The sequence below is a fragment of the Coregonus lavaretus genome (assembly GCF_964263955.1).
Source record: "Coregonus lavaretus genome assembly, chromosome: 37".
NCBI classification, from domain to species: Eukaryota; Metazoa; Chordata; class Actinopteri; order Salmoniformes; family Salmonidae; genus Coregonus; species Coregonus lavaretus.
In genome coordinates this window covers 21,113,021-21,257,199 of record NC_140024.1, presented here as the reverse complement: position 1 = coordinate 21,257,199, position 144,179 = coordinate 21,113,021, and the positions used below count along the sequence as shown (strand labels likewise).

Genomic DNA, 144,179 nt, shown 5'->3' with positions numbered 1-144,179 from the left:
CGATTTTAGCATGTAAATCTTGGTGGGGCAAACAAACAAAACAAATGTGGGATGCATGCCAGCAAAGCCACTACACAACACAACACTAAACAATAAATAATTGCACAATAACGGTGACAAACGGGCCTACATAAAGCTGTTCCAACAGCAGAGTCACAACAGCAGTCCCAACACCTTACCACTGCTACACCTGGGTATCAGCGGAGCCTTGTTTGGCAGCGAAACAGTTAATTCAGCCTCATTTACTGCCTTTTAAAAAAACATAGCTGAGATGGCTGACTTGCTTAAACAAATGTAGTTTCCACTGACAATTGAGATGTACAAACTATGGCATAAGGGGACGACAAGCGGATAAGAGGCTATCCGTAATTTCGATTAAGACATTAATGAGCGAGCTAGGACGGACGTGGTCAATATAACTATTTGTTCAGCACTTTTGAAATGTACAGCGACAGAATTCAGAACATGGGCCGTTCTTACAGTGTTCTCCCTGTACACCAAGTCAGAACCGTAGGATAAATAAAGGGGGCATATAAGCAGACAATGAAAGCTCTTACAATATTCTATGATTACATTTCTCTAAAACAGGTTATAGGCTACATGAGCACCACCAAGTCAGAACAGTAGGCGAAATTAACGGGAAAATAGACCAAGTTATTAGGGTGAGGCACATGGACTACTAACAGCTTACTACACAGCATACACTTAGTATTACTTTCTTAGCTACAGTAACATATCTCCCTGGCATATTACATCATTTATGCAGCAGCATACAATACATTTTTGGACTCACCTTGTTGTGCTCACTTGAACAGGAAGGTGGCGTGGCGGTGCTTCGTGGGCAAATTTTGTCATCAAACTTTGTCATTAAAGTCTGGCATTCTCTGGATTTATGGTGCTTTCAAGACAACTGGGAACTCTGAAAAAAAACAAGGTTGAATCATGATGACATCAGTGATTTTCAGGTTGTAGCTCTAGAAAGAGGCCCGAGTTCCGGATTTACAATTCCGAGTTGGATGACCGTTCAAAACATATTTTTCCAGTCGGAGCTCCCAGTTTTCTTGAACTCACTGAACTCACTGAAGTCAGAATTCGCAGTTCCGAGTTAACAGTTGTTTTGAGCGCGGCACAAATCATGCTTCATTGACAGCATGGCCAATGTTGAATGTTTATCATTTTAAGCTTGGAAAAGAGACCCTTAATCCCAGACTTGGGACCACACAGCCACTCCACTGAATAGCAGGCTAGTGATTGCTTTGTAATGCTTGCAGTTAGCCACTGATTCCTTCCAAACCACTCATTGTTGAATTTGCAATTTCCAACTTGTTGTGTAATGTTTATGTCCAATGGCCGATGAGCACCGATACGTTTTATCTATAATTGAGCTTCATTATTTATCTTCATATGACAAGGATTAAAAAGGATTTGCCAGTAGATTGTTGACTTGATTCATGATGATGACTGCCAGCTAAGATTTTGAAAGGATGATGTTGACATGATCAGTCCAATCAAAGTTACTGTAGATATAACGTATTTGATGTCATTTTATCTCTGGCCAATGACCTTGAGCCTTCTTGGATGGGCACTTCTAATGTAACTCTATGGCAGCACCAAAGGGGCTTGAATTTTCGAGCTCTATCCTTAGACTTGGCGGTGACGTAGTGTCCCGATGAGTGACAGAACACTGAGCCAATCACGGCGCAACTAGAGAACATTACCAACCCCTACGCTCCGTATTTTCCGCTGGCTGCCCCACCACCACAGAAAGCACTGAGCTAGGCTGAAACACCTGCATTTTGGAGCTGGCGCAAAAAAACGGCTTTATTAACTAACTTTCTTTTCTTTTTTTAAATATTGTTTGCGATCTGATATGTGACACGTATTAATGCCAAAATAACATGCAAAACAGGCAAGCCCCCAAACATTTCTTGTGGGGCTCAAAACAGGTGGGGCACCATCATTTGCAGTTCAGCCCTCTACAATACAGATTTTTAAACGTGGCACCGTAAATGCTAGATTTCAATATACGCCACAACCAAAGTAGGGAAGTAGAGTAGAGCTTGGATACAGAATAACAGAATTGTGAATGTACTTGAAAGGAGCATCTCATTTGGCGTAAATAGTGTCACCTATTGAATAAAACACACCCTTCCAGCATACTGTGATGATGTACTGTGTGTGTGTATGTGTACGTGTATGTGTATGTGTGTGTGTGTGTGTGTGTGTGTGTTATGACTGTGATATGTGGTTGTCTCAGCCAGCTATCTTAAGATGAATGCACTAATTGTAAGTCGCTCTGGATAAGAGCATCTGCTAAATTACTAAAATGTCAAATGTAAATGACTAGGTACTTTTTTGTTTGTATCTAAATGAGACACATACTATGAATCAATGCCAGTGGTTGGTCGCCTATGGTGCAGCAATGTCCCACTGTCTGGCTGGTCTCCATGACACATAACCGGAGGGTAGATGTCCTTACTGACCTGGCCACATTATAACTAACCCTGGCCATATCACTGGAAAAACACACCACACTAACATAGCAGACCTATGCTTTTTAAAATGGGTCTGGCTGAAGGCCTACTGCAGAAATATTTTATGCAGCAGAGCAGTTTGACATTGTTCTATTTTATTTGTTTACTTAAACAGTTCTTTAAAAACGTATAGTTTTGCCAGACAAAAGCTGCTCACGCAGTACTGTCAGCAGAAATAGGCATGCCCCGAGCAGCATTGTAAAACAAGTACTTAAAATAATTTTTCCACAACAATAAAACATTTCTGAGTTGGCTCATAGCCATCCCACCAGAATTCTGCCTGTGGTTACTAAGCTAGAGAAGCAGCAAGAAGGACATTGTAGAAGAAAAACAATAAAATACATCTTTATAGGCTGATTTCTACCCCCATAAAATGTTTAAATGACAGCATGTTACAATGAACAAATATTAAAACAGATTTAATTCATTTTATAGCACTATTTCTGTCTCAAAGTGTACAGTATATGAGACAGCTGAAATGCTTGAATGCCTCTCTACAGTAATGAAGACAAAGGCAGATGACTGTGGTCAAGATTCAAGCCATCCATTATAAATCTTAGACTCCAAGCAATCTCCTTTCACTACACAATGTAACCTACAAACTGCGTGTACAGTATGTTCAATAATATGAATGGAACATAAATTGCCTGAATTGATGCCTATCCTCTGAAGGGAAAAAGTCAATGGAGCATCTATTTCTTTAATGGCATTTATGCCAATTTAACACATGAGACACAAACAGAACTTTACCCATGAGACGAGCCTACAAGCCTCAGATGCCCTTGATGAGGAGAACTTTAACTGACACAAGGTTTGATAATGCACACCTAAAATGTGTCAATCTTTCATTTTCCCCCATTTGAACATTTGGATCACTGGGGTAGCCTAACTTTATCTGTCTTGCCTTGGACCCTGCATTTGTTATTGTTATATGTGTGAGCACTGAGCAGGGGCAGGTGTAAGGGTCTATGCTGCATGTAGAACAGGGCAAGACTGGGACTTTGTCCTGTGCAGCCAGGAGGAAATCTCTGCTTCCTCCAGGAGCCGATCAAACACTATCCCCCAGTTCCTCCCTGTCCATTTCCCTCTCAGTTCCCCTCTCCCTCTGTTCCTCTCCCTCCCGGCCCTGTGGCCCTGCACTCCTGAAACGTTCCACAGATGTCTGCCACTCCACCTCCCTGAGTTAGCGTGCCCACTGCCTACTTTTCTTTCCACAATGCAGCAGTGCTGAGTTTACAACTACATACAATGACATGATGCTGCCTGGACCTGAACAATGAGCAGAAATCCTGTAACACACATGCACACACACAATGGCATGCGCGCGCACACACACACACACACACACACACACACACACACACACCAGCAGCATCTGTTTGACTCTCTCTTTCACTGCAGGCACCAGCCTGAAAAAAGCACACACACACACAAGCACACACACACACACACACACACACACAAGCACACACACACACACACAATGGCACACAAGGTCAGCTAGCCTCTGGATCCCAAAAATACCCTCGCTACCCATCATCAAAGACCTTAAGGCCTCCCCTGTCAGCCATACCCCTTAGGAGACAGTCAGAACTTTATCTCCTGCAGGATATTGTGCACAAAGACAAAGTTAAACTCTCCGACAGAAAGCAAACCGTTCAGAGGACACTGCCGCTGCATAAGGAAGGAAAAACACAGATCTAAGTCATTAAACAAGCATACAGGCTATTTATGACTTTCACTCTTCATCTTTGTCCTTGTTCATATTGTTTAGTGTGTCCTCCAGGGAATCCAAATACCACCAGCTTAGCACTTCAGGCCCTCAACTGTTCCTGGCTCTGAAGTCAAGCATCGAAGCTAGCAGTGTAGTTGTGAGCAGGGCTGGCTACAACACTTGAGGGTTAAAATGTTAACCTATTCCCTACCTCCATCCCAGTTGATTAGATGGTAAAATGGCGCCACTCACTCTGAATTGTTAACACGGTTACTTTTGCTAACCAACTTCCACATTTTATTAGTCGTATGTACAGGATACGCATGGTATACATCATCCAACGAAATATTTACTTACAGGTTCCTTCTCGACAATGCAACAACAATAAGAAATAATAAAATATACAATTACGAACATAAAATAAATGGCTCAGTAGAATAGAGTCAACATTTTAGCATAAGTATAATACAGGAAGGCACAATTTATAGTCCAATACATGTGTATTGGGGAAGGGGGGGTGGGGGTGGTCAGTCCAGTTCAAGTGTTCAGCAGTCTGTTGGTGTTAGACCTCATTGTCAAGGCGTGCTGAAGGTGGGTGTGGTGTAGGAATCATGCGCAGGACACAGAGGCTCAGTCCAAAGGCTTTAGTGCAATAAATATATATCCAACCGAAGCAAAATAAGCCCGAAGGCAAAATGCACGACGCACACAGGCGACAAAACGAATGACGCACAAACATGTGCAAACAACCCTCTCAAACACTGGAGGGAAAATGTAGCTCCAAAACACGAAACAGTAGTACAATCACACACAACGACAAGCACACACAACGAGAACTAAATAGGGCACTAACGAGGACTAACAAGACACAGGTGTACAACATCCAGACAAAACCAATCGAACATGAAACATAGATCGGTGGCAGCTAGTACTCCGGGGACGACGACCGCCGAAGCCTGCCCGAACCAGGAGGAGGAGCAGCCTCGGCCGAAACCGTGACAGTACCCCCCCCTTGACGCGCGGCTCCAGCCGTGCGCCGACCCCGGCCTCGGGGACGACCAGGAGGACGCGGAGCAGGGCACGCGGGATGGTCCCGGTGGAACTCCGACAGGAGAGATGGGTCTAGGATGTCCCTCCGCGGCACCCAGCACCGCTCCTCCGGGCCGTACCCCTCCCACTCCACGAGATACTGAAGACCCCCCATCCGGTGTCTAGAGTCCAAGATGGACCGAACGGTGTACGCCGGAGACCCCTCGATGTCCAGTGGGGGCGGAGGAGTCTCCCCTATCTCATTGTCCTGGAGTGGACCAGCTACCACCGGCCTGAGAAGAGACACATGGAACGAGGGGTTAATATTCCTATACTCAACAGGTAGATGTAATCTATAACATACCTCGTTCAATCTTCTCAGGACTTTAAAGGGCCCCACAAACCGCCGACCCAGCTTCCGGCAGGGCAGGCGGAGGGGTAGGTTTCTGGTAGAGAGCCAGACTCGATCTCCGGGTGCGTACACCGGCCCCTCACTGCGGTGGAGATCGGCGCTCGCCTTGTGACGAAGGACGGCCCGCTGCAGGTGGACGTGGGCAGCGTTCCACGTCTCTTCCGAGCGCCTCATCCAATCATCCACCGCAGGGGCCTCGATCTGGCTCTGCTGCCAAGGTGCCAGAACCGGCTGGTACCCTAACACACATTGGAAGGGGGTTAGGTTAGTAGAGGAGTGGCGGAGAGAGTTCTGGGCCATCTCGGCCCAGGGAATGTACCGTGCCCACTCCTCCGGCCGGTCCTGGCAATACGACCTCAGAAACCTACCCACATCCTGGTTGACACGTTCTACCTGCCCGTTACTCTCCGGGTGGTACCCTGAGGTAAGGCTAACCGAGACCCCCAAACGCTCCATGAACGCTCTCCAAACACGAGAGGTAAACTGGGGACCTCGATCAGACACTGTATCCTCGGGTACCCCGTAATGCCGGAAGACATGGGTAAATAGGGCCTCAGCGGTCTGTAGGGCAGTAGGAAGACCCGCCATAGGGAGAAGACGACAGGCCTTAGAGAACCGGTCCACAACGACCAGGATGGTGGTATTCCCCTGAGAGAGGGGAAGGTCTGTCACAAAATCCACCGAGAGGTGGGACCATGGTCGTTGTGGAACGGGCAGGGGTTGTAACTTACCCCTGGGCAGATGTCGGGGCGCCTTACACTGGGCACACACCGAGCAGGAGGAGACATAAACCCTCACATCCCTAGCCAAAGTGGGCCACCAGTATTTAGTGCTGAGGCAATGCACCGTCCGGCCGATACCCGGATGTCCAGAGGAGGGTGACGTGTGAGCCCAGTAAATGAGTCGATCCCGAATCTCGCGCGGAACGTACTTCCGACCCTCAGGACACTGTGGAGGGCTGGGGTCGGTACGCAACGCTCGCTCGATTTCGGCATCGACCTCCCACACCACCGGTGCCACTAGGCAAGACTCCGGTAGTATGGGAGTGGGCTCAACGGACCTCTCCTCCGTGTCATACCGCCGGGACAGCGCATCTGCCTTACCATTCTGGGACCCAGGGATGTACGTGATTTTAAATACGAACCTGGTGAGAAACATACTCCATCGAGCCTGGCGAGGGTTCAGTCTCCTCGCTGCCCGGATGTACTCCAGGTTCCGATGGTCAGTCAAAATGAGGAAAGGGTGTTGAGCCCCCTCAAGCCAATGCCTCCACACCTTAAGGGCTTGAACTACAGCTAACAGCTCCCTGTCCCCAACGTCATAGTTACGCTCCGCCGGGCTGAGCTTCTTACTGTAAAAGGCACAGGGGCGGAGTTTAGGTGGCGTGCCGGACCGTTGAGAGAGAACGGCCCCTATACCAGCCTCAGACGCGTCTACCTCGACCTGAAAGGGTAATGCGGGATCCGGATGCGCTAGCACCGGAGCCGACGTAAACAGGTCCTTCAGTCTCCTAAAGGCCCTGTCCGCATCGGCTGACCACTGCAGGCGCACCGGACCCCCCTTCAGAAGGGACGTGATGGGAGCTGCCACCTGTCCAAAACCCCGGATAAACCTCCGGTAGTAATTCGCAAAGCCCAAAAACTGCTGCACCTCTTTTACAGTAGTTGGGGTTTGCCAATTACGCACAGCGGACACACGATCCACCTCCATTCTCACCCCTGACGCGGACAACCGATAACCCAAAAAGGAGACCGACTCCTGGAAAAACAGACATTTCTCTGCCTTGACATATAGGTCGTGCTCCAACAGCCTCCTCAATACACGCCGCACCAGGGTTATATGCTCGGCTCGGGTAGACGAGTACACCAGAATGTCATCAATGTATACGACCACCCCTTGTCCCTGCATATCCCGGAAAATGTTATCTACGAAGGATTGGAAGACTGATGGAGCATTCATCAACCCATATGGCATGACGAGATATTCGAAATGACCAGACGTGGTACTAAACGCTGTCTTCCATTCGTCACCCTCCCTAATGCGCACCAAGTTATACGCGCTCCTGAGATCCAGTTTTGTGAAAAACCGCGCTCCATGCAATGACTCCGTCATGGTCGCAATCAGAGGGAGTGGATAACTGTATTTCACAGTAATCTGATTGAGACCACGGTAATCAATGCACGGGCGCAACCCTCCATCTCTCTTTTTCACAAAAAAGAAGCTCGAGGAGGCGGGAGAAGTGGAGGGCCGAATGTATCCCTGTCTCAAAGATTCGGCTATATAAGTCTCCATAGCTTTCCTCTCCTCTTGAGACAAAGGATACACATGGCTCCGTGGGAGCGCTGCTCCTGCCTGGAGATCAATCGCACAATCCCCCTGTCTATGAGGAGGCAACTGCGTCGCCCTAGTTTTACTAAACACGAGTGCTAAATCCCCATATTCAGGCGGAATGTGCAGTGCGGGCACTTGGTTTGGACTTTCCACCGAAGTCGCCCCCACGGAAACACCCAGACATCGCCCCTCGCACTGAGCAGACCACCCATCGAGAGCCCTCTGTTGCCACGAAATAGCAGGGTTATGGGTGCTTAACCAGGGAATCCCCAGCACCACTGGGTACGCAGGAGAGTCGATCAGATACAACTGTATAGTCTCCTCATGACCCCCCTGCGCACACATCCAAAGTGGCGCTGTGATCTCCCTGATCAACCCCGACCCCAACGGACGGCTGTCTAAGGCATGAACGGGAAAAGGTTGGTCAACAGGTAGGAGAGGGATCCCTAACTCAAAACAAAACTTACGATCAACAAAATTCCCAGCTGCGCCTGAATCTACTAGCGCCTTATGCTGGGAATGAGGTGCAACCTGTGGAAAACAAACAGGTATACAAAAGTGTGCAACAGAAAGCTCTGGGTAAGTGGGACGTCTACTCACCTGGGAGGCCCCCCCAGTGCGTGACCTGTTGTCGTTACTCCCGGAGAACCCTCCCCAGCACCTGGCCGTAGTGTGCCCTCCACGACCGCACTTGGTGCAGGAGACAGGCCCCCTCGGGCTCTTCCTACTCCGTTCTCTATCGCCGGCACCCCCGAGCTCCATAGGGCTCGGCTCGGAGGTGCCGGAGGGCGGAATGGACGGACTCCCCTCGGGACGTCCACGGGTGGCCAGCAGGGTGTCCAGACGGATGGACATATCGACCAACTGGTCGAAGGTAAGATGGGTATCCCTGCAGGCCAACTCACGTTGAACGTCCTCTCGTAGGCTACATCGAAAATGGTCGATGAGAGCCCGTTCATTCCACCCTGCATCCGCCGCTAGAGTCCGGTACTCTAGAGCGAACACCTGAGCGCTCCTCCTCCCCTGTCTCAAATGGACCAGACGCTCCCCCGCCGCTTTGCCCTCAGGTGGATGGTCGAACACGGCCTTGAAGCGGCGGGAGAACTCGGCGTAGGTAATGGTGTTGGCGTCCATCTTCCTCCACTCGGCGTTAGCCCACTCCAACGCCTTGCCCGTGAGACAGGAGATGAGGGCGGAAACGCTCTCGTATCCCGAGGGCACCGGGTGTACAGTGGCCAGGTAGAGCTCTACCTGCAGGAGGAACCCCTGACACCCGGCAGCTGTTCCGTCATACGCCCTCGGGAGCGAGAGCCGAATCCCCCTGGGTTCCGAACCTGGGACTGGTGGACCGACTGATGGGATGGACAGGGTAGGTGGAGGTGTGGGTACACTGCTGGCCTCCCATCGGTGCATGATGTTGATTACCTCCTGTAGAGCGGTCTCCAGGTGTCGGATCTGGTCCTCTTGCCCACGGAGATGCTCCTTGAGCGACACAGGCGTCACTGCCGATCCTGCTGATTCCATTATAGTGGTGTGTGATTCTGTCAAGGCGTGCTGAAGGTGGGTGTGGTGTAGGAATCATGCGCAGGACACAGAGGCTCAGTCCAAAGGCTTTAGTGCAATAAATATATATCCAACCGAAGCAAAATAAGCCCGAAGGCAAAATGCACGACGCACACAGGCGACAAAACGAATGACGCACAAACATCCCTCTCAAACACTGGAGGGAAAATGTAGCTCCAAAACACGAAACAGTAGTACAATCACACACAACGACAAGCACACACAACGAGAACTAAATAGGGCACTAACGAGGACTAACAAGACACAGGTGTACAACATCCAGACAAAACCAATCGAACATGAAACATAGATCGGTGGCAGCTAGTACTCCGGGGACGACGACCGCCGAAGCCTGCCCGAACCAGGAGGAGGAGCAGCCTCGGCCGAAACCGTGACACTCATGCTCCGATACTGTCTCCCCGATGGTAAGAAAGAGAACAGCTCGTGGCTGGGGTGTGTGGGGTCCTTTATGATACTGCGTGCCTTCCTCAAGCACCGTTTCAAGTAGATGTCCTGGACGGGTGGGAGCACGGTCCCAGTGATGTACTGGACTGTCTTCACCAGCCACTGGAGGGCCTTGCGGTCGTGGATGGAGCAATTCCCGCACCAAGACAAGTTTCACTGCACTTTCCATAATTTGGACGTGAATGTGATTTGACAATTACCATTATTGTAAGAAACTACTATTTAGCTAGACCTACCAAATAGCAACCATTATGAAGGGACTCAGGCTCCTCAGGATATTGTAGAGAGAGGGTCCCTCTGAGTCCTAATGGAAGAAGCGGGTGATCCAGTGATCCGTTACATGAGATGTTTTTGAAACACTGTGTGAACTGACCCCTGAAGCAGGGTCACTGCATGATGCCCTGATGTCCAGCGAGCATGGCTCCACACTGCTCCACCCTCTCTTCTCCTGTGAGCCGGGCAGTTGGATCCACACAATAAGACAATTCATCTCCCTAATGAAGTTGTGGGTAAAGCTTTAGAGAGGGGGGGGGGGGGGGCTGGCATGCAGCCCTGGCCCCTGTCTCAGCTGTGCTGGGTCCCCTTTGTCCAGGCCTTAAATCAAGGTGGGGGTGAGGTTGGGGGTTGGGGTACGGAGGGTGAATGGGGGATGGGGGTCTGTTCTGTGAGGACAATGATGTCATCTTACTTAACGCCAGCTAGGCTTTTTGTTGTGCCCTGGGAAAGTGTTGCACACTGCAGAGAGCAGAGCACACTGGTGGATATCAGTTGATTGGAATGAAACAATCCCACATGAAATGCTGCTGCCGAAGGGGAGGTGGCTTCTGTCTCTCTCCAAGACAGTGAAGGGAGAGAGATGGGAAGTGAGACTCGATGTGGAGGAAAGAGAGAGAGAGAGAGAGAGGGCGGGAGATTAGGGGTTAGGGGAGAGGTGGGAGGAGACTAAGAGGGAAGAGAAGGGGGCCAAGACAGGGAAAGGATAAGGGGTGGGAAAATAAGAAATGCCTGATGAAAGTGGCAGATATTGTTCTCTCTGGACTGCACAATCCTGTTTGCTTTTACCTGACATGGTAATATGACATTGATGGATTCACAATGTCAAGGACATTTCTAAAACCTCATGCTTATTGGACTCATTCCAGACATGGAGATTGCCCATCTCAAAAGACTGGAAATCTACAAGGATATTCTAAAGGAGATCTTAATGGGGTCCGCCTGGTTCTCTCTGAAGCGGTGATGCTGTCCAGCTCCTCCCAGCTGAGGAGAGGCGGGTCGGGTCAGGGCTGCACCAGGGGCCTCTAACCCTGCCTGTCTCCCCTGCATGTTGGGAGACATCTGGACAGCGTATGGGTCTCAACACCACCCTCCATGCTTTAACTCAAGCCTTTACAATCACCTGTGAAAACACAGTGTGTGCCAGCTACTTACTTCACACTACAGTTACTTCACTCACTTAGTCTTATCAGAGTGGAGGCATCGCCATGCCTGTGTACCAGGATGATACAGGCAAGCTGTTGGATGGTTTCAATTAACCTCTTTACTAAATCCCTGTTTCTAGGTAACTTGCTGTTACATTGACGTATTGACGTGCTGCATACTGTTGTGGAAAACTCGATCCAAAGATTAGGCATAGACTAATTTATAATTATAATAGTGAATCTTTAATACATACAAGCAGCTGCAAGGTAGATCGCTCTCTGATCGCAGTCAGGGAAGGAGCTCGAAGAATAAACGGTTACATGTCCCTTATATAGTGGGAGGTAATAATACTATCATATTGTTACACAACAGTTATTTATACAAGCCACAGTTCCAGAACACAATGGCCTTATGTTAGGGTGCAGGCATAACAGGAGTCTATGACATGCATAACATCACAGTTCAACACAGAACAGAGCATACACATGAGCAGTTACAACAGCTCACCCCAATTCTGCCACAACAATACTAAAGAACTGTAGCTTTACACCACCTGCAGTGATTTATGGGAAGCTCTGTTCTAAATAGATTCAGCAATGGTTTTCAATCTCAACTCCGGTATTCTTTTCTCTTTGTACTGTAAATCAATTTGCTCTGCCTGTGCAAGAAGTGTTTATCTTAATGACAATGTCAAAATGTGTTTAAATCCATCGTATCATCTACTAGCTGGTTTGGTATCTGATATTCTTGACAGCCAGGTATTTACAGGGTGTTTCATTTTATCTGTAGCATTTTGAATCTACCATATCTGCATTTATGCTTGATGTCCTGTATAAACTGAAAGAACCATGACCTCCCAATGTTAGTGGAGCTTAATCCATGATTAAGAATGTTCTCTGCCCTCGGTACAAATGTCTCCCTATCTGTAATCTGAGGAATGCTTTTTAAAACATTGCAGAGCTCCAAAAAGAAAATGAGACGAAAGAATTCAGCCGAGACGAAGAATGTAATGTATACAGTATAACGGAGTCAAGAATCAACAAGAAAAACAAAATGGTAGGAGACAAAAATGCAAGAATGCCAGTGTCCTTTTTAATGGTTTTGTTTTTACCTTCTTTGGATTTTTATGGCTTCTGAGGGTGTATATCATTGCACAGGACAACCAGAACTGCCCAGGGTTCAATTACAGAACAAACAGACAGACAGGCCTGCCCTATGATTCTCACGCAACATAACCAGGAACACAGTGTGTGTCCCAAATGGCATCCTATTCCCTATATAGTGCACTACTTTTGATCCGAGCCCTATGGGCCCTGGTTAAAAGTCGTGCATCACATATGGAATAGTGTGCCATTTGGGACACATGCACAGAGACTGAGAGCAGCGATAACACATGTGAAGGGCATTAATCCCTCACGTTCTTACTGTACTGCTACTCAATCCATCCTGACCTGTCCTATTTCAGCTCATCCTACTTTCCCCATATCTAATCATAACTCCCTAATACCACTGCACGCTATAGACAATATTCTGTAATGCCTGGCCCGGTATATTGTAGATGTCCTATATTTGAGTGTTGTTAGAGGACCACATGAATTCCTCTCAGCCTGCCTGTCTGCCTGCCTGTCGGACTCAGACCTGAACCTGCTGGTGGGGCTCGTCGGTGGTTTGTTTTCTCTTGGTCTCAGGTTTTTCCTCCTGGTTTCATAACAGTTTGTGAAGTCTTTCCCGTCAAGGAGTCGAGGAGTTAGTACTAGTGCTGGGTCGTAATTGGAAGCAGAACCAAAGGGCCCCAGCCCCAGCCAATGTGCCTCCCCGGTGATGTCAGTGTTGGCTCTGGTGGGATGAAGGGGAGGACAGAGGGGCGTGGCCGGGGAAAGAGGATGGAGGGATGAAGGGGTGGACAGAGGGGCGTGGCCGGGGAAAGAGAATGGAAGGGATGAAGGGGAGGACAGAGGGGCGTGGCCGGGGAAAGAGGATGGAGAGATGAAGGGGAGGACAGAGGGGCGTGGCCAGGGAAAGAGGATGGAGAGATGAAGGGGAGGACAGAGGGGCGTGGCCGGGGAAAGAGGATGGAGGGATGAAGGGGAGGACAGAGGGACGTGGCCGGGAAAAGAGGATGGAGGGATGAAGGGGAGGACAGAGGGGCGCGGCCGGGGAAAGAAGATGGTGGGATGAAGGGGAGGACAGAGGGGCGTGGCTGGGGAAAGAGGATGGAGGGATGAAGGGGAGGTCAGAGGGGCGTGGCTGGGGAAAGAGTGTGGTGGGATGAAGGGGAGGACAGAGGGGCGTGGCTGGGGAAAGAGGATGGAGGGATGAAGGGAGGGACAGAGGGGCGTGGCTGGGGAAAGAGGATGGAGGGATGAAGGGGAGGACAGAGGGGCGTGGCCGGGGAAACGTGCGGTGAGACGGAATGTCGGAAAGGCGGCTGAGGCTCAAATACATGCAGCAGGTCTCTAGTAGGCCACAGTCACAGCAGATGTAGCAGCACAACCTCCCCTCAGAGAGCTGTGGAAACGAGAGCAAAAGGTGGAAACACACACACACACTTACACACACTGACACACACTACCACGTCAGATACCTACAGCGAGAAAAGAAAACTCATGAAGAGGAACTGCAGATGTGTATCAAAGGTAATTAAAGTGCAAGTCAATATTATGATTATACTGCTGCTCACAAGGTCATTGGGTCAGGCATGCCTCATTCTCATTATGAAATATCCTCTCTGCCTGCTTCTTCAGTTAAAGAGAGGATGATTATAAAAGGCCCTCTATTAATTTATGTTATATGTCAATGTGACAGCTAATTATCCATCATTCTATTTATCTCATCAAAGCCAAGTCAGTTGTGTTTAGCCTTTGTGGAAGCCCTTTGAGCACTAAGTAATAACAAGGCTGCCTTTTGTGTTGTGTTTTGTTTTTGAGGTCTCTGCGATTTAAAATGTAAATGCTCCTCATTAAGCGCTTTGCTCCATCCTGGTAACACACAAACTGCTCTGTACCACCCAGCGCTGCCCTGACCCATTTCACTGCATGCAGGACATTTGCATGAAAGGACTGTGGAACTCGATGCCAAAATAAACATCAATTATAGCTGTCATCCACCACCAAAACAGCTGCAGCTTTGAACACCCCAGAGCAGCGGGCTTCAAACGCAGGCCGTCTTTAAAGGACTGCTTCACATATACCAAAGGCCTGGCTGAAATTAGACCAGCATAGGTTAGAGCGAAAATCACCCCTGCAAATGAACTCAGACACCATGGAAAATTCAACAAACTCCAACTGCAAATCCTTCCTTATAGCGACAGATCACCTTGTTTGTGATACGACAACTTGTACATTTCTTAAGAAACATAATTAACGAAGAAGGACATATGGCTAGCTAATGGTGTTTTAGTGTAAACAACTGATGTGATAAGTGGTGTAAATGTCACACCCCTAGGCAACTAGGAGCAGAAACGTCCCTCAGATGAAATTAAAGGAAATATGTATTTTCACTCTCAAATAGTTTTTTCCCCCTAGAGTACAGAGTCTGAAGTTGAACCACTGGTCAATTGTGTTTTTGGGGTCTGATAGTAATCCATTATGGCTTCTTTCCTCCTGTTCACTTGCTCACGCAGTGCTCAAACAGTGCTCCCATCTGCCATGTCTCATTACTGCTGCAGCCAGTTCAGATTTAGGCTAATACACTGTTCATATTTCACATTATGCATTATGCATAAAGAAGGGAATGGAATAAGTACTGGAGAGCTGTGTTTTTACATGGAAGTCATGTGAGAGAGGCAGACAGAAAGAGGGAGGGAAAGAGAAAGTGTCAATAAATTAGAGTGTTGGTCACTGTACATAATTAGCAGGACCTAGTCAGATTTCATTTGACAACGTTACCCGGTATCTGATATGTCAACAATTTCAGCCTATTGTTCAGTCCAATCAATTCCAAAGGATCAATTATGAACATGAGCTGTAAATATGTTCGCACAAAATAACACTGTCACTGGCCTATTGCATATGTCAACTGAGCTCAAAGTATCCTCTGTTCCAGGGTGCTCAGGATGTGATGCATCAACAGAACAATAAAACATCAGGACCTGACCACCATATCAGCTCTCTGAGAGCAGGCAGCATACCTCTCTCAGTCTGGTCCTTCCTTTTACACATTCACACACACACCAGGAGTGGTGTTGAGTACATTCATATCCAAAAGACCAAAATAAACATTGGTTTTGTTGCTGTATTTCACTTGGAAAAGTAAAGCAGACTGGGCCCTGGAGTCTTTCTCAAAACACTGGACGGTAAACACATTTCTTGCCTCGCTAGACACAAGGGAGAGCGTCAACTAAATTACCAAATGAACACTGTCAATAGAAGAAGGAGGGAAAATACTTCAGACTTTCTGCTTTGAAGCTGGCGTTCTTTGGGAGGGATCTGCTTCGCAAAATGTTAATCTACCCTCCATATTGCAGATTAGCTTCCCCTCTCTTCAAAATGTGACTGTTCTCAGATGGTCAAGGTAATTCTGTCCCACTTAGGCTGCTTTGATCCAAAACCCCTTTTCACAGATCCTCCACGCAAGAGTTCAAACTGATTTTGTCATTGCCGACCGGAGCCCTCCCTCTCACTAAGATTCAGACTAGAAGCTAAGCTCTTCCAAGCTGCCAAAGCTGCTGACAGCCAGCAGAGTTAAAAGCACTTTCTAATGCTGACGATCACTGTGGATGACTAGCCGCTAATGGGTTGCACTCACACTGTTTTCTCCCCCACCCCCCTCTCTCTCTCTCTCTCTCTCTCTGTCTTTTACTTCAGGACAGGAAGAGTACTTTATTTCCTTTCAAGAAATTATGAAGTTTGCAAATTATCTTGTTTGTTCTTGTATTCCTTTGGCTTTCTCACAGACAGGATGACAGCCCACTTGTATGCGTTTTACCTTTTAAAGTCTCTCTTCCCTGTGATTCTCACTGCTCTGCTCTGAGCTGCAGGAGGATCGGGCTGAGACTCACAACAACAGTGCTTTACAGTAGCTCTGTAGCCAATGACTAACACAGCTATGGGACAGCAACAAAGCAACGCATGGTAGTCACACTAGTGGAGCGATGGCATAGGGAGGGATGGTGATTAAAGAACTGGATAACAAGACTAAACCACAATAGAGAGAGTAAAGGCTGTCTATGCATCTCAAAAATAATCTCAACCCCACCACTTCTCTTTTCAGAAACCTGCTCCCTGTCATCGCGCTTCACTTAAAAATGTGTTTCCACCGCTGTCGACTTAATTTAGGAAATTGTTCCCACCCTACCTCAGTTAACTTAAAGCCTGCTCAACTGATTGAAAACCTAACTGGAGAAACCTGTTCTGTTCTCACTCAGTCAATTTCCCCTTGGTACCTGTGACAACTTAGTCTGGTAAGGTTGTCCAGTTTATTTTCTCTATGTTCAACTCCTGACTAAATAAACAATAGCAAAGTAATTTATCCAAAAGGGATCTATCCTACTGGGAAAGGGTTGCTTTAATGAAGCCATTAGTCATCATCTAAATAACCCACACACCATAGCCTAAGTGCTGTTAGTTCATTGATTCATTCAACAGCTGTTGCACGGACAATTCTGTAGACTTCAAATTCTTTGGGCCCCCAGTTTGGCAGCTTCTTTGACAAGAAAGAGCACAGTAAGGCAGCAGGGTCAGTTCCCACAGTGTTGCCTTGCCTCTACTCTGGACCACGTCTGTCTCTCTCTGAGAGAGGAATGTTCCCAGCTCCTCTGTGAAGGAAGCGCCATGCTTTCAACTGCTTTCAACTTCCAAACAAATATGCAAGAAATCTGCAAAGAATTTATGTCTGTCCTCTGGGTCACATTTGCACATTTATGGCTAATGAAACCATTTTCAGCCGTGTGTTTGGCTTGCTCTTTGGAGTGAAGCCCTAATGGTAATTAATTGATTCCTAACACAACTGTATGGCAATTACAACATTTCTGGGGAGAATTGAATGAACGAGGCTGCCAACATGTTCTGCATGTATAGCATAACCTTCATTTGAACAGAAAGCTGAATTTGTGATGTCTCACCACAGAGACTGCTCATTAGCAGAAAGTGTGTTGAGTTGTTATTAATTACGGGAATTCGCCTGAATAACAACAATGAAGACAAAACACGGGCTGCTTTATTTCACTTAAGTTGTTAATGGTAAAAATCCTTAGACATTTGTTTGGAGTGTAAGTGTCCATTCAACATCGTTCTCTTTCTTTAGTTTCGGAAAAAGGTTTTCTTTTTTTTTTACGTTGAAAGCTGTTTTTATGCTAATGACTAGCTTAATTGGCATTAGAAAAATTGCTCTGGCATGCTGAGGGGCTCTAAGATTAGCCAGAAGTGAAAGAACAAGATAAAGCCTTCAAAAGGCCCATTTCAGAGGAATTATGGTTTCCTTTGAACATCTTCCAAGTTTTAAATACATTAAAAGCCTGTTGGCATACATGTAAATTAAGCAGTACCAAAGAATTCATGGTGAATCAGGACCAAGGGTGCCGAGGACAAATGCAGGAGGAGAGCAGGCAGGAATCCTGCCATCTCCCAGAAGCCTCTCTTTCTGTCCCTTTCTCCCCCCCTGTCCGCTCTATCCCTCTCTCTACCTCTCTCTCCCTCTCCCACTCCATCCCTTCATCCATGGGCCAAGTGGCTTAGCAGATGAAGAGAAGAACGGTTTGGTCTGGAGCTCCCTGAGCAGCAGAGAGAGCCGGCCCATCGCCCTGCTCGGCCTGTCCAAGCCCAGTGATAGAGCGTAGCACCACACAAAGCCCAGTTTAGCACCACTGAGGGACCTGGGAGGGATGCCCCTGATTGCTGAGGTCAGTGGTCCAAGCACGGAGGGACATACCTGGTTATGCCAGTGGCATGTAGTAGTCGATGTAGTAGTAGCCTATGTAGTAGTCGACATGTTACGTTTATTCCCACCACAGTTACTTTTATATGACAACTGTTTCTTCAATTATGAATATCTTGGCATTCCGCGATGGGAAGATAGGGTACATCTACTAAATTCAACACATTTACAGTAGGCCTATCATGAAAACTGCACATAATAGAGAGGGATGCGTGAATACCCCTGAATTCTATCACCTGCATGGCTTTGGTCCAGTTGAGTGTGATCAATGGAGATGCATACTGTAGCAGCTCTCGTGCCTGGAGGAGCACAGTACATACACAGCTGTTGGGTCTAATCCACTGAGCCCCATATCTCCACATTCACACACCAGGCAATTCAAAACCTTTTCTGAGGCTTTGTGGTGCTCCTGGTCCTGGATCCTGGTGTGAACATGTAGAGGAAAGACATCCATCAGTGTCGAACAGACCTGGGTTCAAATACTATTCAAAATCATTTCAAATATGTTATCTGGGCTTCATTGAGCTTCCCTGGAATCATCGCAAGAAGGAAAACCCTGAACATCTTTCACTTCAGGCAGAATAGATCAAACCCTAGACGTTTTTGAAAGATTCCAATTAGTATTTGAACCCAGGTCTGGTGTCCTAGCATGCATTCCAATGAGCTTCAGATTCTTCAGATTGAACTGTGAGTGGTGATGTCATGGGGCGTGATATTGTGTGACCCTATCAAGGTGTGTACTCAAGAGCCATAAGTCCCTGTGGTATTCAGTGTACTCAGAACCTTGGTGGCTTTAACACTTAGGCCACCACAATACCACCTCCATGTTAATTTCGGCATGATAATAGCAAAAAGGCAAGTACATGAGAGGAGAGAAAGAAAACATTCCCTAAGTGATTGGGTTGTTAGCTAAATTGTGTTGACTAATGTTTTCCTCAGTAGGTGATTGGTTAACATAATAGTCCATTAGTTACACAAGTGTTGTGTATAATTAAGTAGAGTGAATTAGTCAAACATTATCTTCCCCTATCACTTCCTAATGTCAAAGTTGTTACAGGGAGATAAACTTCTAAGTGACTTCTTCCTTCATTTAAAAAGACGAGGTCATGTCTGATAGTTGAATATGCTGATGACAGAGAGATTGAACGTCCACATTTATGTTCTCAACTGTGCTTGATCAAATGATCTATTTTCCGTCCGTCTCGGGACGAATAGTGACTTGAAAGCTCCAGAATCTTCAAGAGGCTGAAGCACTTCATTTAAAGTTAAGAAGATTTAGATCAAAAGGTTGGAGAAAAAACATTGAAACCCTCTAAAAAAACGTGGCCCTCACCAGTTTTAAGCTGTGCAAGTTCACGGCCATAGCAGGACACAGTCCATTCCTTCACAGCTTCAGGGAGATGAAAGGGGAGATTGTCCACTGCCTGAGGATGCCAGGGCTCCTTTTGATTCGAGGCTAAGGCGCAGCGACGTCTAAAGAATGCCTGGCAAAGTTTGTTTTCTGAAAAACCTCAAAGATGCTTTTTGAAGTCCCCCCACATTGGAAGCGGAGAGAGCCGAGAGAATTTGTACAATGTTAATTACTTTGGCTTGCTGTGATTCAGTGCTCTGAGCTGGGACTGCCATTGTGTTAGCTGAGCTGTTTGAGACCAGGCGAAAGGGGGATGATGACAGAGAAGCCTCACTTTGTTGGAACACTTGATCAACAAGCGCACTGAAAACTGTAAACACAACTCTTTTGGACCACGATCCTCTCCTCCATGTGCATCCAAATGCGATAATTTCTTTTTAGAGGGAGAATAGAAGAGCCCACACTAAACAATTGTTATGTTGTGTATCCCACTCTACCACCTGGTGAGAGACAATAGAGGCCCGACTGAGCCTCTCCTGGCATCCCTTGTGCGTCCCTCACCAAATTCTAATTTTGGTTATCGTCATAGCAACTCAGGAGCCGCATAGAAGAGAAAGTGTTCCTCTATTCTTGTGGGAAAGTGAGGTCACCTGTAAAGTAGCCTACAGACAGTATTATAGAATATGTAGCAGTTGGATTATAGAACTCAGTCTGCAGATGATGGACATTGCGAAAGGTTACCCAGAGACCTTTAATGATTAAGTTAGCCAGCTGTACAAACTGATGGTATGTGAAATGTGAGAGCCATATTAAAGATCTCCAAGAAAAGGTGGTGCATGTGTAAAGAGGGACATTTTATAAAGAGGGACTGTAGCCTGTGTTTGAGAGAACATTTAGCAAAGTCTGAGTTAAATCACTTTTGATGCTGCCTGGCTCTGGGAGAAATATCACATTTCTAAAATTCCGAAGCTTTAGATCAGTCTGACAGAGTATCTGTTTGAAATTAATCTGTCAAATAACTTTTCAGTGAAAAAACTGAAACAATGAGCAGCTTCCATTGTACAGTTGTCTTTCTGATGTAGATCTCAAAGTGTTTCCATGGTGATGAGAGGGGCTCTTTTATACTTGTGTGAAATAACTTCTTAGATATTTCCAAATAAACAATGATAGGAAACGATATTTAATCACATGCGCGTGCTTGTATTCATGTCTACACATCAGAAAAGCCTTTCCCTCTGTAATTGTGATTGTTGCGGTATATTTCAGCCGTACTTCAACAGCAGATCACTTTAATTGACACAGCGTTTCATCTTCAAACTAGCCTTGACAATCAGCCGATTCAAAATTAGAATAATGAGATAAACGACACATCTGAAAGGCCTGTGCTGTGAGTCTGTAGAACGTCTCAAACTACATTATCAGAGAGTACACAGCTTCCCTGTGATCAGAGCACCCCCAGACTCAGGCCGTCTGCTGGGAAGGCAGGGGGCATGATTACAGCAACGTGGCCTTTGAGCTTCCGGGCCAGCGCTCTCCAACACAACATGAATATATTTCACAGAGCTAATTAACCAGGCAATCACTTAGAGACGTCTTTCGCCAGGTTGGCTTTGTAGTCGTGTGGAATTACAAACTCCCGTCCCTAGGGAGACCGAGACCGCTTCCACAATAGATCAGTTCGGAGTTCAGAGTCCCGGTCCCCAGATGCCTTCTGTTCAGGAAAACAAAACAGGCACCAAATCTGAGAGGAAGCAGGGATTATAGGAGACAGTGTCAGTGTTGAAGTAATGGGGAAGTTAGGCTGCTGAGTGTTGTTCTGTAAACTGGTGTGCTGCCTAGTCATCTGTCACCCCTTTTCCTCCCCAGAAACGTTGTGTTGAAACATTGGCGTGACTCCTGAAATTCACGGAAGGGGTTGGGAGTGTCCTGTGGTGTTTTAACATGAGGAAGTTACTCCTCGACAGCGCTCAACTGCTGTCCATCCTTACTCAGGATCAAACACTGCATGAGAACAGCAGTTAATAGCAGTTGGGAACTGCCTCCTCTCCTGGAATCACTCTCTGCACTGGGTGTCACCTAATCCATGGACATACAGTACCTCTTCAAGCAGACACTAGGCCATAATTGTTTTTAAACAAATATAAAATTATGCTGCAGATTGCCGCATCTGACATCTCTCTCCCCTCTTTAATCTGTGAAATAGATTGGCTCTATCACTGTGCGAGCTTGAAGTTCCTTCCTGGAACGTGTTGACAGAAGAGGTACAGTGTTGATGGCCTTTCTACCCTCCACCACCTCTGGGCTCAGCTCAGTCAGTAGAGAGTGCAGCGTTTAATGTTCTATTACAGCACACCCAGCACCCGGCACCCGGCACCCGGCACCCGGCACCCCGCACCCCGCACCCCGCACCCGGCAGCATCCGGCAGCACCCGGCAGCATCCGGCAGCACGCTAGTGCTAAGAGAGCTGAAACAGAGCTGGGACTTAATCAAGGTGATGGCTGAGAAAAGGGACATCTGGAAGCATTCTGACAGACAGGCTACTAATGGGAGAATATGCATGGGGGAGCTGGTTACTGAAGAACTTTACTCAGGAACAGTGGCTGAACTCTATGGGGAGGAAGTTTTCCTGCATGCACCACATGGTTCTGTTTTCTATGGCAGAGAGAAGGATGGGCCAAGGTTATGAAGTTAGGAAGAATTGATTTACTGTATGATGGTGGTGGTAGTGTGTTAAGATCTACAGTATTTGTGTTTTTATCTTCCAATGTGCAAAACAAAATCCAAAATGTTCAATGGCCATCTAAGTCTCCAGACTTTAACCCCATTGAAAATCTGTTGTTTGAATTGAAGAGGGCAGTCCATAAGTGCAGACAAGGGATATCAAGGATGTGGAAAGATTCTGTATGGAGGATTGGTCTAAGATGCTCCAGAGCGCTCAGGACAGTGCATTCGGAAAGTAACCAGACCCCTAGACTTTTTCCACTTTTTGTTACATTACAGCCTTATTCTAAAATGTATTAAATATTTTTTTCTCTCTCATCAATCTACACGCAATACCCTATAACGACAAAGCAAAAAAAGTTTTTGGGGAAAGTTTTGCACATTTATTAAAAATAAAAACCGGAAATATTACATTTACATAAGTATTCAGACCCTTTACTCAGTGCTTTGTTGAAGCACCTTTGGCAGCAAATACAGCCTTGAGTCTTATTGGGTATGACGCTACAAGCTTGGCACACATGTATTTGGGGAGTTTCAACCCATTTTCTCTGCAGATCCTCTCAAGCTCTGTCAGGTTGGATGGGGAGCGTCGCTGCACAACTATTTTCAGGTCTCTCCAGAGATGTTCGATCGGGTTCAACTCCGGGCTCTGGCTGGGCCACTCAAGGACATTCAGAGACTTGTCCCGAAGCCATTCCTGCATTGTATTGGATGTGTGTTTAGGGTTGTTGTCCTGTTGGAAGGTGAACCTTCGCCCCAGTCTGAGGTCCTGAGCGCTCTGGAGCAGGTTTTCATTAAGGATCTCTCTGTACTTTGCTCCATTCATCTTTGTCTCAATCCTGACTAGTCTCCCAGTCCCTGCCACTAAATAATATCCCCACAGCATGATGCTACCACCACCATGCATCACCATAGTGATGGTGCCAGGTTTCCTCCAGACATTCAGGACAAAGAATTCAATCTTGGTTTCATCAGCAGATAATCTTGTTTCTCATGGTCTGAGAGTCTTTAGGTGCCTTTTGGCAAACTCCAAGCGGGCTGTCATGTGCCTTTTACTGAGGAGTGGCTTCCGTCTGGCCAAGCTACCATAAAGGCCTGATTGGTGGAGTGCTGCAGAGATGGTTGTCATTCTGGAAGGTTCTCCCATCTCCACAGAGGAACTCTAGAGCTCTGTCAGAGTGACCATCAGGTTCTTGGTCACCTCCCTGACCAAGGCCCTTCTCCCCCGATTGCTCAGTTTGGCTGGGCGGCCAGCTCTAGGAAGAGTCTTGGTGGTTCCAAACTTCTTCTATTTAAGAATGATAGCGGCCACTGTGTTCTTGGGGACCTTCAATGCTGCAGACATTTTTTGGTATCCTTCCCCAGAACTGTGCGTCGACATAATCCTGTCTCGGAGCTCTACGGACAATTCCTTTGACCTCATGGCTTGGTTTTTGCTCTGACATGCACTGTCAACTGTGGGACCTTATATAGACAGGTGTGTGCCTTTCCAAAATTTTTTTTTTTTTTTTTTTTTTTTTTTTACCTTTATTTAACCAGGTAAACCAGTTGAGAACAAGTTCTCATTTACAACTGCGACCTGGCCAAGATAAAGCAAAGCAGTGCGATAAAAACAACAACACAGAGTTACATATGGGGTAAAATAAAACAAAGTCAAAAATACAACAGAAATACATATAATATACAGTGTGCAAATTTAGCAAGTTATGGAGGTAAGGCAATAAAATAGGCTATAGTGCAAAATAATTACAATTAGTATTAACACTGGAATGATAGATGTGCAAGAGATGATGTGCAAATAGAGATACTGGGGTACAAATGAGCAAAATAAATAACAATATAGGGATGAGGTAGTTGGGCGGGCTAATTTCAGATGGGCTGTGTACAGGTGCAGTGATCGGTAAGGTGCTCTGACAACTGATGCTTAAAGTTAGTGAGGGAGATAAGTGTCTCCAGCTTCAGAGATTTTTGCAATTTGTTCCAGTCATTGGCAGCAGAGAACTGGAAGGAATTGCGGCCAAAGGAGGTGTTGGCTTTGGGGATGACCAGTGAGATATACCCGCTGGAGCGCAGACTACGGGTGGGTGTTGCTATGGTGACCAATGAGCTAAGATAAGGCAGGGATTTGCCTAGCAGTGATTTATAGATGGCCTGGAGCCAGTGGGTTTGGCGACGAATATGTAGTGAGGACCAGCCAACAAGAGCGTACAGGTCACAGTGGTGGGTATTATATGGGGCTTTGGAGACAAAACGGATGGCACTGTGATAGACTACATCCAATTTGCTGAGTAGAGTGTTGGAGGCTATTTTGTAAATGACATCGCCGAAGTCAAGGATCGGTAGGATAGTCAGTTTTACGAGGGCATGTTTGGCAGCATGAGTGAAGGAGGCTTTGTTGCGAAATAGGAAACCGATTCTAGATTTAACTTTGGATTGGAGATTCTTAATGTGAGTCTGGAAGGAGAGTTTACAGTCTAACCAGACACCTAGATATTTGTAGTTGTCCACATACTCTAGGTCAGACCCGTCGAGAGTAGTGATTCTAGTCGGGTGGGCGGGTGCAAGCAGCGTTCGGTTGAAGAGCATGCATTTAGTTTTACTAGTGTTTAAGAGCAGTTGGAGGCTACTGAAGGAGTGTTGTATGGAATTGAAGCTCGTTTGGAGGTTTGTTAACACAGTGTCCAATGAAGGGCCAGATGTATACAAAATGGTGTCGTCTGCGTAGAGGTGGATCTGAGAGTCACCAGCAGCAAGAGCGACGTCATTGATATACACAGAGAAAAGAGTCGGCCCAAGAATTGAACCCTGTGGCACCCCCATAGAGACTGCCATAGGTCCAGACAACAGGCCCTCCGATTTGACACATTGAACTCTATCTGAGAAGTAGTTGGTGAACCAGGCGAGGCAGTCATTTGAGAAACCAAGGCTATTTAGTCTGCCAATAAGAATGCGGTGGTTGACAGAGTCGAAAGCCTTGGCCAGGTCAATGAAAACGGCTGCACAGTACTGTCTATTATCGATCGCGGTTATAATATCGTTTAGGACCTTGAGCGTGGCTGAAGTGCACCCATGACCAGCTCGGAAACCGGATTGCATAGCGGAGAAGGTACGGTGGGATTCGAAATGGTCGGTGATCTGTTTGTTGACTTGGCTTTCAAAAACTTTTGAAAGGCAGGGCAGGATGGATATGGGTCTGTAACAGTTTGGATCTAGAGTGTCACCCCCTTTGAAGAGGGGGATGACCGCGGCAGCTTTCCAATCTCTGGGGATCTCAGACGTTACGAAAGAGAGGTTGAACAGGCTAGTAATAGGGGTTGAGACAATTTCGGCGGCTAGTTTTAGAAAGAAAGGGTCCAGATTGTCTAGCCCAGATGATTTGTAGGGGTCCAGATTTTGCAGCTCTTTTAGAACATCAGCTGTCTGGATTTGTGTGAAGGAGAAGCGGGGGGGGCATGGGCAAGTTGCAGCGGAGGGTGCAGAGCTGGTGGCCGGGGTAGTGGTAGCCAGGTGGAAAGCATGGCCAGCCGTAGCAAAATGCTTGTTGAAATTCTCGATTATTGTAGATTTATCGGTGGTGATAGTGTTTCCTAGCCTCAGTGCAGTGGGCAGCTGGGAGGAAGTGCTCTTATTTTCCATGGACTTTACAGTGTCCCAAAACTTTTTGGAGTTAGTGCTACAGGATGCAAATTTCTGTTTGAAAAAGTTAGCCTTTGCTTTCCTAACTGCTTGTGTATATTGGTTCCTAACTTCCCTGAAAAGTTGCATATCGCGGGGGCTATTTGATGCTAATGCAGTACGCCACAGGATGTTTTTGTGCTGGTCAAGGGCAGTCAAGTCTGAGGAGAACCAGGGGCTATATCTGTTCTTAGTTCTGTATTTTTTGAAAGGGGCATGCTTATTTAAGATTGAGAGGAAATTACTTTTAAAGAACAACCAGGCATCCTCTACTGACGGAATGAGATCTATATCCATCCAGGATACCTGGGCCAGGTCAAATAGGAAGGCCTGCTCGCTGAAGTGTTTTTGGGAGCGTTTGACAGTGATGAGGGGTGGTCGTTTGACCGCGGACCCGTTACGGACGCAGGCAATAAGGCAGTGATCGCTGAGATCCTGGTTGAAGACAGCGGAGGTGTATTTAGAGGGTAAGTTAGTCAGGATGATATCTATGAGGGTACCCATGTTTACGGATTTAGGGTTGTACCTGGTAGGTTCGTTGATAATTTGTGTGAGATTGAGGGCATCTAGTTTAGATTGTAGGATGGCCGGGGTGTTAAGCATATCCCAATTAATTGAATTTACCACAGGTGGACAAGTATTCCCACAGGTGGACAATCAAGTTGTAGAGACATCTCAAGGATGATCAATGGAAACTGGATGCACCTGAGCTCAATTTCGAGTCTCATAGCAAAGGGTCTGAATACTTATGTAAATAAGGTATTTCTGTTTTAAGTTTTTTAGAAATGTGCAAACATTTGTCATTATGGGGTATTTTGTGTAGATTGATGAGGAAAAAAACTAATTTAATCCATGTTAGAATAAGTCTGTAACGTAACAACATGTGGAAAAAGTTAAGGGGTCTGAATACCTTCTGAAGGCACTATATGCACATGCAGTGGGGAAAAAAGTATTTAGTCAGCCACCAATTGTGCAAGTTTTCCCACTTAAAAAGATGAGAGAGGCCTGTAATTTTCATCATAGGTACACATCAACTATGACAGACAAATTGAGAGAAAAAAATCCAGAAAATCACATTGTAGGATTTTTAATGAATTTATTTGCAAATTATGGTGGAAAATAAGTATTTGGTCACCTACAAACAAGCAAGATTTCTGGCTCTCACAGACCTGTAACTTCTTCTTTAAGAGGCTCCTCTGTCCTCCACTCGTTACCTGTATTAATGGCACCTGTTTGAACTTGTTATCAGTATAAAAGACACCTGTCCACAACCTCAAACAGTCACACTCCAAACTCCACTATGGCCAAGACCAAAGAGCTGTCAAAGGACACCAGAAACAAAATTGTAGACCTGCACCAGGCTGGGAAGACTGAATCTGCAATAGGTAAGCAGCTTGGTTTGAAGAAATCAACTGTGGGAGCAATTATTAGGAAATGAAAGACATACAAGACCACTGATAATCTCCCTCGATCTGGGGCTCCACGCAAGATCTCACCCCGTGGGGTCAAAATGATCACAAGAACGGTGAGCAAAAATCCCAGAACCACACAGGGGGACCTAGTGAATGACCTGCAGAGAGCTGGGACCAAAGTAACAAAGCCTACCATCAGTAACACACTACGCCGCCAGGGACTCAAATCCTGCAGTGCCAGACGTGTCCCCCTGCTTAAGCCAGTACATGCGCAAGCCCGTCTGAAGTTTGCTAGAGTGCATTTGGATGATCCAGAAGAGGATTGGGAGAATGTCATATGGTCAGATGAAACCAAAATATAACTTTTTGGTAAAAACTCAACTTGTCATGTTTGGAGGACAAAAAATGCTGAGTTGCATCCAAAGAACACCATACCTACTGTGAAGCATGGGGGTGGAAACATCATGCTTTGGGGCTGTTTTTCTGCAAAGGGACCAGGACGACTGATCCGTGTAAAGGAAAGAATGAATGGGGCCATGTATCGTGAGATTTTGAGTGAAAACCTCCTTCCATCAGCAAGGGCATTGAAGATGAAATGTGGCTGGGTCTTTCAGCATGACAATGATCCCAAGCACACCGCCCGGGCAACGAAGGAGTGGCTTCGTAAGAAGCATTTCAAGGTCCTGGAGTGGCCTAGCCAGTCTCCAGATCTCAACCCCATAGAAAATCTTTGGAGGGAGTTGAAAGTCCGTGTTGCCCAGCGACAGCCCCAAAACATCACTGCTCTAGAGGAGATCTGCATGGAGGAATGGGCCAAAATACCAACAACAGTGTGTGAAAACCTTGTGAAGACTTACAGAAAACATTTGACCTGTGTCATTGCCAACAAAGGGTATATAACAAAGTATTGAGAAACTTTTGTTATTGACCAAATACTTATTTTCCACCATAATTTGCAAATAAATTCATTTAAAATCCTACAATGTGATTTTCTGGATTTTCTTTCCTCATTTTGTCTGTCATATTTGACCTGTACCTATGATGAAAATTACAGGCCTCTCTCATCTTTTTAAGTGGGAGAACTTGCACAATTGGTGGCTGACTAAATACTTTTTTCCCCCACTGTATGTACCTCAATTACCTCGTAACCCTGCACATCGACTCGGTACTGGAACCCCGTGTATATAGCCAAGTTATTGTTGCTCATTGTGTATTTATTCCTTGTGTTATTATTTTTCTATTATTTCAATTTTTTTCTCTCTACATTGTTGGGAAGGGACCGTAAGCATTTCACTGTTAGTCTACACCTTTTGTTTACGAAGCATGTGTGAAATACAATTTTATTTTATTTGTTCTCCAATCTCATAAAACATTTTAGAAAAAGGTTCAGTATTATCCTGGCAAAGGGAGGGTGCTGGAGTATTGAAAACAGGTGATCCAATACTGTAATTTTGACCACTATCTTTTTTCAGATTCATTTTATTACTAGTTCAACAAAATATATTTCTCTGAGCAATTGTATTAGTATAAAATAATATAATAATACTTTTTTTTAAATCCATATAATATAGCTCAGTATGTTTATTATTTATTTTATACAATCTTTTTTGCTAATCTTTATCAAGGGATCTAATAATTCCGGACCCCACTGTATATTTGATCCCAGAGGATAGATGTGGTCTTTTGTCTGGAACTCTGGGTGCAGTATGTATCAGAGCTGGGACTTAATCAAGGTGATCGCTGAGAAAAGGGACATCTGGAAGCATTCTGACAGGCAGGCTACCAGTGGGACAGAATGCATGTGGGAGCTGATTACTGAATCACTTCACTCAGGAACTGCATGGGGAGGAAGTTTTCCCAATCCTTTATGCAAGCACCACATGGTTCTGTTCTACACTCTTGTAAAAAAGGGTTCCAAAAGGGTTCTTCAGCTGTCCCCATAGGATAACCATTTTTGGTTCAAGGTAGAACCCTTTTTGGTTCCAGGTAGAACCCTCTGTGGAAAGGTTTTTACATTGAACCCAAAAGGGTTCTCCACCTGGAACCAAAAAGGGTTCTTCAAAGGGTTATCCTATGGGGACAGCTGAAGAACACTTTTGGAACCCTTTTTTATAGGAGTGTAGAACAGAACCATGGTTCTAGATAGCAACTTATTTGCTAAGAGTTTATGGCAGAGAGAAGGATGGGCCAAGGTTATGATATTAGAAATAATGTATTTATTGTATCTAATGACAGTGGTGGTAGTGTGTTAAGATCTACAGTATTTGTGAGAACTTGTGTTTTTATCTTCCTATGTGCACAGGACATTGGCCAGCTCCATCACATGGTGCATACATGGAGTGTTAAGGCACACTGCCACAACATGACAAGGTACAGTAGAAAGAGCAGAAATATATTCAGCAGACGATTTAACCATTTGTTTGTTCCATGTCCCCCCCACCCCCTCCCAAATAAAGTCAATCAAATCAATCAAACCAGAGACCTCCATGGACCATCCTACAGGGAGTTGACTGAGGGCAGATGAGATGAGCTCTCCTCAACCTACCCACCCACCCAGCCAGACACGCTCCAGCAGCCCTGCTCTTGTCTATTGTTTTGACAGGAGAGACAGGGCTGCTATGACTCATTGTTGTCTGTTCAGGGTGACTACCCTGCAGTTTTAAAGTGCTCGCTTGGCTGGTTGATGGGTGGTTCAGCCCCTCTCTCTCCCTCTGTGCTTGGCCTAGCTGTTGTTCTGCCCACTACGTGCTTTTAGGAGATGTAAAATGGGTTACAAGCATTACTCACCCCCTCCATGGCCTCCTGCTGCCTGTCCTGCTCCACCCCATGTCAGAGCTGGACCTGTGTAACAACATCAAACCATTACACCTTTCAAACCAATATGTTTTTCCGCCAATTTTAGCATCCCACCAACCTTTTGCTGACTTTTCTTTATATATGAAAGGTATTGCCGGCGACAAAGCCTCTACTTTTATTTCCACCAAACGACCTAGTCATGATTGCGCTAAAGTTCTGCCTACGGCTTAGTATGAAATGTAGCCGTAATGCTGATGTGGCATTGGCACACACTACACTCTTACACTGTTGATGGTTGCTAGGCAGCGTCCGTTACTATTATCCACCTGGCAGTTGTACATTTCTAAAGTCTATATGTGATTATAAAGCAGTAAATGACTGTTAATGCAAAGCTTTTAGGGTAATTACAATGCAATTATACAGGTATAACAGCATTTCTTTCAAAGAGTTAAGTACACTCATGTGCTTTATATTGACATATTTACACAAGGAGGTTAGACTTCCCTTTTCAAGGAGTTATATAACAAAGTCCATTCTAGGTATTGTAACTTTGTATAATGAATCAAACGTCTACAAGCACTCATTCCCAATGGGAACTGCTAATGACACAGGGCCCCTCATTCCTCGTATGCACATTGCTGCTCTCTCTGGCTTCTCACATATTCAACACATCTGGAGAGCAGAGCGTTGCCAAGGCCAAACGGAATGAACAACAATTAGTCTGCTACGCATTGATGTCATTGTTTGAAGCCAGAGACAAAAAACAAAAACCCCCTCAACCAAAAAAGTTAACAAAGGACAAAAAGAGAAAATAAAGCAGATTTAGGTCCATTTGCTATATTGATACAATAATTTATCACGTAGATAGGTGCTCAGGAATGTTTCCTTTTTTCAAGCAATTGTGTCGTGTCCAATGTTCTTACCCTCATTCTCTCGATAGCAAAGGGTTGACATTAATGATTGTGCAAATGTGCACTGTAGCCTCGTCCACAGACTGACAGGTCTGCACGGCAAAACATTCCCCCTTTGTACTGCCGCCCGCATGCAAGTATTCCCAGAGTGTCCCAAGGACTAAACCTGTGGCTATAAATTATATTCCCAACAAATGCTTTACGATGTGTGATGCTTAGCGTTGGAGGACACTATTAATGGTCTAGCCCTCTTTTGCATCAGTAAACTGATTTAAGCCATAGCAGGTGCCCCAGAGCACAGAGAGCACAGCAGAGTCACTGCACAAAGAGCGCTGCTGTCTCTGTCTGGGCTTTGTAGACAGGATATCCACAGATGTGGAGCCAGACCAGATGGCATGTACATCTGAGACAGAGCAGGCCGCGGAGACACTGGAGACAGAGGGATAAAGAGACACAGAGATGGACGAGGGGACAAGGATACAGAGAGAGTAGTGGGGGAAAGAGAGGGCCAGACACAGGCCCACATTAAAATATGTGAGCGGAGTCCGCCGAGTCGGCGGCCATGTGAGGGTGACATTTAACCAGCCCCCGACTCTCTCCCTCCCCATTGACTCACTCTGCATAGCCTACAACATGCCTGCAGGCTATTGGGGACAATGGCTTCCTTCTCCTTTAGCCGGCATCAAAAGAACAGATGAAAACAGCCACACGATCGAGGGGCCCTCAGAAGTATAAAACAAAAATGTAATATCTGAATGATGTCCCTGTGGTGTGCTCCAGTCCTGGACCCTATTCTCTAGTCTATACAGTACAAGCTGGCCTTGTCTTACCCTGCCAAACAGGCCCCTAATCATTTCAGTGGCATAATTTGTCTACAGAGAAGGCAAGATATGAGAAAAATAACAAATGAATCAAATCAAAAATGCTTTTTTTCTTTGTACTGCGAGTGATGTCTTTTAGATCTGAACCAAGAACCCCTTGCAGTTGCACAACAATAGCACAAAGGGAATATCAGATGAAAGCATTAGCGATGTAAATAACTATTCTGCTGGTGAGAGAGAGAGAGAGAGAGAGAGAGAGAGAGAGAGAGAGAGAGAGAGAGAGAGAGAAGAGTGTCGCCCAATTAAAGGTTGTCACGCCCTGACTCAGGGGACTCTTATATGTTGAGTCAGGGTGTGTATATTCTTTGTTGTGTATGTTCTATGTTGTACAATCTAGTATGTATGGTTCTATGTTGGCCGGTGTGGTTCCCAATCAGAGGCAGCTGTCGTTCGTTGTCTCTGATTGGGGACCATACTTAGGCAGCCTATTGCACTAGTGGGTTGTGGGATCTTGTTCCGTGTAAGGTATGTTGTTTGTGTCTACCTTGGACTTCACGTTTCGTTTAGGTTGTTGTGTTGTTGTTGTGTTTATTCGTTATAATAAACATGTATGCATATCACGCTGCGCCTTGGTCCGTCCCGTCCTTCAACGAACGTAACAAAGGTCCAACGCAGCCTGTGAGAGACAGCCAGACAGAGCCCATTGCCAAAATATAATCATCAGGTGAGGGACAGACAGACATCTCTAATTTGTCTGTAAGTAAATGGATATACTTGGCAGAACGGGATGGCAGGACAGGCACACACACGCACACAGACGTACAGACAGGCAGGCCAGGCCAGGCCAGGCAGGCAGACGGGCAGTACATCCCAAATAAAGCTGTATGACTCAGAGGGGAGAGGTGTACACAGCTGGCATTGGCAGATCTGAAGATGGTGATGACAAGGCCGACAAACACAGAGACAGAGAGCCCTGGGCTGGTCCGTGACTCTATGTGATGGGTAGGACGACTTGTGTCCCCTCTTATACTGTATTTACCTAAGCTCTGCAAGTCATTCTGGGTGACAGTGTAGGGCTAAATAAAGATATAATATAAAGATGATACCATGAAGACATGAGACAGAGGGGCAGACAGCCAGGATGAGATAAAGATCTGGAGCTGAGAGGAAAGACGCCAGTGCTCTACATTCTGTTTGGGGTTTGGGGCACTCTTAATGTGACTTCCTATCTCGGTCTCCGCTTTAAACAGAGTTCTGTTGAACGGAAGATCCATTAAACATGGACTTTCAGTCCAATTTGTCTTCAAACGGGGGTAAAGGAGCTCATTATGTGGGCTCTGCTCTTCCTTGACTATTAGATTTGCTAAGAAAGAGAAGTTAGTAATGCCTGCTTATCTCACAACCTTATGAGCACAGGATTAAAAGATCAAAGGCCGGACTTGGTTGAATTTTATAGAAAATGTAAGCCCTTTATAGACGCTCTTTAGACCAATGCCTTTTATCTACTTTCAATACTTGGATCAAAATAACATTTTAATTTCAATCGAATGTCCAATGTGAAATTTACGTCCACACCTCTCTCATATATCCAGAGCGAGGAGCGAGGCAAGGTAGCAAGTGGCTACTGATGTATTTCAAAGAAGGAACCTTAAAGACCTTCAAGTCAGTTCACTGTTGATTTCACACACTTCAAGACAATTTTGAGTAAACATAGAACATAGAAACATGAGTTTAAAAGGAAACTGGGTTGAAAGTGAAACCGAACCATGCTATGCCATGGTTGGACTAGTCACTTGCAGTAGGCTACCCAAATTGTGAGTTAATGAAAAGATCCAGTAAGCACTCAATTACACACTTGAAGGGGGATTGATACAAACACAATGACTTTCAAAGTGCTGGGAGATGGGAACTTTTTGTTCTGAGGGGCTGCGGGCCACTCTAACGAGGATGGATGTGTGTTTCTGGCACTCACTTCACAGAGCAAATCCATCTTTGCAGTCTGTCTGACGGCCTCATGCTCATTATTCCACCAGGGGAATATGCTCCAGCTCCACAACAAAAAGGGGACACTGACTTCTGTGGCAGACAGTGTGTCTCTGTCTCTCGCTGAGGCCAACTAGGGTTGACTACAGAGAGTTTTCAAACTGACTGCACTACAGTGTAGTCTGCCCCTCAGCCTCAAACTTAATTTACAGGAAGAAGACTGAGCTGGAACCGACGGCAAACAGCATTGCCATCTAAACAATGTGCTGCTTCATCTTTGATGTGCTCATCTTTTAATCTGTTCCATCGGCCGCTTGCCAAGGCTTGAACATGCTCTGAAAATGGCCTGTTTGATTACTTCTGTAGAGCCTCGCTGGTGACATCAACAACCCCTCGTCCTTCAAAAGCCAGCAGCACATACACTGTGAGACACAGGGCCCAGTGAAATAAATAAGGCAACCCTGGGAGGTTGTTGGATCCTGGTCAATCCTAGGTTTATGTAACTAACTTTGAAAGTTAAAAGGATATCCTGCTTGTTAACACAACAGGCACTTCCTGCCATACTCGTAATAGCAGGCTTGAAAAGCTTCCTGAAGATGGCCAGTATTCGAGTAGGCAGGCTATTGAAATCAATGCCCAGAGGAGCTGTTCAGTTTGAACAACCAAGACAACTACTATAACGGGCTACGTCTATAATGAAACCTACTTCAGAGATAATACTTGAGTAGCCTATGTCTCCAGAGCAACGATGTCCATTCTGGTGTTCTTATTCTTTTTCTATGAAACCTAGTGTTAGTCTGAGTCTCTTGAATTGAGGTAAACTGTTCCTAGACTAGCATCAGCACCATCAGCTACTAGCATCAGCAGAAGCCCTGTTGTCAGCTGTAGGGGGTGCTGGTGCCACTCACTAGTATGTGACCCTCAGAATCGTTTAGTGCTGATGTGATAGCTGTGCTGTTCTTAAAGTGAGTCATGCTGAGGCATGCAGGGCTGAATGTCACTCTGATTCCATCTGCCATTTCCCCACAGAATGGCACCGTTGAGCTGTAGGCCACAGTATGTGCAATACTATAAGCAACTGATTGGAAGGGCCTGAGAAAGGCTGTGTCTACAGATGTAGGATCTTAATTTGATCACTCTTTTGTTGCTGAGAATTTCCTGCAAGCAGGAAATGCAAACTTGTAGTGTATTTGAGTTTTAAAAAGGCTTGTCATTTCCACTTTGACATTTCAGACTTAATGTGCCCTAATTAAAAATGTATCAACCACTACAAAAATGTCCATGAATTATAATCCACATAATAATTCATATTTCCTATTGCTGCAGGATTATTTTCCTGCTGTAGCAAACTGGCTCAAATTAAGATCCTACATCTTTATGTTGAAGACGGGGCTTGAATGAAAAGCTCTCAGGGGCGTCCTCAGCCATGACGTTGTCAAAGGCAACAGCACACAGTGCAATACCCTGAAGAATGGATGACCTGACTGGATATGCAGGATTTTCCTTTTGACGGGTTTGACGCTGGGCCACTGCACATCATTAAAAAGGCTAGTGATTTGCACTTCACAGAGAGAGGGGGCTATGTGCAGACAGTACAGTCTCAGGCTCTTCACACAGTCAGACAGTCAAGACCTCCAGGTCCTTGTGGCGTGCTGTGGTGTGTAGGGGTCAGGGTCATCTCTCTTTTTCCTTTGGACTTAGGTAACGTCAACTCTGGCCCATCGAGATAAGAGGCACATGCTCTTAATTACCCAGGATTTCAATCTCTCTCTCCAGCCTCCCTCCCTCTCAGATCTGGCTTCAGCTCTCTGAGGATGGACAGGCCAATAAAAGCATGGAGTCCAGAGAGAAGTAGAGGAAGGGAGGGGGGGGGGGGGGGGAGAAAGAACAGGGGGCAGGAGAAGGCGATAAAACACAAAATAATGGGATAGGGGGTGAGGGCAGAGAGAGAGAGGGGGAGAGAAGCACAGCAGCAGTACACCTTGATCATATCAAAGCAGACATTATCCAATGTTATTCCAGATGCAGTATAAAAATATAAATCAATGCATTCTTTCCATCTTCCTCAATACCCAATTTACAGTAGCTCCTTTTCCATTAATCCTTTTCTCCTTCATGTGTGAGATAAGACTCATGTTTAGATCTGGCAGTGATCCTTAGACCAAAAAACCTTGTGAGATCGACAGACCTACTGATACAAGCTATGAATTCTGTGGGCTCCCTGTGTTGAGGCCTGCTCTGTTTGTCTTGGTGTAAGTACTGCGTAGGTCTTGGTGTAAGTGAGTATTGGTGTGAGTGAGTTGGAGGAGCACAGAACAGAAGATAGTTGGGGCTGTGGATCATTACAGCTCGTTAGTGTCCCTGCTGCCTGACCAGAGGCCTGGCGTGGGGCCTCTGTTCTGCTCAGAGAACCTCTGCTGAGATGGAGGGAGTGCGGAGAGGAAGGATGAGGGGAGGGATGGGAGGATGATGGGGGAAGGGAAGGGTTCCACGCCACTTACAGCAGCAGCCTCAGAGACATATCCAACAGATCTGCAGCTCAGCTCTCATTTCATCTGTGTCATCCCCACAGCCACTAGGCAGTTTAGCAGGGAAATGGCTGATCAAATATACATCTGTCTTCATGTCAGCACATACCAAGCTCTCCTCAAATCCAATGTGTGCATACGCCCGGAGGTTTTGAATGATCAATTCAATATTTAAAACGTCAGTTGGTGGTGATGGGCCGTTTGATGTGAGCTCTATAACGAGCTCTGTAGTTCACGCTGCCTGGTGGAGAGGTGGATGGACAGAGGGATTGTTTACTCTCAGAGAATGAAAACAGATTAAACTTGTCTGATGAGACGATTATGTTTGAAAAACTACCACAAAAGGACTTCAACTAAATGTGCCGTTCAGCAACTTCAGCACACTACTTCAGCATTCCTACAGTACTTTTTTCCTCATACTATAAAGAATTTCCACTGGAATCAGAGAAAAAATATAACATGTCACATGCATGCACAGTTCATGCATATCTACTGTTTGCATGGTCGCGTTCAAGAGATATGTTTGCCATCAGTTCAGAACCTTGCATGAGTTAACAACTTGCAAAAACTCCACAGGTAACTGCAGGTATTGTTAAACCAAGCAGATTATCTATAAATGCACATAGTTTATATCCTTTTGAACCATGTTCTTTCCTTCAATCTTAAACAATGTGCACTCTTCTGCCTCATGTTTTGGAGTCCTAAACCCTCATTGTTTAGGAGGGGGCTACATGGGGCAGAGTGACTCTAGCTAGCAGTGTCGTTTGCATGGTAGCGTGTGCACAGTGGGGCCAACTGATGGGATTAGCATGTGAGAGCCCCGTTCCCCCAAATGCACACATTCAACATGCAGCCCCCTGCCGCTATGCTGTCTTACACAGCACGACCCCTGACCTCTGGCAATTCAGCCCCTAAAACTGCCATTTTACACAGAGAGACGGTCGGTAGGGTGCACATCTATACCCCCCGTGCACCAGTGGAGGACCATCCTCCTCAGTGAATTTCATAAAAATGTAAATAGTGAAACAGTAAAAAAGTTATCCTTTTTAGATAAAACTATACTAAATATATTCACGTCACCAAATAATTGATTAAAACACACTGTTTTGCAATGAAGGTCTACAGTAGCCTCAGCAGCACTCTGTAGGTTAGCACCATGGTGTAGCCGGAGGACAGCTAGCATCTGTCCTCCTCTGTGTACATTGACTTCAATACAAAACCTAGGAGGCTCTTGGTTCTCACCCCCTTCCAGAGACACACAGTAATTATGACAACTTCCGGAGGACGTCCTCCAACCTATCAGAGCTCTTGCAGCATGAACTGGTCCACCCAATCAAAGGATCAGATAATTAATCTAGTACTGAAAGCATAAGCTACAGCTAGCTAGCACTGCAGTGCATAAAATGTGGTGAGTAGTTGACTCAAAGAGAAAGACAATAGTTGAAAATTTTTGAACAAATTCATTTCTTCCAAAATTAAGGAGAAGCGAGAGAGAGAGAGAGAGAGAGAGAGAGAGAGAGAGAGAGAGAGAGAGAGAGAGAGAGACAGAGAGAGAGAGAGAGAGAGAGAGAGAGAGAGAGAGAGAGAGAGAGAGAAAGAGAAAGAGAGACAGAGAGAGCACTTTCAAAGCGTGGTGAAACTATTCAAAGCTAGCCAACCGCACCAGCATATGGTCTCACAAGGGGTCTGAGGATCTCATCTCGGTACCTAATGGCAGTCAGGCTACCTCTGGCGAGCACATGGAGGGCTGTGCGGCCCCCCAAAGAAATGCCACCCCACACCAGGACTGACCCACCGCCAAACCGGTCATGCTGGAGGATGTTGCAGGCAGCAGAACGTTCTCCACGGCGTCTCCAGACTCTGTCACGTCTGTCACGTGCTCAGTGTGAACCTGCTTTCATCTGTGAAGAGCACAGGGCGCCAGTGGCGAATTTGCCAATCTTGGTGTTCTCTGGCAAATGCCAAACGTCCTGCACGATGTTGGGCTGTAAGCACAACCCCCACCTGTGGACGTCGGGCCCTCATACCACCCTCATGGAGTCTGTTTCTGACCGTTTGAGCAGACACATGCACATTTGTGGCCTGCTGGAGGTCATTTTGCAGGGCTCTGGCAGTGCTCCTCCTGCTCCTCCTTGCACAAAGGCGGAGGTAGCAGTCCTGCTGCTGGGTTGTTGCCCTCCTACGGCCTCCTCCACGTCTCCTGATGTACTGGCCTGTCTCCTGGTAGCACCTCCATGCTCTGGACACTACGCTGACAGACACAGCAAACCTTCTTGCCACAGCTCGCATTGATGTGCCATCCTGGATGAGCTGCACTACCTGAGCCACTTGTGTGGGTTGTAGACTCCGTCTCATGCTACCACTAGAGTGAAAGCACCGCCAGCATTCAAAAGTGACCAAAACATCAGCCAGGAAGTATAGGAACTGAGAAGTGGTCTGTGGTCACCACCTGCAAAACCAGTCCTTTATTGGGGGTGTCTTGCTAATTGCCTATAATTTCCACCTGTTGTCTATACCATTTGCACAACAGCATGTGACATTTATTGTCAATTAGTGTTGAATCCTAAGTGGACAGTTTGATTTCACAGAAGTGTGATTGACTTGGAGTTACATTGTGTTGTTTAAGTGTTCCCTTTATTTTTTTGAGCAGTGTATAACCTGAAAGGCTGCTCAGCAAGGAAGAAGCCACTGCTCCAAAACCGCCATAGAAAAGCCAGACTACGGTTTGCAACTGCACATGGGGACAAAGATTGTACTTTTTGGAGAAATGTCCTCTGAAACAAAAATAGAACTGTTTGGCCATAATGACAATCGTTATGTTTGGAGGAAAAAGGGGGTTGCTTGCAAGCTGAAGAACACCAACCCAACCGTGAAGCACGGGGTGGCAGCATCATGCTGTGGGGGTGCTTTGCTGCAGGAGGGACTGGTGCACTTCACAAAATAGATGGCATCATGAGGAAGGAAAATTATGTGCATATATTGAAGCAACATCTCAAGACATCAGTCAGGAAGTTAAAGCTTGGTCGCAAATGGGTCTTCCAAATGGACAATGACCCCAAGCATACTTCCAAAGTTGTGGCAAAATGGCTTAAGGGCAACAAAGTCAAGGTATTGGAGTGGCCATCACAAAGCCCTGACCTCAATCCCATAGAAAAAAGTGTATGCGAGCAAGGAGGCCTACAAACCTGACTCAGTTACACAAGCTCTGTCAGGAGGAATGTGCCAAAATTCACACAACTTATTGTGGGAAGCTTGTGGAAGGCTACCCGAAACGTTTGACCCAAGTTAAACAATTTAAAGGCAATGCTACCAAATACTAATTAAGTGTATGTAAACTTCTGACCCACTGGGAATGTGATGAAATAAATAAAAGCTGAAATAAATCATTCTCTCTACTATTATTCTGATATTTCACATTCTTAAAATCAAGTGGTGATCCTAACTGACCTAAGACAGGGAATTTTTACTAGGATTAAATGTCAGGAATTGAGTTTAAATGTATTTGGCTAAGGTGTATGTCAACTTCCGACTTCAACTGTAGCTATCCCCAGTTAGATAATGTGTTTTCACTTATTGCATCTGCATGCTTGTTGCGTTCTCCCTGGTGCACTAATTCCTTCATGACCTGTTCTGCTCGTTCTAAATAGTATAATCTAATCTGTTCAAAATAGTGGCAGCATGTGCAGCAGTGGTCATTAGGTTTTTTACATGCAAAAGTGAAATAGGTGTATTTATGCTTTTGTTCAAATGCAGAGATCGCATATATATATTCTCAAAGAAACTTCCGGTAGTTCGAAAACTTAGGCCATTTTTAAAGAGGAATGTACCATGCTGTGCATATAGAATTGGGGAAACAAAGACATAGCGTACAAACATGATAGACCAGAGGCCTGGAGAACATCAGTCAATAGACAACCAGACAGATGTTTGTGCAACATTATAGACCCACCATCTGACAATCAAGCAATTAAATTACAGTTGAAAACAAGCTCATAAGCTTTCACTGTTGAAATCTCTCTCTAACCCCCCCCCCCCCCCCCCCCATTGTGAACCCCCTACTCCCTGTCATCCACCAACCCCCTTTTCCCTCTTTACACTGTGATGCAGCACACGTTGCCTAGCTCTCTCCCTCTTCCAGGAGGCTGGTGGAGAGGGCGTGGACCTCCGGAGCCCAGCATAGCGCTGCGTCTCCCCCCGGCAGGCTCTCTGCCTCTCGGTGGGCCTCCCTGGGGCAGAGGGAAGATTAAAACAAACAGGAGTTTAATCAGTAGGGCCCCCGCTCTCTCCTCCACTCAGCCGCCAACAGAAGGAACCCCACTCCAGGAAGGCTGCCTCAAATCAAAGCTTCCTGCTCGCCACTCGCTGCTTCGCCCGATCCATATCACAACAACAAAACCAGCAGAAACAATTATTTATTCCTTTTGATGTGGGTTACCCCACCTCCCCGCTTCCCTACCCAGCCTGCTCCCCTCCTCCCTCTCTTTCCCCTCCTCCTCTCTGCTCTCTCTCTCCCATTTTTTAACTCCAAGGAAACAAGGTCACACAGAAAGCTTCTCAAGAGAAAGGAGGAGGCTTCTGCTTCTTTTTAAAGAGGTAGAAACTCAGGAATTATCATCCCCCTCACATCTCTTCGTGGAAAGAGCAGCTTTCTTGTTCGCTCCAGTTCAATTAGAGGAAACATCTTTCCGTGCAATGCTCTTCCTTGTAATGGGGTATGAAGCAGGCTGATGGACTGCTTTATTCAGGCTGTCGTCTACACACATCCTGCAGAGAAAGAATAGAGACAGTCAGACAGATGCTGCTGGCGTGTGTGTGTTTTTGGGGAGAGGCTATGGGGGGGTTGATATGCTTCAATGGGGGTGTAATTGTGTAAAAGTGTGCAGGAAAAGAGGGACCCAATTATGGCTCAAAGCTTCAACCAAACCAAAAGTAGTGCCACCTGATAGTGATGACATTAATAAACAAATGAAAAGGAATTGCAAACAATTGACATAGTTGTTACATAGTATGACAAATAGTGATGGGGGGAAATGTTTATACAGTTACATATCGCAATATTATTTTTGGACGATATTATATCGATATATGATTCCAAGTAGATATACACTGAGTGTACAAAACATTAAGAACACCTTCCTAATATTGAGTTGCACCCACATGGACTCCACAAGGTGTCGAAAGCGTTCCACAGGGATCCTCACCCATGTTGACTCCAGTTGTGTCAAGTTGGCTGGATGTCCTTTGGGTGGTGGACCATTCTTGATACACACGTGAAACTGTTGAGTGTGAAAAACCCAGCAGTGTTGCCGTTCTTGACACACCAGTGTGCCTGGCCTGGCACCTACTACCATACTCTGTTCAAAGGCACTTAAATATTTTGTCTTGCCCATTCACCCTCTGAATGGCACACATACACAATCCATGTCTCAATTATCTCAAGGCTTAAAAATTATTTTTTTACCTGTCTCCTCCCTTCATCTACTCTGAATGAAGTGGATTTAACAAGTGACATCAATAAGGGATCATAGCTTTCAACTGGATTCACCTGGTGAGTCTATGTCATAATGTTTTGTACAATCAGTGTATATATTGTATGTATATATATACAGTGAGGGAAAAAAGTATTTGATGCCCTGCTGATTTTGTACGTTTGCCCACTGACAAAGAAATTATCAGTCTATAATTTTAATGGTAGGTTTATTTGAACAGTGAGAGACAGAATAACAACAAAAAAATCCAGAAAAACGCATGTCAAAAATGTTATAAATTGATTTGCATTTTAATGAGGGAAATAAGTATTTGACCCCCTCTCAATCAGAAAGATTGAACTGGGTGAAAGTGTTGTGGTCAGATGAGACCAAAATCGAGCTCTTTGGCATCAACTCAACTCGTTGTGTTTGGAGGAGGAGGAATGCTGCCTATGACCCCAAGAACACCATCCCCACCGTCAAACATGGAGGTGGAAACATTATGCTTTGGGGATGTTTTTCTGCTAAGGGGACAGGACAACTTCACCGCATCAAAGGGACGATGGATGGGGCCATGTACCGTCAAATCTTGGGTGAGAACCTCCTTCCCTCAGCAAGGGCATTGAAAATGGGTCGTGGATGGGTATTCCAGCATGACAATGACCCAAAACACACGGCCAAGGCAACAAAGGAGTGGCTCAAGAAGAAGCACATTAAGGTCATGGAGTGGCCTAGCCAGTCTCCAGACCTTAATCCCATAGAAAATCTGTGGAGGGAGCTGAAGGTTCGAGTTGCCAAATGTCAGCCTCGAAACCTTAATGACTTGGAGAAGATCTGCAAAGAGGAGTGGGACAAAATCCCTCCTGAGATGTGTGCAAACCTGGTGGCCAACTACAAGAAACGTCTGACCTCTGTGATTGCCAACAAGGGTTTTTCCACCAAGTACTAAGTCATGTTTTGCAGAGGGGTCAAATACTTATTTCCCTAATTAAAATGCAAATCAATTTATAACATTTTTGACATGCGTTTTTCTGGATTTTTTTGTTGTTATTCTGTCTCTCACTGTTCAAATAAACCTACCATTAAAATTATAGACTGATCATGTCTTTGTCAGTGGGCAAACGTACAAAATCAGCAGGGGATCAAATACTTTTTTCCCTCACTGTATATACAGTACTAGTCAAAAGTTTGTACACACCTACTCATTCAAGGGTTTTTCTTTATTTTTACTATTTTCTACATTGTAGAATAATAGTGAAGACATCAAAACTATGAAATAACACATATGGAATCATGTAGTAACCAAAAAAATGTTTTAAAAGATTTTAGATTCTTCAAAGTAGCCACCCTTTGCCTTGATGACAGCTTTGCACACTCTTGGAATTCTCTTAACCAGCTTCACCTGGAATGCAGTCTTGAAGGAGTTTTCCAACAGTCTTGAAGGAGTTCCCACATATGCTGAGCACTTGTTGGCTCCTTTTCCTTCACTCTGCCGTCTGACTCATCCCAAACCATCTCAGTTGGGTTGAGGTCGGGTCATCTGATGCAGCACTCTATCACTCTCCTTCTTGGTCAAATAGCCCTTACACAGCCTGGAGGTGTGTTGGGTCATTGTCCTGTTGAAAAACAAATGATAGTCCCACTAAGCGCAAACCAGATGGGATGGCATATCGCTGCAGAATGCTGTGGTAGCCATGCTGGTTAAGTGTGCCTTGAATTCTAAATAAATCACAGACAGTGTCACCAGCAAAGCACTCCCACACCATCACACCTCCTCCTCCATGCTTCACGGTGGGAACCACACAGCGGTTGGAACCAAAAACCTCAAATTTAGACTCATCAGACCAAAGGACAGATTTCCACCAGTCTAATGTCCATTGCTCGTGTTTCTTGGCCCAATCAAGTCTTTTCTTCTTATTGGTGTCCTTTAGTAGTGGTTTCTTTGTAGCAATTTGACCATGAAGGCCTGATTCACGCAGTCACTTCTGAACAGTTAATGTTGAGATGTGTCTGTTACTTGAACTCTGTGAAGCATTTATTTGGGCTGCAATTTCTGAGGCTGGTAACTCTAATGAACTTATCCTCTGCAGCAGAGGTAACTCTAGGTCTTCCATTCCTGTGGCGGTCCTCATGAGAGCCAGTTTCATCATAGCGCTTGATGGTTTTTGCGACTGCACTTGAAGAAACTTTCAAAGTTCTTGAAATTTTCCGAATTGACTGACCTTCATGTCTTAAAGTAATGATGGACTGTCATTTCTCTTTGCTTATTTGAGCTGTTCTTGCCATAATATGGACTTGGTCTTTTACCAAATTGGGCTATCTTCTGTATACCATCCCTACCTTGTCACAACACAACTGATTGGCTCAAATTTTCTTTAAGATGGAAAGAAAATCCACAAATGAACTCATGAAGCTGGTTGAGAGAATGCCAAGAGTGTGCAAAACCGTCATCAAGGCAAAGGGTGACTACTTTGAATAATCTCAAATATAAAATATATTTGTATTTGTTTAACACTTTTTTGGTTACTACATGATTCCATGTGTTATTTCATAGTTTTGATGTCTTCACTATTATTCTACGATGTAGAAAATAGTACAAATAAAGAAAAACCCTTGAATGAGTAGGTGTGTCCAAACTTTTGACTAGTACTGTATATACACTATGTATACAAAAGTATGTGGACACCCCTTCAAATTAGTGGATTCAGCTATTTCAGCCACACCCGTTGCTGACAGGTGTATAAAATCGAACACACAGCCATGCAATCTCCATAGACAAACATTGGAAGTAAAAAGGCCTTACTGAAGAGCTCAGTACTTTCAACGTGGCAGCATCGTATGATGCCACCTTTCCAACAAGTCAGTTTGTCAAATTTCTGCCCTGCTAAAGCTGCCCCGGTCAACTGTAAGTGATGTTATTGTGAAGTGCAAACGTCTAGGAGCAACAACACCTCAGCTTAAAGTGGTAGGCCACACAAGCTCACAGAACGGGACCGCCGAGTACTGAAGTGCGTAATCTGTAAAAGTTGTCTGTCCTCAGTTGCAACACTCACTACCGAGTTCCAATCTGCCTCTGGAAGCAACGTCAGAAAAATAACTATTAGTCGGGAGCTTCATGAAATGGGTTTCCATGGCTGAGCAGCTGCACACAAGCCTAAGATCACCATGCGCAATGCCAAGCGTCGGCTGGAGTGGTGTAAAGCTTGCCGCCATTGGACTCTGGAGCAGTGGAAACGCATTCTCTGAGTGATGAATCACGCTTCACCATCTGGCAGTCCAACAGACAAATCTGGTTTTGGCGGATGCCAGGAGATTGCTACCTGCCCCAATGCATAGTGCCAACTGTAAAGTTTGGTGGAGGAGGAATAATGGTCTGGGGCTGTTTTTCATGGTTCAGGCTCCTTAGTTCCAGTGAAGGGAAATCTTAACGCTACAGCATACAATGACATTCTGTGATGATGATTCGGTGATTCCAACTTTATGGCAACAGTTTGGGGAAGGTCCTTTCCTGTTTCAGCATGACAATGCCCCCGTGCACAAAGTGAGGTCCATACAGAAATGGTTTGTTGAGATCGGTGTGGAAGAATTGACTGGCCTGCACAGAGCCCTGACCTCAACCCCATCGAACACCTTTGGGATGAATTGGAACTCCGACTGCAAGCCAGGCCTAATCGCCCAACATCAGTGCCCGACCTCACTAATGCTCTTGTAGCTGAATGGAAGCAAGCCCCCGCAGCAATGTTCCAACATCTAGTGGAAAGCCTTCCCAGAAGAGTGGAGGCTGTTATAGCAGCAAAGGGGGGAACAACTCCATATTAATGCCCATGATTTTGGAATGAGCAGGTGTCCACATACTTTTGGTCATGTAATGTATATATGCTACTGTAGGTGACGTTATCTAACGCTAGCCGGCTGTACCTCCGCCAAAACTCCGGTATCTGTCATCCTATAGCTTGTTCTCCATCTTCTTTGTAAATAGTGAGCCAACATGTTTTCAGCCCTTTTATTTCCCTGACTGATCAAAACTCGATTTCTCATGCGCTCTCTTGTCTCTCTGAATCGCAGTATCAAATCGCAATACATATAGAATCATGAGAATCGCAATACATAGCGTATTGGCACCTACGTATCGTGATAATATCGTGAGGTCTCTGGCAATTCCCAGCCCTAATGACAAATGTGCACAGAGAGAGTTTGTATAGGTATTGGCTTCAACAATGGATCTGTCACCCAGGTGTAAAAGAAAACTGTTTTTCCAAGAGGATAAAAAGTTATTGGAATTGCCTTTGCCAAAGTCTTCCCAGTTGAGTATACCACAACATCTGCTAGAGGTATTAAACGGATCTGCTGCCTCATCAAAAGATTTAGCAGTGACCTCTTCAAAAAACAGATGGTAATCATGTTTTTATCATTTGCTGTAAGTTGTGATACACTAAATATAATTCTGATTTAGTTAGGCGCTACACAATTCAAACCTTAACAACTGTTTGCCAAACTTATTTTTTCAGGTCAGATATTATTATGCCAGGAAGAAACATCATTCAATATTCTTACGTTTAGACTGATGTCCATATGGCACATATTTTCATGGTTGGGTGGATCTGTTTCACATTTACACCACTTTTAATGATTGGATTCAAATAAATTCTGGCCTAAAACTGAGGGGAAACTGCCATGATCTGCACATTGACTGGCTCCGTGTTGCAGAACTGTACATCTCTATATTGAAGGGGCAGCCATTCCTCAGAATGAATTCATAATTTTAGGTCCAATATGTAGTTTTTTGTCAAATTATTATTTTCAAGAGATTTGGGCAAAGACTTGCCCTATCTCAGGACACCAAAAACCAATCACTACATGTCTCTGAACGCATGCTCCCCAGTGGCGCCCAGTTCAGAGACTGCCCAGTACATGGAGTGATGACAGGCCCACTCTATCTTTGACAGGAACCGAGCCGGCTGTGGTCTGCTGGCCTCTCTCAAGTGAGTTCCCGGAGCATGTTCATGCGATACTACTGTCTGTCCAGTGCGCACTGAGTGCTAGTGCGCAGGCGTAGTAATTCCAGTAAGAAAGATTGTAGGAACCTCGAAACGCGTACGCGAACGTGAGTAGATTACATTGAAAACAACGATCGGCTATCTTGGACGCAGTCTCTACTTCTTTTATACCCAGGGTGAAAGTAAGGCGGTACGGTTGGGTACGGTTTTCCTGCAAAATAAATGGTGGGGGTACGCCGTACTGGTAAAACATGAGCCTATCACAATAATTAAAACAAAATGTAAAGAAAACTGTAGGCAATTAGACCACTTTTCATCATTATTGCATGAATAAATGTGCAAATGGACTTGGAAAACTAGTGGTATAGACTACGCTCCAAAATGCGATGTGGTTCTACGAAAACACTGAAATGTTGCCAAGGCAGAGATGAGTGGCCAAAGCGCTGACAGCAGTGGATGCATAAATTCTGGCCTAATGACTATCGCCAAATGTCATTACACTTTTTGGTGTTTTGTGTAACAGATGTCTCTTTCCACTGTTTGGAGGCTGGAAATATGTTGCGAGTGGATGAACGTGCCTGGGTAGCCTAGTAAAGGAGCCCTTAGAAGTGATTGTTTGACAATCAGATGAAAACATAATGACTGGTTGTGTTAATGCCACAATAAAATGTGATACATTTTAAAATTGAAATGACAAATTACGTCTAGGCCCACAGAGATCATATTGAATTAATAGGGATTCTATACTGTATGTAATTCTATGATTAGGCCCATACAAAAATTGGTGCATGCGTTTTTTTATTTATTTTTTATTTCACCTTTATTTAACTAGGTAAGCCAGTTGAGAACAGGTTCTCATTTACAAATGCGTGCACATATAGGAGCTCCCGTACTGCAAATAAATAAATAATACTTTCACCCCTGTTTACAGTTGAAGTCGGAAGTTTACATACACCTTAGCCAAATACATTTAAACTCAGTTTTTTCACAATTCCTGACATTTAATCCTAGTAAGAATTCCCTGTCTTAGGTCAGTTAGGATCACCACTTGATTTTAAGAGTGTGAAATGTCAGAATAATAGTAGAGAGAATGATTTATTTCAGCTTTTATATCTTTCATCACATTCCCTGTGGGTCAGAAGTTTACATACACTCAATTAGTATTTGGTAGCATTGCCTTTAAATTGTTTAACTTGGGTCAAACATTTCGGTTAGCCTTCCACAAGCTTCCCACAATAAGTTGGGTGAACTTTGGCCCATTCCTCATGACAGAGCTGGTGTAACTGAGTCAGGTTTGGAGGCCTCCTTGCTCGCACATGCTTTTTCAGTTCTGCCCAGGATTGATGTCAGGGCTTTGTGATGGCCACTCCAATACCTTGACTTTGTTGTCCTTAAGCCATTTTGCCACAACTTTGGAAGTATGCTTGGGGTCATTGTCCATTTGGAAGACCCATTTTCGACCAAGCTTTAACTTCCTGACTGATGTATTGAGATATTGATTCAATATATCCACATAATTTTCCTTCCTCATGATGCCATCTATTTTGTGAAGTGTACCAGTCCCTCCTGCAGCAAAGCACCCCCACAGCATAATGCTGCCACACCCCGTGCTCTTCGGCTTGCAAGCAACCCCTTTTTTCCTCTAAACATTATGGTCATTATGGCCAAACAGTTCTATATTTGTTTCATCAGACCAGAGGACATTTCTCTAAAAAGTACGGTCTTCGTTTTACTGTGGATATAGATACTTTTGTACCCGTTTCCTCCAGCATCTTCACAAGGTCGTTGTTCTGGGATTTATTTGCACTTTTCGCACCAAAGTACGTTCATCTCTAGGAGACAGAACGCGTCTCCTTCCTGAGCGGTATGATGGCTGCATGGTCCCATGGTGTTTATACTTGTGTACTATTGTTTGTACAGATGAACGTGGTACCTTCAGGCGTTGCTCCCAAGGATGAACCAGACTTGTGGAGGTCTACAATTTTTTTTCTGAGGTCTTGGCTGATTTATTTTGATTTTCCCATGATGTCAAGCAAAGAGGCACTGAGTTTGAAGGTAGGCCTTGAAATACATCCACAGGTACACCTCCAATTGACTCAAATGATGTCAATTAGCCTATCAGAAGCTTCTAAAGCCATGACATCATTTTCTGGAATTTTCCAAGCTGTTTAAAGGCACAGTCAACTTAGTGTATGTAAACTTCTGACCCACTGGAATTGTGATACAGTGAATTATAAGTGAAATAATCTGTCTGTAAACAATTGTTGGAAAAATTACTTGTGTCATTCACAAAGTAGATGTCATAACCGACTTGCCAAAACTATATATTGTTAACAAGAAATGTTTGGAGTGGTTGAAAAACGAGTTTTAATGACTCCAACCTAAGTGTATGTAAACTTCAGACTTCAACTGTATATACCTCAATGCTGTTAATACCCAACCGCCATAGTGAGGATAGAGACTCCTTGGGCACATTTACTGTGTTTGATTTAAACTAGTGGCTCTTTCTACATGCCTGCTCCAGCATTCCAAAGTGGATGTGAATCTGCGCCCATGTGACCTTTTTTTTCTTTTTACTGAATGGATGCTTGCTGGAGGGTAGGAAATTCATGAGTTAATATAAGGATACAGTGACTCGTAAAAACGAATTGCATTGCCTAAGTACATTTCAATCTAATTTTTTACATTTGCAGCGATTCAATTTGCTGTAGTATTTGACTTGTCAGAATTATTCTCACAGTAGGAGAAAGAACTTTTGACATGTTATAAAATATATTTTAAATATAGCATCAGTTTTATCACAACAGTGTAGTAACATGGAACCCACAAAACTGTAAACATGCTAACTGTAAAAACTCTTTAAATCATGTTGTTGAAGAGTGATATTGAGCTTGTTAAGCATTTCATTTCTGTTTTATAAGCCTTTTTAATTTGCCTTTCAGTCTGCCCATTTCAAATTGGTCTTTAATTAAACTCTAGCTAATTACATACCTCTTGAATGGCTCTTGAATCTTTAAAAGGAAAGTATGTAGGGAGGGCCTGGGCCTGGATGTGTTGTTGCTAAAAGTGAAACACCAGCTGACACCCAGACATTTTATTCTTTCTGCTTTCTTTACTCAGAGCCAGCTACTCCAAGTGTGCCTCCCAAATGGCACCATATTCCGGATACACAGTGTACAAAACATTAAGAACACCTTCCTAAAATTGAGTTGAAGTGGATTTAACAAGTGACATCAATATGGGATCATAGCTTTCACCTGGATTCACCTGGTCAGTCTGTCATAGAAATAGCAGGTGTTCTTAATGTCTAATTGCATACAGTGCCTTCGGAAATAATTCAGACATTTTGTTACGTTACAGCCTTATTCTAAAATGGATTAAATATTTTTTAGAAATGTTTGCAAATGTATTATAAATAAAAAACAGAAGTACCTAATTTACATAAGTATTCAGACCCTTTGCTATGAAACTCGAAATTGAGCTCAGGTGCATCCTGTTTGCATTGATCATCCTTGAGATGTTTCTACAACTTGATTGGAGTCCACCTGTGGTAAATTCAATTGATTGGACATGATTTGGAAAGGCACACACCTGTCTATATAAGGTCCCACAGTTGACAGTGCATGTCAGAGCAAAAACCCAGCCATGAGGTCGAAGGAATTGTCCGTAGAGCTCCGAGACAGGATTGTGTCGAGGCACAGATCTGGGGAAGGGTACCAAAACATGTCTGCAGCATTGAAGGTCCCCAAGAACACAGTGGCCTCCATCATTCTTAAATAGAAGAAGTTTGGAACCACCAAGACACTTCCTAGAGCTGACCGCCTGGCCAAACTGAGAAATCAGGGGGAGAAGGGCCTTGGTCAGGGAGGTGACCAAGAACCCGATGGTCACTCTGACAGAGCTCTAGAGTTCTTCTGTGGAGATGGGAGAAACTTCCAGAAGGACAATCATCTCTGCAGCACTTCACCAATCAGGCCTTTATGGTAGAGTGGCCAGACGGAAGCCACTCCTCAGTAAAAGGCACATGACAGCCCGCTTGGAGTTTGCCAAAAGGCACCTAAAGACTCTCAGACCATGAGAAACAAGAGTCTCTGGTCTGATGAAACCATGATTGAACTCTTTGGCCTGAATGCCAAGCGTCACATCTGGAGGAAACCTGGCACCATCCCTATGGTGAAGCATGGTGGTGGCAGCATCATGCTGTGGGGATGTTTTTCAGCGGCAGGGACTGGGAGACTAGTCAGGATCGAGGCAAAGATGAACAGAACAAAGTACAGAGAGATCCTTGATGAAAACCTGCTCCAGAGCGCTCAGGACCTCAGACTGGGGCAAAGGTTCAACTACCAACAGGACAACACCCTAAGCACACAGCCAAGACAACGCAGGAGTGGCTTCGGGAAAAGTCTCTGAATGTCCTTGAGAGGCCCAGCCAGAGCCCGGACTTGAACCCGATCTAACATCTCTGGAGAGACCTGAAAATTAATTACTTTAAGACATGAAGGTCAGTCAATCCGGAAAATGTCAAGAACTTTGAAGGTTTCTTCAAGTGCAGTCGTAAAAACCATCAAGCGCTATGATGAAACTGGCTCTCATGAGGACCGCCACAGGAAAGGAAGACCCAGGGTTACCTCTGCTGCAGAGGATAAGTTCATTAGAGTTACCAGCCTCAGAAATTGCAGCCCAAATAAATGCTTCACAGAGTTCAAGTAACAGACACATCTCAACATCAGGCCTTCATGGTCGAATTGCTGCAAATAAACCACTACTAAAGGACACCAATAAGAAGAAGAGACTTGCTTGGTCCAAGAAACACGAGCAATGGACATTAGACCGGTGGAAATCTGTCCTTTGGTCTGATGAGTCCCAATGTGAGATTTTTGGTTCCAACCGCCGTGTCTTTGTGAGACGCAGAGTAGGTGAACGGATGATATCTGCATGTGTGGTGCTCAACGTGAAGCATGGAGGAGGAGGTGTGATGGTGTGGGGGTGCTTTGCTGGTGACACTGTCGTTGAATTATTTAGAATTCAAGGCACACTTAACCAGCATGGCTACCTCAGCATTCTGCATAGATACGCCATCCCATCTGGTTTGCGCTTAATGGGACTATCATTAGTTTTTCAACAGCACAATGACCCAACACACCTACAGGCTGTGTAAGGGCTATTTGACCAAGAAGGAGAGTGATGGAGTGCATCAGATGACCTGGCCTCCACAATCACCCGACCTCAACCCAATTGAGATGGGTTGGGATGAGTTGGACCGCAGAGGGAAGGAAAAGCAGCCAACAAGTGCTGAGCATATGTGGGAACTCCTTAAAGACTGTTGGAAAGGCATTCCAGGTGAAGCTGGTTTAGAGAATGCCAGGAGTGTGTGAAGCTGTCATCAAGGCAAAGCTTGGCTACTTTGAAGAATCTCAAACATAAAATATATTTTGATTTGTTTAACACTATTTTGGTTACTACATGATTCCATATGTGTTATTTCATAGTTTTGAAAAACCATTGAATGAGTAGGTGTGTCCAAACTTTTGACTGGTACTGTATGTCATCATCTCACATCCAGCGTGAACTACATAAGAGGAATCGTCTCATCATAAGCACTTTGAAGAGATGTCCGTGAGCAAAATGGAATCAGGTAAACACCTGGCTTTAAAGCAACCTTGCAGAACACATGAATATTCAAAAGAGGAAGTTCAAGAGGAAAATGCAAGAATGATGTACTGTATGTGACTGATGTTAAACTGAGAATGTGAGAGGATGGATCCAGTGCTGCCAAGAGTAGTAATACGCATCATGCAGGAAGCTGTACAGTATGAAGTACTGCTTAACTTTTGACACTCACTAGGTCAAATAGCCCCCAAAATCCTTTAAATAAATTGGGCTGCAAGGGTTTATGGTTTGGAACCAGTTCCATCTTCCATTATTCATCTTCAGCTGTTAAGATGCATTATACTGTAGGCCTATCTGCACTACCGCTCTAAATAAGTGTGGTTCTTAACCCCTGGAAGGATGGGGAATGAACGGAGAACCTAAGAAAGCTGGAACCATTAAGAGTCTTGACAGGCTTGCACAGTCCAGTTGCTTGTCAAGGACAGTAGGGAAATCTGCACTGTAGGCCTCCCATAGGAGTGGAGAATAGCTGCCCAGACAAACGGTAGCTAAGCTAACAAGTCCCCAGGCTCTGGAGCAGAGTGGGGAGGGCTGCAGACTATGACGGATCCATCCATGCGAATCTAGCCCCACTGAGCAGCTCCAGCTTCATACGATAGCTGCTACCCCCAGTCAGGAGCTGGTCTCCTGGGACAGAGCTGTCTACTACATCCCCCATCACACCACGTCAAGCATGTGGAACATTAGGGATCAAAAAGAGTTTCAGAGAGAAGTGGAGAGGATCCTTGTTCCTGTATAAATCAATGGGATATACAGTGTAGCTAGTCTCACACAAAGACTATTAGCCCCTATGAGTATCTATAGCAATGCCTATATGAATGCACCATCCATACAATTGTTATAATCATTCAATATTCTCCAAGGATTCCGTCCCCTTCCAAATTAGGAGGAAGGTAGTCTTGCTTGTCAGACTCACGGCGCTCCACAGCAGCTGTGGGGAGAGACTAGGGGAAGATAAAGTAGGTCTACATTTGACATTGTTCCCTTATCAATCATAAAACCATCGTACAACTGGGGAGAAGGAAACCAAATTATACTATGCTACATTTGATATTGCTGGTATCATCAGGCATCAATGTGTCCCTGGAATAAGACATAAACCTGCAGTGAACTGGGAAGTCACTTTTAAAGTCAGATGTAATTAGTTCAAATGAAGTGAGGGATCCACACAGCAGTCAGCAGGTGGCATATGAATACAGCATGGAGGTGACAAAGACCTGAGTTCCTCTCTGATTAGTACTGTGGTTGACAGCAGGCATCAGGCCTGACTGGCACATCAAAAGAAACTGCAACACTTGTAAGTAACTTGTGGTATTCATCATGCTTCCTTCCACCACTGTGTTTACCCCATACCCTTACCTTACCTTTCACAGTGTGTCCATTTTTTCGACTGAATCGAGTCACCCTTAACAGGGATGAAAGCTTTGGAGATAATTATTTGTAGGTCGGTGCATTCATGTTTTTTTGGGGCGTATCACAAAAGAACTGACTTGACCAATTATCTGCAGATTCTTAAAAGAAAAGCGTAAAAGAAGAAGAAAGACTATCTTACCTCTCTACCTGATGTTCTTTTTGTGTGTGAGGCTTAGTTGGCGCTGGCTGCCTGCGCCTAGCGATCCCACCGATCCCTTTATCTGCCTTTCATTAGGGTCTCACTCTCCCTCTTAGCAGGGCGGGTGTCTGGGAGAGACAGTCACTTTCTCCCAGCCTGTGATGTTCCTGCAGATTACAGAGGCGCTTTGAAGCCGCTGCACTCCTCGATGCCGGGGCCTCAGACAGACCCATGCCATCTGCCAGATTGATGCTGAAGCAGCAGAATGGGCAGAGACGCCCTCTGTTGATCTAGGCCTCTTTTGTCTTTCATGTGTCACATTCGGATGTCGCACCAAAGTCACACCTATGCAATCTGAATCTGCAGCGGGGCCCGCCTGGCCGAGACACCAGCACACAAACACATATAGACCAGATGTACAGACGGGATGGGGAGTAATGGGCCTCTGTAATTACTCTTACCTGTGGGCATCTGTCTAGAAATGAGACAATTACTGCAGTCGTCCCCACATGGTATTCTCCCTCTCTGCCAAGGCCTTGGAAATCACATTCATGTGGGCTATTTATTCCTTACCGGCAGACTGAATTTTACACCGTAAGACCATTAGAGGACAGCATGCAGGCTCATTTTCTACCAGTCCCGGTCAGTGCTGCAGAAAGATATAGATGTAAGTATAGCAGATGGAAAGTTGCTGCCCTGGGGCAGTTCATGGTTCACTCTGATAGAATAGGCCTTACAGATTTTTGCCATCTTTGACAATGAGGGATGAGTCATTACCTCCTCTCATTATTGGGTGTCAAATTGGGAGTCTCAACCTTTGGTTGGAATGTCAGGTTAACTCCCAAAGTTGGAAGTTCCTTCCCCATAAAATGTGGAATGTCAATGAGTGCACAGACAGTGTTACCCCCTCATACAGTACCAATCAGTGTGTCTGGATTGTAAACTCTTATTGTGTTTGCAGACTCAGAGACCATTTCCTAATGGCTGCCTCGCAGTTTATATGAACTTTTCAAGCAGCTTAGGATCTGAAAGAGGACAGTCACCAGGCTTTGAACACTGGTCCCCTGTGTATTCTCCCCACCCCAGGACCACTGTCTTCAGAGGCTTATAGAGAAAAAAGGCCTAGAGCGACAGAAATCACTGGTTGCCCCCCTTTTTGCACGCATACACACACACCCTCCTTCTCTTTGTCATATACACACACACACACACACACACACACAGATACACACGCAGTCACTGTCAACCCCCAACAAGACTCCCCCGCAGTCACACATCAGAGTACTCTCCACTCACACAAAAAAATTACTTCCACATCCATTGAAATGGAGCTTTCAAAAACAGAATAATACATTATAGCACCTTAAAGCACAAGACGTTAAACTACAAAAACATTACGTAATGCCCAATAAAATATACATTCGATTAATTGGATCAGAGAAGACTGGGTCTGACGATGGGAAGCGGCAGATGCTAATGACAGCACATCAAATGACTTCATGCAGCACTTCTCTGCATTGATTCTCCTCTATCTGTAGCAGCACATGGTACCCTGGCTGTTGAAACTAGTTTTACATTAGGTAGCTTAGTGGGTAAGAGCGTTGTGCCAGTAACCGAAAGGTCGCTGGTTCTAATCCCCGAGCCGACTAGGTGAAAAATCTGTCGATGTGCCCTTAATCAAGGCACTTAACCCTAATTGCTCTTGTAAGTCGCTCTGGATAAGAGCGTCTGCTAAATGACTAAAATGTAAATGTAAAATGTACAGACTACAGTAGATTATGATTTCATCACCATAGTGATGTACAGTGCTCTGTTCCAAATTGGAACTTCCAACACAGAGCCAGGTCATCCAGCGACTCAAGACTGTATTAGAGATATTGGGACATCTGCCATGGTGAACATTAGGAGTAATACAGTCTTATAACAGTATAACAGAAAACCAAAGCTACACACAGGAACCGTGATGGGCCATAGATAGGAGGAGAGTTAAACGTCAATCTGTGAGTGAGAGAGTGAGTGAGTGAGTGAGTGAGTGAGTGAGTGAGTGAGTGAGTGAGTGAGTGAGTGAGTGAGTGAGTGAGTGAGTGATGGAGTCTCAAAGGAGCCATCACAGTGACAGATTGGCAGCAGTCAGGAGAGACAGGCAGGAGAGACAGAATGATTGGCTTCGACTCTTTGATGTTTCTATCTCTTTTATCTGATGGCTGGTTATACATCTTCAAACCCTGTTCGTTGTTGACAAGCATGGTGACCCTAAACCATCATCTTTGTCACATCTGAATAGGATTCAGCTTGCTTTCCTTTGAGTTTAAAGAAGAAAACGTTAATCTGCTTAGCAGTGTTTACCTCTGTCAGGGAACAACTGATGGGCCATTAATTCTGTGTACACGACCAATAACATTTTCTTTGATTTGATTACATGCTTTCAGGTCATTTAGAAACAATTATTATGTGCTGGAGATCCTGGATGATAGTGCATTGCAAAAGCTTATAGAGAATAGCATAGAGGCAGTATGACAATTTTCTATGGACAATAGCATAAAACTGGGTTGTCCAAGGTCATAAAAAAAGCACTACTCTGTACAAAAATGTTACGACACGGTTCTGTGGTATTCTAAAACTGTAGAAACTGGATTGTTCCACTGGCTTAAATTTCAAATGATGATAGTATTTTGGCCCTACAGTGGCATATAAACACTGTGCATATCTCAAGTGCTGATGGGTTGGTCAAACCCAAACCATGTGCAAGACAGATAAACCGTTTCAAACCCTCCTTTGTGTGTCCCTGTTTGTGTTTTTGTTGTGAATGTATGGAGCAAAAATTCAAATTCCATACAGGCCACAGAGTGGGAAGCGGTTTCCCATGGTTCTGTTAGGATGCTGCATGCTTTCATGTGGAAAATAATCTCTGGGTCCCCTCAGCCCCTCTGTTGTGACAGGGGATAATGAATTTCACAACATCTGCCATTTGTTAGCCCTGTTCGGTGTAACCGATCTCCTTTTAATCCCGAGACGTCCATGGACTTCCAAAGCGTGTGCAGCTACAGATGAAATGAAACAGATGGATCCCATGGCCTCTCTGGGGCTGGGAGTAGGGGTACAGAGTACAGAGTACAGACAGGCAAGCAGGCAGCTGATGGGGCTGGGAATAAGGGCTGGGGCTGGGGAGTAGGGGCACAGGCTGGGACACACGCTATCCAGCTTTCTATTAAGTTACAGTACCTCCCTTCAAATGCCCTGAAAGTACAGGACCTCGGTCATATGTTTATAGGTATTCAGTGTAGCGGTAGTGATTTTCAGCCATAATGTTAGCTTATTCAAGCTCTTGCCTCAAGAAAAGTGAAGATTTGACATGTCAGTTTTGAATGGTTTTGAGCCTTATCTCAGTTTCAAGGGACACAGAGTACTGGACAGTGATTCTCTCTCCCCAAGGCTTGTGAGGGATAGAGAGTGACAACACAGGCAGATAATAGTCGAGACTATTGATAAAGAAGCTGCGACACTGGATCCGATGCTCCTCATTTAGGCTTCTGTATCAGAACTCACCAGACAGTAACAGTATTAAGCCTGAGCTGAACCTGAGCTCTGAATGTGATGGGTTTTAAATCAACTGACATGATTTACCTCACTGCTTAAAACTGTTATCCTTAAGGGCAAAAGAAAAATGGTATTTGCTTGCGTGGGCCAGACAGTGATAACACTAAGCTGTTTTGCTGTACAGATAGAATACAACAAGAATCCTCAATGATCAACTTTGAAATGTAAAAATGTGATCATGTCACATAAATGTAGTGGAGTTGATATCCAGATAAATTATAATTCGTTGAGGATTGTTTTGCCTAGCCATAGATTAAAAATTATACATTCATCAGAGCCTCAGAATCACCTTTCCATCTGAAAGGAAGGTATGGCCGGAAAGGCCGATTCTGTCTCTTTTCGTTCCCAACGATTCTGATTATGAGCAACTGGATTCTCGGCCGCCATCCTCTGCCTCTTCATAAAACCTGGAATGTGGTTCAAAGAATGCACACTTTCTTCCCTCCATGAATAAAACATCTGTCATTCATAGGCCTGCAAAATATGTGCCGATTTAACAGAGCATAACAGCTCGGAAGGGGATAGAGGCAGAGCAGAAGCCTGTGCAGTGTCCTAATAATAAGCCATGTACAAGTGTTAGCTTGGGCTATCTCTCCCTTTGGACAGTTCACAGTTTGCTGGTCTTGGGCCCAGGCCAGGGCAATTAAAACGCCTATTTGTGATCCATAATGACAATAGGAGTTATTATATGATAGAGAAAAAATGCAATGTTTCAAAACAAGCTCACGTTAGAGTATTATTATCTATCTGTTGTAGAGTGTGGGCATCCACACAAAGACAGTCCGACAGAGGACTAAAGGCAGACTGGACTGGTGGAAATGTAAAGTAAACAATGTAGTGAATGGCCTGGGGGGGGGGGGGGGGGGGGCTGCCTCAGGGAAAGCTAAACATACAGTACAAATGTGTCCTGGATCAGTTGGCCTTTCATGCTGGTCAAAGTGAAAAGTCACAGAGGAGGGAAATGGAAAGTGGGACAGGCAACCGCCATGTGGAAGTTAGTGGGTCAAAGTTACTGTCTCTGGACCTAATTTATTTCTATACATTTACTCAGAGTAAATTGACTTATTCACTCCCTATCGTGTCTCCGAAGTGAGGGGGTGGAGGCCCCAAAAACAAAGAGGTGAGAAACAGTGGTCTAGCTGTCTATCCTAGTTGGCTCCAGAGAGGGCACGGAGGGGAAGCCTGTTACTCACACATCAGAGGCTACATTGACCCTCCGTTCCTCTATGTTTGGGATCCCTCTCACACACAATGGCTCAGTTGTTTCGGCTCCGTCTGTTTTAACCAGTCTGCCTGACTGTTCGGGCCAGGGGCATCTGATAACCTTAGAGTGCTTCACCTTTCTAAAGCAAGTGTCCATTTATTATTATACAAAATGACTCAGTAGGAGGCTGAGATGACGTCATAGGACAATCACCTCATTATGGACTATAGGCCTACATTGCTTCTGAATCTGCTGTTCAGTTTAGAAGTTGAGGAAAACCTTGAGACCAATCCTGTGGTAATCACGCCCCCTACAGGTGACTAAAGTTGATACATTCTTATATCCTTTTGAAGGGACCATTTCTGACACAATAAAAAAGATATATAACTACAGTAAAAACATACAACATGGACACTGGACATGTTAGGTAGGTTTGGCTTGTTTACAAATAAACATTGAACATGGTTATAAAATAATGTGATTTTACCTCCAGCCGACATGCGGCGCTGCAGAAAACCAGCACTCCGCAATCGATTGCTATCCCTTCCAGGATAGAAAACAAAGAACAACCTGCCTGTTAGCTAGCGTAAAGATTCAAAGCATATAAATAATGGGCAAGAAGCATAAAAAGCACAAGTCTGAAAAATATGAAGGTAAGACACATTTAAATAGACAATGCGCTGGTATTGGTTGAATTTCTTGGACCATTAAAATGCTCGCGCTTCATAGCGGTCTACGCGCGAGCTTTGGTTAGCCAGGCTAGCTAACGTTAGTTAGCGCATAATCACCCATTTGAATTCACTGCAAGTTAGTTTAGCCATATGCTATGTACCGAGCTCATTAACGTTAGCTAATTGACAGATGTTAAAATATAGCTATCTAATTAGATTGCTGTCCGCTTTATCTTTTATCCTATATGCATTGAACCAAATATTGAACTTTGAAATGGCTAGCTATCTACTCATTTACATATTTTAGCGAGGTAACGTTAGCTAACTCGCCATGTTGGTGGTCTGTTGTTATTTGCAACATAACTAGCTATTAAGTTAGCTAGCTAGTTGGCTACCTTACAGTTGAGCTAGCCGGCCAGCGAACTGTCAGCAGCAACTTGAGTTGGTTACATTCAAATATTTGGGAATATACAGTCGTGGTCAAAAGTTTTGAGAATGACAAGTATTGGTCGTCACAAAGTTAGCTCCTTCAGTGTTTTTAGATATGTCAGGTGTTACTATGGTATACTGAAGTATAATTACAAGCATTCCATAAGTGTCAAAGGCTTTTATTGACAATTACATTAAGTTTATGCAAAGAGTCAATATTTGCAGTGTTGACCCTTCTTTTTCAAGACCTCTGCAATCCGCCCTGGCTTGCTGTCAATTAACTTCTGGGCCACATCCTGACTGGTGACCGCTCATTCTTGCATAATCAATGCGTATAGTTTGTCAGAATTTGTGGGGTTTTGTTTGTCCACCTGCCTCTTGAGGATTGACCACATGTTCTCAATTGGATTAAGGTCTGGGGAGTGTCCTGGCCATGGACCCAAAATGTCGATGTTTTGTTCCCCGAACCACTTAGTTATCACTTTTGCCTTATGGCAAGGTGCTCCATCATGCTGGAAAAGGCATTGTTCGTCACCAAACTGTTCTTGGATGGTTGGGAGAAGTTACTCTCGGTGGATGTGTTGGTACCATTCTTTATTCATGGCTGTGTTCTTAGGCAAAATTGTGAGTGAGCCCACTCCCTTGGCTGAGAAGCAACCCCACACATGAATGGTCTCAGGATGCTTTACTGTTGGCATGACACAGGATTGATGGTAGCGCTCACCTTGTCTTCTCCGGACAAGCTTTTTTCCGGATGCCCCAAACAATCGGAAAGGGGATTCATCAGAGAAAATGACTTTACCCCAGTCCTCAGCAGTCCAATCCCTGTACCTTTTGCAGAATATCAGTCTGTCCCTGATGTTTTTCCTGGAGAGAAGTGGCTTCCTTGCTGCCCTTCTTGACACCAGGCCATCCTCCAAAAGTCTTCGCCTCCCTGTGCGTGCAGATGCACTCACACCTGCCTGCTGCCATTCCTGAGCAAGCTCTGCACTGGTGGTGCCCCGATCACGCAGCTGAATCGACTTTAGGAGACGGTCCTGGCACCTGGCTGGACTTTCTTGGGCGCCCTGACACCTTCTTCACAACAATCTAACCTCTCGCCTTGAAGTTCTTGATGATCCGATAAATGGTTGATTTAGGTGCAATCTTAATAGCAGCAATATCCTTGCCTGTGAAGCCCTTTTTGTGCAAAGCAATGATGACGGCACGTGTTTCCTTGCAGGTAACCATGGTTAACAGAGGAAGAAAAATTATTTCAAGCACAACCCTCCTTTTAAAGCTTCCAGTCTCGTTATTCTAACTCAATCAGCATGACAGAGTGATCTCCAGCCTTGTCCTCGTCAACACTCTCACCTGTGTTAACGAGAGAATCACTGGCATGATGCTTGCAACGCCAGGGTTGTGGGTTCGTTTCCCACGGGGGGCCAGTATGAAAATGTATGCACTCACTAACAGTAAGTCGCTCTGGATAACAGCGTCTGCTGTTAATCTTCCTCTGTCCAGTGTCTGTGTTCTTTTGGCCAGTCTGAGATATGGCTTTTTCTTTGCAACTCTGCCTAGAAGGTCAGCATCCCATTTGCGGGTACTATTTGAAGCTGCCAGTTGAGGACCTGTGAGGCGTCTGTTTCTCAAACTAGACACTCTAATGTATTTGTCCTCTTGCTCAGTTGTGTACCGGGGCCTCCCACTCCTCTTTCTATTCTGGTTAGAGCCAGTTTGTGCTGTTCTGTGAAGGGAGTAGTACACAGCGTTGTACGAGATCTTCAGTTTCTTGGCAATTTCTCGCATGGAATAGCATTCATTTCTCAGAACAAGAATAGACTGACGAGTTTCAGAAGAAAGTTATTTGTTTCTGGCCATTTTGATCCTGTAATCGAACCCACAATTGCTGATTCTCAACTAGTCTCAAGAAGGCCAGTTGTATTGCTTCTTTAATCAGCACAACAGTTTTCAGCTGTGCTAACATAATTGCAAAAGGGTTTTCTAATTATCAATTAGCCTTTTAAAATTATAAACTTGGATTAGCAAACACAACGTGCCATTGGAACACAGGACTGATGGTTGCTGATAATGGGCCTCTGTACGCCTATGTAGATATTCCATTACAAATAAGCCGTTTCCAGCTAAAATAGCCATTTACAACATTAACAATGTCTACACTGTATTTCTGATCAATTTGATGTGATTTTAATGGACAAAAAATTTGATTTTCTTTCGAAAACAAGGACATTTTCTAAATGACCCCAAACTTTTGAACGGTAGTGTACGTACAGCTAACCCAATGTGTCCCATCTACAGAGTACGGGGAGAGACCACTGAAATTGGTTCTGAAGGTTGCTGGAAATGAGGTGACGACTGGGAGCTCGAGCTTTGAAAACACTTATGACGAACATCCAGATGTAGAGAAACACAAGAAAAAGAAGAAGAAAAAGGATAAGGAAAGGAATGATACCATGTCACCAGTTGACAAGAAAAAGAAAAAGGTGAGTTTGGGAATCCATATTTTGATTACAGCCCCTGTTTACCTTTGTACTGTTTTTGAGGGAAATCTCTAGGGGAGAGTAGCTACCATTTCATTCCATGGCATGGGTGGTGCTAGCTGACTAAACTCCACTCACGTGTAAGTGTCTGATGAACTCCACCAACTGAGTGGAGCAGATACCAGCCTTTGGGGAATTCAGCTCTGACTACATTGAATCGCCCAAGAGCAATACTTCAAAAACTTTGAGGTGTCTTTTGATTTTCGGAATTCAAAAAGGGGTTTATTTGGCCCATAGACTGTGATGGGTAGGTGATCTACTATCACAAATGAAAATTAAGTGTCAACGAACATGTTTATATGGTGCATTTAGATGACAAAGAAGAAGAAGGGACAGGACGCTGATACAGACTGGGATGATAGGGAGGCGAGCAGGACCCCTGTCCGTTCAGATCTGGCATCCTCCTTGAATAAAGTGGAAGGTAAGTTACTTCCTCAGTTTCTACAATGGCTGCCACTTTTCCGTAATCCTTTCTTGGCCTTTAATTTCTATTAATATATGGAAACATTTTAACCATTATTTATCTGTTTTTCTTACTCTCGTCTTCTCTTTACCCACCTCTCTCTCGCGTGCTTTCTCACTCTCATTCTCAGAGAAAGAACTGACCCCACTGCAGGAAGCCTTGAGTCAGCTCATCAGACAGCTCCAAAGGTGAAGCTTGTTACTAAGAAATTGACATTTAATTGATTATCAGTCTGTTTCCTCTGGTCTAAAAAAAATATCCCAATGAAATATCCCAATGCCCCAGGGTAGTGGTTGGGGACATTGCCCTGTGTAGGGTGCCGTCTTTCGGATTGGACGTTAAACGGGTGTCTTGACTCTCTGTGGTCACTAAAGATCCCACGACACGTATCGTAAGAATAGGGGTGTTAACCCCGGTGTCCTGGCTAAATTCCCAATCTGGCCCTCATACCATCATGGCCATCTAATCATCCCTAGCTTCCAATTGGCTCATTCATCCCCCTCCTCTCCCCTGTAACTATTCCCCAGGTCATTGCTGTAAATGAGAATGTGTTCAGTCAACTTACCTGGTAAAATAAAATTGCATTGAGGCCGAACAAAGCAACAACTGACTTTCTCTTGTAGGAAAGATCCAAGTGCGTTTTTCTCGTTCCCTGTGACTGACCTCATCGCTCCTGGCTACTCCACGATCATCAAGCGGCCCATGGACTTCGGCGCGATGAAGGAGAAAGTCAAGAATGAGTATTACCAGTCATTGGAGGAGCTCAAGGTACACCTGTCAACTGCACTACCTTCTTGCCGAAAAACTCTTTCAGAATAGCTTTCTTTAGTCATCTGTCATTCTAAAGCAGTGGATTGATTGACAATCAAGCTTGAAGTGTTGATTTTAAATAGAAAACCAATGTTAAACATATGCAGAGTCCAGTGACTGACTGCCATGTGTCTCCATTGATACAGGTGGACTTCAGGATCATGTGTGAGAATGCCATGATCTACAACAAGCCAGAGACCATTTACCACAAAGCTGCCAGGAAGCTGCTCCATTCTGGCATGAAGATCCTCCGCCCGGTAAGGAGAGTGCATCTACAGAAGGAAATTTAACACATACATCTCACACATACATATGGGATCTTCCCTTGAATGCGTTTTAGTCCTCTAAGGGTTCATCTGTGTCTAGGAAACCGGCACTAAACTTGTGCCTGGATGAAAGAATCGCTTGTGGCCACATGAACAGCAGAGGGCGCCATACGACTTCTCATACCCCTGAATGTTTAGATATGCATCTTCACCACAATGCTTTTATATTTGTTTAAATTATTGGGGCCCAAGAAGAGTCTGTAATAACAAGACCACTAGATTGGAATAACAAGGGATTGTGGCGTAAATTGTGTCAACTCTCTCTCTGTCCCACAGGAGAGGCTTGAGAGCCTGAGGCAGAGTATTGAGTTCATGGCTGACCTGGAGAACCCAGCCAACCAGTCAGGGAAGACGGGAGAGGTGGGCAACTCAAGCATGGACCAGTGTAAAGATGGCCCCAGCCCCATAGATCCTAGTGAGACCGCCCAGTCTGCACCAAACACTCCCAGGTACAGTGATAACTTTACCCTGCACATGAACAGACAATATGCTTTTAGTTATTAATTGCTTGGAGAGTCATCATATATGGATATCGATCTCAGACACAATTTACATAAACCATAAACTACAGTGCCTTGCAAAAGTATTCACCCCTCTTGGCATTTTTTCCTATTTTGTTGCATTACAACCTGTAATTTAAATGGATTTTTATTTGGATTTCATGGAATTGACATACACAAAATAGTCCAAATTGGTGAAGTGAAATGAAAAAAATTACTTGTTTCAAAAGATTCTACAAAATAAATAACGGAAAAGTGGTGCGTGCATATGTATTCACCCCCTTTGCTATGAAGCCCCTACATAAGATCTGGTGCAATCAATTACCTTAAGAAGTCACATTTAGTTAGATTGCACACAGGTGGACTATATTTAAGTGTCACATGATCTCAGTATATATACACCTGTTCTGAAAGGCCCCAGAGTCTGCAACACCACTAAGCAAGGGGCACCACCAAGAAAGCGGCACCATAAAGACCAAGGAGCTCTCCAAACAGGTCAGGGACAAAGTTTTGGAGAAGTACAGATCAGGCTTGGGTTATTAAAAAAATATCAGAAACCTTGAACATCCCACGGAGCACCATTAAATCAATTATTTAAAAATTGAAAGAATATGGCACCACAACAAACCTGCCAAGAGGGGGCCGCCCACCAAAACTCACGGACCAGGCAAGGAGGGCATTAATCAGAGAGGCAACAAAGAGACCAAAGATAACTCTGAAGGAGCTGCAAAGCTCCACAGCGGAGATTGAATTATCTGTCCATAGGACCACTTTAAGCCGTACACACATTGAGCTTTTTGGCCATCAAGGAAAATGTCTGGCGCAAACCCAACACCTCTCATCACCCCGGGAATACCATCCCCACTGTGAAGCATGGTGGTGTCAGTATCATGCTGTGGGGATGTTTTTCATCGTCAGGGACTGGGAAACTGGTCAGCATTGAAGGAATGATGGATGGCGCTAAATACAGGGAAATTCTTGAGGGAAACCTGTTTCAGTCTTCCAGAGATTTTAGACTGGGACGGTGGTTCACCTTCCAGCAGGACAATGACCCTAAGCATACTGCTAAAGCAACACTCGAGTGGTTTAAGGGGAAACATTTAAATGTCTTGGAATGGCCTAGTCAATGCCCAGACCTAAATCCAATTGAGAATCTGTGGTATGACTTAAAGATTGCTGTACACCAGCGGAACCCATCCAACTTGAAGGAGCTGAAGCAGTTTTGCCTTGAAGAATGGGCAAAAATCCCAGTGGCTAGATGTGCCAAGCTTATAGAGACATACCCCAAGAGACTTGCAGCTGTAATTATTGCAAAAGGTGGCTCTACAAAGTATTGACTTTGGGTGGGGGGTGGTGAATAGTTATGCACGCTCAAGTTCTGTTTTTTTGTCTTATTTCTTGTTTGTTTCACAATAACAAATATTTAGCATTTTCAAAGTAGTAGACATGTCGTGTAAATCAACTCCCCAAAAAATCAATTTTAATTCCAGGTTGTAAGGCAACAAAATAGGAAAAATGCCAAGAGGGGTGAATACTTTCACAAGCCACTGTAATATATAGATTTCAGATAGGGGGTAAGGTGCTCGTTCATAGATTAGACTGTGAGAAGCTGTTCTCGCCCATTTACCCAACACAGATCCCAACCAGGAAGCAAGGAAGTAGTATTGCCCACTAATGTTAATAAGCCTTGGGTAGTGTCCAAGTGCTGTGGGCTTGTTCTCCTCCCAAGTGTTTGGTGGATCAGTTCTTTCCACAGACTCTGGCTAGAGGCTGAGAGAGAATGAAAGGAATGACTGAGCGTGTCAGGTCTTGTGTTCAGTCAGCACTATGCAGCACGTTTCACACCAATCAGTCTCTGAAACCTAGGAGTTGTTGTCCTAGTAAACCCCACTGAGGTGTAATGGGTAGAAAATGCTTTAGCAAATAAGACTACAGCATGAGGACTTATAAGATTTGATGTGAAGTTTGTTTGAAAGTATATTGGCAGCATATTCATTGGGAACATGTAGCTATAGTATTAAATTGATTCTCTCGATTAGATTTAGATGTTATGATAGTGTTTCAAAACGTATTGTAATCACCAATGAATGCCAGCAAAATAAATTCCTATTTGCTGGTGATCCTTTTGGTATTGAACAATGAAGCCCTATGAATCACTTTCCAAAGTCTCTTACTCGTCTATACTTTGTCTGTGTTCTCCAATACTTCCAGGAAAGACAACGATTCCAAAGACGAAGTGTCCAAGGTTGTCAGTCAGGCAGAGCAGGAGCTTGAAGAGATCCGCAAGCTCATCGAAGATTCAGGAGGCAAACTGTCCAACAGAGGGCTGGAGAGTGAGGTGAGAGAGCTACGGGCTGTGGAATTGGCTTAATCTGTTTAGGCCAACCAAGCTCTCTTAACCCATCTATAATATAGGAAATGTATTGTCTAATTTAGTGAACATATTCATTATGTCCACTAATGTAATAATATGACTATTGTTTTATTTCGTTATGTAGCTGGACTTTGAGAGGAGGAAGTCTGATGGCTCCACCACACTGGCAATCCTGAACCCAGTTGACCTTGTTGCTGGAGGTAGGTCCAGTCATAGTCACGGCCACAGTTAGCTAGTTGTGCTATATCCATTTCTATTTGTGCAACATGGGAAAACGGGAATCCATGATTGATTACAACTATGTAATTAACTCTGTCCTTCTGATGAAGGCTGTTGGTGGGCAAAATGCCATGTTTTTAACCTAACAAGTATAATAAAATCATCAGCTTTTAATTGTAAATGAGCCTCTATTTCTCAATCAACTCTTATCTCTACAGATGTGGGCTACTGCCCTGTGAAGCTGGGCATGATGTCCAACCGGCTGCAGAGTGGCATCAACACCCTGCAGGGCTTCAAGGAGGACAAGAGGAACATGGTCACACCAGGTAAGCTGAAAGGGCCTTAGTGACAGAGTTTAATAATAAAAAAGCATCTCCCAAGAGTGGCTGAATATCCTCTTCTCACCTGAGGGACTGAACCCAGAGCTTGTATAGAAGCACATGTATAAATCCAATGTTAAACCAACATAAATACCAGTCTTAATCTATCCATTTATAAATCCAATCATGGGCAACATTGTTTTTCCCTAAGATTTGATAAGGTCATGTAGCCATGTCAGATTGTGATTCTATAAAAATCAGTTTTTCATAGTCATATAAAATGTATCTCCATCTGTGTTTACGAGCTGTAATGTAACCCAATCTCCGCTCTCGCAGTATCGTACATGAACTACGGTCCGTACACCTCCTACGCACCCGCCTACGACTCGAGCTTCGCCAACATCGGGAAAGAGGACTCTGACCTGATCTACTCCTTCTATGGAGAGGAGGCCAGCCTCCAGGGATCTGAGAGGTATGCATGTGTGGCTCCTCATCCTCCCCCAACATTACGCTGTAATATTATGGGAGGACCTGACATTTACAATAACGAGGGCCTACTTTACTGTAAATTATTGCAAACAAACAAAGCTTTGAGTATTCCAGCATGCGCGTAACAGTCCAGATGTGCCTGTATTTCATTGGGTTTGTATATTAGAGTAGGCGTTTTATGGTTCTGTTGGCGTGGATGAGATTCACTGTGGTGGAGGCTAAGAACACATGGTAAACCTGATACGACCCTACTGCTGCTTCTGAGAGGAGACCAAATGTGACTAGGATACACAAACACACACTGATGTAATGTGTTTGTCATTGTGTCTGCAGCCTCTCGGAGTTCCTGTCCAAATCGGAGGAGCACATGTACAAACTGGCAGACAACCTCCTGGATGCGTTGACTAACGGGGAGCACTCCAAAACCCTGAGAGAGGTAGAACCACTATGCATTTATCTGTATGGGAATTATATGGCTACAGTTATTTTGGGGAAAAGATTGGACACTAACTTAATGCGTTCTTGCCCGTCAGACCCGTCCAGATGAGCAAGGGCCAACAGAAACCTCTGAGACTAGAGACCAGGACATGGAGGTAAGTCTCAGCTACACTAGGACACTAAACCTGGACAACCTCAGCAGATAAAGGAGAGACACCACACCCTAGGTCTCAACGACACCCACCTGAGGTGAACCCCAGCTAACCCCCACACCCCACCAACAGTGTTGGATAATATTAACAGCTTCTGCACATGCCGTAGCTGTTGTGTTCCAGCTGTGTCAACAACATGGCAGGCTCGTTAGCTAGCTGCTAGATCCAACACACGGAAAGAACATTTCCCCTTCAAAACACTGCCTCTCTCCACCAGCCCCTGAGACCAGGGCTGTTCACGCACTCTCTGTGTCAGGGATGTGGAAATGTCTGTGTTTTCTTTCTGCGCTCCCTTCATTGGGCGGCTGAATGGCTCCTCAGTCACAGCAGTGTAGAGGGAGTAAAGAAAAGCATCAGACCTGTTCAGCACACAGCAGCTCTCTGTACCCGGCTGTTTGCTGTGCTTGGCCAACGTCCAGTTTATCCCTGCTTGGGTGTTGCTGCTGCTCTTCATTAGATTTTATTGGAAAGGGACTGGCAGAGGTATTGACTCGAGCTACTAGAAAATATCTGGCCTAGCTGCTGCCTCCTTTCAGGAATGCAATTTCAAAGATTCACTGACTGCAGCGCTGGGTGACTTGGAATCCAAACAAAAATGCTTTTACTAATCTAACTTTTCTTTAACCCTTCTGTTTTTCCCTCAGGTGGTTGAACCAGAGGCCAGCAAGCAGGCTGAAAGCAGGCTAGCCTCCGTGATCGGCCTGGGCTTGGACCTCCAGACTCCACCGGACCTCCTCTCTGAGGGTAAAGATCACCTCTAACTGACCAAAGGGCATACCCCAACAGCATGCCAGTTCATTCTCTAAAGCTACTGAGAGCCAAAGAGTTACATTTTAAATCCCCTAGGCTTGAACCCTTCCTGAAGGTAATTGAGGTGTTTCTGACAGATCCAGTGGTTGGTTACTACTACAGCCTTGCAGGTAGCCTCCCTGGGCTGTTGTAGGCCATATGCAGCCCCAGTTGAATATAGTCTATGAAGATAAGAGAGAAAATAGAACCCATTGTAGATGACCCTGCACAGGTCAATGTAAGCTTCCTTAGGATATTTAAGTAATCAAGTGTGTATATGTCTTTATGTGCATCAGAGGCCCAAATCTTCCAGCAGAAGTTGGATGAGACTACAAAGCTCCTCCATGAGCTGCAGGAAGCGCAGAGGGAACGCCTGAGTGTCAAGCAGCCCCCCAACATCATCTGCCTGCTAGCCCCAACAACCAAGGAGCTGCAGCTGGGTAACACTTCCTTTTCTTTTTAAAGGAGAACGGAATTCCACTCTGTATTTTATTGGGGGGGGGGGTGGGGTTCTCTGATTGAGGGGTTGGGTTAAATGCAGAAGACACATTTTGGTTGAAGTCATTGTTGTGCAACTGACCAGATATCCTCTTTCCCCCACAGCAACAGTCTTTATTTGGATTCAAGCTTTGGTTTGAACTCTAAAAATAGTGCAACCAGAAACAGTTCTGACTAAACATGAATTTCTGTCAAAGCTATTCCCTTTTCAATTTTAATTCCAGTGGAAGAAATGCCTGGGCCCTCGATTTCTCAGCTACACTACTACCAGTGATCTTTATTTGGACTCCACCTTTGGCTTGAAGTTGGGCTCTAATATAATTTCTAATTTGTCTCCCTGTAGCTGAGAAGGTGACTGGTAACCTAGCCCAACTGACCAGTCAGGTGGCTCCAGGAGATGTGAGCAGTGTGTATGGGATCAGGAGGGCCATGGGCATCGCTATACCCCTAGAGGCAGATGAACCACTCATAGACCTCACCACAGGTAGTCTTAAACCACCCAGAATATGTTTCCCTGGTTAACATTTAGTTTATGGGTAATAAACATTCTAACCATATACTGGTTTATTTTGTGAATGTGTTCAGTGAAGTGGTAGGCCTACCTGCAAAACTGACTTATCTTTTAATTGCCCCTGAGGGGGTAAAGTTTTATTTAATTGTGTTAGAATGTAATTAACTTTTTTACATGTTGTGGAATGTCAAAGCTATTCCCTTATGTCTGTCATCTTGATTCCAGTGGCTGTTGAGCCTATGGATACCTTGCCTGAAGTTCAGCAGATTCCAGTCGTCGCAGTATAACAGAATTCACAGCAACCATCCTCCTAATAACATCCCATCTGTTGTAGTGTCCAAAAAGGTGCTTTTTGTTTGCATTTCATTTAATAAACCTTTTTTATATATACAAAAAAAAAATCTACCTTATCCAATCTGTTATTCCGTGTCTTCGTAAATCAAGTTGGGATTCAGCTTTTAAAACACCGACTTGCAAAACAATTTATTACATCGCAACTGTACAAAATGCAAACTCACACATTCCTCAGACAGCATAACATGAAAGCAACACGACAGACACATTCGTTTGGCAGTCAGACGTTGAGGAAGGCCACAGAACAAGTCAGTTTTCTGAGGCACAGAGAAGAATGTATCTTAAAAGGTCTAATGCTGACGTTATCAAATCATTTCTGGGTAACAAGTATGTTACTGTGATTGTTTTCAATTAAACAGCTTCTTAGCTAATTTGCTCTTTGCTAGGACTGTCAATGGTGTGATTGGGGAGGGGAGAACTGAAAACAAGCTGTTATTGGCCGAGAGGATTGGAACTCTTTCTTATTGGTCTTAACTAATTTACTGCCAGGCCAAAACTCTATCCCACCAAACAGGCTGAGATTTCAGGTGGTCTTTTCAAAATGGCGCTTACACTAAAACGGCATTGTCATTTTCACATTATTATAACCTGTGTGTTCGTCTGATAATGTTAACTGCAACAATAAGCGACAGTTGATTGTTTGACAGCAGGTCAACAAAGGACACCAAGTAGAATGTCAGTTTGACAGGCGATTCCCAGAAAGCATGTGCAGACAGGCAGCATATAAGACACACTGCAGGTTCATGTTGGCCAGTCAATGCAATCTATACATTTAAAACTAATATGGCTGAATCTGGCTGAAGCACTGAGTTAGGCTCTCTAAAGATAATTTAGTTTGAGTCAAATTAATAAACTTTTCATACATGACAAGTCACCAGAATGTTTAGTTTTACTCTTCAGAATTGATTATATTGTGCATATAACACTTAGTCGTCATCAGGCGTGTGTTCTAAGATAATTTGAAAGACAATCGGTAAACCGTACACCTCACACCATATAAAACTGTCCATTACACAGTAATAGAACAGACTGTCCATCGGTCTCACAGCTGTTTCAGGAGGCAAGATATTTGGCTACAATATTTACATTTAGTCCCATGGTCATATGAGCCAAACTGAAAAATAAGAGATTATTAAAGGGTGAACCCGAACACAAACTATGTTAAAGGTAGACTCAGCGATACGATGTAGATGCCCAAAGTAAACAGCATAGTGGGTCAATTTCCACAACAGAGCGTTGAAGCGCAAGGTTAAACTTCTCTGCTGTTTTGGTTCCGTGCAGATACTGTTTGACTGTGAGAGCGAAGTCTTGCATCTCACTCATCGCAATATCTGCGGTGCAGCTCGTGACAACGTCATTTCGCTTAGTTTACCTTTTAAGGTCTAGAAAACCATGAGAGAGTATGTACACTGTCACTCAACATGCAGCAGCACTCACTCCATTGTTTTTGTCACCATTTGCTTGATAAACAGCTCAGTTTTAAGAGCGGACTGAAGATGTTTTTTGTGCATCTCATGATTCCAGCAAGGTTCTACGAATATCAGGTGATAGAATCCAGTATGATGACGACCAGTGCTTTACGTAACCTCCATGTCAGTCCAATTGAATGCACACATTTGAACTGGATCTCCAAAAATCCCAAAGGGATTCCTGGAAACACGAACAATCCTAAATATAACCTCTAGGACCACAAGGTCATGTTCTCATGTCTTGTTCTGGTCCGGTCAGGATCATCGCTGACTGAAGCACTGAGATGGATTATAGTTGTGTGCTCTGGTAGGTTTACTCTAAGAATGTTAACTTATGTGCATTTGTTTAATTAGTCTGTGCTGAATGCTAGACTGTGTCCTGTGATGTCCTGCGACCGACCCAGCACACGTATGAGCCTCCAGGCCCAGAGTCCACACAGTAGTGTGCTCACCTTAGACCTCAGCTCAGGCCCATTCCCTGCTGCTTGCTCATGTCCGTGCACACAAAGAAAGTCGTCAGCTCGCCTTTTCCCTTGACGTTGATGAGGCCTCGGCACTCACAGGAGTAGCCCAGCTTCTGGAGCACGTCCGACGTCTCCTCTGTGACCTGGAGCAGAAACATAGACAAACATGACTATGCTGCAGCCATGGTTTTTGTGTGGTTATAGTTCATCTCTCCAGCCAGACTAGCTAGGACAATACTGGAGTATGGCTGACAAGACTAGGTTGTTGTACTGAACCTGAATCTTGGCAAGTTCTCCAGTGCTCTCCATCCTACTGGCCACGTTGACAGTGTTGCCCCAGATGTCATACTGAGGTTTTCTGGCTCCAATCACCCCAGCAATTACAGGCCCATGGTTAATGCCTGTGAAAAGCAGGCACACAGTGACACAGGGCACACATAACGAGATGCCTGCTGGGGCTAAACCAGTCGCATACTGTAGAGTAGCCCACCAGTCTAACAAGCCACTAGAATGTGATGTCCAAGACAATGACTATCAGCTAGACTGACCGATTTATGCCTGAGGAGAGCATGACGACACACAGAAAACTGGAAAAATTATTGACATGCTCAATTCAGTGATATACAGTAACAGGGTCTAACAAGTACCATCAGCTTGTCTGACCAAGTCAACCACAGGGAGTCAAAGCTGTAAAATGGCTTTCCATTTTAGTCATTTAACAGATGCTCTTATCCAGAGCAACTTACAGGTGCAATTAGTGTAGCTCAAGGGCACATCGACAAATGTATCACTTAGTCAACTCGGGGATAAGAACCAGCAACCTTTCGTTTACTGGCCCAACACTCTTAACCGCTAGGCTACCTGCCACCGCTGCCAGTTGTTCAGCCAGACCATCTGCCAGTTGTTCATGTTGGACTCTGCATTTTAACAAAATATGTCTTCCAGGGAGAATTATGTGGACTTCATTTGTTATTTAGATTTTTGGGGGGGACACAGATCCTTTGATGCACCAGTCCTTTAAAAAAAAAATCTGGTATTTCATGCCAGCTTTCTGTGTTTATGTATTAAAACCGTAATGTGTGCTTTTATCTCTCGAGCATTATAAATGTTTTCCTAAAGCCTGGGGGATCTGCTCAGAATAAGCTGTCTGAGAACTATGTCACAACAGTACACAGGGAGACCAGCAGTATCATGGAGAGTCAATGTTAGCTATTGTGGACAGTTGGAAAGAATGTCCTCCTACGTGATTAGATAGATATGGTATCGTAGGGCCAGGAGTGTTTTCTTCTATAACTAGGGCTCCCAACAGGCGCAGCTGTTCAGGAAAAACTCTTAGCACTAGAATAACAACCAATGAAACCCTAATAAAGATGGATAGGACTGGATGCATTGCAGACGTAATGTGTAGTTAATGTATATGGTACTAGTTAATTAATATAGTTAATATATGCCCAGGCCAGTGCCCAAGCTTTACTCACCCACACGCAGCCTAAAACTGTTGAAGGAGTGTCTGTTGATGCCGTCCAGCTTGCCAATGAGGGCAATGGCAAACTCTACCATGTTCCCTATCTGTGCCTGCTGCCTATCTCGATCCTGAAACAACACAGGTTCATCATAAAGTCCACACACAGGATACTACTACTAGTTACATAATGACAGTTATTTCAAGTACTTTATCTATACTGCGTCGTTAACCAGGTTTTATGGTAAAGTTCTATAGTATAGAAAATCAAAAGGTATGCACAGTTGCATGCTGTGTAACCCCTCCCCTTCCACATGACCTGGGTCAAATAGTTAGTAGCTACCTGGTTATTTTCCTGTCCTGGGGTGCCACTCAGCCCTGCGGCCGCCATATAAGTGCTTCCGATGGTCTTGATCTTCTCAACTCCACTGAACTTGGGTTTGGACAGCAGCTGTGTGTGGGAAAACAAGTGGATGTGTGAGCCAGGGTTAGTTTTCTTATTTGTATGACTGGGACATGTGTAATTTTAGATTGTTGATGGCTGCCAGCGGTTCTCTGACCTCATCGAAGTCTGCTATGATCTCGTTGAGGAGCCTCAGACACTCCAGACCTTCCTTGTTGATGTCACACTCCGTGTAGAACTCTTTGAAGTCCGGTACCGAGGCGAACATCACGCACACACAGTCATATGACTTGTAGTACAGATCCTGAGGAAGGAGGGGTACAACTTAGAGGCAATGCCATGTAGTAACACTAAGCAGAAGAACATAGACATACACTTCACAACAGAGATAGAGGGAAGTTTCAGGTTCACACAACAAATATTAAAAAGACAGAGCACAGAGCCACATCTTTGAGAGAAAGACAATTCAGAATGATGAGAGGGACAGACACCACAACAGCTCCTCCAGTGCCAGATGTTCCTAACTGTTTTCACTGTGTTTACGTCTGGCAAGGAAATGACCAGTGATTAGACTGTACAAGGGGAGCCAATGTTAAACAGGGCCTCTAAAACCCATTATCTGGGAGAGTGGGAGGCTGTCGAAGTCCCATCCTTCTGCTCCTAGATGTCAAATCTCTGAGGTAAACCTCAAAGCATATTTTTGTTGTGTTGTTTGATTTGACACTGACACTGTGCCATCCATTGGGATTACCGTTCAGGTAGATGCAGTGTTCAAGCTAAACTGATGAGTAATCATCTTTAACAACTGAAGTGGCTTCAGTACAGTACTTCTCAGGTTGTAACCTACATGTCAAACACTAATAGCTGTTCTGTTGTGTTGTGCTCCCAGAAAAACATGTCAAGAGTAAATAATTAAACCAGATTTATTAAAAGGCTGAATTATTTCCATGGTGATTTAGCGGTAACACTGGTCATAACCCTGTGACTGGGCTGTGGAGGGCCGGAGTGAGGGAGACATCATAGTGGAGGGGATGTCCATGGCCTTCAGCGGTAGAGGTAAAAGTAGGCCAAGCTCTGAATTTCTGTAAGTTTATCATATCTTATGAAGTAAGACAAGATGGACAATCCTCTGTAATATCTTTTTGTTTTGAATAAATATTGTGAATTTCTTTTAACTTTAATTACACCGTTTTGATTAAGTGACTCTGCTTATCAGTGGTTTGTCTAGTGTGTTTATGTCTGTATCATGTGGACTATTTGATAGTGGGTGAGAGTAGGGGCAGTAGGAGTTGAGGACGTTGATGTGGACTATTTGAGAGTGGCTGAGAGTAGGGGCAGTAGGAGTTGAGGACGTTGATGTGGACTATTTGAGAGTGGCTGAGAGTAGGGGCAGTAGGAGTTGAGGAAATTGATGTGGACTATTTGAGAGTGGCTGAGAGTAGGGGCAGTAGGAGTTGAGGACGTTGATGTGGACTATTTGAGAGTGGCTGAGAGTTGGGGCAGTAGGAGTTGAGGACGTTGATGTGGACTATTTGAGAGTAGGGGCAGTAGGAGTTGAGGATGTTGATGTGGACTATTTGAGAGTGGCTGAGAGTAGGGGCAGTAGGAGTTGAGGATGTTGATGTGGACTATTTGATAGTGGCTGAGAGTAGGGGCAGTAGGAGTTGAGGACGTTGATGTGGACTATTTGAGAGTGGCTGAGAGTTGGGGCAGTAGGAGTTGAGGACGTTGATGTGGACTATTTGAGAGTGGCTGAGAGTAGGGGCAGTAGGAGTTGAGGACGTTGATGTGGACTATTTGAGAGTAGGGGCAGTAGGAGTTGAGGACGTTGATGTGGACTATTTGAGAGTGGCTGAGAGTAGGGGCAGTAGGAGTTGAGGACATTGATGTGGACTATTTGATAGTGGCTGAGAGTAGGGGCAGTAGGAGTTGAGGACTTTGCTGTAAGAATGCAGTGGCTCTGTCTCTACCATGCTGACAAAGACGACATCACAAATCACAATTCCTATGAAGGGGCTGATTCATGGAGCTGTGGGTTGGTAGGTGGGGTCAGGCAGGCACTGATATACTGTACAATGATCCATAGAAGTGGGACCGTCCTTACCCTTGGGGTTCCATCCCTTAACCACTAACCACATTCCTACTGGAAATCGTAACAAACCATTTACGGGTAAATCCAATCAATCAATTCCACTACTAAGTGTTTCCTTATGAAGCTTTAGTGAGTGCAGGCCAGTGGAGATGGGACCCCAGTGCAGATAGGAGGAGGAGGAGGGGAGGATGAGTTGGGCTCAGTACACTACCAGTCATCCATCCTGGACCCCTACCTTGTACTTCTCAGTAAGTAAAGTGTTTGTGAGGAATCCCACCTCGTTCTTTTTATTCTCCCCGACAAACAGCGCGGCCACATGGGCCGGCAGTACGTTCTCCAGGAGCAGGCGGTTCAGGTTCTCCCTGGTCTCGATCTCATCCTGCTCCGTACGGTTCTTGTTCTTCAGAAGGAAGTCCTGGCGGAAGCATGACTCATTCTACGGGACAGAAGTGATGTGGTCAATTAGTAGTAAAAAGAAAGGGGCAGGGGAAGTGAGAGGCAGGGGAAGTGAGAGGCGGGGGAAGAGAGGGGCGGGGGAAGAGCGGAGCGGGGGAAGAGAGGGGCGGGGGAAGAGAGGGGCGGGGGAAAGAGCGGGGCGGGGGAAGAGCGGGGCGGAGGAAGAGCGGGGCGGGGGAAGAGCGGGGCGGGGGAAGAGCGGGGCGGGGGAAGAGAGGGGGAAGAGGGGCAGGGGAAGAGAGGAGAGCAGAACAAAGAAAAGGAGGGAACATGTCCTGACCTGTTGTGAGATGATGAGCATGGTGACCAGGAACAAGGTGATGTATATGCAGCTCATCACCTCGGGGTGTTTGACCAGCCCCAATGCCCTCAGAATGGTCCCAGAGTCCTCAGTGCTAGAACACAGAGCTCAGGGGTTAGAGGTCATCTAAAGAAAAGCTCAGTATAAACCAGGCAGGATATAGTACCAGGTATTTGATGCACAGTACAGAACAGGGTTGGGGTCAATTCAGTATTCAATTCAGGAAGTGGATTGAAATTAAATTATTGAATTGAAACAATCTTCATAGAAAACAAATGGCCAATTTTCAGAAATGACTTAATAATATATAAATGTTTCATTTCTTCCTGAATCACTTCCTGAATTGACTGAATCAACCCCTGCCCTGGTACACAAGACCTGCTATAGTACCTGTTTTTATTGAGTTGGTTGTAAAGCATGCGTTCATAGCAGCTGAAGAGATCAGCCTTGGAGCTGAGGATGATGATGTAGTAGGCTGTGGAGGCCAGGGTGAGGAAGACCACTTTGAGCTCAAAGCTCACCCTCAGGAACACTCCACAAGCTATGAGAGCCAGGATACAGCTGAACACAGAGTACTGAGAGACAAACAGAGAGATGGAGAGAGAGAGAATGAGTGAGGAGACGAGGAAAACCTTCATCAATGGAAAGTGCCAGTTCTTCATTTCATTGTTTATTATTTGTAATTTATATTTGCAAACAACAATAAAAACACTGAAATGGAAAGTATCATTTCATAACTGTTCTATTAATATGCCATTTAGCAGACGCTTTTATCCAAAGCGACTTACAGTAATGTGTGCATACATGTTTATGTATGGGTAGTCCCGGGAATCAAACCCACTATCCTGGCGTTGCAAGTGCGCCATGCTCTATTAACGGAGCTACAGAAAACCTGTTAGTGAGGGATATTGTAGGCATCTCTCACCGGCAGGTAGAACAGGCTGTCTAGATGCTGCTCACTGGAGTTGTTCCACCGAATCAGATCAGGGTTACCATTGATATCACACGGTGACTTCGTCTGGATGAAGCACTAGAGGGAACAAGCAGATTTGATTGACAGTCAACCACTAAGTGGGTCTGACTGAGAACACAAAGGCTGTAAAGCATGTGTTATTGGCATGTCTGTTTATGACTTGATGTACTTGTTACAATAAGAAGCTAATGCTCTTGTTGCTATAAAAAGATGATGTAATTGCATGTACACGTGATGGCATTATGTTCTGTTTAAATCAGTGAGCTGTGAGTTAGTGAGTCGCCGTACTAATTTACCAGGTTGAAGACTGCTAGGATGATGATGACCGCAGTGGTGATAGTGACCAGAGGGAGGCGCACACACGGCCTCTTGACCACCGCCTCGGACACAGCAGGCAGCCACTGGCAGGACGACAACTTCTCCGGAAACAACCGCTGAGGGGTGGGAGGAGCGAGGCATCCAGGCATGGGAGAGGAAGAGTGGATAGGAGGGGGAGAGGGGAAGGGATGAGTGTGTATGTGGGGGGGGGGGGGTGTATGGAAGAGAAGAGGTGCATAGGATGGAAAGACAGGGTGAGTGTGTATAAGTGTGTGTGGGGGGGGGGGGGGGGGGGGGGGGGGGGGGGGGGACAAGAGGAAATTAAGCTGAGTGAGCATGTGACATTGAAGTCATCCATGTTGAGACAATGTGTGACTGACTAACACAGCAGCACTGACTATGTACAAAACATTAGGAACACCTGCTCTTTCCATGAAATAGACTGACCAAGTGAATCTAGGTGAAAGCTCTGATCCCTTATTGATGTCACCTGTTAAATCCACTTCAGTCAGTGTAGATGAAGGGGAGGAGACCGGTTAAATAAAGATTTTTAAGCCTTGAGACAATTGAGACATGGATTGTGTATGTGTGTCATTCAGAGAGTGAATGGGAAAGACAAAATATTTAAGTGCCTTTGAATGGGGTATGGTAGTAGGTGCCAGGCGCACCGGTTTGAGTGTGTCAAGAACTAACGTTGCTGGGTTTTTCACGCTCAACAGTTTCCCGTGTGTGTCAAGAATGGTCCACCACCTAAAGGACATCCAGCCAACTTGACAACTGTGGGAAGCATTGGAGTCAACATGGGCCAGCATCCCTGTGGAACGCTTTCAACACCTTGTAAAGTCCATGCCCCGACGAATTGAGGCTGTTCTGAGTGAAAAGGGAGGTGCAACTCAATATTAGGAAGGTGTTCCTAATGTTTTGTACACTCTGTGTATCTCTGACTAGTGAATGTAATAACTACACTGCCTGTCTGTCTGTCTACACCATGGCATTGAGATGGTAGGCACCAGGTGTCAATGGCCACATAACAGCAACATACAGCTTCACAGGAAAAGACCCGGGGATAGATGGAATAGCTATGCAGAAAGCGTGTTTCCACTGTCACAGTAAGAAATACACACAGTACACACACTGCGTACCCCACCCCCCACTCTCACACACAGTAAAGTAAGCCTTGCCCTGTCTAGAAATAGGGCTTGTTGTGACCACAGCCTAAAACTCCCACTGACCTGCAGGTGACCTGCGAAACAGATGCCCAGGGTCAACAGGAGGACACAGGCCAGCACTCCAAACCACATGCCCAACATTTTGGAACTGAGGGACGAAGAAGGGAAAGATCCAACACTGAATCCAAAAAGTTCCAATATTGATTGTCATGCCATTATCGTTGCCATGGTTTAAGAGGGACAACTTATTACTACTGTACCAGTCAATAGCGGTAAAGAAATGTGTTTCTTATAGCCACAAGGGTAAATCACTCACTCTTTTGTCACAAACATCTGAACCACAAAGATGCAGAAGAAGATGAAGGTGGCACAGCCGATGTAGTGCTTGAACATGGGCAGATCAATGGCTCGGTACTGGGGAGGAAAGAAGAAGGCATGTTTGAACCTCTCACAAATACTAAGAAAATCTGTTTTACATTATATAAGAACACGTGTGGTCTGTGTAGTCTAATCGGAGATATCAAGAGATAAATATTAGATTAGAATCTAACATGTGAACATGTTGTCATGGTTAGGAACTCAAATGTCAAGTAGGAATGTTTTTCTTTATACTGTATCTTAGATAAAGGTTGCCATTGTACAGATGTACCTACAGTATATTAGGACAGTAAGGTTCTTTTCCACAGTGTATAGAGACCATCAATTGTCAAAGACTCCAGTCACCCTAGTCATAGACTGTTCTCTCTGCTACCACACGGCAAGCGGTACCGGAGCGCCAAGTCTAGGTCCAAAAGGCTTCTTAACAGCTTCTACCCCCAAGCCATAAGACCGCTGAACAATTAATAAAATGGCCACCCAGACTATTTGCATTGACCCCCCCCCCCCCCCCCCCCTTTGTTTTTACACTGCTGCTACTTGCTGTTTATCATCTATGCATAGTCACTTTACCCCTACCTACATGTACAGATTATCTCGACTAACCTGTAACCCTGCACATTGACTCGGTACCGGTATCCCCTGTATATAGCCTCGTTATTGTTATTTTATTGTTATTATTTTTTAAATGATTTTTAAAAATGTATTTAGTAAATATTTTCTTAACTCTATTTTCTTAAAACTGCATTGTTGGTTAAGGGCTTGTAAGTAAGAATTTCACGGTAAGATCTACACCTGTTGTATTCGGCGCATGTGACAAATATTATTTTATTTGAGTGAGTCTGTAAATTGGTCTAGACTTGCTGATGTAGTCAGTCCAAAGACAAAATTATTTTATTTATATTGTATCTATAAGGTTCTAGAGATTTTCATTGTGGAGATTTACCTACTACAGTACATACTGGGACAGCAATGCTCCTCTCAACAGTGTCTAGACAGCTCTGAGACAGACAGACAGACAGACAGACAGACAGACAGACAGACAGACAGACTCACCTGTTTCTCCAGCTCTTTCTTAGGGAACCACACAGCCAGACTGCTAATCTCCTCAGACTTCACCCACTGCCTGGAGGTCACACGGGGGGGGGGGGCGTGAGGAAGAGTGTGTGTGAGAGCGAGCTCTCTATTTCTACAACTCAATATGTAAAATGAATTTTCAGATAGCTTTGACTTGTCTTTGTCAATATTATTCACAATTGGCCAAATAAGACTTTTCTCAAGTGACATGTTGGTGGCTAGGAAGATTAGATAACATTAGCCCCTTAATTCTGAGTTTAGGCTTAAGCTTGTGGTCCTACCTAGTGACTATTCTCAGAATGTCTTTTGACTATTTAGTGACTATTGAGACTCACTTGCTGCTGAGCTCATCGATGGTGGTGGTCATCTCATTGTGCAGCTCCTCATCAAACTTGCTCTTCTGGGACTTGTTCCTGTAAAAGACTCAGACAATAAGGAAGAGGTAGACTAGCAGACACACAGACTGACAGACAGACACACAGATAGACCGACACGCAGACAGACCGGCAGACAGACAGACCAACTGACACGCAGACAGACCAACTGACACGCAGACAGACTGACACGCAGACAGACAGACTGACACGCAGACAGACAGACTGACACGCAGACAGACAGACTGACACGCAGACAGACAGACTGACACGCAGACAGACAGACACGCAGACAGACAGACTGACACACAGACAGACAGACTGACACACAGACAGACAGACTGACACACAGACAGACAGACAGACAGACAGACTGACACACAGACAGACAGACAGATGGATGGATGCTGGTAAACCAGCCAAGGTCATGCAGGTTATTCAGTCTCAGTGTGCTGTGCAGGGAGGCAACTGGTTTAGGCCATTCTCAGCATTAGTGGAAACAGAGAGAAGGTGTGTGTGTGTGTCATTCATTCTATAGTGTGTGTGTGTGTGTGTGTGTGCAGGATGTCGTGTGTTAGTTGAACTCTGGTGACTGAACAGGAGTCTCCCAGCAGTACCCCTGCTCTGTGCCCCCTGCCCCACCAGGAAGGAAACACACACAGACAGAGACACACACAGTGTTTATAACAGCACATAACTCCAGTGGGAAAACAAAGACACACACTTTAAACACTTAGTAGGGAGTGGTTACTATGCCCTGCTTGCTTTGTAAAGGCTTGGGAATCCCTGTGATGCCCTGTTATACAGAAGAGGGAGGCAGCTCTAGGCAGGATGGTGGGTAGAGAGAAGTGTTAACCCAGAAAGAAGGGTTGGAGGTTAATGGTGCTGGTGAAACATCAAGATTCTCCTCCTCCACTCAGAAGAGAGAACTTGCGTTGTGAGCCAGGCTGGCTCCACTCACTTATAGGTGCTGAGCGGAGGGGCGGGCGAGGAGAAGGGCTCCTCTACAGACTCATCAAAGCTGTCAGGGACCAACAGTGAGAGATACACACACATTTAACATGGTGACATTGTTGTCGCTGTATGGGACTGTTGTGTGTTGTATGTGAGGATTCATTTGTGTCCTTGTGTTTTTGTATAGTACTGTGACTGCTAAAACAACAAATGTCTATTGTCTCTGTAGAATGGATCAAATATGAATGAAGCTTACATTGTAACTGAATAAAGAAACTATTTTGTTTTGATGAAACATGACATGAAGAGGTTCATGACCAAATGAAAGAACATAGGAAGGGCCACCGACCACATCAGAAGCAATACAACCGGTTCCTGTTAAGTGTCCATTCACAGTATCGATGTCCACTAGAACCACAGCCGAGACAAAAAAGGTTTTACAGGGCAATTTTCTTACTTCCCTGTCCTGTCTACTGCACTCACAAGTGATTCAGCTTTTGTCAGTAATGGGGAAAAAGAGACGACTTCCATGCCCTTTGCGACCAAACTTGATGACCTTATAAAAAGTAAATGTGTTTGTGCTTTTATATACAATATGTGTAACATTAAGTGGACTTACAAATCGCTTAACATTTAATTAAGAGTCACTGATATGTCGTTTGCATTTGGTAATTCAAAAAAATAACTGGCTTCCTACATACACCTCCACAACCATAAACACCCAATGTATCAACAGACTGACGCATAGCATGAGTACCACTCCAGTAAGGGGAGTCTGACGTCACCACTCTGACATGATGCCAATTCAGGGCTCTTGTTAACATATAAACAATTTAACCCATCCTCTCTGTGTTCTCAGACTTGGCCTTCCTTACCTCTCAGTGATCTTCGTGCGCAGGGGGATGTCCTAAAAAAATAATTTAAACTGTTAGACAAATCGTGCATAAAACAACAAGAAGTAAAGCAGCATGTAAATATGCCAGCAACAGTCGCAACAGTCTTCCACAGGAAATATTGATGCTTGTAGCAATACATTTCAACCTGTTATGCTTGATTTGATGAGGTGGACTATTTCTGTTAGAGGAAGTATGCCTGGTAATCTTTTCATCAGTTATAATGCAGTGGCCCTCTACCCGTCACTCACCTTGCAGCGTGATTTTCCATTGACCATGGTGTCTGTGGTGTACCCCTCTCTGCTCTGTAGGTGGGCGAAGGGTTTGACGGCGCCCCAGGACTCCAGGTAACGGGTCATTCTCACTGATGCCCGCATCTTCAGCCCGTCATTCACACGTGGCTTAGGCATACTGCGGCTGTTCAGAGCCTGGTCCTTAGACTGATGACACACACAAGTTAATGAGGAGTACAGTCTCAGTCTCACATATACAGATAAGGCCCTTGTCAGGGATTCTGGAGGTAATACATTTAATGAGGTAGCTCACACGAGGATCGATGACAAGGTATGTCTGTATGTTGAGCTCCTTCAGGTAGGCATCTCTTAGCCCACCGTTCCCCTCCTCCACCTCATAGGCCTTGTTCAGGTGATTCAGGGTGGCCTCAGTGATGTGGACACGCCTGATCATGACAAAGACAGGGGGTTACTATTAGTAAAATGGACTTACTAGGACTAGGTTACTACTAGTAACTTAATAATAAATGCCACTATAAGGATTAAAGTTAGTGTAAATTAATGTTTATCATACATGGTTAACTCAACTACTAACATACCCAGGTAAGCCTCCAGACTCCATATAATTGGCCAGGGTGACGTCATGTGACCACACGTCAAACTGCCACTTGCGGAGGCCAATCACACCGCAGAGCACGTTGCCGGAGTGCACGCCCACTCTCATGTTAATGTCCACACCTGTGGCCTCGCGCACCTGTCTGAGGGGCGGGATGAGAACCTGTCAGCTGTGTTTGTGTGTGTGTGTGTGTGTGTTCATTGAGGTTTCACTGGGATTCCTTCTTATTGCTTTGACGTCAGAGCCAGCTGAACAAATCAACTATTTATTTGTTGTCATAACATGCTGCTGCTACTGTCTATTATCTATCCTGCTGCCTAGTCACTTTACCCCTCCCTATATGTACAGTACATAGCTACCTCAATTACCTCGTACCCCTGCACATCGCCTCGGTACTGGTACTTCCTGTATATAGCCATGTTATTTTTACTCGTTATTGTTACTGACTGTGTATTTATTCCTTGTGTCACTATTTCTATTTTTTAAAATTATCTTTAACTCTGCATTGTTGGAAAAGGACCCATAAGTAAGCATTTCACAGTTAGTCTACACCTGTTGTTTACGAAGCATGTGATAAATAGCATTTGATTTGATTTTCCAACATGGAGCTTTGAGATTTTGACCTCTATTTTGGCAGGGCAGAGAGGTGCCAAGATAAAGCCTTCCTTTGACAGACCCTCCAGTCCTCCACAACACCTGATTATAGACCAACACCTTCCCGAGAACTAACTCACTCCCATAACCACCATCGACCCAGACAACTCACATCAACACCTACTACTTAGGCCAGAAAGTCCCTATTGCATTATACAATAACACTACCCTCCCTACTATCCTTTAACACCTTTGATTTACAATATACGCTATTAATCTCACAATCTAATGAGAATATGTGTTGCTAAAGTCTTGGAACTAACCAAAAGGATCACACGTTTTAGTAATTGTTTTCCCCCCAGAAGGCCTTGGGGCTCCTCTGAACTCACTTGATGGCCTCACACATGTCCAGACCCATCTTCACACAGTTCTTGGCATGCATGGGCAGGGAGACAGGCAGGCCAGACACACAGTAGTAGCAGTCTCCCAAAATCTTGATTCTCATGCACTCGTTCTCCTGAAGAATAAAACAGAAAAATACCACATAGACCATGAAGACCATCCAAGAAGCAGACATGTCAACTGGATTTAGCATTAACACAAATTAGGTATCAGAAGTTCTCCTGAAGAACCAAACACACAAGACATCCATGCGTGTCCAGCCCAAGAACTACATGTACATATTGAAATAAAATCTATCTATATATACATAAAATAAATCTATTATGACACATAACAAGTGGATTATGCATTACCACACTGTCGTGTTATCATAATAAACATAAAAGTGTAGCTAAATATTTAATAAAAGCTGAAAGGTCAGTGTTAATTTAACTAAAGGTGCAAATCTTACAAATTATTAACTCACCTTTGCAATCTGGTCAAATTTCCCAAACAGCTCGTTGAGCATGATGACCAGCTCCTTCGGAGAGCAGTCGCTGGCCAATCGGGTGAAGCCCACAATGTCAGCATACAGAATACTGCAAAAAGAGAAAAGCCAAGGGTGTGTTCATTAAGACACGCGTTTTGCAAAAGAAAACAAGAAGTTTAGATAGTTTCCGAGCATTTTCTTGCATTTCATGCTTACTGATCACGACCGGCTCAGGACATATGGAGTCAAGACATCAGTGTCATAATGACGTGTAGAGAAATCTGTCATCTGCATGGATACGACCAAGCTGGCACTACACTGATTAATCACTCTGATGTAAGTCACTCTGGATAAGAGCGTCTGCTAAATGACAAAAAAATTTAATTAAAATAATGTTGTTGCATCACCAAACAAGGGTGTCATTGTCAGATAAAGGTTGACACCTGGGGTGTTGAAATGGAGTGGGGCCAACTGATTACAGCTGGAGGTCCTATCCTGGGTGAGCAGTAATCCTATGGGGCTAGAAAGGAGAGGTGAATACTGAGTAGAAGGGAGATTGTGATAAGGGGTTTGGCTCTAAGAAGTGTTTCCCCTATATTCATTTAGCAGCGGCGGGCCACCGCTACTTTTTTTCCCGGGATGGTGAAACGTTTTCAGTGTAAATATAAAACTCCTAAAATGTTTTCTCCGCCCATGGCAAAATGTGTAGCATTGCATGAAATCAGCTTTAAAACATCAAATGAATTGTCTGCAGCCAAGAGGACGGCCTCTAAAATGTTTGCCATTGGCCACGTCCACTAACCCCCCCACCCCACCCCACACACACACACACACACACACACACACACACACACCGCTAACTTTGCCACAGCTGCTGAAAAAGATCCTAGGGGAAGCACTGTACAGTACACTGATTGGAAGTGCTATAAGCTTGCTGTGAGCCCTGTCCTCCACACAGAGCACCTGACCCGGGCCACCACACATCCAGCCGCCACTGCCTAATCACTGGCTCATTACCAGGGCTCAGAGGGCTAACTGTTGCCAAGGTCAGTGTCCCACTAACTGCTGCCAAGGTCAGTCCTCATTAAAATAGCTAACGTTAGCCTGTTGCTCGGCAGACCAGACCAGAGAACCATGGCCGCCCAGTAACTCTGACTGACAACGACCAGGTGTTTCCTCTGAAAGAACATGTCTAATGACAAGCATGTCTCGTGTCATTACAAGGATCAAATGGGGAGGTGCTTGGGCTATAATTCACAGTAACACACCAAAGGGCTTAAATGAGGATTCACGCACTAGCCGAGCCACCGCAGCACATGATACGGTCTTTGATTTTCACAAGGCCTTCTCAGATCAGACAGTTTAAATGTCCCTCCTTTTCTATGAAATCATATTAATTACGGGCCTAAACTTATTTATTTATTATTTAACCAGGTAAGACAGTTGAGAACAAGTTCTCATTTACAACTGCGACCTGGCCAAGATAAAGCAAAGCAGTGCGATATCAACAAATCAACCAGGTAGTTACAAATGTCAGTTTGTCAGGCTACTGAGAAGATCGACGAGTGTTGATGTGTTGACCTTCATTTGGGCAACAAATGGGCTCCCTCTCTCTCCAGGAAGGTAGAAGGTACAGTCCAGTCTGTAACAATTACAGAGTCTAAAACTTAGGGAATCTATTGAGCTATCTGCTAAGGTTCACTGGATAGGCTACAAAGCCAATGTCTGTCAGCACTTTCTAAATGAATGCCCATAAAACAAAAGGCCTTATCTGGGTCAATGCTCAGCTAACACTGTCCTGCTAAATTCCATGAGAACTGACTGGGCATTGTGAGTGTAAATAGACCTCACAGAGCAGGGATGGGAAACTCCAGTCCTCGGGGCCGGAGTGGTGTCACACTTTTTCTCCATCCATAGCAAACACAGCTGATTAAACTAATTGCATTCTAAACTGAAGATCATGATTAGTTGATTATTGGAGTCAGGTGTGTTATCTGGGGAAAAAGTGTGACACCAATCACACCCCCGAGGACTGGAGTCGCCCATCCCTGTCCCAGAGGAATCAGGGGAAATTAATTAAATTAGAGAACACAAACTATACTAACTATTCAAAGCACACATGCAACATATGAAGCAGAATAATTTAGGATTTAACCAAGTGTTTTACCCAAGGCTCAGACCTTTCTGTTTCCATATATGCGGGCCTGCACCCGGGTCTCACTGAGCCATGGCTCCGGTGGACCTGCTCTCACTTGGGGCCAAAGCCAGGCCACTGGTACCTTTTAGCTTTCATTTACATAACAATGGCTAACTGTGACCTTTAACACCTTCTCACAAAGCAACTGATTCTGCTATTCTCAAGTACTCACTGTCAGCCCTAGCTATGGAAACACCATTTCCCTAGTATAACATAAGGGTATATACACTGGTGTAACACTAGTGTTACAGTCGAAAAGCAGCAAAAGAGAAGTGAAGCCAAAATGTAAAGGCAGGGAATGAGAAAATCAAAGGCTAAAGCCACAAGCGGGGTTTCGTTCAAGAGAACATTTGGGTTGGGGAAATATTTCCCCATGTGTGCTGTTTGGTAGACTGAAAACCGTGCTTAGTTTGACAGGCAATGAGTGACAGCAAAGGATTGGATTCTACTGTATGTTTCTTAGTAATATTCTTAGAACATAACAGGTTATTTGAACATGCTGTATGTTTCTCAGTGATATTCTTAGTACATGACAGGCTATTGTTGTACTGTACCTGACGTTCTCGTGTCTCTTGACGTAGAGACTGTGGAAGTTGTTGTCTTTAACGAGTCGTTGCTGCTCTTCTTTGTCCTTGCAGTCTTGCAGACGCTCCATGATGGCCAGCTTCATCTTCATGGAGATGTAGACCGGCAGCACAGACTGCAGCAGGTTTTCCTACACACACACACACACACACACACACACACACACACACACACACACACACACACACACACACACGTTAGCATCAACACACCACACCCACCCAACCACACACACTGTCCGATATCAAAAGGTCATGAACCCATCCAATCAGGGAGAAACCCAGTCTGAGTATCAACCAGCTGTCAGAGTGTCTTGCTGATCTGGTAACTGCACTAACAAGGTCCCCATTCACTCAGATTACTGTTAAAAGCTTTATAATCATTGTGTTGCCAGTCTGGTTGTACAGCCAGTCAACAGACAGAGAGAACATCGCATTGAGAGCCTCTGGGATGGAATAGAGTCAGGTGAGATGGGAATCTAAGAAGTTCATAAGGAGATGTCTCAGGAAATCATTATTCTTCAATCCCTATTGACCCCATAATTCCTGTTCACCCTTATGATGCGATACTGAGGCACCTGACTCCTCTCCTTTCTCTCTCCACTGGTTTGGCTGCATCCATGGGGGGGGGGGGGATTTGCCCCTAGGTACAGATCTAGGATGAAATCCTAACCTTAACCATTAGTGGGAGAAATGTTAAACTGACCCAAGACTAGTGTCATGGGGCAACTGGCTAGGCCTACATGCTCTCACAGATAGATGACCACCTCCTGGTTCAAATGACTGGAGCAGGTTTTCCAGTAAACCGTAAAGCATGGAAAGTCATTCTGCACAAAGTGGCCTTGATTTGGTTCAGTCAGCTCAGCTCTGTGCTGTAATTGATCTGGCAGATTCTATCTGACTGGGCCTAGAGAACAATGGCAGAGTGCTCTGTGTATGCGGGGGGAGTTACTGTTCACCTCAGCGTTGGGACCCATTTCAAACCCTCCCTTCCCTCTTCTCTTTATGGGGCCTGTTCTCTTTGGCTAACCCCTGTGGCACTGCTCCTTTTTTCGGGCTCAATACAACAGAGTAGAACAGAGGCAGCTCAAATGTTAACGATTATATCATTCCATTCTGTCCTGCTAGGCAACAGAGCAGCCAGCAGCCTCCTCTCTCCTACAGAGTGTGGTGTCACTTCCTAAGTAACTATCATTACAAATGAAAAAAAATGATGGTTAAAAAGCCATTTGAAACAGACACCCGTTTTTACTAACGGAGCACACACAGACATCTACTTAAAATATCTTTACAATAACATTTAATTTGAGGGGGATTTGATCATCGTAATGAAAAATACAAGCTAGAAAACAACAAGGCTGCTGGTCTTAAATTAAGTAAACAATTAACCAGTGCTATTATGACAAAACATTTTAGCCTAACACAATTTATTAACTTTCATTAGTCTTTCATACTTCCTGTCTTTCAGTCAGGTCAGCCTCTGTTCAGAAAGAGACACCAAAAGCATCTTATTCAACCAGAACAGGATTTCTAATACACTGGGAGGTCGCCCTCGTCAAAGAGGTTCCTAATCTCAAGGGTCCTTCCTTAAATAAAAGTTAAAGAACTAAATCAAAAAGATAGCGTAGTGTCTGATAAGGAGATGTTGTCACCTGCTGTCTCTTTTCTATCTCCAGCTTCATGCGGATGCCCAGACATCGGAGTGTATCCTGGAAGGTCTGTCTTAATGTTCTCTCCATCAGGACCTTATGGAAGGCCCCCACCACACTGCCACACAGAAACACCACCGCATTGGACAGCAGCTGGGGACAGAGGGACAGACATTAAAACCTAGCTGCGCAGCGTAAGCATTTTATTGTCCGTTTTCAGAGAAATGTGCCTTACGCCTTAGAAACTCCTTACAGGACATCAACAACAACACTATAGCACACAATCTCGCTGAAACATACATGACACATGAGTCATTAACACACACACACATATGCTGTGATACTTCCTGTTTATAGAAAACTATCTAAAGCACAACATCGTGAACATACATAACGTCATGCATCACCAGGAGATCATGGAACACATGTATAAGTGTTACTAACAGCATAACTAATAACACACCTGATTGGCCAGAAAGGGGCTGGGGTCTTGGATGTTGAAGACAGTGAGGCGTAGAGTGAGGACCATGATGTGAGAGAGTGAGGAGATCACACTGAGCACCACAGCATAGCACATCTGGAAAGGCAGCATGGTGTACACTGTGAAGATGATGAACAAGAAGAAGGGAACCTACAGGAGAAAAGGAGATCGAGAGATAGGTCAGACTGATATGACATGAAATCCTGTGGGGGAAGAGTCTCGGATTGGCAGCACTACCCAAAGAACAAGTGGCTTTACTGGACAACTGTCACCTCAGTGTCCTGGCAAGAGATGTTATAACTAGACAAACATACCTTTTTGATGCTTCTGTTCATGTGTGTATATAATGTATGTACACTCAGTGGCCAGTTTATTAGGTAGGCCACCCCGTTTCGCGAAAATGGTTCGCTCCTACAGACAGCGAGTCACGTAGCTGTGGCTTGCTATATAAAGCAGGCAGACAGGCATCAAGGCATTCAGTTACTGTTCGATTGAACGTTAGAAAGGGCATAAATAAGTGACCTAAGCGACATTGAGCGTGGTATGATCGTCGGTGCCCCTTTGCCTGAATTTGTTGGGGCATGGATTCTACAAGGTCTGGCGTTCAAAAGTTGCTCAATTGGTATCAAGGGATCTAATGTGTGCCAGAATTGAAATTCACATCAGGTTTTGTTTGTTATCACATGGAGAAGATTGTGTGCTCTGTGATGTAGATCTTAAATCAGATAACTTCTTTAGGGAAGGCAACAGAAACTGTGTGAAACGTAATTCTGCAATAATGAAGTAAGGATTTCGCGTAAGCAGCATGAGTCAATGGCCCCATCCTGCCTGGTGTCAACGGTACAGGCTGGTGGAGGTGGTGTAATGTTGTTTTCCTGGCACACGTTAGGTCCCTAGATACCAATTGTGCAACGTTTGAATGCTACACCTTGTAGAATCCATGCCCGAAGAATTCAGGCTGTTCTGGAGGCAAAGAGGGGTCCGATCCGGTACTAGATGGGTGTACCTAATAAACTGTCTGGTGTGAAGCTGGAGAAGAGTAAGAGGACAAAGGAAGTGGGCTTTTATTTTTATTATTAAAGCCAACAGGCTTTGTTGTGTAACCTTTCTTTAGGGTTAGAGAAGAGAGTGTGCGTGTGTGTGAGTGCGTATACCTGGTCCCAGGGCAGGATGAGGGGTCCGCTGAAGATGAAGGTGAATCCCATGGTGAGGTGAGTGGCCCAGACCACCAGGCCCAGCAGTCTCCTCCAGCGCTGGGTCAGGGTCTCTGTACACACCAGCACAAACACAGCCAGGAACACGCACAGGCTGCAGCTCACCACGCTCACAAATGCACAGTGCTCCTCCGCACTCTGAAACAGGGAGGGAGAACATAACGCACACTGAATCACAATCATGGAATTTACATTCTCCTTTTTTTTTTTTTTAAACAACATAGAACCCAAATGCAAAAAAAGAGAAAAATCCAACCTTTTATTTAAGTACATTACTTTGGTGTAAAAAAAAAAAAATCACACATTTAGAAGAAAAAAAAACTTGAAATCATGTGTCCCACAATTATTGGCACCCCTGATGTTAATACTTTGTACAACCCCCTTTTGCCAACAAGACAGCACTTAATCTCCTCCTATAACATTTCACAAGATTGGAGAACACAGAGAGAGGGATCTTTGACCATTCTTCTTTGCACAATCTTTCTAGATCATCCAGTGTCCTGGGTCCTCTCTTATGCACTCTCCTCTTTAGCTCGCCCCACAGGTTTTCGATTGGGTTGAGGTCTGGGGACTGAGATGGCCATGGGAGGACCTTGAGTTTGTGACTGCTGAACCATTTTTGTGTAGATTTTGCCACATGTTTTGGATCATTATTCTGCTGAAAGACCCAATGACGACCCATCTTCAGCTTTCTGGCAGAGTCCATCAGGTTTTTATTTAAAATGTCCTGGTAGTTCAAAGCGTTCATAATGCCATGCACCCTAACAAGGTTCCCAGGGCCTTTGGAAGAGAAACAGGCCCACAGCATCACAGATCCTCCACCATACTTCACGGTGGGCATGAGGTGCTTTTCGGCATACTCATCTTTTGTTTTACGCCAGACCCACTTAGAGTGTTTGTTGCCAAAAAGCTCAATCTTAGTCTCATCTGACCAAAGCACACGATCCCAGTTGAAGTCCCAGTGCCGCTTAGCAAACTCCAGACGTTTACGTTTGTGAGTGTTAGTGAGAAAAGGCTTTTTCCTTGCATGCCTCCCAAACAGCTTGTTGGCATGTAGAGAGCGTCTGATGGTTGTTTTGGAGACTTTGTGACCCCAAGATGCCACTCTTTGATGCAATTCTGTGACAGTGAGCTTAGGACTTTTTTTTACTTCTCTTACCATCCTCCTCACTGTGCGTTGTGGCAAGATAAACTTGGGACCTCTTCCAGCCTTGTTTGTCACTGTTCCAGTTGTTTTAAACTTCTTAATGATTCCTCTGACTGTAGATACGGGCAAGTTAAGGCGAGTGGCTATTTTCTTGTAGCCATTGCCTGACTTATGAAGGTCGACACAAATCTGCCTTACTTGAATGGTGTGTTCTCTTGTCTTTGCCATGTTGACAAATGGGTAAGAGAATTAGGCCTCTGTGTCACGTCATATTTATACCCCAGGGAAACAGGAAGTCATGAATTACTAATTAAAAGTTCCTAGATACCCTGACCAACTTTAGCAACTACAGAAAAATATATATTTTTTAAAATCAATAAAAATTTTCAGCGGAATTGTTAGGGGTGCCAATAATTGTGGGACACATGATTTCAAGTTTTTTTTTTTCTAAATGTGTGTTTTTTTTTTACCACCAAAGTAATGTACTTAAATAAAAGGTTGGATTTTTCTCTTTTTTTGCATTTGGGTTCTATGTTGTTTAAAAAAAAATGAGAATTTTTGGAAGTCCTCGACCACATCTTAAACAGGGGTGCCAATAATAGTGGAGGGCACTGTATATAGTCAGGTACAATGATATGTCTAAACAACATTCCCTCAACATCATTCCAGTCCCTTTATTATGCCTATGTACTGTCTACTCATGAGAGCGGCCACTATCTAATTCAGCATTGTGGTTTATCCAGGCTTATTGCACATCTGTCTCTGCGTCATGTCCTGTTGCTAGAGGCCACAGCATCTTCCTGATTTAATTACACTGAGAGGAAAGAGGGAGGCTCAGATATAGATTTCTGGTGTGTGTGTATACACTTGCGTGCATGCCAGTTAGCGAGAAAGCAAGGGAGCGAGAGAAAGAGAGAATGGGAAAGAGTTCAATGCCAAGGAGAGCGGGAATGACTGTGTAAAGGTCCCTGAGCAGAAGGCCATCCCGGCATTGTCTATTGAGTATGCTGGTTTCCATGGTAGCGGAAGTGAAGGCCTTTACTAGCACATTTAACTACGGCCACACCCACTAAATCGACCTATAGCAGACTTGTTCATGTCCTTTTCTCATTTATTTTCAGATGGAAGGAAGTACTGAAACTAGTCTATACAATTAGAGAACAGATTGGTTCTGATCCTCTCCTCTCGAAATCTCATCTGAAAATTAATGACCCAGGTGGGATCTGCTCAGTCTCAGCCTGCCATAAGTGAATGTTTTCGTCTGTTGGGCATTGAAATTTACATCAAATTTTGTTTGTTATCATGTGGAGAAGATTGCGTGCTCTGTGGTGTAGATTTTTTTATTTTTTTTTATTTTATTTCACCTTTATTTAACCAGGTAAGCCAGTTGAGAACAAGTTCTCATTTACAACTGCGACCTGGCCAAGATAAAGCAAAGCAGTGCGATAAAAACAACACAGAGTTACATATGGGGTAAAAAAAACATAAAGTCAAAAATACAACAGAAAATATATATACAGTGTGTGCAAATGTAGCAAGTTATGGAGGTAAGGCAATAAATAGGCTATAGTGCAAAATAATTACAATAGTATTAACACTGGAATGCTAGATGTGCAAGAGATTATGTGCAAATAGAGATACTGGGGTGCAAAAGAGCAAAATAAATAACAATATAGGGATGAGGTAGTTGGGTGGGCTAATTTCAGATGGGCTGTGTACAGGTGCAGTGATCGGTAAGGTGCTCTGACAACTGATGCTTAAAGTTAGTGAGGGAGATAAGAGTCTCCAGCTTCAGAGATTTTTGCAATTCGTTCCAGTCATTGGCAGCAGAGAACTGGAAGGAATGGCGGCCAAAGGAGGTGTTGGCTTTGGGAATGACCAGTGAGATATACCTGCTGGAGCGCAGACTACGGGTGGGTGCTGCTATGGTGACCAATGAGCTAAGATAAGGCGGGGATTTGCCTAGCAGTGATTTATAGATGGCCTGGAGCCAGTGGGTTTGACGACGAACATGTAGTGAGGACCAGCCAACAAGAGCGTACAGGTCACAGTGGTGGGTAGTGTATGGGGCTTTGGAGACAAAACGGATGGCACTGTGATAGACTACATCCAATTTGCTGAGTAGAGTGTTGGAGGCTATTTTGTAAATGACATCGCCGAAGTCAAGGATCGGTAGGATAGTCAGTTTTACGAGGGCATGTTTGGCAGCATGAGTGAAGGAGGCTTTGTTGCGAAATAGGAAGCCGATTCTAGATTTAACTTTGGATTGGAGATTCTTTATGTGAGTCTGGAAGGAGAGTTTACAGTCTAACCAGACACCTAGGTATTTGTAGTTGTCCACATACTCTAGGTCAGACCCGTCGAGAGTGGTGATTCTAGTCGGGTGGGCGGGTGCCAGCAGCGTTCGATTGAAAAGCATGCATTTAGTTTTACTAGTGTTTAAGAGCAGTTGGAGGCTACTGAAGGAGTGTTGTATGGCATTGAAGCTCGTTTGGAGGTTTGTTAACACAGTGTCCAATGAAGGGCCAGATGTATACAAAATGGTGTCGTCTGCGTAGAGGTGGATCTGAGAGTCACCAGCAGCAAGAGCGACATCATTGATATACACGGAGAAAAGTGTCGGCCCAAGAATTGAACCCTGTGGCACCCCCATAGAGACTGCCATAGGTCCAGACAACAGGCCCTCCGATTTGACACACTGAACTCTATCTGAGAAGTAGTTGGTGAACCAGGCGAGGCAGTCATTTGAGAAACCAAGGCTATTTAGTCTGCCAATAAGAATGCGGTGGTTGACAGAGTCGAAAGCCTTGGCCAGGTCGATGAAGACGGCTGCACAGTACTGTCTATTATCAATCGCGGTTATAATATCGTTTAGGACCTTGAGCGTGGCTGAAGTGCACCCATGACCAGCTCGGAAACCGGATTGCATAGCGGAGAAGGTACGGTGGTATTCGAAATGGTCGGTGATCTGTTTGTTAACTTGGCTTTCAAATACTTTCGAAAGGCAGGGCAGGATGGATATAGGTCTGTAGCAGTTTGGATCTAGAGTGTCACCCCCTTTGAAGAGGGGGATGACCGCGGCAGCTTTCCAATCTCTGGGGATCTCAGACATTATGAAAGAGAGGTTGAACAGACTAGTAATAGGGGTTGCGACAATTTCGGCGGCTAATTTTAGAAAGAAAGCGTCCAGATTGTCTAACCCAGCTGATTTGTAGGGGTCCAGATTTTGCAGCTCTTTCAGAACATCAGCTGTCTGAATTTGTGTGAAGGAGAAGCGGGGGGGGCATGGGCAAGTTGCAGCGGAGGGTGCAGAGTTGGTGGCCGGGGTAGTGGTAGCCAGATGGAAAGCATGGCCAGCCGTAGCAAAATGCTTGTTGAAATTCTCGATTATTGTAGATTTATCGGTGGTGATAGTGTTTCCTAGCCTCAGTGCAGTGGGCAACTGGGAGGAAGTGCTCTTATTCTCCATGGACTTTACAGTGTCCCAAAACTTTTTGGAGTTAGTGCTACAGGATGCACATTTCTGTTTGAAAAAGTTAGCCTTTGCTTTCCTGACTGCTTGTGTATATTGGTTCCTAACTTCCCTGAAAAGTTGCATATCGCGGGGGCTATTTGATGCTAATGCAGTACGCCACAGGATGTTTTTGTGCTGGTCAAGGGCAGTCAAGTCTGAGGAGAACCAGGGGCTATATCAGTTCTTAGTTCTGTATTTTTTGAATGGGGCATGTTTATTTAAGATTGAGAGGAAATTACTTTTAAGGAACAACCAGGCATCCTCTACTGACGGAATGAGATCTATATCCATCCAGGATACCTGGGCCAGGTCAATTAGGAAGGCCTGCTCGCTAAAGTGTTTTAGGGAGCGTTTGACAGTGATGAGGGGTGGTCGTTTGACCGCGGACCCGTTACGGACGCAGGCAATAAGGCAGTGATCGCTGAGATCCTGGTTGAAGACAGCTGAGGTGTATTTAGAGGGTATGTTAGTCAGGATGATATCTATGAGGGTAGCCATGTTTACGGATTTAGGGTTGTACCTGGTAGGTTCGTTGATAATTTGCGTGAGATTGAGGGCATCTAGTTTGGATTGTAGGATGGCCGGGGTATTAAGCATATCCCAATTTAGGTCACCAAGCAGTACGAACTCTGAGGATAAATGGGGGGCAATCAATTCACATATGGTGTCCAGGGCACAGCTGGGGGCTGAGGGGGGTCTGTAGCAAGCGGCAACAGTGAGAGACTTATTTCTGGAAAGGTGGATTTTTAGAAGTAGAAGCTCAAACTGTTTGGGCACAGACCTGGATAGTATGATAGAGCTCTGCAGGCTATCTACAGTAGATTGCAACTCCACCCCCTTTGGCAGTTCTATCTAGACGGAAAATGTTATAGTTGGGGATGGAAATTTCAGAATTTTTGGTGGCCTTCCTGAGCCAGGATTCAGACACTGCTAGAACATCAGGGTTGGCGGAGTGTGCTAACGCAGTGAATAACTCAAACTTAGGAAGTAGACTTCTGATATTTACGTGCAAGAAACCAAGACTTTTGCGATTACAGAAGTCAGCAAATGATAGCGCCTGGGGAGTAGGAGTGATACTGAGGGCTGCAGGGCCTGGGTTAGCCTCTACATCACCAGAGGAACAGAGGAGGACTAGAATAAGGATACGGCTAAAGGCTTTAAGAACTGGTCTTCTAGTGCGTTGGGTACATAGAATAAAGGGGGCAGATTTCCGGGTGTTGTAGAAAAGATTCAGGGCATTATGTACAGACAAGGATATGGAAGGATATGAGTAAAGTGGAGGTAAACCTAAGCGTTGGGTAACAATGAAAGAGATAGCATCACTGGAGGCACCAATTGAGTCGGTCTCCGCGTGTATGGGGGTGGGACAAAGGAGCTATCTAAGGCAGGTTTAGCTGGGCTGGGGGATCTACAGTGAAATAGTACAATTAGAAATAACCGAAACAACAATAAGCTAACCATGTTTGGGCTGAGGCTAAACATAAACAGGATGTAGTACCGTAAAAAGGAACAGTCCAGCAGACATCAGCTGTATAGCTGAGTTATCATAAGGTCCGGTGGTAAAGCAATAGTGAGTAAGAGGCCACGGCTAGCGTGTGCTAGCGGGCCGGGGCTAGCAGATGGATGGAATCTTCGTGGTTAACGTCGTAACCACATCAGACGATTTCGTCGGCAGACCAGTCGTGTAGGATCGGCGGGGCTCCGTGTCAACACTAGGTGGTCCCGTCCGGTTGACAGAGAGGTAGATAGCCGGGAGATGGGCCTAGCTCAGGATGATTAGCCAGACCACAGCGTCCATTTTGTTGCAGCTAGCTGGTAGCGATGAATCCGGAGTTAAAGGTCCAGTGATTCAGTGATTCCGGCAGAAAAACTGATATGTTCTGGGTCGATAACGCGCTGTGCAGACTGGCCGAATAATAGTCCAGACTAGAGCTGGCTGGTGAGTGGTGCAGGCCACGGACAATGGTGAAAAACCGCTAGCTGGCTAGCTAGTTTCAACTGGAGATTCTAGATAAAAGGTAAGTCAATAATAGAATCCGTTCCACATTGAGTGAGGCGGGTTGCAGGAAAGTATATTTTGTAGAAGGATGAAAAGTCTGATAGGGAAATATGTACGAAAAATACAACAAAAAAAACAGGGTATTTACAGGCTATTTACAGACACACAACAAAAACAGAACTGCACTACTACGCCATCTTGGATTACTCTTAAAATCAGATCACTTCTTTAGGGTAGGAAACAAACTGTGCAAAACGTAATTCTGCAATAATGACCAAAGTAAACCCACAAGAACATACACTCTCTCTAGTGTCAGTTGGTGGGTTAAGTTAACGGTTATGTAAAATGAGGACCACTAAAAGCATCCTCTCCGTGCTCTCTGACTCTCTTACTCTCTTTGTACTCTGTTAGAATCTAAATGACTTCATCCACCTAAAAACAACAGGGCTCTCAATAGGCTCTTTGTTCAATCTGAGGCCAACTATCCTGTTTAAGTACCACTTAGAAATATATGTTGGCATGCCCTCCTCTCGCTCACTGGTGGGCTCATGGTCTCTAACAGTCCATCCATCCACAGTGGAGAGGGAAGTTGTACAAGTTGAACACAGTGACTTTATTACACTCTTATCCTCACCGGCCTGTGCACTTAACAATAGGCATTAGCCTACACATGCTAACTAACCTGCCACAAAAACATTAGTGGTGGGTTCTACGCCATCAAAAGGAACCTAACATTCGACATCCCAATTAGGATCTGGCTAAAAATACTTGAATCAGTTATAGAACCCATTGCCCTCTATGGCTGTGAGGTACGCTCACAAACCAATAATTCACATTTACATTTACATTTTACATTTACGTCATTTAGCAGACGCTCTTATCCAGAGCGACTTACAAATAGGTGCATTCACCTTATAGCAAGTGGGATAACCACTTTACAATGGTTTTTTTTGGGGGGGGGGGGGGGGGGGGGGTTGGAGTAAAGGGGGGGGGGGGGGGGGGGGGGGTAGAAGGATTACTTTATCCTATCCCAGGTATTCCTTAAAGAGGTGGGGTTTCAAATGTCTCCGGAAACCCCAAATTGAGACTCTGCATGCAGAATTCTGCAAAATCATCCTCTGTGTACAACGTAAAACACCAAATTATGCATGCAGAGCAGAAATCGGACGATACCCGCTAATGATCAAAATCCAGAAAAGAAACGTTAAATTCAACAACCACCTAAAAGGAAGCGATTCCCAAACCTTCCATAACAAAGCCATCACCTACAGAGAAATTAACCTAGAGAAGAGTCCCCTCAGCAAGCTGGACCTGGCGCTCTGTTCACAAACACAAACAGACCCCACAGAGCCCCAGGACAGCAACCAAATCATGACAAAACAAAAATAGAATTACTTGACACATTGGAAAGAACTAACCAAACAACTAAGCATTCTGGAATGTTATTTGGCCCTAAACTGAGAGTACACAGTGGCAGATTACCTGACCACTGTGACTGACCCAAAAGGTAAGGAAAGCTTTGACTATGTACAGAGTCAGTGAGCATAACCTTGCTATTGAGAGAGGCCGCCGTTGGCAGACCTGGCTCTCAAGAGAAGACAGGCTATGTGCCCACAAAATGAGGTGCAAACTGAGCTGCACTTCCTTACCTCCTGCCAAATGTATGACCATATTAGAGACACATACAGTGGGGAGAACAAGTATTTGATACACTGCCGATTTTGCAGGTTTTCCTAATTACAAAGCATGTAGAGGTCTGTAATTTTTATCATAGGTACACTTCAACTGTGAGAGACGGAATCTAAAACAAAAATCCAGAAAATCACATTGTATGATTTTTAAGTAATTAATTTGCATTTTATTGCATGACATAAGTATTTGATTCATCAGAAAAGCAGAACTTAATATTTGGTACAGAAACCTTTGTTTGCAATTACAGAGATCATACGTTTTCTGTAGGTCTTGACCAGGTTTGCACACACTGCAGCAGGGATTTTGGCCCACTCCTCCATACAGACCTTCTCCAGATCCTTCAAGTTTCGGGGCTGTCGCTGGGCAATACGGACTTTCAGCTCCCTCCAAAGATTTTCTATTCGGTTCAGGTCTGGAGACTGGCTAGGCCACTCCAGGACCTTGAGATGCTTCTTACGGAGCCACTCCTTAGTTGCCCTGGCTGTGTGTTTCTGGTCGTTGTCATGCTGGAAGACCCATCTTCAATGCTCTTACTGAGGGAAGGAGGTTGTTGGCCAAGATCTCTCGATACATGGCCCCATCCATCCTCCCCTCAATACGGTGCAGTCGTCCTGTCCCCTTTGCAGAAAAGCATCCCCAAAGAATGATGTTTCCACCTCCATGCTTCACGGTTGGGAAGGTGTTCTTGGGGTTGTACTCATCCTTCTTCTTCCTCCAAACACAGCAAGTGGAGTTTAGACCAAAAAGCTCTATTTTTGTCTCATCAGACCACATGACCTTCTCCCATTCCTCCTCTGGATCACCCAGATGGTCATTGGCAAATTTCAGACGGGCCTGGATATGCGCTGGCTTGAGCAGGGGGACCTTGCGTGCGCTGCAGGATTTTAATCCATGACGGCGTAGCGTGTTACTAATGGTTTCAGCTCTCTTCAGGTTATTGACCAGGTCCTGCCGTGTAGTTCTGGGCTGATCCCTCACCTTCCTCATGATCATTGATGCCCCACGAGGTGAGATCTTTCATGGAGCCCCAGACCGAGGGCGATTGACCGTCATCTTGAACTTCTTCCATTTTCTAATAATTGCACCAACAGTTGTTGCCTTCTCACCAAGCTGATTGCCTATTGTCCTGTAGCCCATCCCAGCCTTCTGCAGGTCTACAATTTTATCCCTGATGTCCTTACACAGCTCTCTGGTCTTGGCCATTGTGGAGAGGTCGGAGTCTGTTTGATTGAGTGTGTGGACAGGTGTCTTTTATACAGGTAACGAGTTCAAACAGGTGCAGTTAATACAGGTAAAGAGTGGAGAACAGGAGGACTTCTTAAAGAAAAACTAACGGGTCTGTGAGAGCCGGAATTCTTACTGGTTGGTAGGTGATCAAATACTTATGTCATGCAATAAAATGCAAATTAATTACTTAAAAATCATACAATGTGATTTTCTGGATTTTTCACAGTTGAAGTGTACCTATGATAAAAATGACAGACCTCTACATGCTTTTTAAGTAGGAAAACCTGCAAAATCGGCAGTGTATCAAATACTTGTTCTCCCCACTGTATTACCCTCAGATTACACAGACCAACAAAGAATTTGAAAACAAATCCAATTTTGATAAACTCCCATATCTATTACGTGAAATACCAGTGTGCCAACACAGCAGCAATATTTGTGACCTGTTGCCACAAGAAAAGGACAGCCAGTGAAGAAAACACAATTTTAAATACAAACTACACTGAATAAAACTATAAACGCAAAATGTAAAGTGTTGGTCCCATGTTTCATGAGCTGAAATAAAAGATCCCAGAAATGTTCCATACGCACAAAAAGCGTATTTCTCTCAAATGTTGTGCACAAATTTGTTTACATCCATGTTAGTGAGCATTTCTCCTTTGCAAAGATAATCCATCCACCTGACAGGTGTGGCATATCAAGAAGATTATTAAACAGCATGATCATTACAGAGGTGCACCTTGTGCTGGGGACAATAAAAGGCCTCTCTAAAATGTGCAGTTTTGTCACAAAGCAATGCCACAGATGTCTCAAGTTTTGAGGGGCCGTGCAATTGGCATGCTGACCGCAGGAATGTCCACCAAAGCGGTTGCAAGATAATTGAATGTTCAGTTCTCTACCATAAACTGCCTCCAATGTCATTTTAGAGAATTTGGCGGTACGTCCAACCGGCCTCACAACCGCAGACCACGTGTAACCACGCCAGCCCAGGATCTCCACATCCAGCTTCTTCACCTGCGGGATCGTCCGAGACCAGCCACCCGGACAGATGATGAAACTGTGGGTTTGCACAACCAAATCATTTCTACACAAACTGTCAGGAACAGTCTCAGAGAAGCTCATCGGCATGATATATATATAGATATATGCTCGTCATCCTCACCAGGGTCTTGACCTGACTGCAGTTCTGCATTGCAACCGACTTCAGTGGGCAAATGCTCACCTTCGATAGCCACTGGCACGCTGGAAAATTGTGCTCTTCATGGATGAACCCCAGTTTCAACTGTACCAGGAAGATGGCAGACCGAGTGTATGGCGTCGTGTGGGCGAGCGGTTTGCTGATGTCAACGTTGTGAACAGAGTGTCCAATGGTGGTGGTGGGGTTATGGTATGGGCAGGCATAAGCTTAGGACAACAAACACAATTGCGTTTTATCGATGGCACAGAGATACCGTGACAAGTTCCTGAGGCCCAATGTTGTGCCATTCATCCGCCGCCATCACCTCATGTTTCAGCATGATAATGCAAGGCCCCATGTCAAGAATCTGTACACAATTCCTAGAAGCTGAACATGTCCCAGTTCTTCCATGGCCTGCATACTCACCAGACATGTCACTCATTGAGCAGGTTTGGGATGCTCTGGATCGACATGTATGACAGCATGTTCCAGTTCCCGCCAATATCAATCAACTTCGCACAGCCCTTGAAGAGGAGTGGGACAACATTCCACAGGCCACAATGAACAGCCTGATCAATTCTATGTGAAGGAGATGTGTCGCGCTGCATGAGGCAAATGGTGGTCACACCAGATACTGACTGGTTTTCTGATCCACGTCCCTACCTTATTTTTTTTAAGGCACCTGTGACCACCAGATGCATATCTGTATTCCCAGTCATGTGAAATCTATAGATTAGGGCCTAATTTATTTATTTCAATTGACTGATTTCCTTATATAAACTAACTCAGTAAAATCTTTGAAATTGTTGCATGTTGCGTTTATATTTCTGTTCAGTATATACTGATCTGTCTACTTATTTTCCCTTTCGTACTTCAACTATTTGCATATTGTTACACCACTGTACATAGCCAGTAATTTAACATTTGAAATGTCTCTATTTTTTTGAAACTTTTGTGAGTGTAATATTAATTTCAGATGATTTATTTCACTTTTGTTTATTATCTATTCCACTAGCTTTGGCAATGTAAACATGTTTCCCATGCCAATAAAGCCCCTTGAGAGAGAGAGAGAGCGAGCGAGAAATTTGAGACTAGGAAGTGATGGGAGTCTCTCTCAATCCATATATCAGTGTGTCTGGGGTCTGAGAGCAGCACAATGACAGGAAAGTGAGGGCTCATTTTCCTTTAGGAGGGAGCAGTAATGAGACCTGATGATGGACCTAGTTTGGCATCAACACCTGACAGAGAAAAGTGCTACAGTGCCTCAGGCCCTGCCAATGTCAACAGCATGAGTGTGTCCCAAATGGCACCCTTTTACTTATATAGTGCACTACTTTTGACCAGAGCCCTTGTCAAAGAAGTGCACTATATAGGGAATAGGGTGCCATTTTAAGACGCAACCATGTTATCGTTCACTGGCCCTGACTGACTGAAGCCCTGTAAAACAACACATTTCACTGCACCTATCCAGTGTATGTGACAATAAAACACACTCACCAGTCAGTTTATTAGGTACACCACCCTGTTCATGAAAATTGATAGCTCCTACAGACAGTGGCTAGCTTGGATCGCTCCTACGTGGCTTGCTATATAAAGCAGGCAGACAGGCATCGAGGCATTCAGTTACTGTTCGATTGAACATTAAAATGGACAAAACAAGTGACTTATACGACTGAGCGTGGTATGATCGGTGCCAGGCACCTTCCTGGGCTTTTCACGCACGAGTGTCTAGGGTTTACCAAGAATGGTGCGACAAACAAAAAACATCCAGTCAGTCAGCAGTCCTGTGGGCGAAAACAGCTCATTGATGACAGAGGTCGAAGGAGAATGGCAAGAATTGTGCAAGCTAACAGGCAGGCCATAAACAGGCAAATAACGATGTCCAACTGGCCTCACAACCACAGACCACGTGTAACCACGCCAGCCCAGGACCTCCACATCCGGCTTCTTCACCTGCGGGATCGTCAGAGGGGGGAGGGCGGGGTGGTGAGGAGTATTTATGTCGGTAATAAAGCCCTTTTGTGGGGAAAAACTCATTCTGATTGACTAGGCCTGGTTCCCCAGTGGGTGGGCCTGGCTCCCAAGTGGGTGATGCCCTCCGAGGCCCACCCATGGCTGCACCCCTGCCCAGTCATGTGAAATCCAAGGGCCTAATGAATTTATTTCAATTGACTGATTTCCTTATATGAACTGTAACTCAGCAAAATCTTTGAAATTGTTGCGTTTATATTTGTGTTAATTTTTGTATATATATATATATATATATATATATATTTTTTTTTTATGTACTTCCCCCACAGCTCAGACCTGCAATAACACTCTTATAACACTCCTCTTTTATTACACTGAGGGAACCTAAGTGCTGCATTACGTTTTATGTTTCAGAGTGATTACCTACTGCTCTACACAGACGTGTACATGTAACCTAAAATGTCTACTAAAACTCTAGACTAGTGACATATTTACCTGCTACACCAATACAGTGATTACCTGCTTCTTAAACTCTGAAGTCTACACCAATAACATCATCTCTAGTATATTGCTATGCCTTGCCACAGACTGTCGTGTCGAGGAGAAAAAAACTAAGAACTGTCCTCTAATTCAGTATGTCTATGCATAATTGTTCAATGTACTACAGAAAGAGAACATACTACAATAGTGTCTTTAATGTGCTAATCTCCGTATCTCCGTCCATTAGCTGTCAGCTCATCCAGTGAGGACATCACGCCCCCTCAGCGGATATTACTCAGTCATTCAAAAAAGCTGTAATTAGCTGGTCTCTGATGTGTAGCATACTGTCACGTCATACATGGCCATGACGGTCTCAACAACCATCTGGGTAGGTGCAGACACACTTCTAGGTCTCAGTAGGCAATGTCACTAACACGATGGCCGCTAGCTAGCGATTCCACATCAGCTAAACACACACACACACACACAGGGACTCACCAGCTGCAGGGCGAAGAAGAGGATGATGAGGACTCCGCAGGACAGCATGGAGAGGCCCAGTAGCAGCACCAGAGGCTGGTACTGGCTGATACAGGAGAACTTCCTGTACAGGGCCTCATGTTTCAGCTCCTGGTCATTCAACAGGTATTTCCCTTTAGCCGGCATGGTGGTGGTGTCCTGTTCACTACTAAAACCCTGATAAAAGGTTATGGGCCGAAACACGCTGTTTTTAACAAAGAAGCATTTTTATCAACTTCCACTGTCCTCTAAGAGTTGCTGAATTTCCTCTCCACTTTTGTCCACTCCTCCTCACACAGGTATGTTACGGCAGGGAATAACGCTGAAAACACCCCAAAGTGTAGGGCAGGGTAGGAGCCTTCTTCTGCTGCAACTGTAAGACAGACGTGTGTGTGTGTGTGTGTGTGTGTGTGTGTGTGTGTGTGTGTGTGTGTGTGTGTGTGTACAGATCCACAGATCCAGGTGGGCAGGTTTGCGGAGGTCTTCTAGCTCATACTGCTCAAGTGCAGTTGTCGATCTTCTCCCTTAAGGGCATTTTTAATATGTTGCTCTCTTCTTTTGCTCACAGGTTTTGCTCTCGCTCGCTTTTCTTTCACTCTCTCTTTCTCCCTTTCTGCTTTGGCAGGCAGACCCAGTTCATCCATGCCAGTTACTGTGTTCCATTCTTCAGAAGGGTTGAGTAATGATCCCAGCGCTGAGAGAAGAGACCGGGGGAGGAGGAGAGTCTAAGGAAAGAGGAGGAGGAGGAGAAAGAGGGAGGGCGGAGGGCGGAGGAAGACAGAGGGGTCGTCAAGGATTCCTCCAGGATGTCTGTCCCATCAGTGCTGAGCGGGCAGAGAGAGGGGCCCAATGTAGCGCCACCCACTGGAGCTGGCACAGTCAGAGGCCTGGGGAGGAGACAGACTGGGTGAGTTTGCTGGAACCACTGATAAAGACAGGAGTGAAATAGCAATCCACAACACTTGAGAGGGTCATGGCTACTCAAAGCACTTTCTCTTGTTGACACGTCAGAAAATGTTGATGCACTCACTAAGCTTATGTTTTAATAAACAGATGACATTATCTGGCATTGAGAATAAAAAAATGTATTAAAAAAAATAACAGTTTAGCGATGTGATTTGAAACTACATTACTGTCTGCCAAACTGTACACAGTGAGAGTACAGTAGAGTGAGTCCCTTCATATGACAAAGTTAGACTGTGTTGTTTTAGCCAAGGGTGTAAATATTTATACACAAGTGAGTGAATCTTCAATCCTCATTCAACCCAAGCCCTGCAGTTGTTCCCACGATTAAGAAAGCCTGGTTTGTCTGTATTCAGTCCCAGTCCCAGTCCTCAGTCTCTGTTCCGGTTTGGCCACAGCTCCATGGAGAACTGCCATGATGACGCCTAGCCCTTCTAATGAATAAACTCTCCATGGAGCGCTTTACTCAAGAATACACCATCGAGGGATGAACTCTTGCATCATTAAACACCACACTGGTCTCTACTTCATTTACTTCTATCTACTTCACTTTACTCTGACAAAACACATTCAGTATTGTGGAGTTTAAACGCTAGCCAAGAGTCTCAGTCTATGTCTGCCAAGGATTTTACCATAGCAACCCATTATTCACAAGAGTTTAAGGAGATTGTCATTCATCACTTTAATACGTAACACATTTAAAAGATGGACAGAAATAACTGGTCCATTCTGAAATAACCATTATTTAAATCTCCGGCATTTACGTGAAACTGCAGTATTGCTAATGATTAAGGACATCAATGCAGCCCCTTAGGAGTTACATTAAAAATCAATAAATCAAGGTGTATTAACCTGTACGAAAATAAACCAGGTCTATGTTTTGTTAGGATCCACTGGCTGGGCAGTGTGTGTACCTTGCTCCTGTCTTAATAAGCACAGAGCAGAGGCCACTAAAGCCAGTCAGTATATGAGGAGTTGGATTCCCCTTAGTCTGCCTGCCCTCACTGGCTGGCTCCCTGGCACACAGGAAGTTTGCTCAGTGAATCAGAGGCTACGCTGTATTTACAAATCTAAGGCTGAATGAAAAATAAATTCAGAAGGCTCTCGTCTCAAGCACGCAGTAGGAAGTACTATGCATCCTTATCTGGTTGGTTTAAAGAGGGGCCAGCGACTGGTCTTTGTCTCACCTGATAATAAGACCACACAACACAACAGCACAGCTACAGTACGGGCGTGACCGTAAACCCTGATTATGATATCACCTCTCATTGTCATTTCGGAGAAGGGATTACATTCTGGCCTTCATAAACAGGCTGGTGTGTTTGGGAGAGGGTAGATGTTTCTAGGTTGAAACGATATGAAATGAACCTCACATATAGTTAGTTAATATAAACCTAATCTCAGCAGTTGCTAATAGTCCTGACTCCTGGACCTGTACTAACAGCATAAAGCATTGTTGCCTGTTTGTCTTTTCGCATGGCAACTGCAACAGTTGCTATGTGCCATAAAATAACATAGGGGCTGATGAGGTTATGTACCTAAAGGCCAGAGAGGGAGGGACACCTGTTGGGCTGTGTGAATAGGAGAATGGGGTCCCAGCCAGTCAACCAGTCAGGATGCTCCAGTCATAATGACAACCTGCTCTGTCACAGCAGGCCGTGTGTTGATGGAGGCCCAGTCAGCGATTTACAGCCTGGCTGTTTAACTGTTCCTTTTATTACTACAAGACTATTACAGCCAAGCAACCAACAACCCTTTACCCAGCCCCCATCCTGTACGACCCAGGCTATCCTGCAGAGTCTGACTAACAGACAGAGTTGGGAGGTAGTTAAACAGAGGACGAGGTAAGGCACATACTGGTAGGGGATCCGTCTTCTCTATTAGAAAACAGCTGGGGCCCTGAAGAGGTCAGGGCCTCTCAGATCTATGATATACACACGGTTCAGATGAAGGAAATTACTCCTTCAAAAAGAACACCCACACAAAACACTACATGGCTTACATTAGACATGTTGCGAAATATGAGATAATTTCTCTGATTTAGCTCCTTCAGACCAATCAACCCATAGACTAGATGACTGCTCATGCATGCGACCAGAGTAAACAGTAGGGAGGAGGATGAATGAATGTGAGGATGACCAGACACCAATGGCAGACAGTAAAGGACCAAAGGTCCCATTTTGTCATGGCTACTCATCTCCTGGATAATGCAGCACGGTAGGTCAGTGTTATCACCCTTAAACAGGGAGACTAAGAGAGTAAGTTATGAGTCCGCAGTGAGATATACAGAGGCAGAGATAGACAGATGGAGATAGACAATGAGCCACAACTGTGAGGGAAGTCCAAATAGACCATTAAGGGTGGTACTGTTAGAGAATGGTTCTGGGACAAAGGGACGGTGAACGGCACTGAGACAGTATCTATCTCTGAGAGAGCAGTGAGGGGAGACTTATTATCTAGAAGGCTCCAGGGAACTTCTGCTTATCAATGGAACACAGGACGATGGTTCTCCTTTCAATCGGGGCATCTTCCTGTTCACTTAAGCCAGGAAACTCACAACAAGGGGGTGGTGATAAAACAGTTTCTATGCTCATTCGCGATCGCTTTTTCTTGCTTTTCAGTGGCTTTGTAGCCTACTTTGTCTTACTCGGTCTGTTAGTTAAACCTGGATCACTTTCATTGTCTGACATACTGTATGTGTGCATTCCAATGTTAGGAGGACAGTGAGGAAGTAATGAAGACATCTTGAGAGCAGCCTCATACTAGGGCAGATGGCTCAGTTCCCCTCGATGTTAACGATCAGTGAATAGGTCTGTCTCAGTCGGACAGTAGGATACTAGTACTGAGCATTCCAGGATGTTTTGTCCCGAGGCAGCCATTTGACACCGCCATAGAGCGCTTGTTTGTGAGACAACGGCTTGATATTACAGCTCCTAGCCCGACAACTGCTTTATGTTCCAATTCTAAAGTTGCCATGGCAAAGGACCGAGCCAGCGGATCTCTGTCTGTCTCATGGAGTCATGTGGAGCAGTGCTGGAATAGCAGCCTGGCTTGAATAGGCTGGAGTCTCTCAAGAACAGGATGAATAGCAGTAACTGCACTGCATTGTCTGCGAGGCCTTTCTCTCTGAAAGAGCTGAGGCAAATCGAGGCATTCTCACAACGGCCTCGCAAACTGGCGTCATGTGACTCCTGGAGCAGCCGCAACACAAAATTACTAACGTCATTGCCAACCCAGAGCCCAGCCACTGAGATCAGGAACGCACATGGCTGCTGTCACAAACTGGCAACGTGCATTAATGCAAGATAATAGAGGACGTGAAGTTCAAGGGACTGGATGTGGTCTTCTCTTTGGCCTCTCGACATGTGAGTGTTAGGAAATGAAAAACTATATTTGACCTGGTGGGATTGTAGTGAAGAAGACTACCATCCGTACTACATTTTTATGAGGCCGAGTAAGCCACAGCTGGGCAATTCCATAGTAAGGGAATTACACAAAGACTATGATTTTTCACATTTAAATATATGCCAAACAAAAACCATTGATTTCAAAATTTTAACAAACCATACAACTCTATGCACAATAACTACTTTGAACAATTTACACAGTTAAAAAATAAAATTAAACATTTACTGGGAAAATTGTGCAGATGCAAAGTTTGGTAACAGAATTAAAGTAAAATCTCCCTCAGTTGTATTCTGTGTTTTTGTAATATTTTCAATGGAAATTGTTAAAAGTTGTCCTTGTGCATAGAGTTCTATGGTGTGTTAAAAAAAGTTTAAATCAATGTTTTTTGTTTGGTATACATTTTTAAATGAGTCTCAGCATAATTCCGTTACCATGGAACTGCCCAGCTGTACATGGTGGATGCTACTTTCCACACCTGAGTGACAGAGAGAATAAGGAGAGTCCTTATGAGTCAGGTGTGATTCATCCTGCAAACATTCAACTGTTGAACAATATGTTGGAAGGAACCATCAAGGTTTATAATGCAGTCACATCCCTGTGGTGTAATAGTGACATAATAATGAACCATTGTTTGTGAATATCTACAGTAAATACACAATGTCCACCATCAGGCCTTAAACAAACCAACATGGTATTTTAGGCTTTCATGGAGAGTAAATAGGCAGGTCTTTACCTTTAGGCTGTCATTCTATGGTTTTTGTGTTGTTATTCATATGGTTGGACAATGGGACTGGTAAATGAACAAAGAAAGCAGATAACTGCTATTCACAGGCCAGACTAAGCCCATGTTAGGCTTAATGGTTACGAGTTGAAAGGTCAGCTGAACTGTCCAACCCACAGGCTTTCTAGATTATTCCATACACGAGCTAGGTAGGCAAGGAGCTGAATAATCCTCTCATGATGACCTTAATTAGGTATTAAAGTCAACACCTCACTCAATGATATGCACTTATTTTCTTGATATTACATTGTTGATGCTCATGAGGGCTGACCTTTTACACCGAGCAAATCATATGAATGTTGTTTTTTGAAAATTAGACAAAACCATTTACCAGTGTGTTACGAGTTGACAACAGTTGTCATGAGTTCACAAACAAGAACTTCCATAATGTCTGTTTCATCATAACCTAAAAACCCAAACTGATAACGGAGCTGGAACCTTATTATATAGAAACCTCACACTACACAGCAAAGCCTCATCCATCTGTTGAGGATGATGGTGCTATAAATGCCCCTTATACAGTACCAGTCAAAAGTTTGGACACACCTACTCATTCAAGGGTTTTTCTTTATTTTTACTATTTTCTAGATTGTAGAATAATAGTGAAGACATCAAAACTATGAAATAACAGTTATGGAATCATGTAGTAACCAAAAAAGTGTTAAATCAGAATATATTTTTTATTTGAGATTCTTCAAATAGCAACCCTTTGCCTTGATGACAGCTTTGCACACTCTTGGCATTCTCTCAACCAGCTTCACCTGGAATGCTTTTCCAACAGTCTTGAAGCAGTTCCCACATATGCTGAGCACTTGTTGGCTCCTTTTCCTTCACTCTGCCGTCTGACTCATCCCAAACCATCTCAATTGGGTTGAGGTCGGGTGATTGTGGAGGCCAGGTCATCTGATGCAGCACTCCATCACTCTCCTTCTTGGTCAAATAGCCCTTACACAGCCTGGAGGTGTGTTGGGTCATTGTCCTGTTGAAAAACAAATTATAATCCCACTAAGCCCAAACCAGATGGGATGGCGTATCGCTGCAGAATGCTGTGGTAGCCATGCTGGTTAAGTGTGCCTCAAATTCTAAATAAATCACAGACAGTGTCACCAGCAAAGCACCCCCACACCATAACACCTCCTCCTACATGCTTTACAGTGGGAACTATATGCGGAGATCATCCATTCACCCACACCGCGTCTCACAAAGACACGGTGGTTGGAACCAAAAATCTCAAATTTGGACTCATCAGACCAAAGGACACATTTCCACCGGTCTAATGTCCATTGCTCGTGTTTCTTGGCCCAAGCAGGTCTCTTCTTCTTATTGGTGTCCTTTAGTAGTGGTTTCTTTGCAGCAATTCGACCATGAAGGCCTGATTCACACAGTCCGCTCTGAACAGTTGATGTTGAGATGTGTGTTATTGAACTCTGTGAAGCATTTATTTGGGCTGCAATTTCTGAGGCTGGTAACTCTAATGAACTTATCCTCTGCAGCAGAGGTAACTCTGGGTCTTCCCAGAACTGTGGCGGTCCTCATGAGAGCCAGTTTCATCATAGCACTTCATGGTTTTTGCGACTGCACTTGAAACATTCAAAGGTCTTGAAATGTTCCGTATTGACTCACCTTCATGTCTTAAAGTAATGATGGACTGTCGTTTCTCTTTGCTTATTTGAGCTGTTCTTGCCATAATATGGACTTGGTCTTTTACCAAATAGGGCTATCTTCTGTATACCCCCCTACCTTGTCACAACACAACTGATTAAGAAGGAAAGAAATAACTTTTAAGAAGGCTCACCTGTTAATTGAAATGCATTCCATGTGACCACCTCATGAAGCTGGTTGAGAGAATGCCAAGAGTGTGCAAAGCTGTCATCAAGGCAAAGGGTGGCTATTTGAAGAATCTCAAATATAAAATATATTTTGATTTACTACATCATTCCACATGTGTTTTTCATAGTTTTGATGTCTTCACTATTATTCTACAATGTAAAAAATAGTAAAAATAAAGAAAAACCCTTGAATGAGTAGGTGTGTCTAAACGTTTGACTGGTAGTGTATATGTGAAATCTGCAGGAGAGTTACCTTTCTCTGTAGGACAAAAGTGAAAAGGGCACAGGAAACAAGGGATGTATGTTTCCCTGAAAACAACTGAATCTATAGACCCGCTTATTACACACATACCAGATGGTCTGTTGGGAGATAAGAGACTTTTGTGCGTGTATCTTCTGTGTGACCAGGTGTGTATCAGTGAATAGGCTACCTGTTTATAGAGTTCATAACGTGACTGTTGGATTTAGTTTGTGCTTCTGTAACAGACTACTAACTAAAACGTGCTATACAAAAAAAAAAACGTCTGTTGCTTCCCAGAACCAAATTAGGGTTTGTGGTCGACTATGTCACTTCACCCAAGCAAATTCTGCTACATCAGTGGTCCCCAACCTTTTCTGAGCCGAGATCACTTTCTGAGTCTAAATGAAGACCGAGATCTACCGCAAATTTTTTTAACATGACTTACAAAACGTAAGTCTATGCAAAATTAACCTATTAAAAAGTTCTGTAGCAATGAGGTTTGTAGTAGGCTATATGCCCAATACATTATCACAGCATATTGGCTGTTTGAATTGCCCTGCCAATGTTGTTCTTCTCAGACCATTACATTTTTTTATTTCAAAACTTGAGGTATACAGTGCCTTCAGAGATTATTCAGACCCCTTGACTTTTTCCACATTGTTACGTTACAGCCTTTTTCTAAAATGTTTATTCTCTGTCATTGTTTGAGTAAACCTTGACCTTGTTAATTCCTGCGTCTGCGTCCTGCCTCTTCGTATCCTCAGTACTCGTCACAGAATCACACACCAAACGAAAATGGATGCAGCAGGAGTTTCCCAGTGCCTCGACCAGCACCAGCACCAGCTTGCCCAGTTGAAGTCGCCAACATACTCCAAACTCTGCCCAGCGCTCCGGTTCTACCTCAGGGAGCGGCGAGTGCCTCCAATCCACCTGTCCCCGGGCTGTCACCCAATTCTGCGGGAACCCTCGCCCTACCGGAGCGCTTTGACGGTAAAACTACTAAATGTAGAGGCTTCCTGCTACAAGTGTCACTTTATCTGGCGCGTCAGCCTGGGGCATATCCATCTGACCAAGCCAGGATAGCGCTGGTGATTTCGCTTCTTAAGGGGAAGGCGCTGGATTGGGCCACGGCAGTCTGGGAAGGAGAGGAGGCAGTGGCACTACCCTACCCCACCTTCCTCGCTCGGTTCAGGGCGGTGTTTGATCATCCCACGGAGGGAAAGGATGGGGGTGAGCATCTCCTCCATCTACAACAGGGAGAGGGGCCCGCATCCGAGTATGCTCTGAGCTTTCGCACGGTGGCGGCGTCTTCCAGCTGGAATGAGCGTGCTCTGCGCACGGCCTTCAGGAGAGGCTTACGGGAGGACATCAAGACAGAACTCGCATGTCGGGACGATGAGATGGACCTTGATACCCTTATCACCACATCCATCCGTCTTGACGACATGTTGCGAGAGAGACGGCGTTCCCAACACCTCCCAGAGCTTCGACGCTCACCCCATCTAAGCTATGGAAGCCGCCCTGATTCCGAGTCCTCACCCATGGAGGTGGGCAGCACCCCCTACACCACCGCGGCACACAGATCTCCTGGCGGCTCCCTATGTAGGCGGTATGACTCCCGTCGCCGCTCCGTGAGTGTGACGTCATCTCCTATCACAAAACCATTGTTTTTAGTTCCCATAACGGTTACTGGTTATTCCTCATCTTCCATTTCTACTGCAATGATAGATTCCGGATCAGCGGGGAACCTTATAGATAGGGAGCTGGTTTCTGAATGGGGTTGCCCACCGTGCCACTGCCATCTCCGCTACATGTCACCTCATTGGACAATCAACCCCTTGGGTCAGGCATCATTACGCACGTCACTCTCCCCATCACCATCAACATTCCCACACTACCGGAGCACCACGAGGAGCTGTCATTCCACATCGTCACGTCACCCCTTCACCGGATCGTCTTGGGATTGCCCTGGCTCAGACTACACAACCCCACCATCAATTGGATCACCAAGAGGATCACAGCCTGGACTACCTCATGTCAGAAGACCTGCCTGCCGGTGGTTTGTTGTTCCTTGTCAGTGGAGAGTCCGGAGTCCGCCCTCCAGCCCAACATTCCACGTGAGTACGCAGATCTCTCCGATGTCTTCTCTTCATCTAAGGCTACGTGTCTCCCTCCTCACAGGCCCTGGGACTGCGCCATTGACCTGCTGGAGGGACAACACCCCCCTAAGAGTCGCATTTACCCTCTTTCCATGGCGGAGGCCATGGAGAAGTATGTGGCGGAGACCCTGACACAGGGGTTCATCAGACGCTCTACCTCTCCTGCCTCCACCAGCTTCTTCTTCATGGCCAAAAAAGACAGAGGACTGAGACCATGCATTGACTACAGGGGGCTGAACACATTCACCACCAAGTACCGGTACCCCCTCCCTCTGGTTCCGTCGGCCGTCGAGCAGCTACGAGGGGCCCAGTACTTTACCAAGTTGGACCTGAGGAGTGCCTACAACCTGATCCGAATTCGGGAAGGAGACGAGTGGAAGACGGCATTCAGCACTACCTCAGGCCACTATGAATACTGCGTCATGCCCTACGGCCTCGCCAACGCACCATCTGTGTTCCAGTCCTTCGTCAATGACATGTTCCAGGACATGCTGTGTAGACAGGTGGTGGTGTACATCGACGATATCCTGATCTACTCGGCTACGTTCGAGGAGCACGTCAGGGACGTCTGAACTGTCCTACTCCGCCTCCGGGAACACAGCCTGTTGGTGAAAGGGGAGAAATGCGAATTCCACCAACAGGCCATCTCCTTCCTAGGATACAGGATCAGTCCTCAGGGGGTGTTCATGGAAGGAGTGAAGACTGACGCCGTCAGGTCATGGCCAGTTCCCACCACCATCAAGGGCCTACAGAGCTTCCTGGGATTCGCCAATTTCTACCGGCATTTCATCAGGTCCTTCAGCTCCATAGCCGCCCCGCTCACGTCTCTCCTTAAGGGTGGGCCTCAGAAGCTGACCTGGAACCCTGAGGCTGACGATGCCTTCAAGAGGCTGAAGGAGAGGTTCACCACAGCGCCCATCCTAAAACATCCAGATCCCTCTCGTCCTTTCATCCTGGAGGTGGACGCATCGGAGGGCGTGGGTGCGGTCCTCTCCCAGCGGCACAGTAAGCCAGAGAAAATGTATCCCTGTGCCTTTTTCTCTAAAAAGCTTACCCCCGCAGAGAGGAACTATGGAGTTGGAGACCGGGAGCTGTTGGCGGTGGTCCTCGCTCTGGAGGAATGGAGACACTGGCTGGAGTGCGCAGTCCATCCATTCCGGATTCTTACTGACCACCGGAATTTGGAGCACATACGGGCAGCGAAACAGATGAACTCTCGTCAAGCCAGGTGGGCCCAATTCCTTACTCGATTTCAATTCATTCTGTCCTACCGCCCAGGATCCCAGAATGTGAAAGCTGACACACGCTCCAGGATGCACCATACCGGAGAAAGGAAGGATCTGAGGGGCCCTATCCTGCCCTCGTCTCTCATCGTTGTCCCTGTCGTTTGGGATGTGGATGAAGACATCCGCCTGGCGGCTCAGGAGTACCCGGCGCCTGCCAACGCCCCTCTGGGGCGCGTGTATGTACCCACCAGTGTCCGGGACGCTTGCTGATCTGGGCGGAGACCACCCTTACGGCAGGGCACTCCGGTATTACACACACCCTGCATTCTCTAGCGCAAAAGTACTGGTGGCCCACCTTGGCTTCTGATGTGTCCCGCTATGTCAACTCCTGTTCCGTATGTGCCCAAACGAAGACACCTTGGTACGCCCCAGCAGGCAAACTAGTTCCTCTCCCAGTGCCTCAGCGACCTTGATCACACCTGTCCATTGACTTTGTCACCGACCTTCCACATTCTGATGGATTCACCACAGTCATGGTGGTCGTAGAGATCGGTTCTCCAAATCATGCAGTTTTTTGCCATTAACTGGTCTTCCTTCTGCTCTCCAGGTCGCTGAGGTCCTGTTCCAACAGGTCTTCCGGCATTATGGACTTCCGGAGGACATCGTCTCGGACCGTGGCCCCCAATTCACCTCCCGAGTGTGGAAGGCTTTCCTGGAGAAGATCGGGGCCACGGCCAGCCTCACTTCCGGGTATAGGCCTCAGTCGAATGGGCAGGTGGAGCGCATGAACCAGGAGCTGGGGAGGTTTCTTCGTTGCCAGTGTCAGGACCGGCAGGGTGAGTGGGCGAGGTTTCTTCCCAGGGCAGAATATGCGCAGAACTCCCTTGTTCACTCCTCCACGGGGCTCACTCCCTTCCTGTGTGTCCTGGGGGTACCAGCCGGCCCTGGCCCCTTGGACACCCAGCCAGACCGATGCGCCCGCTGTCGACGAGTGGTTCCACAGGGCAGGACAGGTCTGGGACGCCGCCCATGTCCATCTCCAGAGAGCTATTAGTCGGCAGAAGGACCAAGCCGACCGCAACCGCAGTGAGGCCCCTGTATTCCAGCCTGGGGATCGTGTCTGGCTGTCCACAAAGAACCTCCCTCTCCGCCTGCCCTGCAAGAAACTGAGCCCTCAGTTTGTGGGGCCGTTTAAGGTCCTCCAGCAGATAAATGAGGTATTGTACCGGCTGCTCCTTCCCCCTCACTACCGTGTCTCACCCACTTTTCATGTGTCTCTCCTCAGGCCGGTGGTTCCTGGTCCTCTGGCGGATGCCGTCCCCCGGGGTACGCCTCCTCCACCCCTGGACATTGACGGGAGTCCGGCGTATGCGGTGAGGGACCTGCTGGACTCCAGGTTCCATGGGGGATGGCTCCATTACCTGGTGGACTGGGAGGGGTATGGTCCTGAGGAGCTGGGTTCCGGCTGGGGACGTTCTGGACCCCAACCAAATTCGGGACTTCCACCGTCGCCGCCCTGAACGGCCCGCTCCTCGTCCTCAGGGTTGTCCTCCTGGCCGGCGACGTCCAGGGGAAGGGGGGGGGGGGGGGGGGTACTGTCACGTCTCGTCTCCTCCCGTTGCTCCCCTCCGGCGCTCTGATTCACCGTTCTACTGAGCCACCGGTCTGAGCGCACCACCTCGGCAACACTGGAATGGAAACCATCATCTCATCACCACCCCTATTTAGCCCTGAACTGTTCTGTAATATGTTGTGTGTGATTGTTTTTGCTTCGTGTCATATTGTGCCTCTTTGTTTATTCTCTTTGAAGAATCTTGAAAATGAAATACAGAAATCTAATTTACATAAATATCAATACATGTTAGAATCATATTTGGCAGTGATTACAGCTGTGTCTTTCGGGGTAAGTCTCTAAGATCTTTCCACACCTGGATGGTACAAAATTCTCTAAACTCTGTCAAGTTCATTGTTGATCATTGCTAGACAGCCATTCAAGTCTTGCCATAGATTTTAAAGCCGATTTAAGTCAAAACTAAATATGCCACTCAGGAACATGTCAATGTCAACAATGAACCATGACAATGTCGTGGTTCAACCATGACAATGTCGTCTTGGTTTGCAACTCCAGTGTATATTTGGCATTGTGTTTTAGGTTATTGTCCTGCTGAAAGGTGAATTAATCTCCCAGTATCTGTTGGAAAGCAGACTGAATCAGGTTTTCTAGGATTTTGCCTGTGCTTAGCTCCATTCCGTTTCTTTTTTACCAGAAAAAATCCCCAGTCCTTAACGATTACAAGCATACCCATAACATGATGCAGCCACCACTATGCTTTAAAATATGGAGAGTGGTACTCAGTAATGTGTTCTATTGGATTTGCCCCAAACATAACACTTTGTATTCAGGACAAAAAGTGAATTGCTTTGCCAATTTATTTTTGCAGTATTACTTTACCGCCCTGTTGCAAACAGGATGCACGTTTTGGAAAATTGTATTCTGTACAGGCTTCCTTCTTTTCACTCTGTCAATTAGGTTAGTATAGAGGAGTAACTACAATGTTGTTGATCCATCCACAGTTTCCTCCTATCACAGCCATTAAACTCTGTTTTATTTTTTTTATTTTTTTTATTTCACCTTTATTTAACCAGGTAAACCAGTTGAGAACAAGTTCTCATTTACAACTGCGACCTGGCCAAGATAAAGCATAGCAGTGCGATAAAAACAAACACAGAGTTACATATGGGGTAAAACAAAACAAAGTCAAAAATACAACAAAAATACATATAATATACAGTTTGCAAATTTAGCAAGTTATGGAGGTAAGGCAATAAAATAGGCTATAGTGCAAAATAATTACAATTAGTATTAACACTGGAATGATAGATGTGCAAGAGATGATGTGCAAATAGAGATACTGGGGTGCAAAAGAGCAAAATAGATAACAATATAGGGATGAGGTAGTTGGGTGGGCTAATTTCAGATGGGCTGTGTACAGGTGCAGTGATCGGTAAGGTGCTCTGACAACTGATGCTTAAAGTTAGTGAGGGAGATAAGTGTCTCCAGCTTCAGAGATTTTTGCAATTTGTTCCAGTCATTGGCAGCAGAGAACTGGAAGGAATTGCGGCCAAAGGAGGTGTTGGCTTTGGGGATGACCAGTGAGATATACCCGCTGGAGCGCAGACTACGGGTGGGTGTTGCTATGGTGACCAATGAGCTAAGATAAGGCGGGGATTTGCCTAGCAGTGATTTATAGATGGCCTGGAGCCAGTGGGTTTGGCGACGAATATGTAGTGAGGACCAGCCAACAAGAGCGTACAGGTCACAGTGGTGGGTATTATATGGGGCTTTGGAGACAAAACGGATGGCACTGTGATAGACTACATCCAATTTGCTGAGTAGAGTGTTGGAGGCTATTTTGTAAATGACATCGCCGAAGTCAAGGATCGGTAGGATAGTCAGTTTTACGAGGGCATGTTTGGCAGCAACTGTATTCAAGTCATCATTGGCCTCATGGTGAAATCCCTGAGTGGTTTCCTTCCTCTCCTGCAACTGAGTTAGGAAGGACGCCTGTATCTTTGTAGCGACTGGGTGTATTGATACACCATCCAAAGTGTAATCAATAACTTCGCCATGCTCAAAGTGATATTCAATGTCTACTTTTTTTTTACCCATCTACCAATAGGTGCCCTTCTTTGTGAGGCATTGGAAAACCTCCCTGGACTTTGTAATTTAATCTGTTTTCAGGGACCTTACATGTAATTGTATGTGTGGGGTAGAGATGAGGTAGTCATTACAAAATCATGTTAAACACTATTATTACTAGTGAGTCCATGCAACATGCAAATTGTTAAGCAAATATTTACTCCTCAATTTATTTAGGCTTTCCATAACAAAGGTGTTGAATACTTATTGACTCAAGACATTTCAGCTTTACATATTTTATTAAATTGTACAAATTTCTAAAAAGATAATTCCACTTTAACATTATGGGGTATTGTGCGTAGGCCAATGACACAAAATCTAAATTTAATCCATTTTAAATTCAGGCTGTAACACAACAAAATGTGGAATAAGTCAAGGGGTGTGAATATTTTCTGAAGGCACTGTATATCAAGCAAATAAGTGCATTTCACTCAGGGCACTGTGTTCAGTCTCGTTTAACCAGGCTACCAGAGTCAACCAACTCACCACCCAACAGGACCCTGTCTGCACTGTCTCACAGCTGATTTAAATATGTACAGTAATGCACTGTTGTCAAATTAGATCAGGCTCCCCATCTCCCCCCCTCCTCTCTCCGCCCTCACCCCCAGTAGCATCATCCAGTGGTATTGAATTAACTTGGTGCAGCAGGGAGAGCTGCTGAAAGGTAATGACATTAACAGGATGTTATCTCAGGCTGTTTTCAGCTCTTTACTTTATCATAGCTTGTTTATGATAAACACAGGAAGTGCAGGCGAGATCGAAAGCGTGGGTCGGAAGCTGGGCGCTTGTCACACACAAGTGTTTCACATTCACTTCCACAAACGCTGTGTCACATTGGCACAAGTGGAGCCATCCATTTTGTTACATGACACAAACACAATGAATGGTCCTGGACTGTGATATTAATAGAACATAAATAATTTAAAAAACAGACACAGAAAAGCCAATATCTAGATTCAATCAATTATACTGGGTCATTTCCTGTTCTCTCAAGAAGTAGCTGGTTATGGTCATGATGAGAACCACTGCCTGCACATACAACATCATAACAGTGTGCCTCCTTCCCATACTGAATAATCTATAGCTCACTGTGCATGCGAGTAAAGCATTTTTCTAAAATGGAGACAAAAAGAAAACACTGGAGGAGGAAAGAATATGAAAAGGAAAGAAGAGAGCATTGTTTCCAGTCAGTGCAGCCAACCACATCCCTATTTCTGGTTTCATAACCCCTCTGTTAGCCGAGCCAGGCCAGGCCGAGGCGAGCTGGCAAAGTGCCCCAGCCCAGGACTTCCCAACCCAGGCCCTCCCATCACAGCAGCCTTCTAGGGTCTGGCTCTGGGCCTCTCTCATGGCCCTCCCTGGCCCTGCCTCCACCACCACGGCACAGATCATGGAGCCATAATGATCACTCAGTACGCAAGCCAATGAACTACTGACACCGCCTCAGAGAAATCTCAGTGAGTACATCATAGAAATATAAATATTGTTAACTACACACTCAAAACCCTTAAATAATCCCAACCGAGTAGAGCAGAGTGCATTGCAGTACAATACCGTAGATTATACAACGGGTGGGTCTAATTCTGGATGCTGATTGGTTAAAACCGCATTTCAGCCGGTGTCTATTCCACAAGATACCACCGGCTAAATCTATGATGTTGAAACGCCTATTTACTCTGTTCCATCTGACTGTGCAATCCACTGTCTCATCAGCTCAGCCAGGCAATTTATATTCTAGATATACATTGTAAAAAAGCATCAAGACATTATCTCCCATTTCTTTTAGACTAGCATTTGAGTTTCAACAGCGGAGATTTGTAATAACCTTGCGGTCTGTCTCTCCGACATTTGCAACATTGAATTTCAATATCAAAACAGAGTCAGAGTCAACACAATAGCCATTGTGTGCCGGGTGTAGCACGAAGCTAGCTAGCTAGCCGTTCTTCAAACAAAGTCAACACAGTGGCCATTGCTAGCTACCCAACACGACCAGCTAACTGTACGGTAGTAGCTAAATACAATATACTTGTCCAAGCTAGCCAACGTCTAATCATTGCTGCGTCATGAAAGGAACTTGACACAGACACGAATGATCTGTTTAGTGTGTTATCACACTATTGGTGGTTTGTTGTGACCAAGTGTTGGTGCTAAACGGTGTGTTATTGTTATTGGATGCTAGCTTGCTAGTTAGCTATGGTGTCATAGTTAGCTAGCTGAATAAAGTGGGTTGAGTCTATTCCTTTAAACATTGAACCGCTGTGGTTCACAACAATTCTGATTTCTAAAGGTGGAAGTTGGGAGAGTTTTTGTTCGGGTGGTTCAGTGAAACAATTTTAGTTTCTGAGGTAGAAGTTATTGGTGAGGAAGGCCCTGCTCTCTCCTCTCCCAGATGCTTAGCTCATTTCATTCCGATCTCCTCTGCATTTTTGTAGCCATTTGCTACAGCCTGTCAACTATGCCTCTGCCTATCCCTGTTCTCTCCTCTCTGCACAGGCTACACAAACGCACCACACCGCGTGGCTGCTGCCTCTCTAACCTGGTGGTCCCTGCACGCACCACCCACGTGGAGTTCCAGGTCGCAGGCAGCCTCTGGAACTGCCGTTCTGCTGCCAACAAAGCTGACTTCATCCCAGCCTATGCCAACCTCCAGTCCCTCGACTTCCTGGCGCTGACGGAAACATGGATCACCACTGAAAACACTGCTACTCCTACTGCTCTCTCCTCGTCTGACCATGTGTTCTCGCATACCCCGAGAGCATCTGGTCAGAGGGGTGGTGGTACAGGAATCCTCATCTCTCCCAAGTGGACATTCTCAATTTTTCCCCTAACCCATCTGTCTATCTCCTCATTTGAATTCCATGCTGTCACAGTCACTAGCCCATTTAAGCTTAATATCCTTGTCATCTATCGCCCTCCAGGTTCCCTTGGAGAGTTCATCAATGAGCTTGACGCCTTGATAAGTTCCTTCCCTGAGGATGGCTCACCCCTCACAGTTTTGGGGGATTTCAACCTCCCTATGTCCACATTTGACTCATTTCTCTCTGCCTCCTTCTTTCCACTCCTCTCCTCTTTTCACCTCACCCTCTCACCGTCCCCCCCTACTCACAAGGCAGGCAATACGCTTGACCTCATCTTCACTAGATGCTGCTCCTCTACTAATCTCACTGCAACTCCCCTCCATGTCTCCGACCACTACTTTGTTTCCTTTTCTCTCTCGCTCTCCTCCCACACTACTCACTCTGCCCCTACACAGATGGTAATGCGCCGCCGCAACCTTCGCTCTCTCTCTCCCACTACTCTCTCCTCTTCCATCCTATCATCTCTTCCCTCTGCTCAATCCTTCTCCCTCCAATCTCCTGATTCTGCCTCCTCAACCCTCCTCTCCTCCCTTTCTGCATCCTTTGACTCTCTGTGTCCCCTATCCTCCCGGCCGGCTCGGTCCTCCCCTCCAGCTCCGTGGCTTGATGACTCATTGCGAGCTCACAGAACAGAGCTCCGGGCAGCGGAGCGGAAATGGAAGAAAACTAAACTCCCTGCCGACCTGGCATCTTTTCACTCCCTCCTCTCTACATTTTCTTCATCTGTTTCTGCTGCTAAGGCCACCTTCTACCACTCTAAATTCCAAGCATCTGCCTCTAACCCTAGGAAGCTCTTTGCCACATTTTCCTCCCTCCTGAATCCTCCCCCCCCCCCCTCTCTCTCTGTGGATGACTTCGTCAACCACTTTGAAAAGAAGGTTGACGACATCCGATCCTCGTTTGTTAAGTCTAATGACACTGCTGGTCCTGCTCACACTGCCCTACCCTATGCTTTGACTTCTTTCTCCCCTCTCTCTCCAGATAAAATCCTGCGACTTGTGACTGCAGGCCGCCCAACAACCTGCCCGCTTGACCCCATCCCCTCCTCCCTTCTCCAGACCATCTCCGGTGACCTTCTCCCCTACCTCACCTCGCTGATCAACTCATCCTTGACCGCTGGCCATGTCCCTTCCGTCTTCAAGAGAGCGAGAGTTGCTCCCCTTCTCAAAAAACCAACACTCGACCCCACTGATGTCAACAACTACAGACCAGTATCCCTTCTTTCTTTTCTTTCCAAAACTATTGAGCGTGCCGTCTTTAGCCAACTCTCTTGCTATCTCTCTCAGAATGACCTTCTTGATCCAAACCAATCAGGTTTCAGGACTGGTCATTCAACTGAGACTGCTCTTCTCTGTGTCACGGAGACTCTCCGCACTGCTAAAGCTAACTCTCTCTCCTCTGCTCTTGTCCTTCTAGACCTGTCTGCTGCCTTTGATACTGTGAACCATCAGATCCTCCTCTCCACCCTCTCCGAGCTGGGCATCTCCGGCGCGGCTCACTCCTGGATTGCGTCCTACCTGACCGGTCGCTCCTACCAAGTGGCGTGGCGAGAAGCTGTCTCCGCACCACGTGCTCTCACCACTGGTGTCCCCCAGGGCTCAGTTCTAGGCCCTCTCCTTTTCTCCCTATACACCAAGTCACTTGGCTCTGTCATATCCTCACATGGCCTTTCCTATCATTGCTACGCTGACGATACACAACTAATCTTCTCCTTTCCCCCTTCTGATAACCAGGTGGCGAATCGCATCTCTGCATGTCTGGCAGACATATCAGTATGGATGACGGATCACCACCTCAAGCTGAACCCTGGCAAGACGGAGCTGCTCTTCCTCCCGGGGAAGGACTGCCCGTTCCATGATCTCGCCATCACGGTTGACAACTCCGCTGTGTCCTCCTCCCAGAGTGCGAAGAGCCTAGGCGTGACCCTGGACAACACCCTGTCGTTCTCCGCCAACATCAAGGCGGTGACCCGCTCCTGCAGGTTCATGCTCTACAACATTCGGAGAGTACGACCCTGCCTTACACAGGAAGCGGCACAGGTCCTAATCCAGGCACTTGTCATCTCCCGTCTGGACTACTGCAACTCGCTGTTGGCTGGCCTCCCTGCCTGCGCCATTAAACCCCTACAACTCATCCAGAATGCCGCAGCCCGTCTGGTGTTCAACCTTCCCAAGTTCTCTCACGTCACCCCCCTCCTCCGCACACTCCACTGGCTTCCAGTTGAAGCTCGCATCCGCTACAAGACCATGGTGCTTGCCTATGGAGCAGTGAGGGGAACGGCACCTCTGTACCTTCAGGCTCTGATCAGTCCCTACACCCAAACGAGGGCATTGCGTTCATCCACCTCTGGCCTGCTGGCTCCCCTTCCTCTGCGGAAGCATAGCTCCCGCTCAGCCCAGTCAAAACTGTTCGCTGCTCTGGCACCCCAATGGTGGAACAAGCTCCCTCACGACGCCAGGACAGCGGAGTCACTCACCACCTTCCGGAGACATTTGAAACCCCACCTCTTTAAGGAATACCTGGGATAGGATAAAGTAATCCTTCTAACCCCCCCCCCCCCAAATTGTAAAGTGGTTATCCCACTGGCTATAGGGTGAACGCACCAATTTGTGAGTCGCTCTGGCTAAGAGCGTCTGCTAAATGACGTTAATGTGCCCTTGAGCAAGGCACTTAACCCTAATTGCTCCTGTAAGTCGCTCTGGATAAGAGCGTCTGCTAAATGACTAAAATGTAAATGTAAAAACAATCTCCAGCTGTCCTATGGTAATGAACGTGTCAGGAGTCGGGACGAGACAGACAGGCAGCTTTTCTCAGCCAGTCGAAATCATGAATCAGCATAGTTTTTATGGATATATACAAAGAAATGTCAATAGAAAAACACGAAATGCAGCTAGTTTGGTGTCATTCCAGCTTCAGTTTGAAGTGATTGTGTTAGCTGTGTTGTTGGCTATCTCTTCTGAACAGTGGCCTGGCAACAGAGCAAATGTTCTATGCCAGGCGAAATCGCACATCATTAGCTCATTGTTATGGATGTATCCCCCCCAAAAAAAACACTAGAAAACAGCTTAAACAAACGCAAATGCAGCTACTCTATTCTGGCTGCACTGTTTGACGTGACTGTGTTAGCCAAAGTTGACTAGCTAGCAAGCGACAAGAACGTTGCCAGCCATCATGGCAACGGAACATTTAGAACAAAAAGACTTAACGACTGGCTTGCGTCTCTGGCAACTGAACCGACAAACATTGTATGAATAAATAAATAGTATTAATAAATTCATCAAAATAACGTTTATGAAAATAAGTCAATCATTATTTGATTATGTTGGTAACCCTTGTATAAAAGTGATAATGGCCTCGAAGCCGGTTTTTAGAGGATATATTGGCACGGTTTGCAACAACACCGGCTTCTCTGGCATTATCACTTAAGTAGATTTGACATCTAGACAGTGTTGACCTCTGCTACTGAGGTATTGTAGGGAGGTAGGGAGACACCAGCTTCAGCACCAGCTAGGCTTAATGAGGGTAATTTTCCATAGTGCCATACAGTTAAGGGAGTTGCCATCTGGTCCATGTTTTGAACACTGAGCAGTCATAACCTGGTTGTTGTAAATGTTCCAATGACTCATATGAGTCAGTCAGTTAGTGAACCAGTCACAACTGAACTAAGAGTACATGAACGAAAATACCTGACATCAATATTATGCATACAGTATGTGCTTTCTACTGTATAGACTATTTTTACACAGCTGCAAACTGGGCAAGCGGGACTTTCCATAAGCATATAGGAGTCCACTGCATACTATAGCAGCAGCACTTTGATTGTGTGGGTAACGTCTAGGCCTATATCTCCTCTCTCCTGAACATGAAGCCAGGCTCATAATATATGACTATACTCCGGTCCTAGAATACTGGAATGTTTTTTGTGTTTATGACCAACTATGATGTTTAGTGTTGCATTGAACAAAAATGCTCTTCTGGGACAATTAAACATAACCTACTGTGCATGGAAACTGAAACCATACTAACACTAAGTTTAGGCTGACCTAAAACCTAGAGCTGGTACAATAAACCGAACATTATCGATACCGACCACTTATCGTGGGCATTTGGCTGATTTAGTTGATTATGATAAATAACCTATAGGGCCCTTCTAGAGAAACAGTGAGGTTTTAAATGAAATAAGTTTCCTAATATGGGTGATTGTTAATGGGACAATTGATAGATACATTAAAAGTAGTAGTAGTTTCAATAACTACTCATATAAAAAAGTAATATAAAAAAACTAACTGTGGTGCACATGAATATAAACGTATCGTTTAATTTACCGTTATCGTGATAATTCAGTAAATGTATCGGGATATGGATTTTTGTCCATATTGCCCAGCTCTACTAAAACCCACAGCTGGAAATAAAACGGCCATAGCCGCAGGAAGTAGGGGTGCTGAGGCAGCACCCAGATTAACCAGGATTAAATAAAAAATGTATTGAAAAAATTAATAATCTCACCAAAGTATTTATTACTCCTGTATGAGTGAACCAAAATAGCCGTCAGCAGCGCGGGGAGAAAAATTCACATCTTTCCGCGGCCATTTATATTTCTTTAAATAACCTCTCTCCTAGATATAGTGTTTGTAGAACAGGGTGGTGAGATCGTTTGTAATCAATATCAAATTAAGGCCAGCCAGTCTTTCACAGATGTGATTTCTTTATCACATTAACAAAGGGTTTGTTACGCAATAATTGAAGAGCCCTTGATTACTATTGCAACACTTGGTAACACACCCACAAACCGTTACCACAAAGCATCCATTGAGCCGCACTAATATCAAATCAGTAAAGACTGACCAATCTAATGTTCAGATGCAGCAGTTCATTACTGTAACAATAGACTAAAGCTTTTAGATCAGAGGATATAAATTCCCCCTGTGAGTCTGTGCACAGACTGACTTCATCCATCCCACCATACTATTTAATTCCTAGTACTAGTGCACAAGGCCCATCATTTGAAAAGGTTCCACACACACAGCTCATATTCTCATTGCCCCGCCACCCCACAGCCTCTCCACAGACGGTCCTGAGGTTTAGTCTCTAATAGAGACGGCATGTGGATTAGACCTACTAGCCTGGTTAAAACAGACAGAACGCCGCTCATTGAGATCCTATTAAATTACTATAGTATTCCAATTCCTAAGTCTATGACGCCGCTACACTCAGCCGCTGTAGTTTTCAGTCTGGTTTAGCCAGGCTAGTGGATTACAGCTTCACCACAAATCAAAAAATGTAATCCTCCAGTAATTCCTCCAGAGCAGCAGCAGCTGAGGGTCTTTGGGCTCTGGGTCAGGCAGACGCTGCCTGTGGGTGGGTCTGGTGGCCACATCTGTCCTCGTTCTGGGGCTTTACATATACAGACAGTTCACATCAGTTAAATGGTGCCTTGTCGTGAGAAGAGGTGGGCTTATCGTACAAGCGTCTTTCGGTGCTTGAAAAGCGCTAGGATTTATTTATTTTTTTTTATCACCAGGCAGACCTGGGTTCAAATAAATGTGCATTTGAAATATTTATTTTCTGTGTATTTGAGTATTTTTGAGCGATTCAAACACTTCTGTTTGAAGTAGGCCTATAAATAGCCTACTATTTGAAACTATTTTCAAATACTCCAAATACATTATTTCATATTACCCTAGGACCAAACAGTCCAGGGTTTAAAGCTACAATATGTAACTTTTTGGGCGACCCGGCCAAATTCCCATAGGAATGAGAGTTACAGATCTTTCATTCTCATTGAAAGTAAGTCTAAGAAGCGGTAGATCTGTTCTATGTGCACTATTTCTATACTCCCCGTTCTTAAGTTTAGTTTTTGCGTCTTTTACTTTCGGTTTTGAACAACAGCTTCAAACAGCTGAAAATACAATATTTTTGGTTATGGAAAATATATTTCACAGCGGATTAGATGGTACAATGATACACTACACAATGACTGCTTGTTTTGTCTGAAACTGAAATTAGGCTATTAGAATTTTAGCAACCAGGAAATGGCGGAGCAATTTCTGCATAGTGCATTTAAATATTTGTATTTGAAAATACACTTGTCTGTGTATTTTAGTATTTTCAAATACATGCCAATATTCAACTACTTATATTTTCAAAGGAAAAAACATATTCCAATACTTACTTTGAAATGTATTTGAAAGTAATTGAAATACCCTAAATAGTATTTGAACCAATGATGTATAGAAATCCTGGACTGTGGATGCTACGTAAATGGCCAATGAGAGACTTTGAGGCCTCCGGCCACCACATTGGCACTCCCCAGAAGGAGTAGTCCTCCATAGGAATTAATGGAATTCTACAGTAATTCTCAAGGCCAACATTACATTTTTAAGCATTTCTTTGTTGTAGTGGGGTCAATAACATTGGTACCCCTAAAAATATATATTTTAAGGAATATGTTTTTATTTTAAATTGTCATGTTCAGTTCACTTAATTCAATGTTATGCATTAAATGTGTCTGTAGACATTAATAAATGCATTTCTATAGCTTCCAAAATATTTTATTTTACAATGGAGGAGTACCTATGCGGTGTAGTAAATCAGAACACTATCGGAAAAAGCAGTGTTCATTCTGAGCATACCGTGAGGGCTTGAGGCAGTGCTTAGAATAGTTACTTCCAGTTGATGCCAAACATGTCAGTGCATTGATTTGTGTGTGTATGTGCGTGTGTTTGAAAGGAGTGTGTAAATGGCAGCTTATGTGTGTATGCAGCATGGGAGACTTTAAAAACGATGTGACGTGGGTGTGTCGTGTGTGGAGGGGATTTGACAGCAGGGTGTGATCGTCGGTCACCCTGTCTGCCAGAGAGCCAGAACACTCAAAGCTAGCAGCAGCTGTTTGGCCCAACTCCAGTTCTCTAGTCCCAGCCATTGAGGACCAGACCAGAGAGTCTATTCCAACACACACCCTCCAGACAGGGCCAGAGGGCTGGGCTAGAGAGCAGGGCTAAGGGAGCAGGGGTGGACAGATGACAGCGCCCAAAGAGGATCCATGTCAACACTCAAGGGCTCCCAGTCTCCCAGTCTCACCCCGATGAGGCTTTAGCCTAGGCTCTCATAGCTACTGTGGGGATGAGTGGATTACTTAGAGAAATTGTGAAATGGTGGACCAGAATCAGCCTCACCCAGTTACTGTAATTGTGATCTCCCGCTGATGACAATAGCTCCAAAAGACGACGTTGGAGAGGGCAACTTTGTATGTGCCTTAAGTGTAGCAGAGAGCGCACACTGTTAAGCTCTCAATTACAGCTGTGCTGTGGAGAACAACCAACCAGACAGCAGGAGTGACGCAGGAGCAGCTCAGTGACCACAGGGACCACAGGGAGCTCTCATTACCCTGAATGCCTCCTCTGAGGACCACTGGAGTGGATGTGGATGGAGCCGGGAGAAGACTAATGCCTAATGCATCCCCCTTTCCTCCCCATCCCCAATGTGCACGAGTCCTGTCATCATTGTTGATTAGGGCACAGCCTCTTTTGTCTGCATCTGTGTCCTTCGTTGTGCCTGCCAGTGAATTATCACTGAACATCCGGATGCTAGGATGGAGTTTCGTATCTACATAAATATATCCAGATTTCCTCGCAGGTCTTGAGCCTTACACTACTTTATATCTCCTGTCGCCACGGAGTCTCGCACAGCTCTCAATGCACCCCTTGTCTGGGCCAGCGGGCAGCCCATATGTGCAGAGCTAGGGTTACAGTTTTTTTTTTTTTTTAAAGCTCCTCCTGTATTCACCACCATGTACCAAGGAATGTGACCGAAAAGGACTCAGTCTAGAAACCACACAGTCAGGAATGTCTGAAGCGACCAGCACCCTTCCTGGTGGAGAGTTTCCTAATGCGGTAGAGAGTTGAGCTAAAGGAGAGGCTACTCCCTATAGCTGGGTGTGTCTGGTGTACTGAGGACCGTGGTGGGGCTGGAGAATGGAGGTGGCACGAGCATACTCCTCCGCCTCAACACCAGTCATTGCCAGATGCCCTTCCTCAGTGTTTCTCAGCCAAAATCATACAAGTGTGAAGTGTACACTCCAAGTGTTACTTCTAGTAGTATCCCATATCAACACGGTAATGACTAATTTCAGTGGTATGACCTTGACTGGGTGCTGTTAAATCACTAGAGCAGGACTGCCCATCCCTGTTCCTGGAGAGCTACCCTCCTGTAGGTTTTTGCTCCAACCCCAGGTGTTACTAACCTGATTCATCTTATTAACCTGCTAATTATTAGAATCAATTGTGCTAGATTAGGGTTGGAGCAGAAACCTACAGGACGGTAGCTCTCCAGGAACAGGGTTGGGCAGTCCTGCACTAGAGGATAAGATACATTTATATCATTTAGCAGACGCTCTTATCCAGAGCGACTTACAAATTGGTGCATTCAACTTATTATGTATTTTTATTGGGGGTGGGGGAAGAAGGATTACTTTATACTATTCCAGGTATTCCTTAAAGAGGTAGGGTTTCAAGTGTCTCCGGAAGGTGGTCAGTGACTCCACTGTCCTGGCGTCGTGGGGGAACTTGTTCCACCATTGGGGTGCCAGAGCAGCGAATAGCTTTGACTGGGCTGAGCGGGAACTGTGCTTCCGTAGAGGTAGGGGAGCTAGCAGGCCAGAGGTGGATGAACGTAGTGCCCTCGTTTGGGTGTAGGGTCTGATCAGAGCCTGAAGGTAAGGAGGTGCCGTTCCCCTCACAGCTCCGTAGGCAAGCACCATGGTCTTGTAGTAGATGCAAGCCTCAACTGGAAGCCAGTGGAGTGTGCGGAGGAGCGGGGTGACATGAGAGAACTTGGGAAGGTTGAACACCAGACGGGCTGCAGTGTTCTGGATAAGTTGAAGGGGTTTAATGGCACAGGCAGGGAGCCCAGCCAACAGCGAGTTGCAGTAATCCAGACGGGAGATGACAAGTGCCTGGATTAGGACCTGTGCTGCTTTCTGTGTAAGGTAGGGTCGTACTCTGCTAATGTTGTAGAGCATGAACCTGCAGGATCGGGTCACCGCTTTGATGTTAGCGGAGAACGACAGGGTATTGTCCAGGGTCACGCCAAGGTTCTTTGCACTCTGGGAGGAGGACACAATGGAGTGTCCCAATGAAACATCTTTCCAGGAAATAGGCAATAGTATATCAATGAGCAACCGAGCTCACTTTAAAAGCAGCCAAGTCTCAGATGGAGGTTTGGTCAGCCTGAACGCCACAGGAATTTCCTCCTTTCACAGGATTACACAGCTCCATTGTCCAGAACCTTCACTGGTTCACTTACCGGCTGGTGTTAGATAACTACAAAAACAAACATATGCTCACTTACTCTTTCGCTTCACAGATCTGTCTAATTAAAAACAGGATGCCGACTTGAAAATGGCACACAAAAAGCCATTATTCTATGCCTGGAGTATTCAAATCTTACCCTACGAGGTACGGAGCCTGCTGGTTCTCTCTTCTACTTGATAATTAATTGCACCCACCTGGTGTCCCGGTGCCTGATTAGAGGGGAAGAATGAAAAAAGCAGTGGAACTGGCTTCAAAATTCAGATTTTAATTTGGAGGGTTCTGTGCCATTTAGCAGTTTCTCCTTTTTAGAAACGGGTGTTATCCTTCTCATGGCATTCATTTACACACCAGAGCAGTAGCATACATTACCCTCAATACAGTTGTTTTAGTCCTCTTCCTAATTTTATCACCTCTCATAAGTAGGGCTTGTTTGGAATGAAAACCATGCCTACAGTAGGAGTGATGTCATGGAAAGATTGAGGTATGTACATACTGTATGAGTTGTAATAACATGCATCTCTCCCCCTCGCTCTCTCCCTTTCTCAACCACCTGTGGATTACCTGGCAGTGGTTCTGACAGCATTTAAATGCCTCTAATATAAGAACATAGAAACCCAGACAACAGCATCAAGGCAACCAAGGTTGAGCAAACTTAATTTGCAACAAAGCCTCTTTTTCCCCCCTTTCTCTGTCTCTCATTCGCTCTCTCTTTTTCTCACAGTCACACACAAAGCACATTTAGGGAACTGATTAACCCCACTTATTCTTGCATTCAGAAGCAAAAAAACAACAGAGAGATGGTTAATTGTATTACAGAGTGGAAATGTCAAAAAAGCCACAAATTCACATGCATAATCAGATAACAATGGGAAAAATGGATCTCCAAATGAATTCTGATGGCTTTTGCACACTGCATCCAAGCATGTGGGTCTACTTTTGCATCAAAATAAAGTCTTGCCAAGGCGAACCTTACACCGTAGTCAACCACACACAGTCTCATTTCCTTGACAACCGTGTTTCATTTCCCTGACAACAGGGCAAGAACATCTTCATAAAGGGAAGCTTCAACAGCTGCAACAGTCAGTCAGCCTCAGTCTTTGACAAATGATGTCAGTGAAAGCAATGATTGATGTCATTACCAGAGCAACAAGGACCATGTCATTTTCAGTTCAGCCCACCAAGGTTAACTATGTTACACTAGGCTTAGAACACCAGAAGGTTACAATACGCTTGGGACTCCAAAAGGTCAAAGAATCTTACATTGTTCTCATACATTGAGAAAAATATCAAGGCCATTTTTATTGCTCATCCTTTTTACTCTGTTGGTCTCTAACTTCAGTTTAAAGGTTGTACTTTGTCAGCTAGACTAGAGGACAGAACATGGGTCTAGCTTAAGTAAGTTACAATAAGCTTGGGACTCCAAAGGGTCAAGGAACCTACAACACTCATACATTGAAAAGGGGATCGACCATAGGCCAGGGGATTCTTTCATCAAAATAGCAAGGCCATTTCTATAGCTAATCATTGTTGCTATGAAAGTTCATAACATCAGTTTAAAGGTTGTGCTTTGTCAGCTGTAACAGGATTTCCCTAACTCTGTCCTGGGGCCCACCCTGGGTGCACGTTTTGGATTTTGCCCTAGCACTACACAGCTGATTAAAATAACCAACTCATCATCAGGCTTTGATTATTTGAGTCAGCTGTGTAGTGCTAGAGAAAAAAACAAAACGTGCACCCAGGGTGGGCCCCAGGACAGAGTTTGGGAAACCCTGAGCTGGAAGACAGAACATACATTACTCATCAAACCAACTAGGTATTTCATGTAGACGTTCCAATCCACCTCGGACCTCACCTGAAACCAAGACTCTTCTAGTCTCTCCACTGTCAGGTAGAGGCCAGTGCATCACATACAATTGATGACAGCCCTGGTCCTTGTGTGACTGACAGCATGACAAAAGGATGGTATGTGGCCGCTGCCCCACACCTAGAAGATCCAGTTGCTCGCAAGGCAAAACACAAAAGCATCCAGTCGCTCACTGTGGTGTGGTCTTCTCAAATCAATAGACCAGCCAAAGTCCATCCGATCCCTGCATCCCTTCCTGCCTCCTCCAGCTTAGGGTCAGTGTGTTCCTCACTATTCAGCCAGACAGGTCCTCAACAACCTCTCTTCAAACAGAGACCCAATCATGAAAAATCAGTCATTAACTAACCGAGCACAATGAGGGTCTGTTGAACACGTTTCCAGTCTGCAACCGTCCCTCCAGCTACTGCAAACCTCGCTGTGGCACACAAGCAACACACATTCGAGAGAGAGCATACAGTACATCCGTACAATAACAACAATAATACATTACAGTCCAGGTCCACTACACAACCTGTAAGACATAATATTGCATCGTTAGACTCACTTCGTAACAATGAGAGCTTGCGTCTTTTACATTAGCAACGCATTGCACTTCCATATTAGCAAAGTATTCAGATAAACACTCACCAAACCAAGGACCGCACCCTCTAACCCTCTGTTCCAATGGGACAGTAATGGCGATGAAGTCACCCCACTTATTCGTACTTATTTGTTCGAACTCAAAATACCGCCTCTGACTAGTCCCCAAATGGCATTGTCTTTGATAAAAAGGACACCCTGCTTTCAGCTAAAATATTGTAGCTAGGTGAGCTGTGAAAGGCTAGGCATCATCAATGGCACTTATCCAGTTGGGGCGCTGTCATAGGCATAACACAACGTCCTTGAGCCACAAGCATAAAGGCGGCAAAAAAATACAAAGATTGAAAAAGAGAATAACACCCACACACAGAGACACACACCCACCCACACGCACAATCACACGCTAGGCAGAAACACGCATACAGTGTATACACACACATTGACTCAGACAACTTGTACACACATGCATATAGTTGTCATCTCTAGAGCATATCTAGAAGTATTTGTAGCTAATTGCAAACACAAGCACACTGTGGACTTTTATCCATCCCACCATTTAGGGAGTGGGTGAGTGTGTGTGTGTGTGTTCGTGTTGGAATGTTTTAATCGCCCAGCTGCATTATGGTGGATTCTGATGAGTGGTTTCACAAGGGCTTCCAGTGGTTTCCTGGAAATTGAACAATTAACTGGACAATAATGAGAAGAGCTCTTTCTCCACTGATGGGATGGAGAACTCTAAGCACCATCTCACGATAACACCCATCCACTTCAAACGGGAGAAACAAATGAACCCTTGCAACGAAGAACCACAAAAATTATGATATGGTCAAATATGTATCTTTTTTGGAATGTGTATACTTCATCAAGAGTCTCATTATTGAAAGATTGTGTAGTCACACCTATCAATTATGCTTGCAAGTTTTTGATTTCATACTTCCTTGCCATACTTTTTATAATGATTAATCAAGTCTATAATTTTTTTTTCAAAACGCACTTGGACTCCCGAGTGGTGCAGTGGTCTAAGGCACTGCATTGCAGTGCTAGCTGTGCCACTAGAGATCCTGGTTCGAATCCAGGCTCTGTCGTATCCGGCCGCGACCGGGAGACCCATGGGACGCCGCACAATTGGCCCAGGGTAGGGGAGGGAATGGCTGGCAGGGATGTAGCTCAGTTGGTAGAGCATGGCGTTTGCAACGCCAGGGTTGTGGGTTCGATTCCCACGGGGGGCCAGTATGAAAAATAAAAAGATAATGTAAGTCGCTCTGGATAAGAGCGTCTGCTAAATGACAAAAAATATGGTTCTTAGTCTATAGGATTCAAATAGGCCTATACGCCCCCAAGACAGTCTCACTGAGTGGGAGTCTCCTCAGCTCTTCAAAAGAGACTGCCGGTGCTCACAGAGGCTCAGGTTAATACTAGCTGGATGAAATCTGTAACAGCTGCTATACTGCATATTGCAATGCTACACACTTTGACATCCAAACATCTTGGAGCTAAAAACAAGCATTTTGCTGCACGTGCGATAGCATCTGCAAATTTGTGTATGCGACAAATAAACTTTGATTTGATATTTTTGGTAAAACATTTATCTGAATTTGAATCTAAAGCCTATTGGAAAAGAAAACCTGGCACATGCAAACTAATATTTTGTTTGAAAGCATTGAAAAGAAAGCACATCCTCAGACTATGGGTCTGCTTCGGGGGAATTTTAACTCTTTTATCTATACTGAACTATAAAACGCAACAATTTCAGTTACAGTTCATTTAAGGAAATCAGTCAATTGAAATAAATTCATTAGGCCCTAATCTATGGATTTCACATAGGCCCACCCACTTGGGAGCCAGGCCCACTCACTAGGGAGCCAGGCCCAGCTAATCAGAATGAGTTGTTCCGCACAAAAGGGCTTTATTACAGACAAAATACCGCCCCCCCCCCCCCCCCCCCCCCGACGATCCTGCAGGTGAAGAAGACGAATGTGGAGGTCCTCCTGGGCTGGCATGGTTACACGTGGTCTGCGGTTGTGAGGCCGGTTGGACGTACTGCCAAATTCTCTAAAACGATGTTGGAGGCAGCTTATGGTAGAGAAATTAACATTAAATTCTCTGGAAACATCTCTGGTGGACATTCCTGCAGTCAGCATGCCTATTGCATGCTCCCTCAAAACTTGACACATCTGTGGCATTGTGTTGCAAAACTGCACATTTTAGAGTGGCCTTTTATTGTCCCTAGCCAAGGTGCACCTGTGAAATGATCATGCTGTTTAATCAGCTTCTTGATATGCCACACCTGTCAGGTGGATGGATTATCTAAACAAAAGCTAAAATGCTCACTAACAAGGATGTAAACAAATTTGTGCACAACATTTGAGAGAAATACGCTTTTTGTGCGCATGGAAAATGTATTTTATTTCAGCTCATGAAACATGGGACCAGCACTTTACATGTTGCGTTTATATTTTTGTTCAGTGTACTGCCGACGGCCTTTTGAGAAAATCTAACTCAATATTATTGACAGACTCAGAAAGTTGAACCATTTCTGACAGTTAAAAAGACCACATGACAAGTCTGTCATGAGGTAAACTAATGAGTCACAGCTCCCTCAGATAGACTTGTCCATCAGCATGTGATGACATTGAGTGTGAGAGAACAGAGATGACATTCAGGGAAATCCAGAGAGTCAGAGATATTAAGGCCAGTGCCTGGCATTCCTTCATTACATCTAGTATGATCAGGATCATAACACTCAGCAACTCCTTATATACAGACTTCTCGGATGGATCCAGGCAATTAGCCAGGCCATCTGGTTAGAGGTTAGTCCTAAGGTCTGTACTGAGGTCTCTTTTGTTCACATCTCAAGAGATTGACAAGGGGGAAATTAGCCTGTTTGATTTGGGTTTGGTGGTGATTTGTGCACTCATCAACAATTATCCAAGTTAATTACTGGAGTCACAGCCAAAAATCATGTGACAACCAAATTTAGCTACCTTAACCTCTGTACTGTACAACCAAAGCATGTGCTGGGAATAGTGGAAGGAGGTCAAACCTTCCATCTAGTTTCCCTCCTATGTTGCAACAATCACATCCAGTAATTCTCTAATCTGCCAACAGTGGTCTGGTAATCATCATGTAAATGAGGTGTAAAGACTGCCTGCCTGCCTGCCTGCCAGCCAGCCTGGCTACTAAGGCACATGCTGGGTAGGTAGTGGCACACCTCACAAAAGGCAGCACACAACACGCATAGTCTGAACCAAACTCTGCTGACTGCAGGTGTTCTGGGCCGTAATACGAGTGTCAGACTGTAGAGTAGCTGACTGAGGAATAGAGGTAGTAAGACTTGAATCATTATAGAGTAGCAGACTAGAGGCTCAGTCTGCAACAACAGCTGTGATCATGGCAGGCTGAGTCAGACAGACGGCCCACTATCTGTTGTGTCCTGGCTAAGCAATGAGCTGTATTCTAGTCAGTGTGCCAGCTCACAGTATGCCAGTAATGATAAAATTATTAAACAAATGTTTGCAATGGGTCCCATGTGGCTCAGTTGGTAGAGCATGGCGCTTGCAAAGCCAGGGTTGTGGGTTCGATTCCCACGGGGGACCAGTACAAACAAATGTACGCACTAACTACTTACTGTAAGTCGTTCTGGATAAGAGCATCTGCTAAAATGTTTACATAATATACAGTATTATTGTTGGTTGGACTCATTTGAATATAATGGGAATACGTTTATATCTAAATAAAACAAATAACACTTCCTGTACATAATAGAACTTCAACATGTCAACAGTGACGTGTTGTGACCTACAGGTAATGTGATTGTTTCCATTAAATCAAAGTCAACCCTCCCACAGCATACATTACATTAGTGCATGTCTGAGACAAAGGTTGATTGTCAAGTTGGGCCTTTTATAACAGAGGAGTTAAGAACAGCCTACGGTTAGTATGTAGATGATCATATCCAATGGTCTCTTATCCTTTAGCTGCTTCGGAGGAACCTTGCTCCCAATAATGCTGTCCTCATGCCCTGCTTTTTTAGGGGGTAAACTTCCTACGCTTACAGGACACAATAGAGACGGATATCCTGGGAGTGACAACAGGGGGACTTCACCTATAAGGTCATGTCCACCCAACGCTCCTTTGACCTCACAGGTATGTTGCAGCTAACAGGTATGAAGAACAGGACTTGCCAAGTGGCACACTGTAAATAGATCAAACATGTTCTGCGTTAGAGCATTCAACAGCAATGGAATGCTAAATGCGTAAGTTATAGCCTACATCCAACCCCCTCCTAAATAATTTCTTACCACCAGACATAACATTGAGGAATAAATCCTCTACCAAAACAACGTCTGCTACATACATGTCATTACTCAACTAGAAACTTTGTTTTGAACGAATAAACCCATTGTTTTTAGTCCATCTCACTGAGAGTGCATAACATTCTGTCAGTCTGTGTTTCATGTGTACAGTATGATCATGATGGGTGGGTGGTTGTGGTGCAGCAGGATTAGTAGAGGGCCTTGGCTGGAGGCCCTGCAGTCAGAGTTAATGAGTCAGATTAGTCCTCATTGTGTGTTCCCAGGGATTAGCACACTGTCCACACTGAAGCATCCTCATGTCAACCAAGAGAGGGGGAGGAGGGGAGGGGGGGGGAGAGAGAGTGAGGCCGAGGGGATGGGGGGAGAGAGAGAGAGAGGCCGAGGGGATGGGGGAGAGAGAGAGAGAGAGGCCGAGGGGATGGGGGAGAGAGAGAGAGAGAGAGAGAGAGGCAGAGGGGATGAGGAGAGAGAGAGAGAGAGCGAGAGAGAGAGCGAGAGAGAGAGCGAGAGAGAGAGCGAGAGAGAGCGAGAGAGAGAGCGAGAGAGAGAGCGAGAGAGAGAGCGAGAGAGAGAGCGAGAGAGAGAGCGAGAGAGAGGCCGAGGGGATGAGGAGAGAGAGAGAGAGAGAGAGAGAGGCCGAGGGTATGGGGGGAGAGAGAGAGAGAGAGAGGCCGAGGGTATGGGGGGAGAGAGAGAGAGAGAGAGAGAGAGGCCGAGGGTATGGGGGGAGAGAGAGAGAGAGAGAGGCCGATCGAAGGAGATGGGCATAGTGAGACGGAGGACAAGGTGTGGAAAAAGAGATATCACAATCAATTGTGTGTGTGTGTGTCGGTCTGTGTCTGACTGTCTGCTTCAGCAGTGCTCCAGCTAGGGGGAGTTGGCAGGGGGGCACAAATTCTTCCCCAGGAGAAAGAGGAAGGAAGTCTTTAGCACTAGGGAGAGGTAGGTCTGTCAGGGCCCCTCCCAACACACAGCGATAAGAGAGCAGATCAGGTCGGGGCCGGCCAAATCATCATACCAGTATCTGCTCTGAGGCTGAAGTTTCATTATTTTATCAATTGGAACACAAAGTAAATTCCTTAATACTCTGTGAAACACTAATCTACGTAAGCAGAGGGAGCACTGGAGCAAATAGAGCATTTGAAACTCTCAGGGGTTCCAGGAGGTGGAGGAGTGGCACCAGTCTTCCACACAGGAGAGCTAGTAGGGGAGAGTGTGTGAGTGTGTTTCACTACACAGGGGGTGGCTCTGACAGATTGTGGCGACCCCCGTTCTCAAGAGACCTGCAAACAGACACTTTTACTTCCTGTTGTAGCTGCCTGTATATCTTCACTGTCTTTACCACCAATTGGAAACATGTTGAATTCAACATGGCGCTGCATACAGCATGTCCCTTATCGTGTCTTCTTCTCCCATACTGTAGGTTCCATGAACCAATTGAATATAATTCTTCCTCCGATCCAGTGGAATCAACAGCTACAAACTCTTCAATATATTTTTTCCCCTTTAATCAGGCCCCTAAAAGTTAGCGATTTTAGGGAAGTTAATAATTGCTGACAAATCAGAATATTTGCCTGCAATATAGTCTGACACGCAAACAAACAGGGTCAGACAGACAGCCATACAGGACAAACACCCCATGATGTAGGAAAAACAACTCAGGCAAAACAATGATTAGAGATTCAACACAAAACGTTCAATGAGGCTGGAGAACCGGGCATCATCCAGCCAGTGTAGACTTGTTCCTCAGTGAATGTAGGGAGGCCTGCTATGCTCTGCTCCCTCCCAACTCATCAAACTGAAATCTATCAAAGTACCCGCTTTTCCATAACTACCGCGGCGCAGTAGACATCACATTACGGAGAGAACACGATAGATAATTACAATATCAATGGGAAATGTTAAAACACCTCTCACTGTTTAGACCGATCTAACTGTTCTCTACTACGAGGACACTAAACACTGACATAACAGTGACTCACTAACCATGAGCAGCAAGCCCCTGCCTCAATGTGAGTCAAACTGACAATGGATTAGTGATGAAATCAGCCAAATGATACACATAGCATATACAAAGCCCAATGTATGCACTGGTGACATCTATATGCAGATGGCTCTTCTTTGCTAGCGCAGAGTGAGCTGTCTGACATAAGAGACACTGAAATGGCATCAATACCTTGGGCTTACTAGGCTACAAGCAGTTATATATTATATGCAATTCACCACACAAGGGAAATTATCTGGATTAAGGATGGTTCTGTTGGGGTTGTGCCAATGCCCCCATTCTGACCCAAATTGAAGGCACTACAGTCTGCAGTGGCCAGCTGTTACACACAGCTGTGCAGCAAAGGATGAGACAAGATATTGCCGTCTTATTTGTCACATTCACTGTAACTTGCATAAGCCTGTTTAAATCCACCTTCATGCATAGACATGATTGTTTTTTCCAAATGAATTGCATGGAAAAAAAGATAACATGTCAGCGCTACTTATTGTTTACCAAATCAGGTTTGCATTTATTTCATGATGATAGCAGCATCCATGTTGTCCATACCTGTACAGTATATTGTTCTTTAAGATTTTATATAACAGGTAAACACACATTTTGCTCTTTACCTGTGAAAGCACCACTTTGAAGGTCAAGCCATTATCCATTCCTCACAAATCGAAAGCTCTTGTAGACCAGACTATTTGATCTGCTCTGGGTTCATTCCTGGTCTGTCTGCTACAATGACAGTTCATCAGAGCTCAAACCGGAGCACAAACAAAGAGATGCCTAGCCCAGTTTCTAGACCGAACATGGTACCCATATTGCAAGGCTGATTAGCTAGGACAAACAAGTGTGAAACACAGACTGAACGTGCAAAGCAAGAACAACATGGAATCCATATTTGGTTTTGCTTTGGAGGATGGGATGGTAGCATCTAACAATTTGATTTAATTATTTCCTGGGCACTGTTCGCAGAATCAGAACTATCCACCGACCACGGATATACCCACAGACGTGGGAAAAGCGTTGCCAAACAGGCACAGGTCGGTAAACGCATCACACGGTGGGATAGTGTTGTACCGCTAGACTGAGATACAAACTCGGTCTAGAAACTTGGGTTAGGAAATGCCCCACTTATACCCCCAGTAAATTGTATTTTTTAAGCTAGGCTCTTTTCCAGAAAAATAAACACCGCTCAATCTCTTGATTACACTTCTTGGTAGCCTAATAAGAGGGAGAACCTCAGATGTTCTTTTTCATTCTTCCAACAATTTAAACATTTTATGAGTCAAATACAGTAAAACTCTCAGATTTTGGGACCATATATGGGCAAATCAATGCACACCACTCACTGTATTTCTAAGTGTAACATAATATTGTATTATGATGTGACGAAATACACTGGAGGCTTTCAGGTTTCCTGTTTTTGTAGGGAATAAGGGGAAGATTCATCCTGCTGATCTCCCATGGGCAGGCCACTGAGAAACAAAGGAAACCTGATGAGCTGAAAGGCTAAGGGTAAATATCAGGGGATAAACCCTTCAAATCATATTCTTAAAAGAGATACTGCTGCATATTTGTAAAAACATAGCCTTTATAATTTACTAATCAATGGGACCGTTTTTAGATGGACACATAGTCACAGACACTACAGATCTGGTCCTCTATATTTTGATAAATATGCCTATCATTATTATTATTATTATTATTATTATTATATAGGCTACAATTGTGCAAATCCAAAACTGATTTTAGGTTGAATAGATTATTAGGTGTACTTAAACAAATATTTATTATAAGGCGCTATAATACAAAAGGTAGGTCCCCACTTAAAAAGTGGACAAGGTAAAGTTGATTCTACTCTCTTCAAAAGGGATGCGCTTTTCTACTAGTCTCTGCTCTCTAGACCAGGTCTACCCAATTCAGGGCCTAAACACTTCTGGTTTTTGTTTCTACCTTGTAGTTAATTGCCCTCACCTGGTGTCCCAGTTCTGAATGAGTCCCTGGTTAGGAGGATGAAAACCTGAAGTGTTTCGGCCCCCCAGGCCCGGAATTGGGCAGTCCTGCGCAAGACAGACTGGTTGCCTCCCACAATGTACTACCTCTCTACTAAGTACTAATGTAAAGCGAAGGTGAGCCTCCGGGTTTTGTTCAGAAAAAAATATGTGGTGGGATTTGTAGGCTACATTAAAACCCAACATTGTAACACGGATAGACAACATCCAAAAGAATAGACTTCGAAATGCGCAACCTAAATTTATGCTCAGAAAATGATGTGACAACTTTTTACACTGGGGCAGCCTACCACAAAGGGAAAATTCCTCTCAGTAGTTTACATCGTATAAACACTTGCGCAAACCCAAATTAAGAATGAGTCTTACCTGTTTTTTTTATGCAAACGTATACCAGTAGTCTCTAAAAGTAGAATGAACGTATTATAGAGACGACTTCGTGGTGGACGAATTCTTCTCTTCTCCACTCTGAAAGGCAAGGCAAGCTTAGTTGTAATTTCACCACGAGTGAAATGATCTCGGAGTCCTGGTGCGCATTCTGGGCGCGCTCTTGAGGGCTTGCTTTTGAATGCGGAAAATATGTTAATCAAGTAGCGTACGGTGTCCTCACACCCACATGAAGAGTGAACAGAAGATAGTTATAGCGGTTTTGGTGTTGCTTGCATGATTGTCTTTACATCTATTGGTTTAACTCTTCTGCCTGCGGCTATGGAACCCTGACCTGTTCACCAGACGTGCTACCTTCTCCCAGACCTACTGTTTTCAACTCTCTCACCTGCTATTTCAACCTCTAAATGCCCGACTATGAAAAGCCAAGTTTTACTCTTGATGTACTGACCTGTTGCAACCTCTACAACCACTGTGATTATTTTTTGACCCTGCTGGTCATCTATGAACGTTTGAACATCTTGGAGAAAAATCTGGCTTTAATGGCCATGTACTGTTAAAATCTCCACCCCGCACAGCCAGAAGGGGACTGGCCACCCCTCAGAGCCTGGTTCCTCTCCATGTTTCTTCCTAGGTTTCCCGT

The 144,179-nt window shown here is 44.9% G+C and overlaps 2 protein-coding genes across 2 annotated transcripts; one reads left to right on the top strand and one right to left on the bottom strand.

Annotated features, from left to right (window-relative positions):
• The first annotated feature begins 59,548 nt into the window (after nt 1-59,548).
• Nucleotides 59,549-71,007, top strand: LOC311111501 (bromodomain-containing protein 7-like). The gene is made up of 17 exons (XM_084154238.1): nt 59,549-59,680; nt 62,426-62,610; nt 62,980-63,088; nt 63,261-63,318; nt 63,754-63,898; nt 64,087-64,197; nt 64,543-64,715; nt 66,978-67,104; nt 67,265-67,340; nt 67,578-67,685; nt 68,016-68,151; nt 68,502-68,604; nt 68,702-68,761; nt 69,463-69,562; nt 69,904-70,047; nt 70,449-70,589; nt 70,842-71,007. Exons 1-17 carry the CDS (start codon nt 59,638-59,640, stop codon nt 70,901-70,903), a joined length of 1,881 nt encoding a protein of 626 aa, XP_084010364.1. The 5' UTR covers nt 59,549-59,637; the 3' UTR covers nt 70,904-71,007.
• Nucleotides 71,008-71,076: 69 nt separating this feature from the next.
• On the bottom strand, nt 71,077-143,622 carry LOC311111829 (adenylate cyclase type 2-like). Its single transcript, XM_084154699.1, has 26 exons — nt 143,519-143,622; nt 105,895-106,799; nt 92,130-92,327; nt 90,958-91,125; nt 90,498-90,647; nt 88,816-88,976; nt 86,062-86,173; nt 85,583-85,710; nt 84,583-84,741; nt 84,297-84,429; nt 84,002-84,190; nt 83,733-83,764; nt 81,865-81,942; nt 81,509-81,578; nt 80,394-80,491; nt 80,141-80,225; nt 78,887-79,024; nt 78,543-78,647; nt 78,008-78,192; nt 77,597-77,711; nt 77,138-77,296; nt 74,926-75,072; nt 74,709-74,816; nt 74,382-74,496; nt 73,180-73,304; nt 71,077-73,046 (listed from the first exon to the last, which is right to left on the bottom strand). Exons 2-26 carry the CDS (start codon nt 106,057-106,059, stop codon nt 72,900-72,902), a joined length of 3,270 nt encoding a protein of 1,089 aa, XP_084010825.1. The 5' UTR covers nt 106,060-106,799; nt 143,519-143,622; the 3' UTR covers nt 71,077-72,899.
• Between the last annotated feature and the right edge of the window lie 557 nt (nt 143,623-144,179).

What these genes read in the sequence shown, in the direction of transcription:
- LOC311111501 (XM_084154238.1), top strand. Translation starts at nt 59,638, where the DNA reads ATGGGCAAGAAGCATAAAAAGCACAAGTCTGAAAAATATGAAG. An exon ending in ACAGAGGGCTGGAGAGTGAG is followed by an intron (nt 67,105 to 67,264) that starts GTGAGAGAGCTA and finishes TTCGTTATGTAG; the next exon opens with CTGGACTTTGAGAGGAGGAA. An exon ending in GAGGAACATGGTCACACCAG is followed by an intron (nt 67,686 to 68,015) that starts GTAAGCTGAAAG and finishes CCGCTCTCGCAG; the next exon opens with TATCGTACATGAACTACGGT.
- LOC311111829 (XM_084154699.1), bottom strand. Translation starts at nt 106,059, where the DNA reads ATGCCGGCTAAAGGGAAATACCTGTTGAATGACCAGGAGCTGAAACAT. An exon ending in ACAGCCTGTTCTACCTGCCG is followed by an intron (nt 78,193 to 78,542) that starts GTGAGAGATGCC and finishes TTTGTCTCTCAG; the next exon opens with TACTCTGTGTTCAGCTGTAT. An exon ending in TCATAGCAGACTTCGATGAG is followed by an intron (nt 74,817 to 74,925) that starts GTCAGAGAACCG and finishes TCCCACACACAG; the next exon opens with CTGCTGTCCAAACCCAAGTT.